At 54.6% G+C, this 114,801-nt stretch overlaps 6 protein-coding genes and 1 non-coding gene across 15 annotated transcripts; 1 reads left to right on the top strand and 6 right to left on the bottom strand.

The window, feature by feature from the left end:
• Positions 1 to 8,775: 8,775 nt before the first annotated feature.
• LOC138078798 (TRIO and F-actin-binding protein-like) lies at positions 8,776 to 32,009 on the bottom strand. Its single transcript, XM_068971539.1, has 10 exons — positions 31,896 to 32,009; positions 27,641 to 27,780; positions 27,448 to 27,580; positions 26,633 to 26,772; positions 25,158 to 25,332; positions 23,955 to 24,126; positions 16,014 to 18,288; positions 11,520 to 11,634; positions 9,728 to 10,834; positions 8,776 to 8,862 (listed from the first exon to the last, which is right to left on the bottom strand). The coding sequence occupies exons 1-10, from the start codon at positions 32,007 to 32,009 to the stop codon at positions 8,776 to 8,778; spliced, it is 4,458 nt and encodes a 1,485-aa protein (XP_068827640.1).
• TRNAG-CCC (transfer RNA glycine (anticodon CCC)) lies at positions 19,892 to 19,964 on the top strand. Its single transcript has one exon. It is a non-coding gene; the product is annotated as a tRNA-Gly (tRNA).
• Positions 32,010 to 41,795: 9,786 nt separating the features above from the next.
• Positions 41,796 to 46,392, bottom strand: NOL12 (nucleolar protein 12). 2 transcript variants are annotated; one of them, XM_068971901.1, is made up of 6 exons: positions 46,274 to 46,392; positions 44,854 to 44,959; positions 44,531 to 44,579; positions 43,874 to 44,016; positions 42,491 to 42,588; positions 41,796 to 42,182 (listed from the first exon to the last, which is right to left on the bottom strand). In XM_068971901.1, exons 1-6 carry the CDS (start codon positions 46,354 to 46,356, stop codon positions 42,017 to 42,019), a joined length of 645 nt encoding a protein of 214 aa, XP_068828002.1. In that variant the 5' UTR covers positions 46,357 to 46,392; the 3' UTR covers positions 41,796 to 42,016. The 2 variants fall into 2 exon arrangements, with proteins under 2 accessions (XP_068828002.1, XP_068828004.1); XM_068971903.1 differs by lacking the exon at positions 46,274 to 46,392 and adding an exon at positions 45,057 to 45,243.
• Positions 46,393 to 49,914: 3,522 nt separating this feature from the next.
• Positions 49,915 to 53,143, bottom strand: LGALS1 (galectin 1). Of its 2 annotated transcripts, none has more exons than XM_068971266.1 (4): positions 53,071 to 53,143; positions 51,695 to 51,777; positions 50,440 to 50,611; positions 49,915 to 50,102 (listed from the first exon to the last, which is right to left on the bottom strand). In XM_068971266.1, exons 1-4 carry the CDS (start codon positions 53,077 to 53,079, stop codon positions 49,956 to 49,958), a joined length of 411 nt encoding a protein of 136 aa, XP_068827367.1. In that variant the 5' UTR covers positions 53,080 to 53,143; the 3' UTR covers positions 49,915 to 49,955. The 2 variants fall into 2 exon arrangements, with proteins under 2 accessions (XP_068827367.1, XP_068827368.1); XM_068971267.1 differs by having other exon boundaries at positions 51,695 to 51,774; positions 53,071 to 53,125.
• Positions 53,144 to 61,830: 8,687 nt separating this feature from the next.
• On the bottom strand, positions 61,831 to 67,464 carry PDXP (pyridoxal phosphatase). The gene is made up of 2 exons (XM_068971815.1): positions 66,891 to 67,464; positions 61,831 to 63,113 (listed from the first exon to the last, which is right to left on the bottom strand). The coding sequence occupies exons 1-2, from the start codon at positions 67,462 to 67,464 to the stop codon at positions 62,797 to 62,799; spliced, it is 891 nt and encodes a 296-aa protein (XP_068827916.1). The 3' UTR covers positions 61,831 to 62,796.
• A 1,995-nt stretch (positions 67,465 to 69,459) lies between these two features.
• On the bottom strand, positions 69,460 to 82,295 carry SH3BP1 (SH3 domain binding protein 1). Of its 2 annotated transcripts, none has more exons than XM_068971229.1 (18): positions 82,159 to 82,295; positions 81,034 to 81,076; positions 80,697 to 80,801; positions 79,464 to 79,540; positions 78,907 to 79,018; positions 78,729 to 78,805; positions 78,097 to 78,235; positions 77,544 to 77,612; positions 77,299 to 77,389; positions 76,773 to 76,918; positions 75,880 to 75,991; positions 74,885 to 74,966; positions 74,719 to 74,799; positions 74,048 to 74,164; positions 73,401 to 73,498; positions 72,922 to 73,087; positions 71,628 to 71,722; positions 69,460 to 70,230 (listed from the first exon to the last, which is right to left on the bottom strand). In XM_068971229.1, the coding sequence occupies exons 1-18, from the start codon at positions 82,215 to 82,217 to the stop codon at positions 69,818 to 69,820; spliced, it is 2,082 nt and encodes a 693-aa protein (XP_068827330.1). In that variant the 5' UTR covers positions 82,218 to 82,295; the 3' UTR covers positions 69,460 to 69,817. The 2 variants fall into 2 exon arrangements, with proteins under 2 accessions (XP_068827330.1, XP_068827331.1); XM_068971230.1 differs by having other exon boundaries at positions 69,467 to 69,574; positions 71,617 to 71,722.
• A 5,925-nt stretch (positions 82,296 to 88,220) lies between these two features.
• On the bottom strand, positions 88,221 to 107,302 carry GGA1 (golgi associated, gamma adaptin ear containing, ARF binding protein 1). Of its 6 annotated transcripts, none has more exons than XM_068969985.1 (17): positions 106,972 to 107,302; positions 103,066 to 103,150; positions 101,721 to 101,802; positions 100,723 to 100,854; positions 99,600 to 99,723; positions 99,084 to 99,184; positions 98,161 to 98,241; positions 96,945 to 97,085; positions 96,783 to 96,864; positions 95,625 to 95,732; positions 94,828 to 94,980; positions 92,030 to 92,088; positions 91,423 to 91,589; positions 90,779 to 90,972; positions 89,574 to 89,743; positions 89,221 to 89,331; positions 88,221 to 89,124 (listed from the first exon to the last, which is right to left on the bottom strand). In XM_068969985.1, exons 1-17 carry the CDS (start codon positions 107,012 to 107,014, stop codon positions 89,014 to 89,016), a joined length of 1,944 nt encoding a protein of 647 aa, XP_068826086.1. In that variant the 5' UTR covers positions 107,015 to 107,302; the 3' UTR covers positions 88,221 to 89,013. The 6 variants fall into 6 exon arrangements, with proteins under 6 accessions (XP_068826086.1, XP_068826087.1, XP_068826088.1 ...); XM_068969986.1 differs by having other exon boundaries at positions 100,723 to 100,821; positions 101,727 to 101,802; XM_068969987.1 differs by having other exon boundaries at positions 90,779 to 90,968; positions 91,431 to 91,589; positions 100,723 to 100,821; positions 101,727 to 101,802.
• Positions 107,303 to 114,801: the final 7,499 nt, after the last annotated feature.

Raw genomic sequence — 114,801 nt, 5'->3', positions numbered from 1 at the left:
CGCGGGCAAAGCACCCAATACTACCAACTCAGCGTGTCCCACTCGCCCAGCCCGGCTCATTACCTATGTAATGGACTTTCGTCCTTAACCACAGACCCGACAAGGGGGTGTCCTTGCCTCCATTTTACTAATGAGAAAATGAAGGCTGAGAGAGGTGAGCCAACTTGCCCAAGATCACACAGGAAGAGGCGGGGATTCGTAACAAGTAAGAGTGGGCTAGTGGTAAAGAACCCGCTTGCCAACGCAGGAGACACAAGAGACACGGGTTCCATTCCTGGGTTGGGACGGTCCCCTGGTGGAGGGCATGGCAACCCACTCCAGTATTCTTGCCTGGAGAATTCCATGAACAGAGGAGCCTGAAAGGTTACAGTTCATAGCGTCACAAAGAGTCAAGCAACTTAGCACAATCTAAGCGCAAAGTAAGTTCTAGAATCATAGGGCCTTCCTATTTAAATGCCCCCTCCTCACAGGGAGTCTTTCTCTGCTTAAGAACCTCATTTTGTGTTCTTGGGTGTGGACTATACTGTTTCTCTTTCCCAAAGCACTTTGTGGTTTTTAAGAGGTTCTTTGCCTGCAGGAGCTCCTCTAAGCCTACAGCTGAGAAGGGACTGTGATGGAATTTGTTGTTAAGTGCAGGGAATGGCTTATGGAGCATTGTGACTCAAGCCCTCTGTTACCTTGAGCAAAGTACTTAACCTCTCTGTGCCTCAACTTCACCTTCTGTAAAATGAGATGATGCTATGATCTCACAGGCTGCTGTAAGGATTGTTTAAGTAAAGCACCTAGAACACCCCCTTTATCCCTAGTTAGTTCTCCTTAGATAGGGGCATAGGGGGATTAGAATAACTACCATCTCAGTGATTCTGCCATCTCACTTTGGGGTTCAGAAATTATTTCTGTCATGATTATAATTACTATCCCCATTTCACAGATAAAGAAGTGGAGGTCCAGGGAGCTGAAGTTTTCCCAGCATTTCCCACTGGAATTCTCTCCACCCTGAGAAATGAGACCATGGACAAGTCCTCCTAGACACTGGCCTTCTGGCATTGCTGAGCAGTGTTCTCACCCTACCCCTGTACCTCACGCAGGCATTTATTTGGTCCTTGGGAGAGTGAGTGAACAAACAGAAGACCTCAGCTACCACCCATGCCCAGTGGCATGGGCACTGGGCACCTGATGGTACCAGCCTCCTTGCTGGTTTCCTGGCCCCCGGGACTCTCTTCCAGTACCCTCAACACAGTGATTAGAACACTCCCCTGCCCAAAGTTCTTCAACACTTCTCCACTGCTGAGAGGCACATTCTTGTAGTCAGTGTTCATTATCATATGGCCCCTGCCTGCTGTCCATCATTAGACACGCACACATTTCACGTGCTAGGGCTGCACAAGCACCAGGACGTCCCAGAATAAGCCAGGTCCCCTGTGCCTCCCTATTGGCATATGTTGTTCTGTGCTGTGTCTGGAACACTTCCCTTCCTGTCCTCTTATGCCCCAACACACACACACACTCACTCTCTCCCTCCCCTCCCTCCAAATGTTTGTTTGCCTGGAAAATTCCTCCTCACCCTTCAAGTCTCAATCCAAAGGAAGCCAGAGTGCCCCCAGCACAGACTTAGAATTTCCTTGTCCGGAGCTTGATGACCACACTGTGTCCTGACCAGTTCTATGTCAGTATCCTTACAAACTGTGACCTTCCTGTGGGCAGGAAGAGTGGTTTTCGTCTATATCAGGTAAAGCCCAGCGCCTCAGCCCATATCAGGTTTTTCACAAATGTTGGTCCAGTGAGTGAGTGAACAAGTGAAGCAACAATGACTCCCTTACTGCAACTTGCCCTGGTAAGAGGGATGGTACAGCTTTAGGGACCCAGGAGTGACTTCTTGAACAGAGCCACAAAACTTTGGGGTTATCCAGTTTCAGCCCATTCTTCTATTGAGGATAACAATATGAGGCTCAGAGAAGGGAGACAACGGCCCAAAGCCACACCAGTTAGGAGCAGAGACCAGAACTCAAGCCTTAGGTTTCCTGGCTCTTGACCTTGGACTAATTTCATTATCCAGCCTGAGAGATGTTTAAAGCTGCTCTGAGTAACTGTCTGGATGGTTCCACTAGCAGTTCTGTCTCTCAACTCCTGATTTTCCTCATCCCTGGATGAGAGAAGAGTTCACTGAGCCAGTTCATTGAGCCTCAATTGCCGTATCTGTCCAGTGGGGAAAATCTGCGGAGCCTCTTGGAGCTGCAAGGACTCTGCAAGGAGACGTGGATGCACGGAGGTGGTAGGGACAGGGTGGGCTCTGAGGTTGGCTAGAGCAAGCTTCAAATCCTAGCTCTCCCCTGTGTGTGACCTAGAACAAGTGAGTTTCATTCCTTCATCTATGAAATGGACAATGTGAACCATACCTGTTACACCCAAGGGCGAGGATTCAATGCAATCAGGTGTGCCACTCACTGAACACAGAGCCAAGCACATAGTAGGTGCACAATAAATGCTGGTTATCATCACCAGCAGCATCCCAGAGTCCATTTCCCCATTTCTCTTCCCCTTCTCTCCCACCAAGGACTTACCTGCTCCCTCCTGCTGGAACTACTGTGTGTTAGTGACCTTTAGTTAGGCTGATAAGGTAATTCCCGCCCCTGGCTTAAAGATACCACCCTGCCTAGATAACCACGTTTGCTTCGTTATCTTTGTGCCTTAACCCCCATAGAGCAGCAGAGAGGAAATTAAGAAGTGGATGGGGGACTTCCCCAGTGGTCCAGTAGTTATGACTCCACACTTCCCCTGCAGGGGGCAGAGGTTTGATCCCTAGTTGGGGAACTAAGATCCCACATGCCATGTGGCAAAAAAATAAATAAATAAACTGAGCCAAGATATATATTTTTTAAATACTAAAAATAAAAAGAAGCAGCAGATGGGAAAGTTAGTGTTTGGACACTGCCCTCCACCCCACCTCCTCACACCTCTGTACATCCTGATCTCTCTGAGCCAGTCCTCCCCGCAGCCCTGATCATCGGCATATATATTTTTTTTTCCCATTAGACAGATGTGGCAACTGAGGCTTGGTGAGTTTGGCTGCAGCCATGCTCTCATCAAGAAATGAGGAAAATCAGCAAGTGGCTGGCTCCTCTAAACCCTAGCCATGCACCCTTGGGCAAGTCCACCTCACCTCCCTGAATTTACACTCTGTCTCATTACAGCATCTAATGTGCCCAGCTTAGAGCTAGACCCCCAGCTTAGAGTACAAGAACCAGCCTGTCACTGAGAGAAGAGAGCCCACAAGCCAGCCTGTGGCCCCTGGAGGTGGCCAGGCCTGCTCCCTCCACCACGATGCAGGGGCCAGAGAGAGCAAGCCTCAGCTGCCTCCCCTCCCCTCTCCTCACTCTTGAGGAAACTCCGAACCAGAGGCCTGAGTGTTTACAGCCCTCTCTGGGTAGAGGATGGGTTACGTAATGCCAGATGTTTGTGCAACTGGCTCAGGCCCAGGTCTGAGACACACTTTGCAATCCCAGAGCCCCTCGCAGGCCCTCTCTCCCTCTCCCCCTTCCCCCCTCCCAGCCTGGCTCCCCTTGGCCTATATGCTGATTGGGATCTTCAGCTGTGTGGATTATTCCATCACCCTTCACCCTGCAAGCTGAAAGCAGCCCCAGCCCGGTCCTGCAGGTGGGACAGGCCCCTCATCGCAGAGACCACGGGAGCTCAGGGCTCTGCTTCCAGCTCTCCTTTCTCAAGTGCGGGTCCCACATCACTCCCTCTCAGCCCCTACTGGTTTTTCTCTGCCTAACATCAGCCTCCTCCCTCCCCTCCCCCTCTCTCTCCCACCCTCGCCCCTCCCACCCCACTGGAGCCAGCCTACCCTTTGCCACCTGAGGACCCCCAGAGACAGCAGGAACGGATTGAACAGCGTGGGACGGTCCCCGGGCATCCGCCATGAGGTCACCAGTCGGCCCTTGACTGGGCTCCCAGCCTTGCCCTCCGCTGGCCTCTTGTCTGCCTGTCAAACAGGGTCCAGTGTTGGCCCCCAGGTCCCTTTGGTGGGATGGGGGAGTCCCTGATGACAGCCTCCCTTGCCCATGCTGCCACGCCCACCTCAAAGGCCCAGAGTTGCCATCTTCCTCCATCCCAGAACTGCCAAGAAAAGAGCTTGTGAACTCGCTCACCCGTGCGGTATTGGCAGGGCTCTGGGGGCTCAGCACCCTTGGGAACGTGCACCTCTCCACCCTCAAGTTGGACCCCAGGGAGCCAGCAAGAGGCGAATGCAGACCACAGATGTGTGTTCAGCCCACATAGGGTTTTCAGATTATTTTGCATTAGGTTCCAGTGTTAAATAATCAAGAGGTTAACACATAACTACATATTTCCAGCTTCTCTTGAAATATCTAAAGATGGAAAAACTCTGGGTTCTTTTTCCCCATGGCAACAATCCTCTGGAGCCAAGGGGTCACCCAAGTGTCCCCTAATCCCGAGTCCCCCGTCTGCCTACTCTCCTCAGCTTTGTAAGAGGAATGCGTCCCAGACATCTACAGTCATACCCAGCAGAGCCCCCAAGTGCACCCTCTTTGGAGTCATCCTTGTTTGGGGATTCCCTGGTGGCTCAGCTGGTAAAGAATCCACCAGCAATGCAGGAGACCTGGGTTCGATCGCTGGGTTGGGAAGATCCCCTGGAGAAGGGAATGGCTACCCATTCCAGTATTCTGGCCTGGAGAATTCCATGGACTGTATAGTCCATGGGAGTCTCAAAGAGTTGGACACGAGTGAACAACTTTCACCTTCACTTGTTGGGGGAAATGAGGCCTCCATGAAGCAGAGGCATTTGCCCAAAGTCACAGAGGAGGTTACTGGCACAGGCAAGACAGAACCCAGGTGACCCAAGTCCCCAGCATCCAGAGATTCTCTGGATGTGGGACATGAAGCATCAAAGCACAGGTCCAAAGGATGCTGGGGGTAAGGATGGCCCCGACCCTGCACCACATCCCCATCACAGCCCTGGCCACTAGACCATGGGCTCCATAATGGCACTCCAGTTCACCTCTGGCCTACACCCAGGCATATAGAAGGTGCTCACTAAGTATGTGAGTGAATGAATGAATGAATGACGCAGTTGTCATTCTGTCCAGTCTACGCTTCCTGGGGGTGGACTGAGAGGTTTTCTGGGTTGCTGGGGCAGGCCCATTTCATGGAGCCTCGAGGGGGACCCCTGTATTTCTATTTCCTCTTTGTTCGCAAAACCCTGGCCCCAGGAAGTGTGAAGAAATAACACAGAAAGAGGAAGAGCAAAGCTGCCAGAGTCCCTGGGAGAACTGGAAGCACCTTTAGTGACCAGTCGCCATCACCTCCCATTTCACAGACGGCCCACTCAGCAGTTAGCATGCTGCCTCTACTCTGCGAGGCCACGAAGACAATCAGGGCAGAGCTGGGAAGCGGTGTTGCGGGGGAAGCAGGGAGAGGCCTGGGTGAGGGGTTCTGAGTCCCGGGTCCTAATTTGAGCCCCGCCACCGGTGGGCTATATGATCTAGGATGACTACCCTGCCCCTCGTTTCCTCCTCTGCCCAACAGTCAGAGGTCGGGCAGAATCCCCCCAGCTCAGGCTAGGAGCAAGGCCAGACAGACAACCCCTCACCCCGTCACACCCGGCTTTTCAGGAGGCAGCATGAGAAACAGCAGAACAACAGGATTAGAGAAGCCCTGGCCCCAAGCAGCCTGGTCTCCCTCTCCCGCCTCCCCCTGCCCCAGGCCCTCGGCTCTGACCTCACCGCTCTGGAGGCTGAGGGTGATGAGAACAGTCTGTTTGGCAGGTCGTGGGGAGGGGCGGGGCAGAGCGTGTGCTCCAGCTGCAGCCAGGCTTCCCAGCAGCCTTGGCGGGTCCCACCACTTGCATACATCTCTCCCGCCCAGGACCCTGGAGATCCTCCAGGCCCAGCTGACTTCTGCACCTCCCTGGCCCTCCTCAGTGCCTCTCTGGCTCCAGCTCCTGGGAGCCTACCCTTTCTCCCAGGGTGGCCAGCCCTCCAGACCCAGGAGGACCTTGCCTTCCGAGACTATCAGAGTCAAACTGCCATTTGCCCAGGGAAGGGCAGTGACCTTTTCAGGGCATCCTAGCAAGTTGAAAGCGGAGGCCTGGGCTTCTGACCCCAGGACTGTCCACCCACCCAGATCTCCAAGCCAGAAGGTAGCCCTGCTGCCCAGCTCCTCTAGAGCCCCTCTTCTCAGTGACCCCAGGACAGAGCCAGCCTTGGTCTGGATGACTCCAGAGCTCATCTCAGGACCTCAGCCCACCTCCTACCTGATTTCCCTTCCCTTCCCCTCCCTATGACCCACACCCATGACCCAATGACCCAACTACCGAGTCGGCCTGCTTCTGATCAGTCAGTGAGTCTTGGCCTCTGCTTCGTTCTGATTCCTCAGGCTCCTTTGACTGGAACTGGAGATAAGAAAGAAAACAGGTGCAATTATGGTATTTCCCTTCTCAGGTTCTATCCATCTATCCAACTTCTTATCCATCCATTCATCATCCATCCATCTAACGTCCATCTAGAATCCAACATCAATTGGTCCATATATCCATCCACCATCCAAAATCTATTCTACATCATCTACCTACTCATCTATCCAACATCTTTTATCCCAATATATCCATCCTCAATTAACTCATCATGTATTCATCCATCCTATATCTATGTATCCTTCCTTAATCCATCCAACATCCATCTACCCATCTGCCAACATTCATTCACCATCCATCATGCATATTCTACAACACTGACCCATTCATGCGATGTCTATCCAGAACCCATCATCTGTTCCATTTATCACCCATCCATCCAACCACCCACCCATCTGTCATCCATCTGACATTTCTTTCTCATTTGTCCAGCACATATCATTTATCCATTACCTTTTCACACATCTGTCATCCATCATTCATTCATCATCTACCCACTGACCTACCCACCCTCCACATGTTTCTTGTAGGCCCTCAAGCATCCATATATATCCACTGGTCAACCAGCCACTGAGCTGAGCTCCTCCTTTGTGTCAGGCCCTGGGCTAGGGGCTGGAGGTATGGAGATAAAGTAGGTGCAGCTCCTGCCTGCAAGGAGCTCATGTTTTTTAAGGGAAGATGGCAACAACTGAGCATGACCCGATGAAGAGTAGCAGAACTACCAAGCCCAGAAAGGAAACATGACCAACCCAGGGGTGGGGTGAGTATTTAGGAAAAGCATCTCAGACAGAGCACCTGATCCGAGACTTGAACAAGGAACATACACGTACATACACACAATGGAATATTGCTAAGTCGCTTCAGTCGTGTCCGACTCTGTGCGAACCCATAGACGGCAGCCCACCAGGCTCTGCTGTCCCTGGGATTCTCCAGGCAAGAGCGCTGGAGTGGGTTGCCATTGCCTTCTCCAACACATGAAAGTGAAAAAAGAAAGTGAAGTTGCTCAGTCGTGTCCGACTCCTAGCGACCCCATGGACCACAGCCCACCAGGCTCCTCCATCCATGGGATTTTCCAGGCAAGAGTACTGGAGTGGTGTGCCATTGCCTTCTCCAATGGAATATTACTCAGCCATTAAAAAAGAATGAAATAACGCCACTTACAGCAACGTGGATAAAACTAGTCATTATCATACTAGGCAAAGTAGGTCAGAAAGAGAAAGACAGATAACACATGATATCATTTATGTGTGGAATCTAAAGTATGACACAAATGAACATATCTGCAAAACAGAAACAGGCATGATCTGTGGTTGCCAAGGGGAGAGGGAGGTGAGGAGGGCAGGATTGGCAGTTTGGAACTAGCAGAGGCAAATTATTGTGTATAGAATAAACAACAAAGTCCTACTGTATAACACAAGAAAAACTGTACTGAAGATCTTTTGATAAGCCAGAATGGAAAAGAATATGAATATATGTATATAGGGAGGGCTTCCCTGGTGGCTCAAGGGTAAAGAATCTACTGCCAGTGCAGGAGACGTGGACCCAATCCCTGATCTAGGGAGATCCCGCATGCTGCAGAGCAACTAAGCCCATGCACCACAACTACTGGGCTTGGGCTCTAGAGCCCGGGAGCCACAACTTCTGAGCCCACATTCTGAAACTATGGAGGTCCACACGTCCTGGAGCCCATGTTCCACAAGAGATGCCACCACGATGAGAAGCCTGCATGCTGCAGCTAGAGACTAGCCCCCACTCTCTGCAACTAGAGAAAAGGCCATGCAGCAACAGCCTCAGCACAGCCAAAAAAGAGAAAGAAAAATTATTTTTAAGTGAGTTGTTTGTTTTTTAAAAAGAGTATAACTATGTCACTTTGTTGTACAGAAGAAATTAACACAACACTGTGAAACAACTATAAAAACAAACAAACAATCTTGGGCTTTGGAGTCAATACTTTGGTCCCATTTCTCTCATCTTATACATGAGCTTCCCTGGTGGCTCAGACAATAAAGAATCCACCTGCAGTACGGGAGACCTGGGTTCAATCCCTGTGTTGGGAAGATCCCCTGGAGGAGGGCATGGCAACCCACTCCGGTATTCTTGCCTGCAGAATCCACATGGACAGAGGAGCCTGGCGGGCTATAGTCCATGGAGTCACAAAGAGTCGGACACAACTGAGCAACTAAGCACATATATGTGTGACCCACAGCAAAACGCTGAATGCATCTGGGCACTGTATCTATCTGAGGCACATATGGCAAAGTGTGTAAAGCCCCCAGCCCCAGGCCCGACACACCGTGAACCCTCCCCTGTCATCCACGGGGGAGGCAGCATGGGGCTGCACATCATGGAGATGAGGAGAGTTTGGATGAAGGAGCAGGAACCTCCACATTGCCCCAGTGGTGCCTGTCGGGGGAGCAGTTGGTCCCACACTACCGAAGACCGGGACCAAGAGAAGCTGGGCGTCAAAATATGCTGCGTCCCTGGTGAGCTGAGGCCAGGTTGCAGGGGTCTGTTCTCTAGGACCCTTCCCATCTTCACATAAACGCTCGGGGCAGCACTGACTCTGTGACCCTGCCCCTGGGCCTAAGAGATAAGGCAGGGACTTGGTGGGCATCCACTATGTGCCAGGCACTGGGCCTGCTTTCCATACAGGCCCCCACTGAAGCAGCCGTCTCAGCAGTGAGCTCAGACCAATAAGCATTTATACAACTCCTTCCCTGGGCCTGAGAGGCGCTGCAGGGGCCAGAGAGGGGTAAGTGAAGCCATCCTGGATTTTAAGGAACTTGGAATACTGCCGTGGGGAGGGGAACGTGACCACATTGGCTGCAGTCCCAGACAGGGCCAGGTAGAGGCCACCAGAAAGCAACACAAACCAAGTATTGTAGGGCCAGAAGGGGAGAAGGCCCTGGTCAGAGCATCTTGTGGGAGGCCTCAGGGTGATCTGCACAGAGCAGACCAGCGGTCCACCCCTACCCTAGCCCTTACTAGCTGTGTGATCTTGGGTGAGTGGCTTAACCTCTCTGTGTCTCAGACTCCCTATCTGTAAATACTGCCTTTCTCATCAGATTTCCGTGGAGAGTAAATGAGGAAAATACCATAAAACATTCATATCAAGATTTAGCACCTAGTAAATGCTCAAAGAAAGGGCTGGGTGTTATCACTGCAGTTTGGTGGTAGGAACAGGTTTTGGTCAGGAGGGAGATGGTGTGCAGGAGCTGAGGCGTGACCTTTCGGGAGACTTGTGTCGGGTGGGGCTGACTTTCAGGCTGTCCCTGGTTAATGAGACTGACTTACCTCCCGCCGTGGCGAGCTGGGGCCCTCTGCAGGGCTCCTGCTCCCCAACTGACCCGTCTCCTCCAGACCAGTTGTAGCTGAGGACTCTGGCCCGCTTGTCACTTTGGTCTTCGGCCACTGAGTGGAGATGCTGGTGGGGCTGGACGGCTGAGCGGAGCTCTGGGGCCACTGCCCTGGGTCGTATCCATTGACTAGTGCAGCCCCTGCTCCTCCTTCAGGCTGGCTGTGTCGGTCTTGCTCCAGCTCCAGGGTATCCTTGGTGCCTGGGGAAGCCTGGCCAGGGCCAACCCAGTGTCCCGCTGGGTCCTTGTGGAGCAACTGGGCCTGCAGGAGCTCCAGGAGGCCCTCCCAGTCCAGCCTCGGAAGATGGGAGGTGAGTGTAGGCTCCTCCGGGTGGCTCCACATCCCCTCCCTGGGTACCCCGAGAAGGCTCACCAGGTCCCTCCAGTCAAACTCAGCTTGCCTCTCAGGGCCATGCAAGTGTGGGCAGGCTTCCTCGGCGCCCCTGCCCACGGCTGGTAACGTCTCAGGCCTCTGGGATTTCGAGAACTCCCCTGGGCCTGCCCTGGAGTTCTCTGGGGGGCTCACAGGCTGGCGAGGACTGGACAGCTCCTGTAGGCTGCCCCAGCCGCGCCGAGCTGACCTGTCCGGGGGCTCCTCCCAGGTCTCTGATTGCCTCCTGTGGCCAGAGAGGCCGCCCAGCAGGCTCCAGCTCTCAGACTCCCTGGGAGGGCCCCTCCACACTCCCTCTGGGACTCTGGCAGGCCCCCGGCTGGACTCCCCGAGTCCTTGCCAGCCTCGCAGGCCCGGGCCCTCCTCCTGGCTGCGCCAGCCTCTCTCCAGGCATCTGTGTGGGCCCCGGGATCCTGGTGGCTCCTCCTGACTCCGCCACCCTCCCAGGGGCTGTCTTGGGCCCGCCCGGCCACGTTCCAGGGGTCTCTGTGTCCGCTGTTCCCTCTCAGGAGTTCTGGCTGACGTCCTCGGGGGCGGCGAGGACCCCTGGAGCCACCGGTCCCCCTCAGGCCGCCTCTCGGGGCTCCTGGGATGAGGGGCTTCTGTGCGGCTACGTCGGGCTGGTTCCGCCTGCTTCGCGGGGAGCTTGGTTACCTGAGGATGAGGTGAGGGGGTGGGTGGGGCTCCAGGCCCCTGGCTGGGTGGGGTCTGTCTAGGAGGACAGGCAGCTGGGGTCCTAGCCAGGCCTCAGGGGAGTTGCAAACTCTCTCCTCACAGCAGGCTGGATTAAAGCAGGTCAGAGAGTACCTAGGGCCCCTGAATTCCCTTCCTGGGGGTGTCAGCCCTTCCCTCTCACCCACCTTCCTCACTTCCACAAAGAAGAGCTGCTCACTTTCCAGTTTCTCCCACCACCCCTCCACCCAAGATACTGATTCCAACCTGGGCTCTCAGGGGCCAAAATCTCCACCACCAACACCCTATCCCTGGGTGGGCCTTGCCACCTAAGAGCTACTTTAAACACGCAAATCCCCACCCTAGAAGAGACAGCCTGTAGAGCTGGATTGACCCATGGGAGGTTTCCCTGAAAACTTCCCAACTTGGTAGATGCCTAATGAAGGAAGAGGGCAGCATGGAACAGCCATCTTCAAGATGGATGAACTGGGGTCTGCCTCATTTTTGCCGACTCTTTGGGAGAGAGAGGAGCTGGACACCCATGATTGGGATTTTGATCATAAAGAACCTCCCTCCCAGGACCCCCGCCCAGCATCTGGGGGAGAGGAGAAGCAATGGCCCACCCCTTGGGGGTAGAGGGGCCCCCCAGCAGGCTGGCCGTGCTCACCTCCCTGCCGAGGGCAGGGCTGGACTGTCTTCGGAGAAGTTGGCTCTGACCTTGGCTGGGCCACTGCGACCGCCCCTCGTCCCGGGCCTGGAAGGCCCCCGGTGCCTCGGACTTCCTATGAGCAAACGCAGCCGCCCCTCTGAGGGCCCTTGGGTCTGTCCCACTCCCGGCACCCTAGCTCCACTCCCACCCCCAGCGGCAGATTCAGGGACCTGCTGCAAGCTAGATGAAGGGCCCGGAGTGAGGGAGGAGCCTCTTGGGGCCTCAGTTTCCCCTTCTGCAAAATGGGGATAGTAGTCTACCTGCCTCACGGGGCTGTTGTGAAGATGAAGTGAGAAAAGGGGTGAGCACAAGTAGGGGGCTCCACCTTGGCCTTGACCCCTCCTGTCTCACTCAGTGCTTCCTTCTGGCCACTATCCCATGAGTGGCCCACAGCTCACCCACAGACATCTCAACTGGTCCTTGTGGGAATTAAGATTTATTCAGCACCTACTGTGTACCAAGCACTGCGCACACATGATCTTAATGGTAAACATTTATGGAGCACTTCCTGGGTTCCAGGCACTTGTACTATCTCACCTCATCTCCTGCAAGCCATGAGGAGGCGATCAGAGATGCATAATGTCATATGCTACCATCTCCCATTCTTTTTCCCTTCTTCCTGCCCATATGGTAAATTTTGGACTTCTGAGGCCCACCTGTTTTCCCCCTGCTACTAAAAGGTTTGCAGCCATCCTAGCTATCAGTAAAAGTGCTCTTAGCAAGATCAGAAGAACGAAATATCCCCTCTTCTCCACAATTGCAGAAAGGCCAACATAAAAGCATTCATGCAAATGTCATTTATAAGACACCCAAACTAGGCATTGTCACCACATCCAACAAAGGTAACCCCTAAGTCCCTAGTTGCAGCTAGCTGTCTTGCTTAATAATTGGTAGCCATGGCTATTAACATCTAACATGACATCTCTGTTGAAATGTAGGAACACTGAACAGAATCTGGGCACATCTCTCCCCTCCCATATATAAGACCTAACAACTCCACTGGACATTTAGGATATTTATTGCGAGAGGGTTTGAAAGTCAGACTTCATTTAAACTGACAAATGAAACTAGGTCTCTGGTGGCTAAACCACACCAGGAGGAGCCTGGGAAAGATGACCAGGTGCTGACCTTGATCAAGCCAGCAAAACAGGAAGAGGAATCTCTGCTCAGGTCTGAGCAAGGCCCTGTGCTCTGGAGTCTGCCTCTAGCTTGGAGACTAGGCTGAAACTCTATAGAGGTTTGGAGAATAAAACAATCATGGGCTTGGGCTTTGTTCCTGTCTTATGGCTTTTGTCAATGTCATTAGAATCAGATCCATAAACGAATTTGCTGTTTTGGCACTTCTTGGCATGTGACTCACAGGGAACTGAAGTTCCCCACTCTGGAGTGTTTCTGGGTTTGAAGGCTGCCTATTCAGGTTTGATTTTTAATCCAATTGGAAGTGAGAGAGTTTCCTTGCTCTGTGAGATTTGAACCTTAGAGTGAGTTTCTCTTAGAACCAGGAGCCTCTGTGAAGTAAAAACCCCAACGCTGAGTAGGTGGGGAGAATGGCAGGAAAGACCCTGTGCAGCTGGTGAGGCAAATGTGTGTTCTCGCCCGAGTGAGGGCATTTTCCATATAAACTTCAGTGTGTTAAATGAGTATTCCTTCTGAGATGTCCCCCGCCATGTGGGATGGAGAGATCAAGAAGGTTCTGACCCTTCAACTGAGACCCAGCCTTTCTGATGCTGAAGCAACAGTGTCTCCTTGGACTACGTGTTCCTGAGGGTTGGTGTGGCTGCACCAAGGGTGACAAAGGAAATACATTTCCTTTGAAAGCTTGGATGGGCTCTTCCACTTGCAGAGTGTATTAAAGAACAACAGCTGTCAAGTCTAGCAAATTCCGTGAAGGCTCTGTTTTGAATTTAAGACACTAGGAAATGCTTATACGATTCTAAGACAAGAGATTCCACATTGTAAAGCAACTATACTGCAATTAAAAAAAAAAAAAGATTCCAAAGGCATTAAGAGGGTAGGAAATGAAGATGTCAAGCCAAAATTCCTAATGCTTTAATGTGATAACCCTTTAAGGAAAATTTTCCAGGCTCAGTGAGAATGATGCTTAGAGTAGATGCTGGATAAATATATTAATGAATAAATGAGAGAAAAGTATCACTTTATAGCCACCCATTCATGAATTTCAGCCTGTCCCTTACAGATACTTAAATAGGTTTTCAAATTTTATCTTCAGAGGACAAATGGTTTCCTACTTGGAAAAAAATACCATACAAGAAGGGAAATGTTAATTACTCAGTAGAGTTGTAAAACGTTGGTTAAAAGGCAAATAATCTACTTTACCAAAACATATATGTTAAATATACAACTTTTATATATCAATCACACCTTAATAAAGCTTTTTAAAAAGATAATCTACTTCAAAGGGAGCAAAATAAAATGAAGAATCTGTGTAGAAACAATTAAATGGTTAATCAAACTATAAACATATTCCAGACTTCTGCAACAAATCTTTTATCTCTCTAAAAGTTACCACAGTAGAAAAAAAAAAGAAAGAAAATTCAGTTTTGGTTTAAAGACCCTGCTGAGTTACCAGATAAAGTCAAACGTATGCAAATTGACATTAAACCAAAGAGAGTTATGGAACTTCCCTGGTGGTGCAGTGGTTAGGACTCTAGCCTTCCAATGCAGGGGACTGGGTTTGATCCCTGGTGGGGGAACTAAGATCCCATATGCCATAAGGTATGGCCAAATGATTAAAACAATAAATAATCTTTTTTAAAAAAGAGTCATAATAAAAAGTCAAAGACAAAGGGGGTTTGCAGGGACTCCTCTGTGATACTCTGATGGTAGACACGTATCATTAAACGTTTGTCTGAACTCAGGATGTGCATCGCCAGAGTAAACCCTGCTGTGAACTGTGGACTCTGGGTGATAATGCGTCAGTGTAAGCCTATGGCTCATAACAAGTGGACCACCCTGGCGGGGGATGTTGATAGTGGAGGCAGCTGTGCACCTGTGGGAACAGGGCCTACACAGGAGATCTCTGTACTTTCCACTCAACTTTGTTGTGACCCTTAAAACTTTTCTAGAAAAAAAAAAAAAAAAACTAACAAAAAGTGTATTTTACACTGAGGCTGGAGCCCACAAAGGTTGTCACCTGGATAGTAGTAAATGGATAAAACTTTTTGGGAAAGGAAATCTGAAGAAGAAGAGATAAGACTTTTCATGCAGATTCAAATCTAAGAGAAAATGTTGTCTAAGGGACAACGAAAAGAGGGACTGTGGATGCAAAATATTACCGGCTCCTTACAGTGATAGAAATGTTCTAAAATTAGGTTGTGCTGATGGTTGTACAACTTGGTCTCCGTAAATACGCTGTAATTTATTGACTTCTACACCGAAAGTTTCAAGACTTTCAGACCTATATGTTTTTGGTTCTCTTGACCCTAACTGGGGTTGGGTCCCTAACTAATTAATTCCAGCCCTGACCCTTAAAGACTATGAGGCTGGAACTGCTGATGAAAATCTCAGCTGGATCTGGAGGGAATGTTTCTCCTCCCTGAGGCTGTGGAAAAGCAGATGCTCTGCTGGGTCTTAAACGCCTGTGTAAATGAAGCCGATGACCAAGGAGATTCGTGTGATGTCTGGACTTCAGGTGCTGTCATTGTATCCCAGAAAAGGGACATTGAACTTCCAAAGAGTCTGCCATCCTGCGGGTTCTCTTATTTAAGATATATGGCTCTGGCTATATTTTTAAAATAAATTTATTTGTATTCATTTATTTGGCTGTGCCAAGTCGTGGTTGTGGCATGTGAACCCTTAGTTGCAGCAAGTGGAATCTAGTTCCCTGGCCAGGGATCGAACCCAGGCCCCCTGCATTGGGAGCACAGAGTCTTAGCCACTGGACCACTAGGGAAGTCCCCTGGCCATACTTTTAAATTGACATCTCTGTTTTCTGAAATGTATGGGACCCATGAGTTTTGTTTGTCAAAGCAGAAAAAAAAAAATGGACTCTTTTCTTCCCCCCTCACATAACATGGGAAAAAAATAAAATAAACTTGTGACTCTCCAACGAAGAGTTTGACCTCATTTAAACAAATGTATTAAAGTCCCAATTTTACAGATGAGGAAACTGAGGCTCAAGTAGGTAAATCACTTTGCTGCATCACATAGGTTGGGGAATGGCTGTGACCCAGGATTTGAACCCAGCCTGCCTGACCCTGGCCTTTGCTCTTAACTACTAGGCTATGCGTATTATCATTTAATTGTCCAAAACAACTCTAGCACTTGGGAACAGAGAGGTGGAGTGCCTTGCCCAAGGTCACACAGCCAGGAAGTGGCAGGCGGGGAATCTAAGCCCTTTCCTCATCTGGAACCTAAGCCTGCAGACTTTCCACCTGGCCTGTTGCCAAGCCTCCTCCCCAGCCCACCTGGCCGCCCCCATCCTGGGCTCACCTGCGCTCTTGCCCGAAGAGGCGCTCCACCTCTGCGCGGCCGGGGCTGCGGGTGCGGCCCCTGTTGCTGCCCTGCGGCGCCGGCTCCCTCTGGGCCAGCCTCCTGGGTGGGGGCAGATCGGCCAGCACGCTGTACTCCTCCCTCTCCAAGTTGTGCCTGATCTCCCCTGGGGGTGCCGAGCCCCAGGAGCCCCCCGAGCTGCCCGGAGGAGGAGAGGGTGCCAGAAGTGCTAGGTCACTGGGCGGGTGGCGGGGTGGGGAGGAGGCGCGAGGGGCATCCCGGTGCCCGATGCACACCTGAGGGGGCAGCATTGGGGAGCCACGCAGAGAGTCGCTGGAGGGGGCCAGGCTCTCCATACTCGTCCCAGGAGGGTCCTGGAAGAAGAGGGAGGGCTCGGGGGGCTGGCGAGGGGGAGATGAGAAGGAGGGTGCGTCGCGGTGCCCAATGCATACCGGTGCGGGGATGGCAGGAGGCTCGCGCAAAGAGTCCATGGAGGGGACCAGGCTCTCTGTGCTGGCTCTGGGGAGATCCAGGAACAAGAGGGAGGGCTCGGGGGCTTGGCGGGGCGGGGAGGAGGCCCGGGGTGCATCACGGTACCCAATACACACAGGTGGGGGGAACTGAGGAGGATCATGCTGCAGGGACTGGTTCTCAGCATCCGATGTGCCTGGGAGGAAGGGGAAGGGGTCAAACTGGGGGTGGCGGGGGGGTGAGGAAGCCCGGGGGGCATCCCGGTGTCCAATGCATACGGCTGGGGGCATATAGGGGGGATCATGGTGGGGTGATTCACTCTCAGAGGTGTGGGGGTCTGGGAAGAAGGGGAAGGGGTCATGCTGTAAATAGCGAGGAGGCGAGGAGGCCCTAGGGGCGTCCCGGTGCCCAATGCACACAGCACACGGAGGCTGGGGGAGCTCGGAAGAGGTCTGGGGTGCACCACGGGGAGTGGGATGCAGAGGTGAGGAGGTCCTGGAGGCCCCGTGGTGGCCTGGGTTATGGGAGGTGGCAGTGGCCTGGAATGGTGAGTTGTGCTGGGTGGGCCCAGAGGAAGACTGCGGTGAGTCCCGCTGAGCTGGTCTAGCAGGAGATGAGGTCTGAGGCCGGTCGCCCTGGGTTGGCCGGAGGGCAATGGATGCCCAGGGAACCTCACTTTGCTTGGAGCGAGATGGGGAAGATGTTCGGGGGCCATCGCTCTGCGTTGGCCGGAGGGGAAAGGAGGCCCATGGGATGTCTTTGTTAGTACGGTGGGGAGAGGCATTCCGGGGGTTGTTCCGCTGAGAGGAGCGATCGGGAGAGGATGCTCTGGGATTGTCTTGTTGGGTGCAGCCCTGACAGGAGGTGCTTCCGGGGTTTTCCCGCCATGAGGAAGAGGATTTGGGATTGTCCCGTTGGGTACAAGAGGCTTTAGCGTTGTCCCTTTGGGCAGAAGAGCTTCTAAGTGTGTTCTGTGGCGCACAAGAAGGCCTGGGGTTGCCCCGCTGGGGAGTACAAGTTGGAACAGGAGCTTGAGGGTTGTCCTGTTGGGTGTAAGAGGCTCTGGAGGTGTCTTGCTGGGTGGCTCTTGGGGGAGAAGAAACCCAAGGATTATTTCGCTGGGTGGATGAGGTTCTGGGGCTGTCTCGTGAGACAACTCTTGAAGGAGAAGTTGCTCTGGGGGTGTTCCGCTGTGTGGAAGAGGCCTTGGGGGTGTCCTGTTGGGTGGACGAGGTTCTGAGGTTGTCTCGTGGGGCAGCTCTTGAGGGGGAGGTTGCTCTGGGGGTGTCCCGCTGTGTAGAAGAGGCCTTGGGGGTGTCCTGTCGGCTGGATGAGGTTCTGAGGTTGTCTCGTGGGGCAACTCTTGAAGGAGAGGTTGCTCTGGGGGTGTCCCGCTGTGTGGAAGAGGCCTTGGGGGTGTCCTGTCGGCTGGATGAGGTTCTGAGGTTGTCTCGTGGGGCAACTCTTGAAGGAGAGGTTGCTCTGAGGGTGTCCCGCTGCGTGGAAGAGGTCTTGGGGGCATCCTGTTGAGTAGGTGAGGTTCCAGCGTTGTCCCGTTGGATGATTCGGAGGGGAGAGGAGGCTCGGGAGGCCCCGCGTTGTGGGGAAGCAGCCTGGACAGCGTTCCTTGGGGCAGAGCGATGGAGAGAGGAAGCCTGGGAGGTGGCACTACGCAGACCACTCTGTGGTGTCGCGGGGGAGGCAGGGGTCGGCGCCGACCGGGACTGCTCCAAGGAAAAGTACCTGCTTTCTCCCCGGAGCTTGGCCCAGTGCTGTCCGGCACTTCGGTTCCCACCTCCAGAGCCTAGAGAGAGGAGGCAGTTTCAAGACAAGCGGAGAGGTCCAGGCGGCTCCCACAGCCTACCTTTCCTGGTCCCCTAGGATGGATGACTGGGGCAGACCCCATACCATCTCCTTGGAGGTCCTCACACACCTCTGCCCCTCGGAGCAAGCAGACTGCAGGAGGGCTTAGGCGCCCCTCTCAGGCTGAAGTCAGGCATTTGAAGTTGAAAACCAGGCAGACTCCATCAAAGTGGGGTGGGTGGTAGAGCCAAAGGTCACATAGTGACCTTCAGAAAAGAAGCAAACTCTTCAAGAGTAGTTTTGAAAACTGCCTCTGTGAGCCCAGAGAGGAAGAGCTGGATCTCATAGCAGCTACCAACAACTTTCCATTTCTGTTCTACTTTCTGCAATTGGATTCCCAGAACTTCCTCCCTCCCTTCCAGTGAGACTCCTGTGTGATAGCTCTAGAAATTTCTTTTTATGAACAGGCAGCAATGGCCTCACCTGAGGGGGTTTCTAGAAATGCAGGCTCTCAGCACCACCACCCACACCGGGCACACTGCATCAGAATCCACATTTTAATAAGATTCCGAGGCCATCTGCACACACGCCAGAGTTGAAGAAGCCTTAGTCTAAGGGATTCGCATAACTTCCCTATTCAGGGAGGGACACCCTCACAACCCCCATCCCCATGAAGGGGCAGCATGATGGTGCCTCTCACCCTCCACCCATCTCAGTCCCTTGGTCCCCAAGCATATGGTAGCCACCAGCCCTGTGCACGTACGTCCCTGGGTTGGTGCTTCAGAAGAGAACTAAAGACTATTGTGGCCTCAGCTTGACGGGGCCATGACTGCCTTCACTAAAGGCCATGCTTCAGAGTCCTCTTTTCTGGGAAGTTCCCTGGTGGCCCAGTGGCTGGGATTCACTGCCTTGGCCCAGGGTTCAGTCTCTGGTGGGGGAACTGAGATCCCACAAGCCGCATGGCTTGGCCAAAAAACAAAAAAGTAATCCCTCTTCTCCTACTTCGAAACTTCTGCCTCCTCCAAGCTCTCTGAGCTGGTATCACTGAACGCTGAGTCTCTAGTGCCCTTCAGGGGACTGGAACCACACACAGAGTGGCACTTAAAGTTTTCATTGCTGGGAATTCCCTGATGGCCCAGTGGGTGGGACTCGGCATTTTCACTGCCAGGGCCCGGGTTCCACCTACGGTCAGGGAACTAGGATCCTGGAAGCCAGCATAGCACTGCCCCCGAGGAGAAAATTTTTTTGCCTGTTGTTGCCTGATGGACTGACGTCCCATGACATTCCAAATCTGCCACCTTCTCTCATCTACCTCTTCCCACCTCCCCGCTCTCAGCCTCCCTCCTTTTTCACCTGGATGGTTACAATAGTCCTCCAACATGTACACTCCGGGCACAAGGTCATCATCTACCCAGGGAGATCCTTTCAAAGAGCAAACCTAGCTAGACCACCCCAGCTTATAAGGAGACTGAGAGCTATCTCAGAGGGGAGAAATTTCACAAGACATAATGATTAAATGCAAAGTGGGATTCTAGATTGGGTCCTGCAACAGAAAAGAGACATTTGAGGAAAAGGTGAATCCAAAGAAAGTCTGCAGTGGGAATTCCCTGGTGGTCCAGTGGTTAAGACTCCACACTCCCAATGCAGAGGGCCCAGGTTCGATCCCTGGTCAGGGAACTAGATCCCACGTGCTGTAGCTGAGTTCACATGCCTCAACTAAAAGATTCCACATGTGGCAACTAAGACCCAGCACGGCCAAATAAACACATAAACGTTTAAAACAACAAAGACAGTCTGGAGTTTAGTTAGCAGCATTGTTACCAGCGTTAATTTCTTAATTTTGATGATTGGGCTATAATTATGTAAGATGTCAGCAATGGAGGAAACCGAGTGAAGAGTATAATCAAAACTCTCTGTACGATTTTTGCAACTATTCTAAAAGATTTAAAAACAAGCACACAAACCACTTTCGGGGCTCCCAACTGCACTTGGAATAAAACCCAGGCATTTCCCACGGCCAGCAAGGCTCTGCCCACCTCCTCTGGCCTCCAAGGTCCCTGTGGGCAGGGGTCTCACCTTTTCACTTACAGCTGTGTCTCCTGTGTCTAGTACACCATAAGTGAGCAGTAATGTTGCACCACCACCTTCCAGCTCCGAGCTCTGCCTCGTCGTGCAGTCTTCCAGCCCGGTGAGAGCCTGGGTGCTGGCTGAGATGGCATTTCCTGCCCCTCCCAGAGGCTCACAGCTGGTTTAGCACCCCAGGCCCAGTTCCTTCCCTTTCCCCTCATCAGTGCATCCTTTGAGCCTGGCCCAACCAGGATCTGACTTCATTCCTGCAGCCCCTTTATTGAGCACACGGGGCAGACTATGCAGATGGTCAGGGCATCTGTGTTTTGTCCCTCAGCCAGCCGGGGGCTCGGCACAGCCTGCTCCATCCAGTGTGTTTGCAAACTGGGAGGAGCCCTAGAGGGATGTCAAAGCGTTCCCAGCATCTTGCACCTGGCTGATTCCTCCCAGGCCGTGGCCTCCTGCTGCAATTTGGGAGCTTGCCACCAGGTGGATGGCAGTCACTGCCGTCACATAGTGAGGGTTCCCCCACCCCCACCCCCCTACCCTGTGTTTAAGAGCAAGAAAGCAGATGTCTAGTACAAAACCCCACCACGATCAGCCCATTCACACTGGGGAGGCACTTCTTCCCACAAGCCCTCTCCCCAGGGCCTGAGAGGGCAGGGCAGTGGGGGTGGGGTGCTGACAAGATCTGATGAATGTTTTTAAAAGATGGCTCAGCTGCTGGAGGGAGAATGGACTGAAGGGGCCTGGCAAATCCAGAGACTGGAGGAGGCTCCAGCAATATCCCCTAGTTTGATCAGGGAGCAGTGGCAGAGACGGCAAAAAGGAGACATATTTTGGAATGTGTTTTGGAGGTGCTGACCAGAACTGCTGCTGATTGGACATAAAGCATAAGGAGGGACTTCTGTGCTGGTCCAGTGGCTAAGACTCTGAGCTCCCAATGCAGGGGCCCCGGCTTCAATCCCTGGTCAGGGAACTAGATCCCACATGCCACAACTGAAGGATCCTGCGTGCTGCAGTGAAGACTGGAGATCCTCTGTGCTTCAAGACCCACGTAGCCAAATAAATAAATAATTTTTTTAAAAAGACCTCATGACAATTCACCTCTAAGCCATCCATGAAAAGTGTTAGTCACTCAGTCACATCCAATTCTTTGCAACCCCATGGACTTTAGCCCACCAGGCTCCTCTGTCCATGGAATTCTCCAGGCAAGAATACTGGAATGGGTAGCCATTCCCTTCTCCAGGGGATCTTCCTGACCCAGGGATCAAACCTGGGTCTCCTGCACTGCAGGCAGATTCTTTACTGTCTGAGCTACCAAAGAGCCCTTCCATGTGCACCTCCTGAGTGAGGACAGGCTGCTTCTGTCATCACACTCAGGAAGTACAACATGGATACAATACATAAAGTCCACATTCAAACTTCCCCTCTATCCCAATAATGTCTTTCATAGCTCTTTATTTCCTATCCCAGATCCAAGCCCGGATACACATGGCATTTCGCTTCCCTGACTCTTTTATTCAAGAACAGTTCCTCAGTCCTTTTTGGTCTTTCATGAAGAATCCTGTCAGTTAGTTTGCAAAATATCCCTCAGTTTGGGTTTGTCTGATGTTCTGTTGGGATTAGAGGCAGGTGATAGATTCTTTTTTTTTTTTAGCAGCCAAACTGGGAAAAGATGCTGTGTCCTCCCCTGTGCACCAGGCAGGGGCACCCAGCCAGTTTGCCCCATGCTAGGATGCTGAGCGACCACTTGGTTAAGCTGGTGTCTGCCAGATCTCCCCATCCTAAGGATGTCTTTTCCCTTCGTAATCGATGTGTAATCTGAGGGATGATACTTTGAGGCCACGTGAATATCCTGTTCCCCAACAACCCTTCATGCAGGAATTTAGCATCTGCCAGTGATTGTGCCTAAACCAGTTATTCCTACAGTGGCCATGACAGTCTCTTTACCTGGTTTCTCATCCTGCAGTCTCACCCCGCATCTTTTGCATCCTTGCCCTAGTGAAACTCTTTTAAGGCTCAGGACCAATGACATCACTCCCCTCCTCAAAAACCTTCCGTGGCTCCCTACTTCTTGGAGGAGAAAGTCCATGGACTTTTCTGGTGATCCAATGGTTAAGAATCTGCCTTGCAGTGCAGGGGATGGGGGATCGATCCCTGCTCAGGCAACTGAATATCCCGTATGCCTTGGAGTAACTAAGCTTGCATGCCACAACTCCTGAAGCTGCTTGCCACAACTAGAGTCTGTGCGCCACAATGAAAGATCCTGCATGACAACGCAATGAAGAACCCACATGCTGCAACTCAGACCCGACACAGTCAGAGAAATAACAAAGAAAAAATAAAGGACATAGAGACACTTTTAAAAAAGAGAGAGAGAAGAAGAAAGTCCAAACCCCTTGGCTCGAGTCGAGGCCCTGCATGGTTTGGCCCAACTATATACCTCCCTCTTTGCTGAAGCTGTGCATACCAGGATACTCCCTCATCACTCCTAGCCTGTACTCAGCAGTTTCCTCAGCTAGAGCGCCACGTCCAGAAGGTGTTCCTCTGAGTCCTTCCCTGGCTGGAATGCAGCTCTTTCTGCTCTGCCTCTGTCCCTGCAGCTGTTTCTGCTCTTCCTGTGTCCTGGGCTTCTGATCTCCTGTCTGTTTGCTTTACTGAATGATGAGCTTTCTGGGACAGAGACCATGTCTATCTCCCCCTGAACACCCAAGGTGTCCAGCATAAGGTCTTACGCACAGTTAGTGCTCATATGTTTGATGTCTGAATGCTACAGGGCCGTGGAAAGCCCAGACTGCCCCGTGGGGTTAGGACATGGATGCCCCATCTCACATCTCCAAATTCTCGTGATGCTGAAGACACGGGCCTGGAGGCAACACAGTGGAGTAGTGATGGACGGCCCAGCATCCAGGGTGGACCAGTGTCACAGGCATCAGTGGGCTTGGCCTGACCAGCGTCTTTTGTTTCTCTCTGGAAACATCACCTTAATTTCCTCCAGGCCATCTCCTCTCCCTGACTCTCAGACCATGAGGTTTGCACATGGGGCTGATCCCATCCCTGGTCACCAGTTTGGGCATGAGAACCATGCTGGGTCCACGGAGAACCCTTCCTGGGACCGCAGCTGCATCAATAGGGAAGACTGTACCCTTTTACTGTGGGAGTTGAAAATTAGGTTAAGATACAGCCTGGCACTGCTGCTGCTCAGCATGTCATCATCAGGGGAGGATCTGGCTGAGAATGAAGCCAACACAGAAGTAAGCAGAGCAGAGACCAGATTTCTGATGCTGCCTGAACACCTGGATCCAGCCAAACCTGAAGTCATTCCCCTAGACTTTCACTTAGTCAGTTTCTGTCACTTGCAGCCTGAAGATCCTGACCCACCAGTTGTGAGATGATGTATTTAAAGCAAGTTGCATGGCACATTATGTCTGCTCCATAACTATATGGGAACTGTTACTGTTATTGATCTAAGCTGTCAAAATAAGATGTAACCAGGGGACCACGTGACCAGAAACCTGGCTATCTGGCTCCAAGTTCCCAGGCCATCACCACACCTGTGGTCACAGGGACCAACCTGGCTTGGCAGAAGGTACTTACCCTCCTTTTTCTGGCCTGCAGTGTCTCCTCCTCCCACAGGGGCCTGGGTGAGGAGAGGAGGAGCCTTGCGGGCACCATCAGCCCTTGGCACCTCCTGCGACTTCCGTGGGATCATCACGGTGAAGTTGTCCCCACTGGGGTCCTCCTCCCGTCTCTCAACAGTGTCCCAGTCCTGCCCGAGAAGGGGAGGAGAAAGTCTGTTTGGAATGCAAAAAGAGAGAGCCCAGAGCCTGCACTCCCCGCGTGAGATGGGTAGATGGAAGGGAAAGGAACTGACATTGAAACAGCACCTGCTGTATACTCAGGACTGTGCTGGGATCTTCAATCGACCCTGTGCAGTAGGTACGTCCACGGGCGCTAAGACTTTGCCCAAAGTCATACAGCGGGAGGAGACTTGTACCCAGGGGAGTCAGACTCCACGTGGTAGCAGGGCCTTAGTATAGGGGCCCCACCCCAGAGACATTCCAGAATCCCCAGAGAAGTAGGTGTTTTCAAAACCTAGCCCCACTGCTTCCCAGATGTATGGCCTCAAGTAGAACGATTCTCTTCTCTGAGACTCAGGTTTCCTGCCCCACGTCAGGGCCATGAAAGTCTCTGCCTCAGAGAGGGGTGGTAAGACTTCCCAGGACACTGCCCACGGGCTGGGATGTTTTATTCTGAATCTTCTCACTTTCCCTTATGCTCTCATGGACAGTTTGCCTCTTGTGGCCCAGGACAGACCTTTGAGGGTTCCCCTCAAAGGAAGTTCCCCTGAGTCTCCTCTTTTCCCGGCTAAACGGCCACCACCCCCAAACCCTGCCCTTGCCAGGCCCCCCAGCCTTCTCTCTTTCCTCTGATCCTCCGAGATCTATGCCAGGGCTGGTTATGGGGCTGACCAGTGTGTGACCAGGGCAGGGCCCAGGGCCAGTCTCACTTTTGCTCTGGGCACCACACCCAACATCCCAGCCTCTGTGAGCTGAGAGATTTTGGCAGCCGGAGCTCGTTGGTGATTCACCAGGAGCTGAAATGCCTGCTTCCATCTTGTCATAGCCAGACCTTCAGCCCCACTTGGCTGGCCCTGCAGAGTCCCCGCCCCTCCATGGGCAGCGTGGGCTCCTCTCCCTGGTGTGAGAGGCTCAGCCCTGTCTGGAGGCTTGGGCGGGATCCCAGGGCTGGCCTGGGGCTGACACCTGCTCTTGCCCTAGCCTCCCGCCCCCATCTCACCACCAATGATGAGTCGCTGGTATCATCAGGGGCTTCACTGGTGCCAGAGTCAGGGCTCTCGTTGAAGCTGCCACACGGGGAGGAGGCCAGGCCCTCCAGGTAGGGAGCTGCCTCAGGTTCCCGGCTCCTGGAGGCAGCTGTGAAGCCCTCTGCCAGGAGCCCTGCTGGCGGGCCCCTGGGAGAGGAGACAGACTCATGACTTTTTCCCTCAAAGTAATAGGAGTTAAGGAGTAACACCCCACCACGGCTCAGGTACACACACAGCCCATGTTTGGGCGGAGGAGAAAGCTAACACCAAGGGCTGTCTGTGCTCCGCCCTTCTCAGGGCCTATCTCATTTAGCTCCAAAACACTCCCTTTTAAGTGAGTGTAATGATTCCCATTTTACAGATGAGGAAACTGAGGCTCACAGAAGTGAAGGGACTGGACAAGGTCACAGAGCTAGGAAAAGGCAGAAAAGCGTTGTGACTCAGGGCTGTGGCCCCAGCCCTAACCATGTCCCTGGAGCAGAAGAGAGAATCCCAAACTCGGTAAGACTAAGCAGACAGAATCGTGCTGGGCTAATGGGGGGCTTTGAGAGGTAGCAGGGCTCCAGGGGAAGTGACAGGGCCACCAGTATGGATACCAGGGACGGGGCTGTAAAGAAAGCCCTGCTTTAAAGAAGCCAGTAGGTTAGAGTTGGCTTTATCCCCAAAGAGTGACCCACAGATCAGCCTGTGAGATAGAAAAGGGTGATGACCTTTAAAAGAGGCCTGTGAGCAAATAAGTTTGAAATATATTACATACTTCTACCTTCCCCACCCAAAAGCACAATGCATACTAGCAAACTAAAACCTCTGACAAGTCCTGCAAAAAAAGATACTCAAATTTGTTTATCCCAGACTTTCTGAAACATTTGAATTCAGCACTGTTTTGTTTTTAAATAGGAACACACAGTCCCAAAACAATGCTGATGTGATTCAATAACTCTAAATAAAAAAAAAAACAGGGAAACTGAGGTATAAAAAGAGGCCAAAACTTGCTTTTAAGTTCCCGCAGCCCATCAGGGAGGGAGCTGAAGCTAGAACTCAGGTTTCAAGACTCTCAGCCATGGCCTCCAAGGCACCATGGCCCCAAAGAGGGACTTCAGTCCAACTGAGGCCCAGAGTGGAGACAGCCTGGAGCAGTGCATGGTCAGATAGGTGCGTGATAACAAGTGCCCCTGGGTGTGAGACTGTTTAATCTTTTAAAGCAAAAGGAACCAGGAGATGTGAGCAGGCTGTGGGCCATGCCCACACAGGGTGGTTACACGGCTGCTTCATCCCCCAAAGGAACGTGCCCACTGCTCCTGTGCCCAGGCCAAGTGGACGGACCATGTGACCCACGCCAGCAGCCATCACAGGCAGAGGCTGCCATCATGAAGGGGTGCGGGGTGAGAGGGGTGAGGGCATCCTACCCTGCGAATCCCTCCTCAGGCCCCAGGGTCCTACTACCCACCTCTCACGCTCTGGCCCACGGCCCGGACCCACCACAGACTGGCAGCTGGAGGTCGGGGTGCTGAGCGGGTCCTCAGGGGCAGGCCGGCGGCGGGGCAGGTCGCAGTAGGGCACCTCAGCGCTCGAAGGCCTCCCAGGCTCCTAAGACAGAGTTGGAGAGGAGGCAGCTCACGGCCCACGTGGAGGCTCCCCTCCCCCTTCGCAGCCCCTCCCCCCACCAGGCGGTGTGGAAGTCTCCAGACAGCTCCTCGGGGATCTCCGCTTCTCAAGGAGAGCTGTCCGTCAGACTGGAAGCGCCCCTGGGGACCCAAGCTGGGGACTGGCAGAGGTACAGGGTGTGTGCATGCGCACATGTATGTAGGTATGTGTTCGTGTAAATTCCTGCGGTGTGTGCAAGGATTCGCGTGTGCACGTACGTGTGCATGGCCAGTGGGTATGTTGGTGCGTCTGTTTACAGAGTGCATATACATTTGTTTATATGTGTTTATAAACACAGGCATCAACATACCCACTAGATTTGTGTACACAAGCAAGCCTCTGTGTGTTGGCACACATGTGTGAGTGTGTGCCTGAGGATGTGAAGCGCACAAAAGGATCCCAAAGGGTCTTCTGTCACCAAGAGACATGGATGAGGACCGACGGGAAGGGGGAGGATCAAGCTGACCAGAGAATGTAGGAAAATGTCCAAGGGAGGAAGAGATGGGAAAGGAGACCTTGGAGAAAAGGAGAGAGACGCCCTCCAAAAGGAGAGTCTGGGGCTCCAGGGCTGGAAGGTCAAGGTCCCAGGAGTGGGGAAGGGGTCCCTGAACCAACTACCGGCTCCTCGCTGCCTCCAGCCTTAAGCAGGGCCACACCTGCGAAGGCAGGTGCTGGGCTCACCCGGGGGGAACGGCTGCTCACCTCTGGGATGGCCCCCCCACTTTTCCCCATCTCCTGGGGTGGCAGGGCCCTCCCTCAGTAGGGGAGACAGCGGCCGCGGCACTCTGCACCCCGCCTCCTCTCCAGTTACCTGGGCGGCGGGCTCCGGCGGTGGCAGCTGTCGGCTGTCAGCACCTTTGTCCCCGGGGGGCTCCGGCTCAGGCCCCCGCGCTGCCGCCCTCCCAGGCCCCGACTCTGGGCCGTGGCGGCGGCGGCCGAGGCAGCAGAAACCTTAGAGGGCCCAGCTGTGGGAGCAGGGGCCCCTCATTACTGTTTCATAAGCCGGGGCCCAGCCAAGAACAATGCAGGACATGAAACCACAGGAACCTGATCCTCGCGGCTCACCTGAGAGCAGGGACGGGCGGGGGGCCTGGGCACGGGCTCCCTGGGGACCCTGGAGCCCAGAACCAGGGCGGAGGCTATAGCCCCAGGGTGGGCACAGAGTCTCCGGGTTACAGGGAGGCCAACCCTCGGGGACCTGGGCAATGCCAAGGAGTGGGCTGGAGTGTCTGCTGAGCCAAGCTGAGCCAGAGAATGCCCAGCTGGGTTCAGTTTCACCCCCTGCCCCAGAGCCAGATTCTGATCAGCGCCCAGTGGCAGGAGGTGTCAGAACTGCAGCCCAGCCTGGCGCCTTGGCTGCCCTGGGGACCTTGCCACATGAATGAAGAGGGAGTGGCTCTTGGGGCATCGTCAAGGGGTCCCAGCCCAGCTGGGGCCACCAGGACCCCCAGTTTGTCTTGGTACCTGCTCCCTGCTTTTACCTCCAGCCCCATCACTACCCCTCACCCGCACGAGTAGGCCCAGCAGCTAGTCCCCAGCTCTGATTTCCTGTCTGGCGGGTCAGCACGTGCTCTGTTTCTGGCCTCAGACAAACATCAGGCCCAATCCTGGCGCCTCTACTTCCCAGCTGAGTGATCTCGGCCTAGTGACTTCCCTCTCTGAGCCTGGTTTGCTCATCTATAAAGTGGAGGTAATTAATGGACCCACCTCCTAGGGGTGTTATGAGAATTACATCAGTTAATGAGTAAAAGGCTTATAACACTGCCTGGTCTGTACATATTAATATCATAAACAATGTAAAAACAATCAATGGAACTTTATTAGTGTTAAATCAATGATATGTTAAATACACTTAAGAATAGATGCATTGGAAAGGAATATGTGGAGCCTGACATACAGCAAGACCCTTGCACTTAGCCCCTCACCCCTCCATCCAGAACCTGGCCACGACCCGGTCAAGACTGTGTGACTTCCAGGGATAAGCCCGCCCGCACCTTTCAGCCTGGGAGACTCAGCTGAGAGCACAGCAGAGAGGCATCCAGAGCCTAGGAGCCTAGGGGAGCTGAAGTAAGCTTCTGGAAAGGGTTCTGGGGCCTGGGGCCATTTCTGCATTTCCTTAAAAAAAAAAATTCTCGATTTTATTTTAATGTATCTATTTTTGGCCATGCCCCATGGCATATGGGGTCTTTAGTTCCCCACCAGGGATCAGACCCCATGCCTCCTGACTTGGAAGTTCCGTGTCTTAACCACTGAACTTTCAGGGATGTCCCTGCATTTTCCAACATAGGTGAAGACGTCAGAACTGGCTCTAACCCCAAGTGATACATTTATCAGGCCCCTCAGGGATGAGTTTGCTTCACAGTGTAATTAAGGATTCAGCTGGGAAACGCACAGCTCCATCCATGCCGGGGGGTGCTTTTTTAACACACAGATTTCGTGACTCCACATGTTTGAACCTGTTCATCTGTGAGCAGGGCTTTCATCAGTGCTAGATCCTGATGACTCGAAAGCCTCTATCTTCCGCTGAGTCTGGTTCCTGAGCTCTTTATAGTAAGTAAAGCCCCCTCATCCTCACTGTGTCCCCCAGGCACTTTGTGCTTACCACCCCAAACAACTCCAAACAAACCTCTTATCCCAGGAACCCTGCCCTGGGAAAAAACTTAGCAGTCAACCATGTTCTGGCCCCTCACGCTACTCAGCGGCCAAATCCTCTACATTCTCCTATTCAGTTAGTTTTGAAATGTGTCCATTTGCCTCCATCCCCAAATCCCCGTCATCTCTGACGAGAGTAATTGCACCTTTTCCTCTTTGGTCACCTGGCTCACTCACACTCAGCTGTCCATTCACTGTCCTGCAGTCAGAGTGACTTTGGAAAATGCAAATCTGATCACATCAGTCCCGTGTTTAAAATCTTTAGTGGTTCCCCATGCCTCTCAGGGAAAAGTCTAACGTCCCCACAAGGCTGGTGAGACCAGCTCCCCACCCCACTCTCCATCCTTGGCTTCTCTCCCTTCTCAAGTGTGCCTCCTACTTTCTGCCTCAGGGGCTTTGCACACACTGTTTCCCTCCTCTTCCCCCAACCTCACTGGCCATGCCCTCATAGTCCTCACCAGGCAGCTAAAATATCATTCACTTGGAATAACATTCCCCAATACCCTACCATTTATCCTCATGCCACTTGCTGTTCCTTTACAACATCTATCTCAGCCATCATGAACTATTTGCCTGATTACTTTGTCTCCATTTCTCTTGCTTGACTACAAACCCCATGAACCAGAAACTCTGCCTGTTCTATTTAGCACTGTTTCCCCAAATCTAGCATAATGCCTGACACATTTTAAGCACCTCTTCAGGACTTCCCTGGCAGTACAGTGGTTAAGACTCCATGCTTTCACTGCAGGAGGCAAGGGTTTGATTCCCGGTCAGGGAACTAAGATCCCACATGCCCTGTGGTACATCCATAAAATTAAAAAAGTAAAAGAAGAAAAAAAGCACCTCTTCAATACATGTGAACACACAAGATGGCCCAAGGTCTCATCTGGGAAGGGGTAGGACTGAGACTAGCACTCAGACGTGTCTGAACCCAGGTTCCTTCTCCTGTTCCAAGTTTGCCATCCCCCCACCCACTGGGAGAAGGTCATCTGCAGGGGAGACGGACTCAGAGGGCTTTCAAGCATCTGCTTCCTGAACTTGGGGCTGAGGGCTGGGGAGCTATTTTTGGCAGTATCAGGACAGGTAGAAAAGAATCTCCCAGGTTTATTTTTCTGGTTGGGAAGATGGAAGAAAGGAAACTAGTGTGTACTGAATTAGCCACATGTGACTTGGGTTACGCAGGGCTGGATGCCCTGAGAGAAAGGATTTGTTGCCCCACTTTACCCATCAGGAGAGTGAAACCAGAGAGGTCAATGACTCATGGTCACACAGCAGGCGAATGGCAAACTAGGACTGGAACTCTGGTCGGCCTGGCTCCAAAGCTGAATAGCAACCCCCTTATAATGACCACTTCTCAGAGCCTAATGCTTGCATGGAGACGGCCACCAGGCTCAAGAGGGGCACTGGGAATAGCAGAGTCATTAGGAGGTCAGCGTCAAGCACTTTTGAAGAGTCACGGTCTCATGCTTCTTATAACCCCAGGTTTACACAGACCAGGGCTGAGCCTAAAACTTCATCCATCACAAAGTGAGAAAGTGCCTCCCCTTTCACTCCTCCAGTACCTTCAAGGAGAAAGCCCTCAGTGGGTATGGGGTATCTATAATACCTAACACCTACCAATCTCCCTTTTAACAGACAGACAGCAGGACCCAGGCTCAGAACCCCTTTTTAAAAAAAATGTTGGTCACCCTACTTGGCATGTGGGATCTTAGTTCCCTGTCCAGAGATCAAACCAGCACCCTCTGCAGTGGAAGCACAGAGTCTTAACCACAAGACTGCTGGGGAAGTCCCAAGCTCAGAGCCTTTAGCCTGTAACGATACTTCCTGGTTAGAATTTAATGGCATTTCTGACTTTCTTTTTCCTTTTCCTTTCTTTCCTTTTGATCTTCTATATGAAGGACATGATCCTAGTTTTCTATCTGTGGTGGTGTGGATTTAAAGAATAATACAGCAAGTAATGGGCTTCCCAGGTAGCGTTAGTGGTAAAGAACACGCCTGCCAACGCAGGAGACTTAAAAGACGCAGACTCGATTCCTGGGTCAGGAAGATCCCCTAGAGGAGAGTGTGGCAACCCACTCCAGTATTCTTGCCTGGAAAATCCCCATGGACAGAAGAGCCTGGCGAGCTACAGTCCACAGAGTCGCAAAGAGTCAGACACAACTGAAGCAACATTACAGCAAGAAATAGGTTATAATGAGGCTTGGCAAAAAATGGTCAGAGCAGGAGAACGACTGGCATTCGGGAAACATGAGCATGGTTCTACCGCCTCACTGCACAGACTGGGAAGACAGAGGTTCTGACCACAAGGAAGGTCAGTGTCTGGGTTCAGCTGCAAGTTCGTGGCCCGGCCAAGCACCCACATCATAGACTGCCTTGTCCCAAACCACCCCAACCACTCTGGGAAGCCTACCCACCTGGTGCCTTGCTCTCTGGGCCTCCTCAGGGTGGCAGCAGTCCTGACAGCAGCTCTGGGCCAGCACATCAGCTTCAAAGTGTTCGCAGGGGGCATTTCCAGCCACCCCCTCCATATCAGTTGAGTCAGGCCAAGGCAGCTCCTTCAGTCCGATGGTGAGGCCTGGGAAGAATGGCAGGGGGAGGCAAAGACCAGCTGACCTGAACTCCAGCCCTGGTTTAATCCCAGACAGTCAAGGACCAAGGAAATGAGGTTATCCATCAATTCTTTCATCTGTTCGTTTATTCACTCAACAAACACTCATTAAGCACCTCCTAAGCACCAGGCACTCTGCCAAGCATTTGACATGTGATTTCTACTCATTACTGCAGTATTGCTCGAAGTGTATTTTGAGGACCCTGCATTAGACTCAGCTGAGCTGCTTATAAAATGCATATTCCCAGTTCCTTCCCTGATCCACCCCTGATCCACCCATTCAGAATCTCTGGAGATAAGACACACAAGGCATTTATACAATGCATTTTATACAAGTCTCCTAGGTGATTCCAATGCACCCCAAAGTTTCAGTGCCCTTGACTTACAGTTAACATGCATTGTAGATAAAATGAATGCCAATTTCGGATGAGGCAGCTAAGTCTCACAGAGATTCCATAACTCACTTAAAGTCCCAGTGGCTGAACTGGATTCAAACCCAGGCTGTGTGTCTCCCTGCACTCTCAGAGGTGGGCATGAGGGACGCTGGATCCCACTGTCCACTCACACAGATCCCCTGGGAAACCCTGGGAAGAGAGCCAAGTGGCCAGCCAGGTATTTTCAGAGTTGAGGACAAAATCAGGGATGAAAATGAACAACATAAGGTCATACAGCAAGTCTGGCAGAGCTCAGCCAAAGAGAAACCCTGGAGTTGTGAGGAGCACCCGGCTTTCCCCATCGGGCTCCACTGAGGGCTCCAACCCCATGCCCTGGCAGGGGGGCAGGGGAGCCCCACTAGAAGAGTGTGACTTGAAGATGCTCTTCTCACCCCCATCAAGGGTGGGTGGAGTGAGAGTAATCCATATCCCCAAGCACACATGCACCTTACCGTGCCCCCAGGTCAGCAGCTCATACCTGTCAAGTTTCCTCCAAAGTGTCCCAGGGGATCTGGCCTTAGTTGCCAATCTCAGCGGAGACCCGGGGGATTTCACATCCTCCCCTGGGGCAACCAGGGAGAAGATTCCTGGCTCCTTGACCATCAGACCTGGGGAAGTAGATGGGCACTGAGGGGGCTAGGGAGCACCCACTGGCCCTTGGTTAGCCCCGGGGTCTCTAATCCACCCAGGGCCGTTATCTCTCCTTGTCCTTCCCTGCTCCCAGTGGTGGAGGGTGGGGGGGACGCATCGGTCTTGCCCAGTCTGGGCGGTTCCTTCCTGATCCCGCCACATAAAGGAGCCTCAGACGAGAACGCTGCATATTTCCCTGCGGGCGAGTGTGGGGTGCTCAACTACACGTGCCCTTCACCGATCCTGCGTCCTCCTCCCATCCCCAACCAATTAAGAACCCTTCTCTAAAATGCACTTTAGGTGTGGATACGACGAGAAACCTTCAGCGGACATGCATGCCCCACCCGGAGAACGGATCCCTGGACCTCTCTCCACCCAGCTAGTCAGACAGTCCCTCCCCGTGTCCCTCACTCCTCTACCTTTCCTCACTAGCCTCCCCTCCCTTCTCTCCTTTCCGCTCGCGGTACTAACCTCGGCTCGGGTTTCCACACACAGTGGGTGCCGGGGTGGGGTGCCAAGGGTCACAGCCTCTCTATTTTAACAATGAATCAGAACGTTGCCCGGGAGGTGGGCGAAGACCACGCCTCTGCCGCTCTCGCATAGGTTCTCCCTAGGTGCTTCATTTACATGAAGAGTGTGGGATTGGACAACCCGAGGGAAAGGGGCGGGGCGGAGGCGGGGCGGAGGCGGGCGGAGCCCAGATGTCTCCGAGTGCGGGACCCGCCGCACGTTTAGCCTGAGCAGCCGCGTCAGGGTTCCCAGGGGGCTCTCGGGGCGGCTGGCACTGGCGAGCCTGGATCTTTCTAATCTCTTTCCCTTTAGTTCATTCCCGCCGCAGTTCCCTAGCCTGGCTTTAGCCCATACCCTGGGCTAGAGACAATCTCTCTGTGCCTCAGTTTTCTAATCTATAAAATGGAAGTAGTAACTGTTGAGGACGAAATGAAAAGCCCAGGAGTTTTCAACTATTTGCACATTCATTTGCACACTTCCACTGATGTGGAGCTCACTCATAAAATGCCCAGTTCCTCCTTTTTAAAAAATATGCCTTCTTTTTAAAGCTGATACTCTGCACTGTGTGCCAGCTCCTATTCCAAAATCTTTAAAACTGTGAGGATGTAGTAACCTGAAGGATTCTGTACCAAGGTCCTCATTTCACAGCAACTAGGATCAGAGAAATTAACTAACTCATCAGCGTAACCCAGCTAGTAAGTGGCAGAACCAAGACTAAAATTCTGGTGTGTCTGGACTCTGCTGGTCACTACAGAGCATCTTCAGTCACTGATTTTTTCAGACACTTACAGGTACCTGGCACACGCCAGGCCTGTGCTGGGCACCAGGGAAATGGTAATGTGAACAAAGTGTGGCTCCTTCTGAAAGGGCACCCCACTGACTAGTGGGAGAGACGGACCTCTGAACAGGTCATCCTGGCTCAGGATGGAGTGAATGAAACCACAACTCATAACAAGGATAATGATCTTTCTTCTCAGCCCCAATCACTGTAAGCAAAACAGGGAGCAGTCGGCCTTTAGCACTTCTTGGCTGTGTGACCTTGAGACAGTTACTTGATCTCTCTGAGCTGGGGGTGAGGTGGGTGCTTGGTTTGAGTTTGAAGCTCAGATATGGCCCTCTACCCACCATCAAGCAGTAAAACCGGGAGCCAACTCAGGGTGGCACTACTGACAGTTCAATTCATTCAATACTTACAGAGCCCCTGTGTTGTCAGTTGTAAATGCTGAGGACTCATCAGTGCACAAAAGAGCTAATCTCCTGTTTTCAGGGCGCTTACATTCTAGTGCAGACAAACAGATCTCAGACAAGATAAATAAGCAATATATGGAGTGTACTGGCTGGTGGTAGTGCTAAGGAGAAAACTGAAGCTGGGGTGGGGGTGGGGTTGGAAGTGGCTGGTGTGGGGAGGGAGTCACTTCTTTTTGGGGGGAAGGACTTTTATTTTTATCCTTTTTTTTTTTTAACTGGAGGATAATTGCTTTATAGTGTTGTATTGGTTTCTGCCATACATCATGTCAGAGAAGGCAATGGCACCCCACCCCACTCTTGCCTGGAAAATCCCATGGTCGGAGGAGCCTGGTGGGCTGCAGACCATGGGGTTGCAAAGAGTCGGAAACGACTGAGTGACTTCACTTTCACTATTCATTTTCATGCATTGGAGAAGGAAATGTCAACCCATTCCAGTGTTCTTGCCTGGAGAATCCCAGGGATGGGGGAGCCTGGTGGGCTGCCGTCCATGGGGTCTCACAGAGTTGGACACAACTGAAGCGACTTAGCAGCAGCAGCAATACATCATGAATCAGCCATAGATATACACATCTCTTCCCTCTTGAACTTCCCTCCCACACAGGGCATCACTTCTTAGATAAGGTGGTCATGGAAGGCCTCTCTGAGACGGTGACCTTTTAGCTAAGACCTGGAGAAGACAAGGCCGAGTGAGCCTGCAGGTCCCAGGGAAGAGTGTTTCAGGCTGAGGGGACAGAAGCAGCGAGGCTGGAGTGGAAAGAATAAGAGGGTGAGGGGGAGAATCAGTGGGCAGGGTTGGTGGGCTGTTCTGAGGGGCTCTCTGTATCTCTGGAGCCTGCCTGGTTGTACTTCTCCAAGACAGGGGAAACCGTGGGGGGTTGGGCAGCAGTCAGGGTCCAGAAGAAGGCAGGAGGAGGGGGCTGGGGAGCCAAGGGTGTGTTGGGAGGAGCGAAGGGGGCTGTTTGAGGAAGCCCCCTCCTGTAGGGGACAGTGGTAGTTTCAGCCCTGATATGGGAAGGCCAGCTACAGCCCCATTATATAGACTGGAAACTCAGACTCGGTTCCTCAATGACAGTGCCTGGTCTAAAAACATACTCTTGAGTTCTCTGGGGTGGCTCAGGGCATGATGGTGGCGGCCAGGCAGCATCACCTCTTGTCACCATTTCGCCCCAGTCTCCCATTCCTCTTTCAGATCCCTAAAGAGTCTGTGCCTGCTCACCTCCACCCCTCTGTTCACACCATTCCCCTGGGCCCAGATAACCTCTTCAGAGATCTGGGGAAGCAGAACAATAAGTGACAGTTCTAATCCCCTCTATCCCTCTGAGCCTCAGTTTCCCCACTCTTCAAGCAGGAATGGTCATCCCAGGCCTCCTGGCTCACCAGCCTGTTGGAGAATCATGTGGTCTCGGCAGGCAAGATAGTGATGAACGGGGCTGTGACTCAACTGAGCATGGACAGGAAGGCATGAATCTCTGAAGGGGTCATCAGGGCAGGCTCCAACCCAAGGCTACCCTGTGAAGTAAGTGGTGATTCAAAGCCACCAGGCTTGTTTTTACTGGAGAAGCTGAAAATCTGAACATTTAGATGAAACCTCAAATTTTTAAAATAAGGCTAAGTCAAATTGCTTTTAAACACTGTGTGAGTAATCAAATGAATCCTCAGGACTTTTTCATGCAGTGTCTCTGGAATGGTAAATCACAGATTGTCATCCATTAGCAATGACTTAGGACTTCCCTGGTGTCTCAGCGGTAAAGATCCCCTGAACAGGTCATCCTGGCTCAGGATGGAGTGGGCAATGCGGGAGACATGGGTTCAATTCCTGGGTTGGGAAGATCCCCTGGAGAAAGAAATGGCAACCCACTCCAATACTCTTGCCTGGGAAATCTCATGGACAGAGGAGCCTGGTGGGTTACAGTCCATGGGGTCTCAAACGAGTCGGACACGACCTAACAACTAAACAACAAGAAGAAGTGATGATTTAAATGCCACCCCCTCCAGGACGCCCTCCCTGGTTACCGCATACCTGGGGGAGGGCTCCCTCTGCCAGGATCTTGGGCACGACTCCCGTTGGTCCTAGGTTGTCTTTCACATTGTCGACCTCGTGAGTGGCGCCCCCTGGAGGTAAGATCCTGGATCTCCACTTTGCATTTCTCAGGCCTTCTTCAGCCAGTCTGGCAGTGTTAGTATATATATCTAGAGCATGACATATGCGAGGAAGGACCCACGACTTGGGCATACTTATGTTCTGGGTCTTTACCTGGAGATGTACATGTGCCCAGCCAGAGACCACCTACAGCTTAAGTCCCAGCTCAAACAGACAGTGAATAGTTAGAATTCAGCTAAAGCCACGTCCTGGCACACATCAGGGTGGGGTGGGGGTCACCTAAATCTGCCTCACCTGCAAAATGGGCTGAATGGAATTGCCTACCCTGTGGGGTTACCATGAGAACTCGGTGAGTTAAACCAGGTAAAGAGGGGCTGCTAAACAGTGAGTACCCCAACAAATGTTTTCTCTCTCTTCAAGTCTCCTCCTCTCCATCCCCATAGAGAGACAGTTCAGGGAATGTAAGTCCCTGGAGGGCAGGGACCCCCCTGTTCTGCTCAGTGCTGAGCGTGTAATAGTACTTTACTAAGCACTTCCTTAATGGTGCTCAGTAAATACTTGGTCCCAGTCTTCTTCACACCCTCAGTGTTTCCTGACCATGCCATCAGGGAGATTTCTCTCAAATAAATCCCTGACTTTGACCCTCCTCAGGCTAAACCCCCTCCCCAACTCAGGGACTCCTGCTGGCCACCGGATAAGGGTCCAGATCCTTAGCTCAGCGTCTGAGACCCTTAAGGTTCTGGTCCCTTCAGGCCTCTGCAGATTTCTCCTCTCCTCTGACCACCCCTCCCCAACCTCTGCTCCCCAAGGGCTCTCTGCCTACCTGCCCATCCCCTCTCCCATCCACCTGGCCAAGCCATCTTTCAAGACTCATGTCAACGTCACCTCTTCACTGTTCTGTGCCCCACCCCCAGGCCTATACATCAAACCCTGACCTCCAGGGTGACCTTCACGTGTCTGTCTCTCCCATGAGATGTGAGGGTCATGTCTTATTAGTTCTAACAGGGTAATCTGAGACTCAGTCTTCTCATCTGTCAAATGGAGCTAGTACCCATGTCACAATACTGTTGTGAGTTGATAGTCACTAGCACATTGGAGGCGCTTGATAAATTTGTTTCCTATCCTCCTTCATCTGATTATTTGCCAGTCATGGTGACTAAGAGAAAGGGAGAGAGCAAAGTTCACTGGACAGGGAAGGTTTCAGCAAAGGCCTGAGGGAGATGATTGTGGTGAGGAGCAAAAACTAGATTTAGAAACTTGCAGACAGGCAAGCATGGCACTAGGGCCAAGAAAATTCTCAAAAAGATTATTTCAAGGATTATATGAGAACACTGGTGGGGAGGGGGACTGAGTTCAGTGTAATCCAGCCAGAACTGGCTGAAAACCTAGGGGCTCCAGTCCTGTGCGGGGGTAGACACACAGAAATGATCGACACAAACTTCCCACTCTGCTCAGGGAACCCAGTTAGAACATGATCGGTGTTTAAAAGGAAGAAACACAAAGTATACCTGAAAATAAATAAATAAATAAATAAATAAATAAACAAAGTATACCTGGAGCCCAGATGAAGAAATGACTAATTCCCAAGGGTCGGGGAAGGCTTCCCAGAGGAGGCAACTGAGAGCCAAGGAGAGCGGGACAGGCTGAGGGCGGCCTGTGAACACCTAAAGAAAGGGCTTCTATAGTGACTGAAGGAGGCAGATGCTTGTTCAGAACAGGACATTGCTAAGACGGATCTGCTCACGAGAGTAGGGAGTGAGCACCCCACACTAGGATGAACTGGGAACCTCTCCCCAGAACCATCCACATAGCCAAAGGAAGGGCAACAGCTCAAGTCTAGGGAACATCAAGGTCAAGGGAATTTTTTTTTTTTCCATATTTATTTAGTTGGCTGCACAGGGTTTTGGTTGCAGCATGCCGGATCTAGTTCCCTGACAAGGGATTGATTGGGGTCATGGAGCCTTGGCCACTGGACCTTCAGACAAGTCCCAGGATCCAGAGGATTTTGGAACAGGAAGCTAAGGCTTCCCTGACATCCAGTCCCTCTCCTCCTCAGTTCCAGACCCACAGGGCAGCTCCACCTGGCCTCCTCACCCTAAGCTCCAGGGAGAATCAGGCTACCCCAAAACCAGAGCCTACTGCTGAGCCAAGGCCTGGCTCCCGGTAACTACGGCCATGGCTTTGTTTTACGAGCACAGGCCTGACCCATCAGGAAACTCGTGTAGTAACAGGAACCGATAAGCCTCTGCTATGGCTTTAGTTCCACGGTTGGATCCCCTCCAGTCAGCCCTTTACATTTCTGGCTCCTGTAGGAGACTCTGCTCCTTGCACCCCAATACCAACTCCCCCTTCAGCAACACAGTCCCCAATTCTTAGGTGGGTACATGGTTCTCCAGAACAAGCCACACTCCTCAGCCTTCCTGGCAGCTAGAAGTTCCTTCTTCCTCCTGCCCTAAAGCCTTTGCTGCCTGCCTAATAGCACAAGCACCATGTGTTTCTAAAAGGAGGGACCTGACTTTCATTCCTTCTTCCTTTCTGTAGCTGAGAGGCAGATATGATGGCTGAAGCTCAGGCAGCCATCTCAGATCACGAGGTAGAACCCGTGTGTTGAAAACGGCACAAAACCAAAAGCTAGAAGCCTGCCCTCTCAGCTTCAGGCTCACTGCCTTCCATTTCTGTTAACCTGAGAACTCTAGTTTTATATAAGCCAGTTATTTTTAAATCTTGTTTCACATTATATGTAGCTAAATCTAATCTTTCCTGATTAAGCTCCTAAAGGCCCCAAACAGCAGGGCCTGACAAGATGGACAGTGACAGGAAGAATTCAGGTAGAACATGGAAAGTTCTCCAGAGGGTTCTCACTCCACCATTTTCGATCTTAGGATTGACAAAGATCACTATGATTCAACTTCCTTGGTCTACTGGATGAAAAACGGGCACAGGTGGGAGAGAGACGGATGAGAATTTAATACAGGTCAACGTTACAAATGTAGATTCTAAGCTGTGAAAAGACCCTATGGCACTGGGGATGGAAAGCAGGGTCAGGTGTCAGCAGCAGCTGCGCACACGGAAGGTGCACCCAGGAAGGTCAGGAGCCATGGGAAGTGGTTCACGCACGTGGTCTCACTTCAGCCTCTGGGCAGACCTGCGAGGCAGATGTCTTGTGACACTTTACATGCGGGGTGACAGTTCCAGGGAGGTCAGCAGCGGGGAGCTGGCATAGCGGGCCAGCAATAGCAGTAGGCCCTGTGCAAAGCCCCCAGGCTCGTCTCTGCTCCTGCTCATGAGGGCCTGTCAGGAGACTCCCTGCCCTGGGTCAAGTACCAGAACCATCTAGATGGCCCAGTAACAGACCCCGCCCTCTGCCCCGGACGGAGGCAGCCAAATGAGGCAGCCAAGTGAGGCGAGTGGCCCCACCCTAAGTCACATGGGGAGGACAACGGGAAGGCAGCAGGGAGATCAGGTGGAAGGAGCCAGAGAAGCCAGGTCACAGGGCCTCCCAACCATATGTTCCCACGGCCAGGTGTGGCCTTCGGACATGCACAGCCAGCACCAGACGGTGTATTTTTTTTTTGTCTTCACTGCTGCGCAGGCTTTTTAGTTGCAGCAAGCAGGCTCTAGAGCAGGGGCTCAGTATTGTGGCACACAGGCTTAGCTGCTTTGTGGCATGTGTGATCTTCCTGGACCAGGAATCGAACATATGTCCCCAGCACTGGCAGGTGGATTCTTTACCCGAGCCACCAGGGAAGCCCGATGGTGGGTTTTGATGGTGATGGGAGAGCGCCTGTCCAATGCAGGGCCAAGACTGTGTCCAGCAGGCCCTCCATGGTGAGTGAAGGGGAAGGCTTGCCCTGCAGACCCCAGATCCCTGCCCCCTTTCCTCCAGGAGCCCCGAGTGTAGGGGCGGAACTTGCGTTCCCTTCACACACACTCAATAGCCCACCAGCTTCACAGGGGCCGAGAGCTCACCCTTCAGCCCTCTGCAGTCCTGGTGTCAGGGCTGGGCACGGCTCCCCAAATCAGGGTAGCACCCAAAATTCCTGGGCCCTGGTCCACAACCACAGGAACCAGTCAGCGCAGGCAGGGTCTGAATCTCCAGAACAGGTGCTCCGGCTGCCCACCCTCGCACCACACCCACCTGCAGCAGGCGGACCTACACCCTGCCACCAGCCCAGCTCCGTCACTAGAGCAGGGAGTGTGCTGCAACAAGGCTGGTTTCCGTCGGCTCTGAAGCCACACCTGGAAGAAGTGTGAAGAATTGGCAGCCCTCACCCAGTACCCGCCAGCCACGCTTTCAGTGAGAGAGAGATTTTCTTTACAAATGACTATCGCTCTTTTTTTGTTGGGCTGTCTGGGAGCTGCTGGAAACCTAGGGAAGCTGCCCAAGTTTGGGGGTGAGAATACTCCAGGACTCCCCATCTCCACTCCTTTGATGTCAGCTGAGGAGACCAGCAAGGCCAAGGGGAGGGACAGGCCCAACGTCCCAGCTAGGAAAAGGCAGAGGCCATCCCTGCTCACCCACCAGCCGGCGTTCCAGGGCTGCAGGCAGACTCTGCATCTGCCAGGGGTGGCGCTGGGCCTTACCCCATCAGGGGGCCCAGGCCTAGCACCACTTTTACACACCCATAGGGAGAACTGTTGGACAGCGAGGGTGATCCATGTCCAGCAGTTTTCACCCCCTAAAACGCCTGCCCTTGGTGTGTGGCATCAGGGTTAGGGACAAACCAACCACACATGTGCTTAGTTTCACAAATCTGATGAAGGTCCAGGGAGGTTCACATTTGGGCAGATGCCCCAAACTTGATCCCCAGAGGCTCCTCCTGGGGGAAGCCAGCTCTCAGCTGCCCACACCTTCTGGAGTCCGAACCCCAGGCTGGAGGGGTGCTGGCCTCCCAAGCTTGGGCTGTAGTCATTGCCTGGGTGCAGGCTGGGTTATGAGATAGCCCAGCTGAGACAGGACAGGTCCTTCCTGAAAAGGCTGGTGCCTGGCCAGGGTCTCAGAGCTCACTCCCCGCTGTGCCGGGCTTTGCCTGTCAGCCGGCGGCGCTGTGTCTTGCTGGTACGAGTGGCGCTTGGGGGCTTCTTGGTGGTGTCCTGGGCCCGGCGAAGACGTTTCTTCTTGACCTTCTTGCGACTGTGTGCATGCAGTGAGGCCGTGAGACAGGAGATCCTATGGGAGGAAGGTTGGTGAGGCCTGAGCCTCGGTTTATCCTGGGGAACAAGGTATAGGCGGAAGGTTGGGTTGGGGGGTGCCTGACAGCCTAGCTCATGCAAGGGAAGTCAGGACAGGCCCCAAATCCCATTCCAAAGGCAGCATGCTCTGTCCCAGTGGGCCTGCCAACTCCTCAGCTCACAGCTACAAAGGTCCTTTACCCCAGGCACTCTGCCCCACACCACCCACCATGGGCCAGCGGGAGGTGACTGTCACAACGCCAGCCATAGGAGCAGGCTCACAGGGGAGGACAGGCCAGGGCTCACCGCTGGGACAGCAGAGGGTCTCTGGACTTCCTGGGTAAGGCTCTGGTCGGCTTCTCTACGGATGACACCTCCTCCTCAGGCCCAGACCCGGCCCCTTGCTAAAGAAGCAGAGAACAGGAGTGGCGGATCAACAGGCCTGCACCTACCTCCTGAACGGTCACCCCTCTGCTGCCGCCCATGCCTGCTCGGCGCTCAGAAGGCGGCTCTAGGTGGGGAAAGGCCACGTGTGCCCTGAAGCAGGAATGACATGGGGCAGAGCTGGGTTCTGAAGTCCTCCACCGCCATGGCCCACAGTGGGCACACTCCAACACTCGCAAACTCAAGAATTCTAAAATGGAGGCAAGACTGGTCTTTGTATCAGACCAGACAGAAGAAAGGGCTTCCCTGGTGGCTCAGACTGCAATGCGGGAGACCTGGGTTCAATTCCTAGGTTGGGAAGATCCCCTGGAAAAGGGAATGGCTACCCACTCCAATATTCTTGCCTAGAGAATCTCATGGACAGAGGAGCCTGGCAGGCTACAGTCCATGGGGTCTCAAAGAGTCAGACACAACTGAGCAACTTTCACACACAGGTAACAAATAGAAGAATAAGCATCAAACGCAAAGCAAGTGTGAGCTCAGAAAGGATGTAATTAAAGCAGTGGGCTATAACCCACACAAGGGGATGTGGTTTACCTGGTAACTAACTATATATACGTGTGTGTGTTAGTCACTCAGTCATGTCCGACTCTCTGCAACTCCATGGGGTGTAGCCCGCCAGGCTCCTCCATCCATGTGATTTTCCAGGCAAGAATACTGGAGTGGGTTGCCATTTCCTTCTCCAAACTATACACATTCATGTGCATAAATCCCTACACAACCCAGACACAAGCTTAACTGAAACATACTTTCATAAGACAACACCTGCTGGGATGCTTTCTGATACTTTTGATAGTTTCCTTTTTTCTTTTTAAATGCTGGTTGGAACTTGCTATGACTCACACCCCACAGGTCAGAGCAGAGAGATGTGTCTTGCAGGGGTAGCAAGCACAATCAGCCACTCTCGAGGGCTTCTAGTGGACTGACCACCCTTATCCTCACAGCGACCCGGCAAGGCAGCTGCTATCATCAGTGACCCCCAATGTACTGGTCAAAGGAAGAAGCAGGCGAGGCAGAGAAACTTGCCCAAGCTCCCACAGCTGCTCGTGGTAGAGCTGACCTCTGAAGCCCCAGGGTTCAGGGCTTTGGTCCAGGCCCTGGAGGGTTACCCAGAGGAAAGAGCCCCTTGTACTGGAATCCTTGACATGGACCAGCCCCTTGACATGGACCAGCGCTTACTGACTCGCTTGATAAGCCAGGCTGACCCTGTGTCCCTTCTTCCCCCAGGCTAGGAGGGAGCCCCACCTCAGGCGTGGGCAGGCCGAGCAGCCGGGCCCCTGAGAGGTCCAGGTCGCTGATGGTGGTCACGGTGACTGTGTGGTTGGGGTGGTCGTACTGCACCGACTCCGTCTTTGCTGTCACCAGCCGGTCTAGCTCATCAGCCTCCTCTGTGCAGGGTGGGTACAGGACCAGGCCTCAGCCCCAGGACACAAGCAAGCAGGCTCCAGCACACACCCCACCCCTGACTCCAGCCCTGGAATGTAACGGCCCCCTCTACTCTATAGATTGGCACCTGGAAGTCACTGGCTCCAGAGCCTGGCCTGCAGACAAGTGCTGGAAATGACCCAACTCCTCCCTTCATGCTCCAGGGATACCCCAGACCACCTGGTCCCCACCTGGACCCCAGGAGCTGCTGCCACCCCCAGTCCCTCCAGGCCTCAGAAACTGGGCTTTCTGCTCAGGATCCGTTTGCCAAGAGGTCTGGGTCTCCTCCTGGTCTCTGATCCACTGACATTTAGAGGTACCTGAGGACACCCCTGGCTCCTAGGGCACCACCAAGATCCCTGAAGCTAGGGACGTCAGCTTCTCTGCAGTCTTGTACCCCTTCCTTTCCACCCACCAAGGGATAAATAAACTCAACCGACTGGCTATTCTCCAGGTCAGGTCAAGGACTGGACTTACCCAGAGCCTCCTCTCTCTCTGCCAGCATCTTCAAGTATTCCTGGTGGCGCTGAAACCAAAGGGAAGGCAACATGATGAACATGGCCTCTCAACCCAGACACTGCTCCCCTCCAGGATGAGTAAGACCATGGCTTGGAGGGAAAGATCAAGGGATCTTACCCTGAACCTTCCCCACACCTGGACCACGGCATCTCTATCTGCATAAACTGCACCCCAGGCCTGCCCGCCCCCTCCCCTCAGCCCTGCAGGGGCCCCTATTCGGGCCAGCGAGGCTGCAGGTCCCCTGGGAGTCAGAGACACTTTCCTGCCCTCTCCCTCTGCACCTCTTCCCGGAGCTTCTTCTGCTCCTCCTTCAGCCGCTGCTTGATCTCCTCAATGGCTGCCTTCTTCCGCTCCACCTTCCTCTTGTGGAAGCCTGTCAGGTACTCCCTATAGCAAAGAGGCAAGAGAGACAATCAGGACACAAGGAAAGAAGGGCTCACTCCAGGAAGGGGGCGGGGGGCAGGGAAGCTAATACTGCACTCACCATGTGCTAAGCACCATTCCAAAAATGTAAACGCATTAACTCATGTAATCTTAACAACATGCACATTGGGTGGTTATTGTTGTTCAGTTGCTCATTCACGTCTGACTCTTTGTGACCCCATGGAGTGCAGCATGCCCTGTCCTTCACTATCTCCTGGAGTTTGCTCACATTCAGATCCACTGAGTCGATGATGTCATCCAACCATCTCATCCTCTGTCACCCCCTTTTCCTCCTGTCCTCAATCAGATACCCATTCCCAATTTACAGATGGGAGACAATGAGGCAGAGCAAGGTAAAATGACTTGCCCACGGGGGTCAGAGAGTGTAAGGTTAGGGAAAGAGAGGGAGGTGCTGCCTCTCTCCCCACTCGACACTCTCCTGGGCTCTTAGTTGCCAGCAACAGGGCCAGGTGGTGGGCATAGGCTGAGAGCCTTTGAACCTAGAGCAGGTGAGGGTCCCTTCTTCACTGGCAAACTCTATTCCTCAGTGAATTAGGCCGCTTCAAGTGGGACTTTCAAGGCCACCCTCACCCAGACCTCCACAAACTGTCCATTGGACCAACACCCATTTCCCCAGGACTCTGCCCCTCGACTCGTCTGTAGGTCCTGTTGATGCCTCCCTGAGTTTCCTGACGATGCCCCAGCACTTCCTTCCCCCACGCTCCATCTTATCTCAGCCCCTCTCATCTTCCTAGATCCGGCCGCACCATTCCTATCTGTTCTGGGGCCCAACACCAGGCTTTTCGCTGACCCACTACCATAGGTCCAAGTGGCACTCTGAGTGGGGCTAGACCAGACGCTAAGGCTTAGAGGACCGACTCAAAGGTCCGGAGGCCTTTGTTTCATTCGCTAATTATTCATCCCAAACAGCTGAGTCTACTGTGAGTCCATCGGATCGCAGAGTCCGACAGGACTGAGAGACTGAACACCACCAACTGCGAGGGAGACCGCCAGGCTGGGGAGGGTGAAGCCCGCTCTCGGGCCGCGCACACAGCATCACAAGGCGGCCTGGGGAGCAGAAAAGCGACGCGAGGGCGGAGCGGACGATTCCATCCCTCCGGGCTGGGGGGCCCAGAGCCGCGGCTCCCACCCGCCAGGGCTCCGCACCACGCCGAGAGGGCGGGACCGGAAGGGCCTTCCGCGTTAGCGTGTGCGGACAGACCCGGCCTCGGCCTTGCCCGGCGGCCCGAACGGGATCCGCTCAGCCTTGGCACTCACCGCCGCTTCTCCTCATCGAAGCTCAGGATGAGCCGCTGCCTCCTGTCGTCGCCATCTCGCTTCTTCTTCTTGTTGCGGCCCATAGCAGGAACGCTTCGGCGGCGAGGATTCCGCGCACCAAAGACACTTCCGGTTGTAGGACGGCCAGCCTCCCGGAAGTGCTCCGCAGCGACGCTCGGCCATTCTGCTCGCCGGACCCCGCCTTTTAAAGGGGCCACCCTGCGTTCCTCCTGTCCCTCTCTTCTTGTATAACAGGCGGGATCTCTGCCCCCGCCCCTACGTTCCCTACTCCCCGCAGCTGAACAACAGGCTGATGAACAACTGTCTCTCTGGCCCTGCACTGCCACTAGTGGCCATGCCGCTTGCCATCCTTGGCACCCTACTGGGTAGAAGCATTGCCTTGGCTGCAGTGGTGCGCCCCGCCTTACCCCCAGCAAGATGCCGGGCGAGACGCCTTCCGTGGAGGCTCAGAGAGGGCAAGTAACTTAAAGTCAGCTCGTTCTCAAGTGGTGTGCAGCGTCACCCCCGATTGCTGTCCTGTGTGTGGACTGCTTCTGCCCTCCTAGAACGTCCAGTCAGGTGCAGAGACTGGAACCGAGTAAGAAGACAGCTGCTCTGTGGGGATCTCTGTACAGTCGGCCCTCGCAGCCCACCCAGTTGGAGCTGCCAGCCCAGGAGGGGCTCAGGGAGGCCACATCTGCGAAAGTTCCCAGCGCAGAGTGAAGCACGCCACCTCGGGCAGGTGCCGTTGTTCCAAACTCTTCCCTGGGAGTTCCAGGTCCCCTTTACTCCAGGGAAATAGATGTGGGACTGGCAACCCCACCCAGACTCCAAAAGCTTGAGAGCCCTTTGCTGCAGTTAGCTCACAGTCTAACACACTTCCCTTTTGGGTCACTTTCTCCTTGTAATTATTTTTATGTTCATTGAGCATATTTTTATGTTCAGGCACAGCAAGAGATGGCACATTTTCTTAATAGAAATGATGATGAAGGTGATAAGCCAAAGAATTAACAGCAGCTGCCATTTAGTTCTTTGCACGATTATCTTTCTTTTTTTTTGGCTGTGCCACGTAGCATGTGGGATCTTTAGCCCTCCAACCCGAGATGGAATCCATGTCCCCTAGAGTGAAAGTGTGGAGTCTTAACCACTGGACCGCCACGGTCCCTAAATGATTATCTTTTTTGAGATATGAGTCCCATTATAATGAGGCTCAGTGGGGTGTGGTCACTTACCCAAGGTCACATAGACAAGAAGAGCAGGTGCTGAGGGTAGAGCCCTGTCATCTAAAGACAGAGCTCTACTTATTGTTTCTCTGGACCCAGTTTCATAGGCCCTTGGGACACACGGGCCTCTGAAAAGAGGTGAAGGGAACCAATGTTTACAGAGCCCCTACTTTGTGCTAGGCACAATGCAGTTCTCCACATTATCTCAGCTAATCCTTGCAACAGTCACACAAGGTGGATACTAGTATTAATGCAATTTGATAGGTGAGGAAACAGGTTCAGAGAGGTTATGTAACTGGTCCAAGGGCACATAGTGATGGAACTGGGGTTTGAACATAGGTCTTTCTGACCCCAAGCCCAGTTTCTTTCCTCCACAGTCAGTGATCTCTCTCCTAATCTGCCCCAGGAGCTTTCCTCCGCCTGGTTGTAGTCCCAGTCCTGGTATATTGTGTGTTCAGCCAGTGTGGGGAGAGTAAGTAGGGCGAGAAAAAGGCAGTCAAGGAGACACTTTCTCCAATGTCCAGCAGAGGGCGCCCCACCCACAGCCAGACTTCCAAAGCTGTCTCTCTCTGGGTGGCCACTTGGGTGCCCCAGGAGAGCCTGGAGATTGGGTGTGGCTCACGGCAGCTCCCAGCCTGTGTGCTCCATCCTCCGAGGCCCACATAGAAATGTGTCCTGCAGCGGACCCACTGAGATGGGAGTGATCCACCCAAAGAGGCCAGTTGAAAATAATAGCCTGCATTTTACAGGTGAGAAAACTAAGGCTGGGGGAAAGAGACCTATCCAGTGTTTCACAGCTGATGCTAGCTGTTCTGGAGACTGAAATTAACCAAGCTCCCACCCCACACACACCTCAGGAGTCTGCCCTGGGATTTGGGGGTTGCCTGCTGAGGTTCTGATTCTAAGCCTTTTGGGAACACTGGCTCAGTCCCCAGGGGCTGTTTCCCAGGGAGGTAGGGGCCCTACAGGAGGGAGCAGAAAGGAAAGAGGGCAGAGGCGTGGTCAGTGTGCAGGGTTGCCCAGCAATCAGCTCATGTCCCATCCCTTGTGACAAATGAGCATGACGGAGCTGGGTGAAGCCTTGCCCTCCAGAGTAACACAGCATGGCTGGCCTTGGAAAGCACATCCTCTGGAAACCGGCAGAAGGGCTCATGGAGGCCTCATCACAAGCTGTGTGAGTCCCCTGCACTCCTCTGCTCTGCAGGGAAGAAGAGGCTGTGTGTAGCAGGGCCTACCTGCCTCTATTTCTAGGCTCTCTGCAGGGGCTAGCATTCCCCTTCCCCCATTCCTCCCATCAGAAATGGGGCAGCAGGTGGTGCCAGGGCCATCACCCAAGCCCATCTTCCCATTGTTGGGTTAAGGGTCCTGAGTTTCCAGACTGGCACCCTGGTTGCCCTTACACTCCAGCATTCAAGGGTGTGGCCAGGCACCACAAAGCTGGGGTGCTTGGGGAGCCCCAGAAGGCTCAGCTGGGCCTGGTACAGACCAGGGAGTCACCACCCAGAGCCCGTTTCCTCCTCTTCAGATTCAGGGGATAAGATCTCAAGCGATAGTGGGGCAGGGACGGGTGTACTATCCACTGCGTTTGTCATGTGCCAGCCCTACGCTTGTCCTCCTTCACACACCTCATTTCATCCTCACAACAATCCCGTGAGAGGCTCCGTGCTATCCTCCCCGTTATACACATGAATTAAACAGGCTCAGTGAGGTCAGTTAAGGCCCAGAAGGGCACACAGCTGGTTTCCCTGCACTGTCTGAAATCAGACGGCTTCTTAGTTTATGAAAACAAATGAGGGGCCCCCAGGTATTCTTCCCTCTACCTCCCTCTGTGCTGCCTCAGATACCATGGCATGAATCAGCCTGCTCTTGCCTCTCCCTGTTTTCATTTATTCAACACCTTTTGAGCATCTACTGTGTGCTGGGGTCTGCTGAGTTGGGAGCTGTTTGAGGGTAATGACTGGGGCTTATTTAGTATTGAGCTCACTACTGGGTACTGAGCTTTCTGTTCAGCCCAGGGGACCCAGGGGAAGAAGATGTCAGTGACACGTAAGAGGAATGCCTGCACTTCAGTCTTTGCGACCCTATGGACTGTAGTCTGCCAGGTTCCTCTGTCCACGGGATTTTCCGGGCAAGAATACTGGAGTGGGTTGGAAGCCCACTTAAGAGGTATAACATCAAGGGAGTTCCCTGGCGGGTCCAACAGTTAGATGCTTTCACTGCCATGGGCCTGGGTTCCATCCCTGGTCAGGAACTCAGATTCCACGAGCCACATAGCGCAGCCCCACCCCCCAAAAAGGTATGCATCAAGGTAGTGAGTGAAAGTGAAGGAAAGGGCAGAGACAGGGCTTGGGGGAGTTGGTGGAACCCTCCTCTTCCACACCCACACACACAGGAGGCTGGATCAGGGGGAGCACAGGCAGCTGCCTTTATTGGGGGCCATGGGCTGGCTGGCCCATATGTCACTCAAAGGCCACACACTTGATCTTGAAGTCACCACCTGCAGCCAGGTAGTTGATGGCCTCCAGGTTGAGGCGGTTGGGGAACTTGAATTCGTATCCATCAGGCAGCTTGATGGTTAGGTCTGTCTGGTTGAAGGAGACGCATACCTAGGGATGCAGAAGGGCAGTGAGCATGTGGACCCCACAGAGACCCTTGACTCCACGGCCACAGCTGCAGCATGCAGGTCCTAGGCCCTCTCAGAGCCCTTTCCTCACTCGGCCCTGACAACAGCCCTGCTTCATGGGTGAGGCCCTGAGGTTGGGAGAAGGGGATATTGCTCACTGAGGATCACACAACTGGTGAGGGAAGGGCAGGGAGCTGGGAAGGGAGAGGAAGGGGGACCGGGGTTGGAGGATTGGGACCTAGGTCTCTAGCCACTCAACCCAGCTCTGCCCCAGCCCACCCAGTGCCCTGATCCCCCGCCGCCCCCAGGCCCCAGCCCACCTCCGCAACACTTCCAGGCTGGAAGGGGAAGGCAGATTCCCTCTGCTCGGCCCCCCAGGCCCCAGCGTCCTTGCTGTTACACACGATGGTGTTGATGTCCCCATGCGCTTCGAAACGAGGGTTGAAGTGCAGGCACAGATTGTTGTCATCTTTGCCCAGGTTCAGCGAGAAGCTAGGGGGTAACAGGTGGGCTTGAGGCCACCCCCACCGGCTACAGCCCCCTCAGACCCTCTGGTCTGTGCCACCCAGTCTGTGTGAATGCACCTCACTGGGGAAACTCACTGAGCTGAGAAGCAGGAAACCTGGATTCTAGCTGTGTCCCTGCCTCCTCCTTGCTTTGTGCCCCTGAGCAAGTCCCTGCCCCTCTCTGGATCTCAGTATCCATATCTACACAGCGGAGGCTGCACAAAGAGCATCTCTTAAGGGTCTTGCTATGCTGACAGCCAGGACTCTTGCAGACATGAATGTGTGCCCCAGCCCCTTTGATCAAGGTCAGAGACTCCCTCCAGATGGCGTCCTCTGGGAGAGCAACTGTCCTGTCCGTCTTGTCCATCTGTAGCCCTGGTGCCCAGCACGATGCGTGACACACAGCAGGTAGGTGCTTAATAACTGCGGGGCTCATGAACATTTGCTGAGTGGAGCTAACAGCAATGCCTATCTCTGAGGGTTTGGAAAGAATGGCACAAGTGGTGCGCGTGAAACCTGCGGCTCTTTTATACGGTCAGCTGGTCATCATCGTCACCGAGAGATCCAGCATTTCACCTTCACACAGCAACCTCCCCCCTCCATAAACTGATTAACAAATAAGACTCAAGGCGGTGGGTTGACTGATGCAAGGTCACAAGAGTCCGGAGAAACTAGGCCAGCTGGCCGAATGAATGATGAGTTCAGGAAGAAGTGAAAGAAAAAAAAACGGATCTCGGAAGGCGGGCAGCAAGGGTGACGCCCTTTCTTCCCTTCTCCCCGCCTCCTCAGGCCCCGCCCACACAAGGGGCGGGAGGAAGGCCAGCCGAGGTAGATGACGAGGCCGCAGCTGGTTCAGTTTAAGGGTGAGACAACGGTGGGGGCGTCCAGACCCCGCGGAGAAAGTGACTCATCCAGAAGACACTGCCTCAGCGGCCGCGGACCTGAAACCTGCCCCCGCCGGAGGGAGGGGCCGGGCCCAGCCAGCCACGCCCCTGACCGGGCCCGGCTCCTCCCTCGAGCTGAGCCCCCGCCCCTGCCGCCCGCCCCCCCCAGCCCTAGTCCCCCTCACCTCTTGGCGTCTGCGGCCACCTCGCCCCGCACTCTGAGGCACTCCCCAGGTTTGAGATTCAGGTTGCTGGCGACCAGACCCTGCTAGACGAGACCCCGCCCAGCCGGGTTAGAGGACGCAACGGCGGGGGCGGGGGGTGTCTAGAGAGGTGGGTGGGGATTAAGGGGTGGGGTCGTCCCCTTTTTAGGGTGCTCTGACCAGGCCGACCTGAAGCCTGAGGAACCCGGCTGCAAGTTCTAGGCTCTCCTTCTTTGTGTGGTCCTGGGCAAGTCCCTACTCCCAGCTGGGTCAATTTCTTGTCTGTAACAGGACTGAGATTCTAAGACAGGATCTAGAAGTTTCTGCCGTTTAGCCTGGGGAGTTTAGATGCCATGTCTAGCCTGCTCCATTGCCTGCCTCGCTGAATAGATGGAGAGAGTCAACCTCCACATGGTCTCTGCGAGTTAGGGGCAAAGGAAGGCAAGTGAGGCTGGCTGTACATCTGCTGGAGAGGGAGAGGAAGAGGCCTGGAGCTGGGCGGTGTCCACCATCCCCTTCAAGCCCCTCTGTGCAGAGAGGGACAGGGGCTGGAGAGGAGTCCCCTAAGGAGCACAGTTAGACCCCTCTAAGAAGGGAGAATGGGCCCCGGGGTAGGAGCCTGCACCCTGGCTGGTTCAGGGTTAACAAATGCAAATGCAAAGCTTAACTGGTGTGAGTGGTTCCTCCTGCCAAAAACTTGAATCCTATCCCTCGGGGCCTGCAGAATATTCTAGCTTCCTCCTTGATATCCCTTATCACACAGACACACCCCTCCTAGCCTGGAGGAAAGGGTCGTAGGGCACTCTCCCCTAACCTTCATCTGACCGTCTGGACAGAATCACCCACTGCTGCGGGCTAACCTATGCAGGCTCCCCCCAGGGAGTGTGGCTCAGATCCTGGCCACTTTTCAGAGCTCTCTGGAGCACAGGGTGACTCTGCCCTGGCCCAGGGACTGGGGACAGCTGCAGGGGGGAAGGGAGAGGAGTTTCTATGGGGTGGAGGAGGGGGAAGGGAGAGTGTCCTGGGCGCTAAGAAAATGCTCCCCCCGCCCCCATGTCCAGTCGGCCACACCCTTTCCACTCCCACTTCTCAAAAGAGCTGCAGAAAGTCAGACCTTGGCAGAAATAATTGTGCTATCAGACTCTGGAGGAATCCAGAAATTTCTTAAGCCAGAGAAGGCCTTGGGGGACTGTGGCCCTACCCTCATTTTACAGACACGGCCACTGAAGCCCAGAAAAGACACTTGTTCAAGGCCGCACCACGGGAACTAGAACCCAGATCCTGATCTACCCTCGCTCTTCCCGGCTGAGCCCCCAGACCCTCTCTGGGCCTTAGGGTGGGGGGGTCCGCATACTCACACAAGCCATGATTGAAGAGAGAAGGATGTTCCTGGAGTTTCAGCACCAGCTGTCTGAAGACTCTGCAGGAGAAATGGGCTTTGGGCAGCTCCCACCCTTTTAAGTGGACCAGACCCCGGTGAGTCCCGCCCCCTGGATGCTGAGCCAATTGTAACTCAGGAATGGGATGGGGGCCACAGGAGGCGGAGTTAATGGAATTTTGAAGCCAGTTCTGGAGCAGAGATGACCAATCGGAGTGGAGACCCCCCCCTCCCCCGCCATTCCTTCTTAGCCACTCCCACAAGGTCCAGGGTCCACCTCCCAATTCTCCTACCCCTTCCCAAAACTGCTGTGGCAAGGATTGGGGGAAGCCAGTGGAAAATAGTTTGAGGATGAATTAGGTCCAAGAGTTAGCGAGAAGAGGGCCAGGGCTAGCTGGCTGAGCTGGGGGGATACCCAGAGAAAACAGCTGAAGGGGTGCAGGGTCCCTGGAGAATTAGATCTGGGGTTCGAGAGGCTCTGTTCCTTGGCAGGGGCCAGGGCGTGGCCCGCTCTGGGCGCCTCTGCAGAGGGCCCAGGACCCATTAACCACAAAGCCCTGCCTCCTCCGGAAACAGGGATTGCGGCTGCTGCTCTGCTCTTCACTAGCGCTAAAGAAAGGCTGGGCTGGTGCCAGGCTTGAGGCTGCCGCCCAGACTCGGGACTCAGGCCGCAGGCTTTGGCCCTCCTGAGGGCCCTGCTGCGGATCCTCCAGGAGCCCCTGCCTAACAGCTTCTGGCCTGTCCAAGGGGGTCAGGCCTGGAAGGAGGCCCAGGGTGAGCCAGGCCATAAAAAGTTGGGGTCCTGGGTCTGTGCACTCGCCTCCATTCTTTCTCCCTCTGACACCAGGCACAACTTCTTTTCCCCATCCGTTTAGCAGGTATTTTACCAAGCACCTATTATGTGCCTGGCCCTGAGCTGGCCTCAGAGGATTCAAAGATGAAGCCCTCAGTCCCTGCCCTCAAGTAGCTCTCTGTTGGGGGCAGAATTTGACTGTGAACCTAATTAGGAAGTAGCATGATGCTGGCTCTGGGAGAAGTCATGAGAAAGCACTGTGGTGGGGTGGTCCAGAATGGGAAGAATGTGGGTCTTTCCTTTTTTTGGCCACCCCACGTGGGATGCAGGATCTTAGTTCCCTGACCAAGGATTGAACCCGTGCCAACTGCAGTGGAAGGGCAGAGTCTTAACCACTGGACTGCCAGGGAAGTCCCAGAAGGTCAGTCTTCAAGGATGGGTGAAGAAGCAGGGACTGGCATTCCAGCATGGGCACAGAAATGAGATAGCACACGTCTGGGCAACTGTGAGCATCTGGGCATGGCTGGAGTTTAGAGGGTGCTAGGGAAAGATGGGGTGATGAGGCTGGGCGGCCAATGGTACTGGATCATGAAGGGCCTCACAGAGGGGTTTGGGTATTGTTTGATCTGAGGGTGCTGGGTAGGCCACAGAAAGTTATATGAAGATTGAGTAGTGAGGCCAGATTTAGACTGCAGGGAAAATCACTGTAGCAACAGACTTGAGGGTGGGTTCAAGGGGTGCTCACCTCACATTCAGAAACCAAGTAGAGGAGCATGGGGAGCCCTGGGCGGGTGGAACGGGGGGCTTGCTAAGAGAGGTACCAACAGGACCTCCTTCACATCACTGTCCCCCTTCTGAAATCACCAGCACTGAAGAGCTAAGATGTGGACCAGGGGTGACTCACATCTAGAGGCCCTGCCCCAAGCTCGCTGCCTCCCCAGCCCCCATCTTCCTCCAGAGACTGAGGCCCACATTGGCACAGGAGGAGAGGGGAGGGCAGTGGGCTGAGAGGCAGGCCCAGAGAGGTTGGGTGGCACCCCCCTGTGAGCCCCTCACCCCTCCTCCTAGACCAAGCCAGCTGCCTCAGAAACCAACCAGCAAAAGTGCTTCCCTTTTTCCTCCAGGGCCTCCCTCCAAACCTCCGCATTAGGCAGGGGTGGGTGGTGCCCAGCCCCACTGCCTTTCCTCTGTGCTTCCCCTCTGAGGCCCACAGACACCCTCTCTGCCTGGACAAGGAATGAGGGTATTTCAGAAGGAGCCCTGGACCAAAGCCAGAGATGCTTCAGATGCAGTCCCTGCTGTGACAAGCCGTCAGGTGGGCCTGGCTGGCCACTCCCCAGTGCTGGGGCTCTTGGGGCCTCAGGAGCTGCTCCTTCATTTCCTCCCCCATCCTGGAAGATGGGGTTCGGCACCAGGAAGTGTATGTTGTTGGATGAGGGCTGCTTTACTCCTCTGTGGCATTTGGCCTGCCGAGGACTTGTAGGGAGACGAAATGGGACAGTGACATGGGGTAGAGGGCCCTGGAAGGCCCCTCTGGGAGTCTGGAGACTCAGGTTCCGGTGCTAGCCCTGTCATGCCCTCCCAGGGCATCCCAGCAAGTTGCTTCTCCCTGCTTGCCTCAGTCTGCCTGTCTGTGAATTGGGCATGAGCAGCCCTTTTCTCTTGCACAAGGTTAGCGCAAGGTAGAGTTCAGGTCTGTTGTATATCCTTAATAAATGATTCTTTTGCTCATAGAGTCTCAGAAGGTTTTTGCCTTCTTGTATCTTCTTCCAGACTGAGTTCACCTTCCTGGGTCAACATTTCTGGGAGGCCGCCCTCTCACCCCCACGTCATCCCTAGGTAGTCCCCCTATCCCCAGGCTCTGGTGGGGAGTCTCTACAGAGTCCAGTGTCCCCTATAAATAAGAGGGACTGTTTTTCTGGGGTTGGGGTCAGGGACAAGCTGCTTTATACCCCACCCACCCACCCACAGTCTCAGGGCCTTCTGCTGGTGGCGTCCACTTATTTGTTAGACCCTGTGCCAGGTGCTTCGCTTTCATACGTTATCTCATTTCATCTTCACCTCCCTCCTGAAGCAGCCACCTGGGTCGCACTTCTGCACAGGGAAGCTGCTCTGGGGCCCTGAAGCGAAGCTGACATCAGAACCGGAGAGGAGGGGCAAGTCCTGATTTGGGGGCTACCGGGCTGTAACTCCAGCCAAGGTCCTTGTACTCCCTGAACCTGTATCCAGGCCTGGAAAGTGGGGATGTTACCCATCTGCCTGGAGGGTTATAGGAGTGATGTGAGGGGGGCTGAAAGTCAGCTCTCTCTCCTGCACTCTCCAAGGCCAAGCCCCTCCCCATGCAGAGACTCTCCTGTGCCTCACTGCAGTGGAGGCAGCCAGCTGTCTGGAATTCCTCCATCCTGCAGCCTGGCCCTATGGGCTGGACCTTGGCTGCTGCTGTGAGAAATGAGTTGAGCTTGTCCAGACAGGAGATCCAGGCCAGCATGGCTCTTCCAAGGCTGCCGGCTCCCACCCAGCCCCCAGGAAGGCTGTGGCTCCTCCAGCTGGCCGTGGTGGGGAGGGCTACCAGACCCCCTGAGATACCCTCTGCACCCCCAGGCAGCCTGGCCGGCCAGCTCCAGAGCTCCTTCATTTAATGATCTGGAGACCACCCAGAGAGGGTGGCCATTTGGCCAGGGTCACATGGGGAGCTTGGACTGCAGTGCTTTCATCTGCTGAGCCAAGGGAAGAACAGTGTGATGCTGGGATTCTTGGACCTCAAAAGTGATCTTTTCCCTTTGTTCCATGAAGGATCGGAAGGACTAGTTGGGGGATGCCCCCAACTTCAGATACTTTCCCAAGCAGATTGTGCTGAAGCCCACCTCCTCACTTGCCTGCTCATCCTTTCTCACCTCCCTGCCTTTGCTTGCGCTGCTCCGTGTGCTCAGCCAGCCATCTCCCCAAACACACGGGGCTCTGTCACTTTGCCTTCCCACCTAGTGTTGGTCCCTCTCTGAACACAGGCCCCAGCTTGCCTTTGGAGAATCACCTCTCCTCTCGTATGAGGTCTAGGTGAGGTCCAGACCCTGTCCTTCATTATCCTCCAGGGCTCAGGCATGAGTCCTTTTTTTTTTTTTTTTAATGATTCTTTGGTATGTGTGTGTATGTGGGCAGGGGCGGGTGACATAATTATAGACTCAGAGGAAGCTAAGAGCTTTTTAAGAGCTTAGAAAATATTTGAGACTTGAAGAAAAAAAAAATGTGTTAGCCCCCAAATACTAAGACTGCAGAGCTGAAGTTAATAATGTTTACTTTGGTCAACCTAACCCTTGCTAGTCATAAAAACTGTATTACCTTTGAAAACAATTTTGTGGGTGGAATTTTCTTCTTCAAAAGCATGTCCAAGCCTTCCTAGAGATTGATCACTCTTACATTAGATCCCATAGCCAAATAATGTCTAAAATGAAAGTATAAAAATCATTGGAGATATGTATAGTTCAGTTCAGTCGCTCAGTCGTGTCCGAGTCTTTGGACCCCATGAATCCCAGCACGCCAGTCCTCCCTGTCCATCACCAACTCCCAGAGTTCACTCAGATTCACATCCATCGAGTCCGTGATGCCATCCAGCCATCTCATCCTTGGTAGTCCCCTTCTCTTCCTGCCCCCAATCCCTCCCAGCATCAGAGTCTTTTCCAATGAGTCAACTCTTCTCATGAGGTGGCCAAGGTACTGGAGTTTCAGCTTTAGCATCATTCCTTCCAAAGAAATCCCAGGGTTGATCTCCTTCAGAATGCACTGGTTGGATCTCCTTGCAGTCCAAGGGACTCTGAAGAGTCTTCTCCAACACCACAGTTCAAAAGCATCAGTTCTTCGGCGCTCAGCCTTCTTCACAGTCCAACTCTCACATCCGTACATGACCACAGGAAAAACCAATAGCCTTGACTAGACGGACCTTTATTGGCAAAGTAATGTCTCTGCTTTTGAATGTACTATCTAGGCTGGTCATAACTTTTCTTCCAAGGAGTAAACGTCTTTTAATTTCATGGCTGCAGTCACCATCTGCAGTGATTTTGGAGCCCAAAAAATAAAGTCTGACGCTGTTTCCACTGTTTCCCCAACTATCTGCCATGAAGTGATGGGACCGGATGCCATGATCTTCATTTTCTGAATGTTGAGCTTTAGGCCAACTTTTTCACTCTCCTCTTTCACTTTCATCAAGAGGCTTTTTAGCTCCTCTTCACTTTCTGCCATAAGGGTGGTATCATCTGCATATCTGAGGTTATTGATATTTCTCCCGGCAGTCTTGATTCCATCTTGTGTTTCTTCCAGTCCAGCGTTTCTCATGATGTACTCTGCATATAAGTTAAATAAGCAGGGTGACAATATACAGCCTTGATGTACTCCTTTTCCTATTTGGATAAGTATAGTAACCCCCCCATAAATATATTTAATGGGGGCTGTGGATGCATTTTAATGTTTTCTATAAATGCTTGGGACCGATGTATCAGGAGAGTTTGGGGCTGCAAGTAACAGAAAACTCAAGAAAAACTGCTTTAAAATTAAGAAAAATTCACATACCAAGCAGTCTGGAGCTAGGAGGTTTCCATAGCAGATTAATTCAGTGGCTCAATGAAATCATACAAGATCTGGTTTCCTGTATGATCATGGACTATGGCCATATAGAGAGTCCTCACTCTTCTGCACAACCACAATCCACAGTTAGCCCCTGCTTTTAGGACAGACAGTGTAAAAGATTTAAGATGAACTGTCTTCACACCTGTAACATACTCTCGAACAAGCCTGCTTAAAAATGTCAATATACATACAGAGCAACTAAGCAAACTGGACAAATAGAAAACAACTGGGAATGTAGAAGAAGGGCATGAGTGTTCATTGTGCCATTCTTACACCTTTTCTAGGAGAGGGCAATGGCAACCCACTCCAATACTCTTGCCTGGAAAATCCCATGGACCGAGGAGCCTGGTAGGCTGCAGTCCATGGGGTCGCGAAGAGTTGGACACGACTAAGCGACTCCACTTTCACTTACACCTTTTCTGTTGGTTTGAAACTTTTATAAATTAAGAACTTTCCTGGTGGTCCAGTGGCTAAGACTCTGCGCTCCCAATGCCGGGAGCCTGGGTTCTATCCCTGGTTGGGGAACTAGATCCCACATGCCACAACTAAGAGTTCATATGCTGCAACTTAAGATCCTGCATGCCACAGGTAAGAGCTGGTGCAGTCAATAAATAAATAGTAAACAACTGAGGGAGTGTGACATAGTAAGAAACGTGTATTTGGTTTCTGACCCTGGTTCCTGACCTAGAGCTCCTAAATCCTGTGGAATTTCCTGGGTGATAGGAGCAGTTTTTGTTCTGATGAGGTGACTCTTGGTGGGCACTTGGATGGCTTCAAGGTGGGGGCTGGTCACCAGAAAGATCAAGCAGTGTTCAGAAGCTTGGGACTTTCGGCTCCGCCACCCGTCTTCCAAGAAGGGGAGAGGAGCTAGAGACTAATGATCTATCATGCCAACATGATAAACCCCCTCCATAGGAATCCCCAAGCTACACAGTTTGGAGATCATCCAGGTTGGTGGACACGCCCACATGTTGGCAAGGTGGCACACCCTAACCCCACTGGGACAGCAACTCTTCTCTTAGTACCCTCCAGGACCTCACCCTGTGTAGGTCTTCATCTCGCTGTTCACTGGAATGCTTTGTCATATCCTTTATTATAGAATAAACCCATAATCATAGTTTCCCTGAGTTTTGTGAGCCATTGTAACGAATGATCAAACCTGAGAAGGGGGTTGTGGGAACATCTGATTTATAGCCAGTTGATCAGAGTACAGGTAACAACCTGGCGTTTGGGCCTGGCACTGAAGTAGGGGAAAGTCTAGGGGGGCTGAGCCCTTAACCTGTGGGGTCTACACTGACTCCAGGTAGTGTTGAAATTGAATTAGGTTGTAGGACCCCCAGGTGGTATTCGCAGAAAACTGGAGAATTGCTTGATGTAGAAACCTCGCACATTTTGGTGTCAGAAGTACTGTATCCTGTGGGTAAACAGTTTTCTCTTTCAGTTGGTATTAGAGAAGTGGGATTTGCTACAAAGGCCCTGGCTCATAGAAATGTGTGGGTTGAAAAGAGAAAGTATGAAAGGGCAGGGGTGAGGAACCTTTGATTCCTAGGTGGTCACGTGGTCATCCATGCTCCAAGGGCCTAGATTCAGTCCCTGACTGGGTAACTAAGGTCCTGCAAGCCACGCAGCTTGGCAAAAAGCAAAAAAAATTATGTGCCTTCTTAAAATTTTTTAATTAAATAAAAGTAAATGTTACCAGTGGAATTTAGACATGGCTCCAAGTCCTGGGGAGTCAGCTAAATGGATGCATAAGGAATTGTGAAAAAAGTAAGATTTACAGACCTGTAGTTATGATTAACTGTAATAGATAAAATGAAACCAAAAGGGAGTGCTGTGTGGGACTCTGATGCTAGACTAACCTCAGATTTATTTCAGCGAGTCTGAACTTTGGCCCTTAACTCAAAGCCACTCCCAGGGGGAAAAATTATGGCAGGAACAACAGAAGGTACCTCTCAGGCTTCTGTTCACCAAGAAAGTAGTCAACAGGCAGGGGTGGGGGTGGGGTGAGGCAAAACTAGGAAACTATTGAAACCAGGGGGTATAATGTGAAGGAGTTGTTTTATCAATTGGTGCCATTGGTTTCCTGAAATATTAGCTAGAAATCTAGTGAAGACCATATGGTATTCATTGTGCTGTTCTTAGACTTTTTCTGATGGTTTGCAACCTTTAGAGGTCTAGGGAAAATACCCTCAAGTGCTTCCCATTTTCCTGAAGCAGAGTCACAGAGCAGAGAAATATACTGGGCCATGCCTTGTGATCACATAATGGCTGCAACCGCTTCCACATCCAAAGCCCGTAAGAGTGAGAGGATGAGGGGGATGCACCTGGAGGGTGCTGGACCACTTCACGGGGCAGCCAATAAACTCCTTTATGCCTTAACCAAAAGTCACCAGAAAAGCACATTTGCACCTACCTCCTGATGCAGCCAGACTCAGTTAAGCACTCCATCTTCCCAAGAGGAACCACACTGAAGAGAATTTTCCAGACCTCGAAGTCCCATCCCTCACTTTACAGATGAGGAAACAGGCTGAGCAGGCAAGGGGCTTGTGCAAGCTCAAGTGATGTGTGTCAGTGACAGTCAGGCCTGCCCATCAACCAGCTTCTGGCTGGGCACCTGCTCTGCAGGAGGCCCTGGGAAAGCTCAAGGCCAGCAAGGCAGACAGTCACAGCAGCAGCCCAGGTGTGAAGGATGCCTGAAATCCCGTGGAGGGGTGTGTACTGCATCTCCCCTGAGCTCCTGGAGGAGGGCGAGGACCTGTCTCCCCCTTCAGTCTCTATAGAGCGGGGCTGCAGCCTCTCAGAGTCAACACAAGTTTCAGCCCCACTCAGGTGGTCACACTTTCTAGGTGTGTGCCCTTCTGTAAGCTAACATCACCTTTTTGATCCTCGTTCCCCAAGGAGTAAAGTGGAATGAGTAATGCAAGCTTGCTGGATTTTCCAAAGGACTGAAACATATTGTTATATAAAGACTTGGTGAGGAGGATGCTCCCTGGTGGTCCAGTGGTTAAGACTCTGCACTTCCAGTGCAGGGGGCGGAGGTTCAACCCCTGGTCGGGGAACTAGATTCCACATGCCGTGTGGCATGGCCAAAATTTTTTTAAAAAAATAAAAAGACTCAGTGAGGCATAAAGTGCTATTAAGCTAAGGTGCCACTCTACACAGAGAACATGCTGGAACTGGGGTGGATCATTTCACAGAGGGAATGGGCCAGTTTTGGGGAGAACAGGCTCAGGCAGGGGCTCCTCCCCCCGTCCCACCCTGGACACAGACTTGAACCCACACAGACACTCCTACTCGCACTTTATTAAGTACGGAGGGCCTAGTTACAACAGGGGTGGAGGAGGCGGGGGAAGGCTCAGCCCCCACCCCCACCATCAGTGGCACATGATAATAAATAACTGGGGTGGGCACGGGAGAGAGGTGGCACAGCAAACACTGATAGCAAGGCGGGGACACAAAAGCCCCGCTCCCAAGCTGTGGCCACCATCAGCACTGGTCTGATACCATGAGCAGGGAGGGGTGGGGCCCTCACTACAGAAGCCTCCCGAGTCACTAAGGGCCCCCTTTGTGGAGGAGAGGCGTCTTCAGCACTTGGACCCTTCTTTACGAACAGAAATCTAGACCCCTGGCTGGTCCAGTCAGACCCAGATAGTCGAGAGGCCACTGTCTCTCAGACTTCTAGATTGTTCTATTCAGGATCCAAGAGACGAATGGCTCATTACTACCTGGGGTCCTGATTGGTCTACCCAGGACCTAGGACCTGAGAGGGTCACTGTCACTTAGGCTTCCAATCGGTCCACTCAGGACCCAACAGCAATGCATCACTATCACTTAGCCTTCTGATTGGTCCATTCAGGGCTCAGGGCAATAATGATTCCTGGTTACCTAGACCTCTGATTGGTCAACAGGCACCCCAGGCCAGGACCCAGGAAGAGCTCTAGGGGCCCCAGGGTGGAAGTAGGGAATTAGGTGCTCAGGGTTGGGGAGATCTTCACAAGGCAGCAGGGCCCAGACTGAAACAAGGGGAGGTCACAGGGCAGGATATAAGGCCACCTGGCTGGGTCAGGCCGGGGTGAACCAGTAAGAGGGGACGGGGCACCTTCTGGGATACCAAAGAGTGCCCAGCCACTGCTGGGAGTGGGTGTGGGGACCTTGACTCCTTCCCTGGGTTCCAGTCCCACCCAGGTAGAAACTGGGGTGCAGGAGCCGGTAGCCCTTAGTGCAGCTCTTGGCCCATCACCTCCACCTACGGGAACAGGGTAAGGGAGGGTAGTGGCTGCTCTTGTGTCAGTGGGCTCAGTCCTCCAACCCCTCCATCAAGTCCGCGATGCTCTCCACGTAGTAATGGGGCACGAGGTCGTGCTGGCCGGCCGCCAGGTAGGCCTGGGCCTCCTCCAGGCGGGAAACGCCCGTGAGCGTGAGCACGGTGGTCATGCCACAGCGGTGGCCGAAGAGGATGTCAGTCTCCAGGCGGTCACCCACCATCAGCGTGCGGCTGGGGTCCACGCTGAAGTGCTCTGTGATGCACTCGAACATGTAGGGGCTGGGCTTGCCCACCACCAGGGCCTGGCGGCCCGAGGCTGTCTCCACGGCGGCAGCCAAACTGCCGGTGCCTGCAAGGACACGGACACTTGGTCAGTGTGAGAGGCAGCGGGAAAGGCATCCATCCAGGCCTGGGAACTGGAATCCTCAGAGGCAGCTTGGCACAGGGGTTAAATCAGGCTGAAATGAGTGAAAAGGCCGCCTGCTTCCCAGTCTTAGTGTGGGGGTTAAGGGCATAGATTCTGCAACCAGCTGCCCGCATTCACATCCCATCTCCACTTTTCTTGGGCAAGCTATTAACCTCCCTGTGCCTCAGTTTTCCCATCTCGAATATGGAGCCACTGCACATAACCAGGCCTGGCTCAGTCAGTCCTGCCTGTGGTTTGCTATTTCACCCTGGCAGCGATACATCTCTGGGCAAGCCAACCTCTCTGAGTTTCCTTGGACTCACTGGAAAGAGGGATCCAAGTGATGCCTGCCTTCAAAGAGGTGCTGTGGGCACCACAGGGGCAAGTGCTTTGGAAATGGAAAAGCATTCAACCAACAGCAGTTGTGGTTATTGCTACAACAATGTGTTCTGACATCGGAAATTGGCACCAGCTCTTTTGGAACACAGCAGGGCCCAGAAATGTTTGCACCTCTGACCCAGTCTGCCTCCGCTGGGAGTGATCACAAGGCGAGAATTCAGACTGGAGACAAAAGCTACATGCTTGAAGATGTCCGCGGCTGCAGTAACTATAATAAGCAGAATTGTGGAACACACCCAAGTATTGAACAATAGGAGGGCTGTTGAGAAAAGGACGGTTCTGATTCTCAGCCCAGTACCATCCTGCCCCATACAATGAGTCCACTGTGCCCGTCCCAGCCGTACGTCTTTGTGCCAGAATGTTCTACCTTTACACTAATGTCCTTGAACAAATGATGATGATAATCACAATTTACTAAGCACATTCTAAAGTGCCAGGGGCTGTGCGGGAGCTCGTGAATACCCATTTTACAGATGAGAAAGCTGACGTTCAGTGTTGTTAAGTAACTTGTCCAGGGTTCCACAGCTTAGTAAGTGGCATATAAAGGATATGCATTCAGGTAAGTCTGACTCAGACACACGAGGGCCGGCCTGTACTGGCTCTGGAATGCTGAATGTTTCCTTTTCAGGAATTCTGTGAGCTGGTAGTTAAAGCCACTGTTTAAAGTCAAGTCATATGAACTTAAATAAAATAAAATGTTTAAAACAAAGGTAATAAATTCTCAAAACTCATCGGTGCCTAATTACTTTACCATTATCTATGCTCTTGAGGTTATTTACATCCGTAATGATGAAAATATTACAGAATGATGTGTACTTCCTTCCTTCCCAAGCCCATGATGGGAAGTGACCTCATGTTGGTAGGCTGAAATTGGCCACCAGGGGGAGTACGAACACCACAGAAATTGGCAAAAGTGTAAATCAAGGCTCTTCGGGTTCTTAAAGATTTATCAGTATACCACTGGTCTAACCCCAAACACTCTGGGCCTCCTGTCTCCCTTCTCACAATGAATGACATTCAACGTGATTAAGCCAAAGGCACAGAAGGTGCACAAACAGCAACTGTGAGGAGGAGGAGGGACTTCCCTGGGGTCAAGGCAGCGCTGGCCCAGAGTGACCCTGTGGGGCAGGTCTCCTTGACTTCTGACCTAGAACTTGCCCACTCAGTTTCCTAAGAACTGAGTCAGAAGGAAAAGCCATTTGCCCTTTGATTAGAAATTCCTTCCAGAATGGGAAGGGCTAAGGGGATTTTCTCGGCTCCAGGACCATCGATCTGTCTTCCTTTCCTACCAGGTCTGAGCCTATCACTGTCGGCCCCTCGTGTCCCACCTCATTCAGCCAGTATTACTGAGGCCCAACTATGTGCCAGGCGCCAGGGACAGAGCAGTGAAGGAAACAGAGATCCGTATTCTGGGGCAGCAAACATCCCAGCAGGGGCGTCTGAACGCAACTTTGCCCTCAGACCATCACATCCCAGTCTTCTCCACATCCTGTCAGGCAAGAGTCCTGCATATTCTGCTGGTGACGTATTCCTAAGACAGCAGGCCTTTCTATTTGCCGCCTCAAGTGGCTGCCACGTGGTAACAAGATAAACACACAATTAAGCAGACACATGGGGATGGGAGGGGAAACTGGGGTGAAATTCACATTATTTCAGATTTTATGCATACTGGGGTCTTTATTTAAAATGTTATCCACTTACAAAGCTGCACGATTCAGTCGTGCTCAAACAGGACAGCAGTGGTGTATTTCCTGAGCTCTGTCTCCCCCTCTTGGCTGTGGGAATGACCAGCAGAGCTGCTGGGCACAGCCAAGTGGCTGCTGAAGATTCAAGGGGCACATGTGGGCAGGACCTGGTCTCTCCCCAGCACCATCCCTCCTGAGCCCTTGGGCGAGCTTCTGAACCCACAGCCTTCACCTGAGCTTTGAGGCCTTTGGAGAAACTCACTTTTCACAGCATGGCCTCAGGCAGGCAGGAGCCGCTGGCAGCTGGGAGCCCTGAGCAGTGCTCTCCCCTTGGATTTATGGGGACATTGAAGTGGTCATGCAGCAAGCAGGTCTGCGGCAAAGCCAAGATAGGCCTAGAACTATTAAGATTCCCAGCTTGGAACTGATTCTGCCATGGCCCAAGCCCTGTTCCATTCCTGAGAGCCCTGTCCTGCAAGATGCATCCTCCAGGAAGCCTTCCCAGGTCTCCTCAGCCCTAGGCCCTCCCTGCCACCCATCGTAATACTCTATCTACTCCATCAATTTCACCCTGCCCTCCTAGGATCTGGAATCAATACAGTCAGTCCCCAGCAGGGAGAAAGTGATGGAGATCTCTCCCTCAGCCGACTGACGGGTTGTCCCTGCTGTCGGTTAGCCTTTGCTACCCTCTGCTCTTGTCTGCTGTGAACCCTCCAAGATGTAGGAGCCTCCTTCGCTCCCGCCTCCTCTGCAGATGGGAAATTCCCAGAGGACAGCAGCGAAGCGTGCCCTGGATGTGGGGGTGTGGTCTAGAGGCTGGGGATAAGGTGGTCTCAAGAGCCAAGTTCAGGTCTTCTTGATTTTGGGTAGCTCACGCCCCTTCTCTTAGCCTTAGTTGCTTTAACTTGGAACAATAACTTCCACCTCCAGAATAATTCTGAAACTAAATAATACACCAAGGTGCTTCATAAAGCTCTGTAACAGGAGAGGGCTCAGATACAATTTACATCATCTGAGCACCTATTACAGAGCAAGCGCTTGCCCTGATCACTCTCTCCTCAGCGAAACTAAAACTGACATGGTTAGTATTCCCATTTTACCCCCAGAGAGGAAATGCTCCACGGTTATGTAATTTAACAAGATTACAGAGCCCTGCAGCTGGGAACTCAGGTCAAACTCCATCCACCGCCCGTTCTCTCCGCACACCTGCCTTCAATCTGCCGCCAGAAACGCCTGTTCCACCCCTCGGCGGGGGGGAGGGCAAGCTTTGTCCCCAGCTCTCCCACCTCACTCCGATGGCGGGTGGAGAAAATGACAGGAGTCATGGAGGCTGGTTCAGGAAGGCTAGGGTTGGGAGTCGGGGTCCTGGATTGCACCTGTGACTCCCCAAGCCACAGTGTCCTCATCTGTCCAACCGGACCCCACTTCTGCCCCTCACAGGGTGGCAGCTGCAAGAAAGCTGCAAGAAATACCAGATGTGGCCATGAAAACATGCTGGGCTGTTGCTGGGTGGGAACCGCCCGCACATCCCTCCAGTCCCCCTCCTATCGCCTGGAGACGCCCCTTCCCCAGCCCTCACCCCCAGGCATGGAGCTGAAAGCGCCGCCCCCCACCCCAGCTGTTTCCCCGCGCTCACCGGGGGTCCGGCTGCCGTTGCTGAGCGGGTGCCACGGGTCGCGGTCGGTGGCCACCAGCAGGCAGTCGGGGTCGCGCAAGTGCGCGCAGGCCTCGCTCAGCTTGGCGAAGGAGAAGTGCTCGTCGTAGCCCACAAGCACGGCGCGCACGCGCGGGGCCGCGCCCGGGTCCTCGTTGGGGTCCCCCACCAGGCGCAGCCCGGCGGCGCGCAGCTCGGCCCGCAGCCCTTCACCGCCCAGCACGAACACCGCGCCCTGAGTGTCCGGAGGTCCGAGCAGGCGCTGGCGCAGCAAGCGCGCGGCGCACAGCGCGGAGCTGAAGAGCTGCTCGGAGCGCAGCCCCCCGAAGCCGAGACGTGCGAAGCGGAGGGCCAGCTCGGGCCGCGCGCGCCGGCTGTTGTTGCTCACGAAGAGCGCCGCCTTGCCAGCCTGAGCCAGTCTCTCCAGCAGCTCAGGGGCGCCCGGCACTGCGCACTCGCCGTTCCACAGCACCCCGTCGCAGTCGAACAGGACCCCCTGCGCCCGGCCCACCACGTCGCGCAGGGCCGCGCCTCGCAGCCGCTCGCAGCGCGCCATGCAGCCGGCTGGCTGCCCGAACACCGGAGCCTCCCCGCTCTCTTCCCGCGGGCACAGCGCGCTCGCCCGCAGAAGGCTTGTCGCGGGCACCCGCCAATCCCGCGCGCCGGAAGGGCCAGGGGGCGGGGCCACGACCTGATCTGCAGCCAATGGGAGGGAGAGTCTCGGAGAGGAGCGGTCGGGGGGCTGGGAGCTACAGGAGCCTGGCGAAAAGAGCGGAATCTCGAGCGCCACCAAGGGAAGAGGGACCAATGAAGACCTAGCCTGGTCCTTCGTCCCGCCTCTTAGCTCCTCTGGACCAGTAGCCGCAGAGCTTCAGCCACGACTCGCCGCCTGCCGGGAGAGGGATTGATCTTTTTGACCAATAAAGAGTTACGAATGGAAAAATAAGGCCCGTTCCTCGTTCCCCAGCCAATCACAAGCTTAAGACAGATGGTTGCTAGGAGGAAAACAAATACTAAAGGAGATGTTATCTTTGGGTCAACTCTCACTGCCTTCCTAACCCTAGATGCTCCAGTTCCGAGCGGAGCCCTGGGAAGAAGTCCTGGGATGCAGTGTGGTTGTGACTGGGGAGAGAGGCACATGGTGTCCCCTCAGACGCTGGAGCCCTTGGCCTGGACCTTTGGTTTTCCACCCTGTCTGCGCAGTAGAGTTCCCAAGGAAACGTATTTTTTTTTAAATTATATAATTTACATACAGTAAGATGTGTGGATCTTAAGTGTATAGTTCGATGCCTTATAAAACGTGTGATAGGGCCCCAGAAATTCTGATTTTAATTCCTTTGGGTGAGCCCTGGCTTTTTTTGATTTGTTTTTTAATCACCCAGGGATTCTACTGTGAGGCCAGAATGGAGAGACACTGGGCTAGAGGCAGCTTGGTCCCTACTTGGTGAGGAATGTGTCACAATTCTAAGGTTGTCTGCCAACCTCTGAGAAGACTCTGAAGACTGGTCTGACCCCCAGGAGCAACTGGAGCTTCAAAGACCCGAGAAAAGGCACACCGTCAGCCTCTGGGGCTTATATTTTGTTTCTCATTGCCCTGGCTTTTGCTCCTGACCTCTGCATAGGTGGTCTCCTTCACTTGGAATGTTCTTCCTTCTTCCTCTACCTGGCCAGCTCCCGAAAGACTGGCCCCTTCCAATACTGCCCCCTCCAGGAAGTGGGTTAAACGGCTTGCTCCTAAGTGGGCTCTCATGGGTTCCTGGTGCCATGACACTTAATTTTTCTTCTTTTCCCTGTCACACAGCTTGCAGGATCTTAGTTCCCCAATCAGGGATTGAACCTGCATCCTTGGCAGTGAAATCGGAGTCCTAGCCACTGGACCAGGAAACTCCCATGATACATGATTCTAATTGTCAGTTCTCCTGCCCTTCTCCCTGGGCATTGGGCTGAGTTAGGACCTCGCCTAGAGTCTGGCACAGAGCATGTCAGGGAATGTTTGAGGACAGGTTCATCCTTGCTCCCTGGGAAGCCTTCCCTGGGAACAGAGACCACAGGTGGGGGAAAACAGCAACGGCAGCCATCACTTGCAGGGCACTTCTGTGTGCAAGGGCAGTGATTCGGGCTTTACAAGTGTCTCGTTTAATCCTCACAACATCTCTGTGGTGGAAGCTGTTAAAGTAATTTCACATTTGAAGAAAAGGAAACTCCAGTTGCTCAGGATGTGAGGGACAGGCTCTGGAATCAAGCAGACCTGGGCCAGGTCCATGCCTCACTTGCCATGTGACCTTGGTCACTTTCTGAGTTTCAGTCTCCTCACCTGTTAAGAGGTAATGGGATTTACTTCCCCAAAAGAGGATTAAATGAACTCATGCGTAGAAAAGTACAATGTGTAGTAAAGAGTAAGCGCTAAAAATGTTGGCTGTTACTATTTCAGACAAGAAAAAAGAAAGCAGGCAAAGAATAAGTAATTTTTTCCCCATTTATTAAAGTGGCTTCTTTATTTCAAGGACAGAAAATAGAACTATCATTTGGGTAGCTGCTCCAGTTTTGTCCAAAATAATTTATTTGCCAGCCTTACAAAAAAAAAAAAAAAGTTGGCAAGAGAAAAAAAAAAAAATCCTGTGGGAGCAGGCAAGCCTCTGCTTCCTTCCGGCGGCTCCCCTGGGATCCTGCCAGAGAGCAGGGAGGTGGCTGAGGGGCCCCTGAGGCCCAGGGTGATCCAAGAGGAAAAGGCCTGGAAATGGAGGACTGTCCTGAGTCCTTCTTGCCCTGGGGGCCGACCCAGCGGGCACCAAGGCACTTTAGGCAAAGGCTGGAGGCTCCCGCCCCCTTGGGAGGGGTGAGGGCTATGTCCTGGGTGGACGAGGTGGGAGGGAAGGGGTGCTGAGGGGTGTCGGGGAGGAGCTGTGGGCTCAGTTGGTCTCCGAGGCGAGGCTCCTGGGCCGGGCCTGAGGGGGGATGACTGGGGCAGTGGGGGCCCTGCCTGCAGCCTCAGGGCCCTCTCCGTCCTCAGTGGCCGCCCCCAGGTCCACATGTGCAGGCGAGCTCAGAGCGACTGGGCTGAGAGAGGCTGGACCTGGGGAGGCCGGGCTGGGGGAAGCTGGTGAGTGCCGGCTCTGACGCCGGGCAGGCTGGGGGGCAACGGGGGGCAACGGGGGTGGCACCGTGGGGGCCCGGAGGCTGCTGCCAACCAGACGGCGGGGCAGAGCCCGAGGGGTCACAGGGCTGCCAGAGCCAGGGGGTGGCAGTGGTGCTGGAGGGGAGCTGCGGGTGCCGGAGACCTGGGGGGGCGGCATGGTGGGCCTGGCGGGTGCTGGGCGCTTGGCTGTGGAGGAAGGAAAGGGGTGGTTAGGTGTCTATACTGCCTGGGGCAAACCCCCAAGCTTGATGCCACCACAAGAACTTTTATCTGCTGTCCCTTCTGCAGGGAACAGCGTCCACACTGGTTGCTCACCATTCAGGCCTCTGTCTACATCTGTCCTCAGCTCGAAGGCCCCTCCCTGACCCGGCCCCAGTTACTGTCATATCTTCCAGTCATAATTTCTTCCTGGGGGACTTTGTCCTCTGGAATGATCTTGTCAGTTTTAATTTTGCTCCCTTACTTCTTGTCTCCCTGACTAGAACGCAAACTAAGTGAGGCCATCTTCTGTCTAGCTGGCTGGCACAGCACATGGGTGGCACAGAGTAGGCACTCAGTACATATTTGTTGAATAAAGAAATGCCGCCTGTCCCACCAGCCAGCTGGGTCCTCCTCACCCCTCGCTCAGAAGCCCACTAGGGCTGTCCCACCTCAGAGTTGTCTGCACGGTCCAGCCTCGCAAGGCAGCCGAAGGGCTGGGTGGGGCCAGGACAGCTGGGCTCTGCTCCAAGCTCTGCCTCCACCCACTGGGGGACTTGCCCCCTGGAGCCTCAGTTGCTTCATGGCTGAGATGGGGTGACGGCTTTGACTTCCCAGGGCTGCCGTGAGGATGAGCCCAGGTGACAGTCCTTTATCTTGTCCTCTGGTGAGCTAACATCCCATCTGTCCCCACCCCTTCTGGGAAAAGTTGGCTAGATGCCCCCTCCTGTAAGAAGGTCCCTGTGCCACATGCCAGCTCCAGCCGGTCCAGAGTTTTCTGCTCCATCCACTGCCATCCAGGTGGAAAACTCTAGCGCCTCCTGGGCTGGGCCTTTCAAGTGTCCTAGTCACCCTGGCAGATTCTCCACTTGAACCCTTGACCTTCTCACCTGCCTGACTTTAGGCCACTTCAACATGTAATTGTACCAGAGGCACGGAAGGAGACCAGCTGACCACCAGCACTGCCACCCCTTCATTCACTGTGCTTTGAAGACCCCACCTCCCTCTGTACTCCGTGATCCTGGGACTTCTTGAGGGACTGGACTCCACTGCCCTCAACACTCACAGTCACTGACTTTTATGGAGCATTTACTGGGTGCTGAGTATGGGCCAGGTAGCCCCATTTAATTCTCTAAACAGCTTCAAGGTAGGTGCGGTTATTGTCTCATTACACAGAGGAAGAAGCTGAGGCACAGACAGGTGAAGTCATCTGTCCAAGGTCACAGAGCTGGAATCTGATCCCAGAGTGTCAGCCAGCAAACCCAGGCTCTTAGCCCCCTGGATTCCATGCCTCCCCTGACTGTCTGAAAACATGGGGCAGTATGGGATTGTTGATCCCTCTCCCTGCCCACCCTCTGCCCCTTCTCTTCCCACGGCCAACTCACTCCTCCGAGCCATCTCCTCTGCTGGGGCGGCCGCCTCCGGGGGGCTCCGACTGACCTTGGGGGAGGTTGGTCTGTGGGGTGCCTCGGACTCTGCCCTGCAAGGGAAGGAGAAGGTCAAGGTCAGCCATGGCATCTCCCAGAGGTCTCCAGGCATCCGGGGAGACTCCCAGCCAACAGGCTGAGTCTGGGTCCTCCTGGAGCTGTTCCCCACCACCTTGTGGCCGGGCCTGGGGTCTGACAAGATCCTCTAGCATTGGCCAGAGTTTGCGTCCACTGAGCCCTGGCTGCTGTGTGCTACTGTGACAGTGTCCATGGTCCCCCATGTGGCCAGGATGGGGGTCAGAAAGTCTCAGCTCTCAGCCTCCATGCGACCTGCTTTTATAAGTAATTGATTTGGCTGGGTCGGATCTTAGCTGTGGTACTTGGGATCTTTGGCTGTGGTGCACAGACTCTCGAGTTGTGGCTCGCAGGCTCAGTCAACTCTGTGGCATGTGGGATCTTAGTTCCCCGACCAGGGATTGAACCCATGTCCCCTGCATTGCAAGGTGGATTCTTAACCACGGGACTACTAGGCAAGTCCCAGCCTCCAAGTGATCTTTATGGGATGTTTCGACTACTGGAAGCCACAGAGCGGATGAGAAGCAGAGGAGGAGGCCATGGCTCATTCCTGGCTCTGCTTTATTGGCTACTCCTTGGGGAGGCCCTTCCTGACCCCCACTTTCTTGATCCCTGTTCCCTACTCGACCATCCAGCCCTGTTCTACTGTTCTTCGTAGCACACATCACTGGCTGACATTATATTGGTGTTCTGGTTGATTCTGTCTCCCACCCTGTGGAATGCAAGCCCTAAGGGCAGCACGTGTCTGTCTTCTTCATCTAAGGAAATTCATGTTCTGGGCCCGAGCAGTCTGTGATAACTGAACAACACCCACTGGCTAAGGAGACAGTACGGCACCACGCAGCCCTTCTCCCGGTTTAAAGGATCAAAGAGAAGACTGGAAAGTACGGTATTTACAAACTCCAAAATGCCCAGTTCCCTAAATCTCCAGGGCCTGCGTCAGTGCCTGGCACAGAGTAGGTGCTCAGTAAAGAGCTATGGAACGCAGCAGGGAGCTTATCAGAGGTTGAGAAGGATATGCCTGAGTCCCACCCACTCCAAACTCGGAAACCTGCTATTTGGGAGGAAAATATAATAATGATATTTCCTAAAATGCTCTTGGATGCCCTGAGAGATAGTGCCTCTGGCTGGGCATCTTGGGGTCAGGACGGGGCCCTTCATACCCATCAGTCCTTACCTTTCCTTGGTAGCCACTGAGGCCAGGGTAGGGGCCAGACCGAGAGCCGGGACAGCGGCTGGGGTAGGTGTGGGAATCGATGGAAGCTCCTCAGAAGCTGGCCTGTCGCTGACCTTGTCCTGGGGGGCAGGCGCTGAGAACAGGCCCGACACGTTGAAGTTGATATCTGCAGACAGAGGGAGCAGGTATGAACTTTCAGAGCTTCCACCGGCCTCCCCACCTTGGCAGGCGTCAGGACCACCTTCCCTTTCTCCTGATGTTATCTAGACTTTGTTTCACCTTCCCACTCCCAGGTGGGCCTCACGGCAATTCCACAAAGCAGGCACAATCATCCCCATTTTACAGATGAGAAACTGAGGCTACGGGGGAGAAGCCACTTCCTCCAGGCCTCCTGGTGAATTTGCGGGGCTGCCAGGGACTGAAACTGAGTCTGGAGGGCGCCAGGTTGGGTGGATCGTTCATAAAGACGGAAGTTTTACCTCCAGGAAAGAGGGTGTCAGTGTTCTGTATCAGAGCCTCGACCACGCCTACCACCTGGATGGATGAGACCGAGGCTGCATCCAACTGGGCCAGGTCCCTGGGACAAAAAGAGAGCCAAAGTGAGTCATCATTTAGCAAAGTCTAGTGACCCCAACTCTCTGGGCCTGTGCTGGGTGCCGGGGACACAAGGATCAATCCTTTTGTCATCTGTGGCCAGGTGAATTACAACCCCTCACGTATCACCGCATTTTACAGTTTATAACACATTTCTCTATTTATTATCTCATCAAATTCCCAAAGCAAAAATTCTCAATGTTTGTCTAGTTTCTCTCCAACTTACAAATAAAGAAATGAAGGTCCAGAGTGACTTTATAAGGTTCATCCCTGGAAGGTTGGAGGGGTGAGGCCGGAACCAGATCTCTGGCTCCTGCAACAGGCCACCAAGCACCCCATTAAAGCCATTACCCAGAATGTCTATCTCTGAAGCCCGGTGGGGTCCATGATCCCATGATCCTCACAGCAGCCTTGACAACAGAAGCTGCTCAACCCACTCCAAGGATGGAGAAACTGGGGCCCAGGGGGAAAATAAGCAGATGTTGAAATGGGGGGCAAGACTGCCACCTTCCCCCAACCCACAGCCCCTTACCCTTCTTTCTCAGGGGGCCACAGCAGGTTGGGGCCCAGGACAATGGCAATGTTGCTGGGTGTCATCTTGTTCACTTCCTGCTCCTCGGCCAGCTGCGCTAGGAACTTCATCAGATACCTGGGGGGTGGGAAGGAGGCTTGGACCAGCGGCCGGATATCTTAGGCCATGAATACCCATGGATGCCCCCAAGGCCTGAGACCTTCCCAGCCCAGGGTTTCCAAAGAGCAGCAAAGACACCATATGGGACATTTAAACATTTTTTTCACTAGTTACGTTAGCTGACCTACTGAACACCACCTCCATGGCGGGCGCTAAGTTGCGAACCCCACAGCCGCCCTACAGAACTGGGACTGTTATGTTCCATGTCTTCCACGTGAGGGCGCCAAGGCACAGAGCGTTAAATTGCTAGCCCGGGATAACAGAGTGGCAGAGGAGCGATCCAAAGCCACTGGGTGGGATGGCTTCAGGGTTCAAGCTATATATTCAGTTCAACGTCTAGTATTAAAAACACATGGCTAATACATCAAAGAGGTATTTTCAGAAATATTGCCTAGTACAAGGCGGGAGGACCTCAGCCCAGGGCCCTGAAGGGCCAGCTGGGCTTTGGCTGGGGAGGCCAGGGCAGAGGGGGTGGTGGGGGTGGTGGGGTGGGGGGTGGGCTGAGTACTTACCTGAGGTTGCTGAGGTTCTCGTGGGGCAGACGGCTGCACACTTCCTGGAGGGCCTCCAGTCGGGCTCCTGGCTCCTTCAGGCTGGGGAGGAGGAAAGACCGGGTGAGCTGTCCTGGACGGCCTATCTGCAGCCTAGTCCTCCCCAGTACATGCCCCTCATCCTCACCTGGCTGCCCTCATCCAATCGTCATAGAGGTCAAAGGTCATCAGGGGCTCTGGCAGCTCCCGAAGGTAGGACTTAAGGGCACCTAGAGTGGTGGCAGGGACTTAGATTCAGCCCCCAAAGCCCCTACCTTTACCCCCAGTGCCTGGCTCTCTCCATGTTAGGAACCTGTAGCTCTTGTTCATACTAACATGTCTAGGTCTAACCCTGATGCTGAAGCTGAAACTCCAATATTTTGGCCACCTGATGCGGAGAACTGACTCATTTGAAAAGACCCTGATGCTGGGAAAGATTGAAGGCAGGAGGAGAAGAGGACAACAAAGGATGAGATGGCTGGATGGCATCACCGACTCAATGGACATGAGTTTGAGTAAACTCTGGGAGTTGGCAATGGATAGGGAGGCCTGGAAAAGGCAATAGCAACCCACTCTAGTACTCTTGCCTGGAAAATTCCATGGGCAGAGGAGCCTGGTAGGCTGCAGTCCATGGGGTCACGGAGAGTTGGACACCACTGAGCGACTTCACTTTCAATTTTCACTTTCACACATCAGAGAAGGAAATGGCAACCCACTCCAGTGTTCTTGCCTGGAGAATCCCAGGGACGGGGGAGCCTGGTGGGCTGCCGTCTATGGGGTCTCACAGAGTCAGACACGACTGAAGCAACTTAGCAGCACCAGGGAGGCCTGGCATGCTGCAGCCTATGGGGTCGCAGGAACCAAACATGACTGAGTGACTGAACTGAACTGAACTGAATCGTTTCTTTGGGTCACAAGCTCTCGAGAAAACGATGGAAGACTGGTGATCTTGTCCCCAGAAAAAAGTACACGTGTTTCAGGGGGCTGACGATGGACCCCACGTTAAGGACCCCTATGCCTCCTCAGGTGTCTTCTTGGCAGAGTAGCAGGCCTTAAGCTAAACTATTGTGGGTCCGTTTCAGGCAGCTTCAGGGGAGGGCCCTGGGGGAAGGCTCTCCACCCAGGGCTCCTCGGTGCAGGTACCTGCCACAGCGTGGGGGTCAGAGCAGAACTCCTGCAGGCTGTGGGGGTCTGAGGCCATGGTCTGCTTGAGACGCTTCAGCACCGACGCTCCAGCGGCCAGACGGAAGAGGCCCTGAGGGGCAAGAGGGGGCAAGTGGGAGTCACAGAGGGGTCAGGGTGGGGGCAGGACCCCCTGCCTAGGAGGCGCTGGTCCACTCACGGCCCAGGGGAAGGGGGCCTCGGGGGCCCCATGGGCTGGTGGGCAGAGCGAACACTACTGTGTCCGTGGCTCCTCTCGACTCTCAAGGTCTATGATTCTGAGCAAAACGAGAAGCCTGGGAGGAGCTGGGAAAATCATGAGAAGACTGGAGTCTGGACGGGAGTGGAGGAGAGACAAGAGGCCCCACAGGACGGTCCTGAAGCCTAGGTCTGTCTCTGAAGCATGATCCACCTCCTAAAGGCCTGCCCTCAGAAAAGCAGCCGATGTGCTAGCAGGACCGAGGTGCGTAGGATGGATGAGGGCAGCACGGGGCCGTGACTGACGTGGCCTCCCCGGCTTCTCCACCAACCTTCTCACCTGCCACTGGGCACGCCTACCCACTGGCCTCTGTCTACCTCTTGCAAAATGGAGCCAATTGTGCAAGAGGTAAGGCTTGCAAAAAGGGAAGGCTCCCTGCAAGGTTTACTGGGGTAATGCAACGGAGCGAGGAGTGCAAAGGGTTGATAGCACAGGGCCTGGTCCATGTGAGCATCACTAAGGGGGAGGTGGCATCAGTTCAAGTGCAGGAGGCCACGCCTTCTCTTGGCACCTGGGCGCTAATGGTGGGATTACACCCCAGCACAGGCATGGGTGGGAGGGGTGGGCCCAGATGAGGGGCTCGTGCTCCTTCCCCACCTGCCCCAGCGAGCCCCACCTCTTCTTTCATGCCCTCAGAGAGCAGCATCATGACGCAGGCCTCAATAGGCAGGGCGATGTCCCGGCCCAGCTCTCGCAGGTGGATTCCCAGAGGCACCCCATACACCCTGGAGAAGGGGGCGGCCGTCATCGAAGGGGAGGGGTCTGCAGGGACGAGACAGATCAGCGGCCCAGGGTCCTCCCACCTCTGAGCAGCCAGGTCAGGGGGCTTCCACCTCCTTCTGACCACCCACAGGACACATCCTGAAACCATCCCACACATCTCTCCAAACCACCCACCTCCACTGCCTCCACCCCAGCCTGGGCCTCCGTCACTTCCCTTCTGCCTCCTGACAGGTCTCCATCCTGCCCCTTAATTCTATTCTGCATGCAGCCGCCAGAGCAATCTCTCCATCACAAATCTCACTGAGCCCTGCCCTGGACAGAACTCATTCCGGGCTCCCCAGTGCCTTTTAGGATGGAGTGCAAGCTTCTTAACAGGCCCTTAGCAGGGTAGGGGACAGGGGTGGGGGTCAGGTCCCCACCTGTTTGGCTGTGGTTCTCCCTCAGCTCAGCCAGGGCCGTGTCCAGCGAGCTCAGAGACTTGCGATGGTAGTCGGCCTGAATCTCCATGAGCTGTGGGGACAAGGGGGCACCCCCCACCCCCGGAAGTGAGGGAAGCTGAGTCTCCTCCAGGGGCCACAAACACAGGCCCTTCCCTCCCACCACCTTGCAGGGGATCTCAGTGGCCCCAGAGCTCCGGGCGGCTGGAGCCTGGTCTTGGACTCACGTGGATGAAGTAGTTGGCATAGGTGTCCTCCTTAGTGGCAAAGTGGTACAGGTCGGCCAAGTACTCGTCCTTGGGGACAAAGAGAGCAGGGCTTGTACCAGGGAGGCTGGGGCCTGCTGGGGAAGCTTGGAGCGGGTAGAGGTTTGCCCAAGTTGTATGGGAGGGTTGGAGTCCACTCTACTCTCACTCTGCCAAGGTTTGCTCCTGGGCCAGCCCACGGGAACCCCTCCAAGCTCTTGAGGGGCTCTCCTGTTCCTCTCCTCTGTGTCCACATACCCTCACCACTCTCTCATTCACTCACCCTTCACTCATTCACTCAGCCAACACGCCAAGATTCTCCCCTCCTGCCCTCCTCCCCGTCCCCTCCTGCCCAGGTGTTATGGGTATGATACAGACAGAAGCAGCTACCAGGTAACGGCTGAGTACACAGACCCCAGAGCCTGGCAGCCCGGATTCAAATCCTGGCTCAGCTGCTTCCCAGCCACACGGCCTGTGCAGTGGGGACAGCGCCCCCCGCCACCCCCACCCCCAGGAGGCTGCCAGTGCCCCTCACCTTGCACTGCTCCACCTTCCTCTTCAGCTCCTCCTCCTCCTCCTTCAGCGTCTCCACCTTGTTGGCTGTGGTGGCGTGGCTGCCTGGGCCGCCGCCCAGGCCCTGACCGCTGCCGGAGTTCTTAGCTGCCTGACTCAGCCTGAGGATCATCCCAAGGTGGGATGGTCACTGTCCCCATGGCACATCCAGAGCTAAGTGCCCCTCCATCGGCCCGACCCCATAGGATTCTGGGGGATGATAGACGCAAATCCCAGGGCGGCACAGGTCTGGGGTCTCGGCTCGGCATAAGCAGTGCTTTGGGGTGCCCCCCTGGTGGCGGGCTCGGTGATCCTAGCCATCCACCTCCAGAGTGGAGGGTGGGGGCCCTCCAGGGTTCTTGGAGGGTTGTTGACGGCTCTCCCAGGTTTTGAGGTTACCTCCAGCTGGCACAAGCATGTGCAGAGAGGCCCCATCGCATGCACCATTACCGTATGTCTTCCTAAGCCCCAGATGTGTGCACAAGGAAACACACTGTACCCCTAAGGACCTTGCAGCATCCTCCTAGTTGTTGGGGGGGTGGTCTCGAAGCTCTGCGGCCACATCCATGGGCTGACCTAGGCGTGAACCACCCCCCTAGAGGCTGTGGCTCCCACCTGCTCTTAAGCGTGTTCCAGTCAGACACCAGCTTCTGCAGGCTTTTCTTGTGCTTGAGGATGGCTGGCAGCTCCTCCTGGGGGCAGGCGTGGGTAGGAGGTGGGGGTGGGGGTTCAGCGGGCTGCAGAGGTGGGGGCTGGGGAAGCTGGGGGCAGAAGGTGTGTGTGGAGGGGTCACCTCGCTCAGCCGGTTGAGCGGTTGCAGTACGTCCCTCTCCAGGGTCATCTCAAACTCGGCCAGGATGCGGGCCAGCTGGTTCTGAATGGCACAGCTCATCTCCAAGGCCTTCCTGTGGACACAGCACCCAGTGGGCCCGGGCTCCCACAGCCCCTCACCCCCTCTCTGGAGAGACTGAGGGCCTCTTCCCTCCCTATCACCTCCTGTCTCTTTTTTAAAAATTCTTTTGATTATGTGGATGGCACGTGGGATCTTAGTTCTCAGACTAGGGATCGAACCTGCACTTCTTGCATGGGCAGTATGGAGTCTTAACCAGTGGACTATCAGGGAAGTCCCGACCTCCTGTCTGTTCTGTCTCTCCTTCATCTTCACCGAGCCCAATGCCCTCCCAGGCCTGGCTGCCCTCACTGACCTCTGGACACTGTTCCCAGCCCGGGCCTTCTTCCCACCCAGGTCAGCCTTCCACAGTGGGTGCCCTCTCTGATCGGGACCCTCTCCCAGCTCAGATCCCTCCTCGGCATCTCCAGGTGAGGGCTGAAGGCCCTGTCCATGCTCACCCCATGCTGGAATCGGGGTCCAACTCCTTGAAACTCTCGGCCATCGTGGTGGACAGAGCCATGAGGGGAAGCTTCTTCTGCAGGGAGAAGCAGGGGTGGCCGTGAGTGTGAGTGCGCACGCATGCCTGCTGGGCTTCCCTCAACCCTTCCCCACCCTCCCAGCCCCCACTCCACCGGTCTGAGCACATGGCAAGTCTCTTGGTGGCAGAACCCCAACAAGGCCTTGGGCTTGGACACGAGTGGCAGGAACCCAGGAGGGCCACGGTCACAGGTGAGAGTAGAAGCGAGATAATGACAAGGCACAGTGGAGGTGACATCTCCGCGTGACAATGCACAGAGCCCCGATCCACCTGAGGCCCCCTTGCCCCCTCCCAGAAGCCACTTGAATGGGCAAAAAGGAAAGACCAAGTCCCATCACTGAATGGAACAGTAAGAACAGGGTGCCTGGAGCTTGCCTGAGGTCCGTGCACAGTTAGGGGAGAGTGGGGAGCCAGGAAGACAGCCTTGGAGTAGACCCTTACCCCTGCCGCAGGGCCTCAGCTGACCTAGCTTCCGAGGAATTCGAAACCCTCCACGGCTCCCTATTGCTCTGGCCACACTGAATGGTTGTCTGATTATAAAACATGCCTCCCACGTCCCTAGCTAGTGTTGTGGAGAGCACCAGTTTAGATCAGGGAGGCCAGAGTTCAAATTTCGGTTCTGCCACGTACTAGCTGTGTGACCTTGGACGAGCCCCTCTACCTCTATCTCCATTTCCTCCTGCAGACAGTGCTAACAAAGGCAGCCTCCGCCCACGGCTGTTGTCAGCGTTCAGTGAGGCAAGGCATAGACATATCTTAGCAACAGACGAGCCGTAATCAGTCCATAAATACTGGCTGCTGATTAATACTAGTGAGTAACACAAAATCCAGTTCAAATGCCGCTTCCTTCAGGAAGCCCTCACAGGCTGCGGAGTTGAGAGCACCTGCTCTGGGTGCTGAATGGACAGAGACGTTCAGGTGGTGAGGGGCCTGGCTTTGGTGCAGAGGATTGGCACTGAGGGGGCGGGGTCAAGAAGGGGAGGGGAAGAAATGGGACCTCATGAGTGAGGGGCCGGAAGGGCCTTGGGACACAGCAACCTCCACCCCCTTGGTGCCAGACTCAGACTAGCAGGGCGACCCCAGCCCCTACCTCACTGTCCCACTGGACCGAGATGTCCTGCCCAGGCCCCTCCTCCCTGAGACGCCCACTTACCACCCGTTTGTCCATGTCCGCCCCGCTCTGGCCCTGCAGACAGGCCTGCAGCCGTTTGTGGACATTGTGCGCTGCTCGCTTAGCTGGCTCCAGCCGCTGCTCCACCTGGGAGGGGGTCCGGGGGTTATAGATCATGGGGGGTTGTCATCCCCTGTGCCCCACTGCCCTCTTCTCCCCCAGAGCAGAAACTATCTTTCTCTCGCTCCTCCCGGGGATCCCATGGCCAACAGTGTGGGAATGACTCAACTCGGGGGCCCCCACTGGCATCCCCTCCCGGGCCTCCGCGGACAGCCTGTACAGACCTGCCCTGCCACCCGCTGCCGGCCCAGGCACGTACCTGCTGCAGGTCCTCACCCAGGAACTCTGCAGTCTCCGGGGTGCTGCGGTGGGGAGAGAGGTTCTGCTGAGTGGGCCCAAGTTAGGAAACCCCCTGCCTCCTCCTGCTCCCCTCCCCAATCAGGGCACCTGAACCCCTGTTCCTCCCAGTGCCCCTCCCAGTCAGGCCGCCCTGGGTGGCCCGCCCACTCGATCCCAGTCGGAACACATTCCATGGGGGTGGGAATGGGATACTGGGCTTTTTCCTCCTCCACCCAGGGCTGTGTCCTGAGACAGGGCGGACGAAACTGAAGCGGTGACTGGAGGAGTCTCTCTTCTGCTGACCCAGGGAGAGGAGGGTTGGGCTGGCCCCAAGAACGGGAAGTGTGCAAGCTCAGACTCCCAAGCTGCTGGTCACACAGGACTCTGGACTGTGGTGGCCGGCAGGGGCCCAGGACATGGGTGGACACTGCGGCTCAGAGAAAGGTGGCCTAGCTGCCCACGCTTGCACAGGTGTCTGTGCGGGTCTGTGGACACCCAGACCCCTTCCCTGGGCCCCGTGCAGGGGTAAGAGGAGAGAAGGCAGGCTCTGGGAGCTCCCTATATTTCCGGCCTCCATCCCACCAGCCCAGAGGTTTGTGGACTTGGGGATGTTTCCACCTGAGGCTACGAAAAGCAGAAGCAAGACAGAGAAGCAGGAGGCCTCGCGGCTGGCGGTGGCAGGAAGAGGCGCAGGGCAGGACAAGGGCAAGCCCCTCCTTCCATCACTGCCTGGACCCGGTGTCTTCTGTTCCCCCTAGGTCTGGGTCCCTAAGCGACCATCACCTCCCCTAGGCAACCAGGGATGGTTAACATCCCCATTGTACAGAGGGGACAAGTGAGGTCAGGGAGGACCATCCACTCCAGGGCTCCTAGAGACAGAGAAGACCCAATATCCTTGATCCTCCACCCACCCACCCTTCAGTGAGAGCTGGGGGTTCCCCTGCCCCAAAGGCCAGGGCCTGCTCCTCCTGCTTTGGAGGTGGGGGTGGCCTTCGGGGGAAGGAGGAGAGGTGGCCAGTCATAAGGTGGCTGTCCAGCTGTCCTTGGCCTCCCCAGGGTCCTGCCAGGGTGAGGATGGGGCTGGGAGGAAAGAGTTGACACTCACCGTCCCAGGCTGCCCGTGTGGGCCAGCTGCCGCATGCGATGCAGCTGCCGCTTCATCATCTTGGGGGCAGGCTGGAGGCCGCGGGGTCACGGTGGGGGTCGAGGGCCCGGCAGCCCCCGGCCCAGCCTGCCTCGGCCTGCGGCGCCTCTCTCGCCCCGGATGGGTGGGCGGTGCTCCTCGCTTCCTGGGCCAGCCGCGCTCTCGCTGCGGCTCGCTCTCTCCTCCCCCGCTAGCGACTCCGCCCCCGGCCCCCAGGTCACTCCTCTCTCCCAAGTTTGTTTTCTCGCTCTTTTCGCGTCTTCCGGGCCCCTCCAGGCCCCTCCTCGTCCCCCGCCGGTCCCGGCGAGTGTGGGTCCGCCGGCCGTCCGGCGATTCACAGGTTGTGTGCGCGGCCCCTCCTCCCCTCTCCGCCCCGCCCAGCCCCGGTGGCGGGAAGCAGGTAAGCCCGTTCCAGCCGCCGCGCCTGCCCAGCTTGGCTTCCTTGGTTCCTGCCCCACCCACTGGCCTGCGGGGCCAAGGTATAAATAACCTCAGCACCCTCATAAAGGAGACACAGGGTTCCATGCTTAGGAGTCAGATGCCAAGAACAGGTCCATCCAGGCTTCCCTAAAGGATGCTGTCCTGCCACTCATTTCCCCAAAGGACCCCCTGGCCACCTGGAGCCAAAGGTCAGCCTCCTCGCCCCTGCTGGAAGATGATTGGCTGGCCACTTTGGCGTCCTGTGGCACCTGGCTGCCGTGTGCCTTGGGACAAGTCCCTGGAACTCTGGCCTCACTGCCTCTAATGGCCTGTGGGTCAGCTGTCCCGACCCTGCCCACCTGGCAGAGTGGACGAGATACCCCTGCCTGCTCCTGTAGCACCTGTTTCTGCTCGCATCTCCCTTTTCATGGGGGTACTCACCTTCCTTCAGCCAAGGCAGACGCTCTCTACCATCCTGCTCTCTTCCGGCCTCAACATGGAGTTTCCTCCATCTATGAAGTCCCTTCACTGGGAGGACTTCCTCAGTCCCTGCCCTAACTTCTTGTGAGGCAGTGATGTGGCTGATGCTCTGACCTCCCCAAACTCAGCAGTAGTTATTTCTTTGAGCCTCCACCCAAAACAGACTTGGACATACAGTAGATGCTCCATGCGTGCGTCACTTTTCAGTCGTGTCCAACTGTTTGTGACCCAATGGACTGTAGCCCACCAGCCTCCTCTGTCCATGGGATTCTCCAGGCAAGAGTACTGGAGTGGGTTGCCATGGCCTTCTCCAGGGAGATGCTCCATAACTGCTAGTAAACTCACAATGAGAGCCTTTGGGCAACAGTAGGCTCTCTTTACTCTGAACCTCTGCACCCCTTGGGCATCAGGAGCTCCAAGGGTAGGGGGCGGGGGGCCTGAGGTAGAGTCCTGGTTCACTCACTGCTCTTTGCCTTGTTAGAGCTTCAGTTCACTTTGAGGGTTACTTGAGCACCTACTACTGTGTATGAGTGGGCAGACTGGGGACTTCTGAGAGTAGAGCCTCCGATTTGGACATCTTGACACATTCCCAGTGCCCAGCATGGGCCCTGGCACACAGTTGGGCATGCGTTGGACACTGGCTGCCCCTCCACTCTTTAAAGGGAGAGCAGGCAGGCCCTAGTGGGGTGTGGAGGGGCTGCGAAGGGAAGCTGAATGCGGAATCCTGGCCGGAAGTTGGAAAGTTGTTGGATCAAAGGCTCAGGCCAGGATGAGGGGATCAATCCCAGGCTAGGTTTCCTTGCCCACTTCCCTTCTTCCAGCTGGAAGGCCCCCCAGGAGGGATTCTTGAGGAAGGCAGGGCTTGATGAATGCCTTGATGGAAAGAGACATCAGGGTCCAATGTAGACTTGGCTTCTTAAGATGTGGGGCTGCTCTTTGCAATGTCTGGGTTCTAGTTCTAGCCTCTCCACCTTCGCCACTGGACTTCATGGTGACTCAGTTTCCCCTGTCTCTGCAGTTGTCGCAACCAGCTGTGTGCAGAATCAGGAAACGGAAGACTCCTGAGGCAGCAACGTGACACCAGGTGCCACTGTCCTGGCATCTGGGAAACTTCCAGGTCCCCACCCTGTTCCAGCCTTGCCTTTGGCCCAGACCATACTGGCCTGGACTTGATCACTTCCCCAGCTGTTCTGAAGGGACTTGAGGGCAAGTCCTGGCTTGTACCTCTGTCCTTCCCAGTTTTGCCTGAGTCTGAGCCCCCAGCTCCAGCTTAAGGAGGGTTCAGTCCATGTGGACTGTAGCAGCAGCTGCTGTGGAGACAACTGGGCCACATGATCAGGCCATCTGAACTCTGGGCCTCCCCTCTGGGTTTCAGACTCCCCTCCAGCCAAACCCAAGAGCTTTTGCAGGAAGGGCACCTGGCTCTTCTGTGTCCAGCCTGGGTTGCACTGCCATACCTTTTAGCTGGGTAAAGGGTGTATTTTAGGATATAATTAAGCCTGAGCACACTCAGATCATCAACAATCATATAAAGGTTTGAAGCCCTTGTAGGTGGAGCATAAGCTGTTCCTTTGAAGGATGTTGTCATCAGAGACTTTCAGACACAGAGGTTTCAATCAGTGAATGTTGAGATCATAGTTTTAGAACTGCATATGTGGGACTGCAGAGGTCACCAGCCAATGACTTGCTGAGTGTCCTCCTGACGAGGGCCTGCGTGTTGTCTGGCTCACGCCAAATTCAGGGGCTGAACAACGTGCCACAGTCACAGGAGCTCAACAAACAGTTGACTTGAATGGCAAGTGAAGACATTGCATCAGTGGACATTTATCTCCAGCCCAGAGACACCAGGAACAGAGTTTACTGGTATAGACAGAGCTGACTAGCTGGGCTCAGCCTCTCACTAGCAGGGTGACCTGAACTGAGGCAGTTCACCTTCCTGAGCCTTTGCTCACTTGAGAATAATAGTAGCATCTACCTGATAGGGTGTTGTGTTAAATAAATTGACATGTAAAATGCTTAAGACCGTGCCTGACTGTGTTTATTATTCAGCCTGCAAAGTCAGGAACGGAAAGATCGTTTAACCCCCATTCCTGCCTTAGTTGCCCCCTTGCCCTCTGTATCCTGCTACAGGGGGACAATGGCACTTATTGTCAGATACTCTAGCACCTTCTCCAGTGAGGTTGGGATCATGGGGTTTTATAGGTGAGTAGACCCAGGCTCCTGGCCCACGTCCCTGGGCGGCTAAATGGTAGAAGCCAAGTTAGGAAGCAAATCCGACAGGCTCCAAAACAGCCACGTGCTCTCTTGCTGCGCCAGATGGCACTGCCTGGAGACTCCAGAAATGCTGGTCCCTGCCGGCCCCCGCCTCCCGCCTTAATCCCCGTGGCTGCTTCAGGAGGCCCAGCAGCTTCAGTGCAGATTGTCTGCAAAAACCTGCAACGGCATGGGAAGCGCCCACTGCTGAAGCTCCAGCAGGATGTGGGCAGGGAGGCCAGCGGCTGGCGTCAAGGTGGTGGTAGCAGGGGTCAGCGGTGGGGCCGCAGAACCGAGCAAAAACATCCCCTTTTAGACACTTGACAAAGTGTTTGTGGCCGGATTGGTGCTGCCCTCCAGGTGGAGGCTTCTGCCCGAAGCAGCTAGGCGGGAGGCAGTCATTTCTGTGGCTCCAAAAACGTCCTCAAGCCAAAAGGACTTCCCAGGAAATCCTGGGTGGAGCTGGGGCAGGGACACACCACAGTCCCTACAGCCCTGGAGAGCATGTGTCCTCAACCCTGGCCCTGGGGGACAGCACCTGCTGGGGGGTGAGGAGGGTGGTGATGTGCAGTCAGTGTGGTCACTTCCCAGGACTGCTGGTCACACTTGGGCCCTAACATGTGCCCGCAGGCACTGGATAAGCTCCCCAAGCCTTGAGTTTCTTACTTTTACGGGGCTGGAGGGAGGGGCTGCTTGCTCCAGGCCTTGCGCAGCACCAGGTTAGGCCAGCTCCCCTCTTATCTACCTTGCTGGCCTGGAACCCTGCCAGGAGGCCTGTGGAGGATGGGGGCAGGGGCATCAGGGAACAGCAGAGACAGGCTCTCTGGGTGAGTGGCGGCCTCTGTCTCTCTTGGCTGCTGTGAAGGGAAGAGCAGTGTCCTGTGCTTACTCTTAGGAAAGCAGCTGCCTCTAGCGGCACAAACAGAAGTGGAAGTGTGGCTTTGAGGCCTGGGAAGTCCCACTGCTCCTGGGGTGGAGGTGGGGGTCACCCTTGAGGAGGCAGAGAACACTTCCTGTGTCCCTCTTTCCCAGCCCGAGGGCTCCGGAGGCTCTGGACCTGTCTAGATTGACACCCCGTATTTGGAAATGATGCAACAGGTGGTGGAGGCAAAGGGTCCTCTCTTCTGATTAGAGCACCCCTGCTGGCCCCTCAGACAGATGCAGGCTTGTGGAGCACCTCCCGTCCACCTCCAGCTTCTGGCGGCCATGCTCCTGGCTCAGGGGTCTGAGGACGGGGCTGTTCAGGAGGCACGTGGCAGGACGGACAGGCAGACAGCTGGATGGGTAGACTGGATCAAGGGTGGTCTAAAAGACTGAACAGATCTTCTTGCCCCTGTGGTCACTGCAAGTTGACAGCCGGGGGGCCCTTTGGCCCAAGGATTCTTCAGAGGGGCCTTACAGCTCACTGGGTCCCTCCCACCTTTTCAAACAAGTAAACTGAAGGCCAGAGAAGGAAGCACCTTCTTCAAAGTCACACAGCCCGCCAGAGCTCCCAGGCTCCCAGCTGGCAGTCATGCTGGCGCCCGGGCCCACAACAACCCTTCCATGGCCTGTGGAACACATGCTCCAAGAGGGAGTTTCTGGGACCCTAGGGGCATGCTACAGGGAACACGGTTTTGTCTCATGTAAAAGAATAACATTCTTCTTAAAGAACATTCCAAGGAGATTATCTTTCTGAGGCATCATTTAAGTGTTTAGGCAGAGTCCGGTCCAGAGAGTAGGGAGGTGAACAGGAAGGAAGCCAGGAGCCTGAGATCAGGGTGTCTGCAGGCCCAGATGTGGGATGGTGGTCACACCAGGCGGATCTGACAGGAGGCTCCTGATTGTGAGGAGCTGGAGATGCTGACTCAGAGGCCTTGCTCCCTCTCCTGTGCCCTCGACAGCACGCCCTCCCCGTTGAGAAGCCCTTGCCCTGCGCGTCCAGTGTTGGCTGGCACAGAGAAGAGCCGTCATTTGCTGGATGGAAAAGAGCACACAGGCTGGACTGGCCTCCAGCCCTTCCCAACAGTATGTAAGGGACAGTGTTCAGCGCCCAAATTCAGACTTGGGAAACACTGGGTTAGACAAAAGTGAAAACTCGCATCTTCAAAGCAGAACTCCCACCATATTCTAGCAAAGAGAAGTGGCGGGCAGGCTTCCCCAGATGCCTGTGAGCAGAGGGCAGAGGGCACACAGAGCCGGCTCCCTGCCACAGGCAGGCCTGCAGGGGGATGCCTTTCAATGGCTCTGCTGCATGTTGGTTGGCTCCCTCAGCTGCCAGTCTCTAAGCCACGCCCCAGGCCGGGACCCCAGCCTCCCAGTGAAGAGAAACACCCGGAAAACCCAGGGGGAGTGTGCTGTCCCCGGGAATGGCAGGGGGCCCCTTGCAGAAAGAGGCTGCGGTTGGTGGCGCCTGCGCCCTGGGAGCTGCCTCTGGAGAGAGGGAGAAGCTGAGGCAGGGGCCTCGGGCAGCGCTGCACTGCAGCTGTGCTTTCAGGGCTGAGCGCAGCAAAAGGAAGTCGTGAGTGGCCAGGGGCCTCCCCTTCAGTGTCTGCAGCAGCTGGGGCTCCTGGCAGGCCCAAGCAGCCACTCGCTTCCAGCTGGGATGGCTCTGGGCCCCCCACAGCCCTGTGGGTCCTCTCTGGTGACTCAGCAGTGGCCACAGGCCCCCGAGCAGGGCCTCTTCCGGTGCCGGGATCTGAGGCGAGGAGGGGAACCGTGGCCTGATTTCCCAGGAGAGGCAGAGGAGTCTGCGGGGCAGCCCCTGGGGACCTCGCACGCCTGGATCCTTCCTGACTCCCTCTCTCAGAAGGGCCACAAGAGCAGCTGGTCCAGGAAAAAGGACGTTTTATTTCCATAAATACTCCTGCTCTCACTCACGCACCGACCCCACTTCTGCCCATGGATAGATGGGTGAACAAAGCCCAATGAATGAAAGAGACACGCAAGAATTCCAGTGTAGGACCTCCCTTGGCCAGGAGCCCAGGAGCCCTCAGCTGGGGCCACCGCCTGGGGCATTACCTTTGGGCCGGCAGTCACATGACCCCCATAGTCCCCCCCACCCAGAGGCCTGACAGCAAAGGGGCCAGGCAGCTAGAGTGAGATCCCCAGGAGGAGTGGGGGACAGGACACTGGCCCCCTGAGACCACAGGGCCACTCAGAGAGAAAAGCTAAGAGAATCAAACCACAAACCCGAGAGTGCAAAGGGCTGGGGGTGCGGGCGTCACCCCCACAGTCACCCGGTTCCTATGGAGGAGGCCTGAGCTGGTTCCGGCTCCAGCATGGCCCCGAGTTATGGCTGGGCCTTCCCATAAGGCATAAGAGACAGGCAGGGAGGACCCCTCCCCAGGCTGGGGTCTGGAGTAGGCCTCAGGCCCCGGCCCTTGCCCGACAGCCATGCTTCTCCCCTACGACCGCAAGTCCTTCCGGGGCCGTGTGGGCCCTCCCTGCTCCAGGCTCCCACCTGTGATGACAGTCCCCACCAGTGCAAACCCAGGCCCAGCCTCCTGCTGGGTTTGGCTCCGCAGGGGAGGGGGCAAGGATGGCGGGGGCTACAGGGGTGAGGGGAGAAGCACCAGACCCAGGGGAATATGGCCGTGGGAACACACCCAGGCCGCCATGGCCTCCACCTAGGCTTGGCAGCAGCCAGTGCCATGGCCCCTCCTCTCCCCAGCCTTCTCAGTCCTAGAGGCTCCCCCAGGTCTCTGGTGGGGGGAACTGGTCCACATCCCCCATCTCGTTGTAGGTCTGGTCACCCATGGTGAAGAGGAGCTTGTAGCGGAGGCGAACCTTCTCCTAAAGCAGAGATGGTGAAGGCAGAGGGTCAGAGCGGGAGAAGAGGCTGCTCCCACCCCACGGCCACGCCCTGTCACAGCCGGGCCCCTCACTCACCTTCTGGGGGTTGGCAAGGAGCAGGACCTGTGTGATGGCTGAGGGGTGGACGATGGGGTTAAATGCTGGCAGCTCCGTGCCTGAGGGTGGCTGAAGCTTCACCTTCATGACCTGTGGAAGGTCAGAGGGCAGATTGGAGACAGCCAGCCCTGGCTTCTTGTCCCCAGTCCCTCAGGAACAAAGCCAGCCTCCTGTCCGCTCCACCCTGAGGGCCCCAGGACCCTGCCTTTGGGTTCCCTTCTACCCCCTGACTCCCTGAGAGAAACAGAGGCCCTACCCCCTGCCCCAGAGAGCTGACTCCACATCCAGCCCCAAATCACCCTGCTTTGAGGAGAGAGGCACACCCACGTCACCTTGGGGACAGCTGACTGGAAAACGATGTTGCGAATGGGCTGGGGGGCGGTGCTCAGCATGGAAACCACCACCACCAGCACGTCGGAGCGCGCAGGCAGCGGGTCTCGCGCAAAGTGGAAGAGGACCCGGAAGCCATGCTGGTCATACACGGTCACCGGCAAGATGCTGCCTGGCAGAGGAGACGGGAAGAGGTTGATGGGGGCAGGGGGCGGAGGCGGGGTGCCAAGCCTGAGCCCAAGCACATCCGATCAGCCCCTCACACCCGGCTGACCCCAGGTGCTCACTGCTCTGCTGAGAAAGAATGAAAAGACCCAGACCCAGCGTGCTGCCTTGACCCTGGGCAGCAGTGCAGTCAGGGGTATAGTCTGAGGCCAAGATGGGCAGGTGGACTTCCAGCGTGATGGTGGAGGCAGGACGCCCACCCTGGAAGTGAGTCCTAGTCGGGCTCACGCAGTGCCGTGTGGCCGCTCCTGGCATGCTGGAGTAGAAGGGCTGTGCAGGAGCTGTGGGCACGCTCTCGTTGTGTGACCCAGGTACAGTCACTCTGTTTCTCTGAGTGCAGGGTCCGCCAGGCCAAGACAGTGGCACCACTAACCAGCTCCCAAGGACTGCCCTTGTCATCGAGATGGACAGCGCTGAGAAGCCTGGCCAGCCTTCCTGTCTGGGTCATAGTCTGGTGCTGTAAGAGGCCCCTCTTTTGCTTCTGGGCAGAAGCACAGGCTCGGACCTGGGTCTTTATCCCTATGGTCTTGGGGAGACCCCCCCGAGACCTCCCTGTGTCCTGGCCCTGCCCTTCCCGGGGAGCGATGCAGGGGCCACCCATGAGAAGTCCCCTGGAGCCACCCTGGAGTTTATTTATTCTTTTGGCCATGCTGCATGGCTGGTGGGGTCTTAGATCAAACCTGGGCCCTTGGTAGTCAAAGTGCCAAGCCCTAACCACTGGACTGCCAAGGAATTCCCCATCCTAGAGTTTTGAATGCAGTTCTGTGACACTCCAGGACCAGTGAGGAAACTGACTCCTAGGAAGGGGAAGCGTCTTACCCAGAGTCCCCCACCGAGTTGGGCAGGGCTGGAAGGGGAGCCCATCTTCCCACCTGCTGCCCCCGATCTAGCTCCCAACAGCACAAGGTAGCGGGAGGAGGGATGCGCAGGCAGGGAGCTGCCCCAGCCGGGCAGGCCGCTGCTGTGCCGCTGCCCTACTCACTGGGTTTGATGGACTCCAGAGGCACAGTGATGTTGGCCAGCGAGAGCTCGGTGGGCGTGGGCTGCTGCGGAGGCCCGGGGGGCTCAGGGGACACGGTGTGGAGCAGGCCGGTGGCACTGGAGCTGGGCAAGCTGCAGCTGCTTTTATTCTGCAGGTCCCGGAGTGTGAGCCGGGGGGCTGGCTGCTGCTTCTCCCTTATTGGGGGGATGGTGCATTGAGAGGTGAATCTTCAGGGCCCAGAAGATGAGGGGCACAGGAGTGGCTGGGGTCCTCGCGGTCCCTGATGGCTGGCTCAGACACCTCACCTCTCTGGCCTTGGCCTCCTCGCCTTGGAGCAGGCACCTCGTGCTCCCCCACCCATTTGGGTTCAGCGCCCTCCTTCCTGGCAGCTCTCTGGGTCTTTCTTAGGGGCCGGCAGGCCTGGGGGAGGGTGTGTGGGTGGGGCATGGACCCATCTCTCATACGCTCCGTGCCCTGCTGGACGGGCTCTGCGTCTGCCCTGGTCACTGCTGTGTCCCTCAAGCCCTGGGCAGCATTTGGCATGCGGTGGCGTTCTGGCCATGCCATTCACTGAGCAAACCAGCACCGGGCCTCTTTCTGCTGGGCCCGGGGCAGAGGAGGGTCTGGGCAGGGCGGACCCTCACCACCGCACTTGCTGGGACTCCGGGGGCAGCGACTGCTGCAGGAGGGTCTTCCCCAAGAGGTCGAGGTCATCCAGACCACTGCTCGCGGGCGGGGGTGTCTGCGCTGGGGGCCGACTGTCCACACTGGGGGCCGGAGTCAGGGCTGGGGCTTCCGTGCCATCAGATGACTGTCGGGTGTACAAAGGGTGCAGGGGGTGAGGCTGCGCTGAAAGGTGTCGGGCACCTGGCGCTGCCCTGGGGCCCCCTCCCCTCCTGGCAGGTGGTGTCTGGGGAAGCGGCAGCAGAGGTGCAGACGACATCCCCGCGGGCCTGAGCCCCTGACTCCAAGGCCACTGGTGGCCAAGTCTGATCTGGGGTTCCACTCGAGAAAACATCCCATTTCAAGGACCTCAGAGTCACAAGAAAGGAACGGGGAGCCCCCAGCTCAACCCAAGGCTGAGACCCCAGGGAAAAGTGCTGAAAGTGAGGAGAGGCCTGCCCACCGCCCTCCATCCAGGGATGGGTGCTCCCCACCCCCACCACCCCTGCCGTGGGCCCTCCTGCCCACCTCTCCCGTCCCTGCCTCCTCAGGCTGCCTGTCCCAGCTGCCCTGCCCCACCCCTCCTACCTGGAAGCTGTTCCACCCAGCACCATCCAAGCCAGAGAGGGGTGTGGGGTCGCTGAGGCCTACAAGGAAGTGAGACAGAGGTAAAGGAGCTGGGTTTGTGAGCAAAGGCAAGAGAGCTGGGGGGACTCTGTGTCAGGCCAGGGTTTCCTGGCTTCCACCCTTCCCCTGCGCCCCCTCTTCCAAGAGGCTCAGCTCAAAGGCGACAACCCTCCTCCCCATCTCAGCAGAGAGAAGCAGAAACTGAAGATCCCAAGGGCCTATTCCCTGGCCCAAACACGCGTCCTCTCTTGCTGCTCAGAGGCCAATTCAACCACTAAGGGCAGGGTTGAGGTCGCCATTGTTTGACAGTGGGCAGGTGGGAGCTGGCGCAGGGGGTGGGAGACACTATGTGAGGTCTGTTTTCTCACAGATCCAGGCGGCAGGAGTCAGCATCCTGTGCCCATCCAATGACTGACTCGACGGATACCCTCTGAGCATCAGAAGGGCGCTGGGCCCAGGCCTGACCTAGACTCTGAGCAACCCTGGGCTGGGCCGCAGGGGCCCTGAGCACAGCATGCGGATGATGGCCAGGGCAGACATAAAAGGCCTTGTCTGCCCTGACATGTGCCGAAAGGTTGGCTGACAGGGGCAGAGGGCAGTGGTCCCTCTGGAAGGGCCTGCTCATAGCCTGCTCGTCAGTAGAGGGGGGTAGGTCACCAGGCAGTCTGACCTCTGTCTTGTTTGTAGCAAAGTCTGAATAAGAGTGAGGCCTGGCATGCTGCAGTCCAAGGGCAGTCACAGAGTTGGACACAACCGGGCTGACGTGCTACCTGACGGGCAGAGGTGAGGGAGGCTGCAACTGCGGGGCCTCCCCGTCTGGGCACGCCTGAGACCAAGGCCCACAGTGGAGACTATCAGCTCCCACACCCGAGGCAGGCACTACAGACACGGGCCTCAATCCTCAGGCGCTCTTCAAAGGTGGGTGTGGGCTTCTCACGCCTCCCTTAGGGATGAGGAAGCAGGTGCTCAGAGGGGTTAAGCAACCTGCCCACGGTCACACCACTGGAAACCCCAGAGTCTGGACGTGAGCAGAGCAAGGCCCGAAGACTGGCGTTCAGACACAGCTCTGCCACTCAGCTGTGACCTCGGGCTGGTGACAACCTTCCTGCGCCTCCGGAGACAACAGCAGCATCTGCCTCTGAGGACTGCTGTCGCTAATGAATCGGACAATTCAGACGCAGAGGCGCCGGGTGCCCTCCCCGGCAGGCGGGAAGCCTGCGCTGCCCGCCCCACCCCCACCCCGCGCCCTTCCTGCCACAGAGAACCGCTCAGGAGGAGCCCCCTTTGTGGTCCCAGGCTTCCTCCACTGCCCCGAGCTGGGGGAGCTGGGCGGCCGCTGCCCTGCCACGTCGGGTTCTGGTTCCCACATTTTCTTCACTTTGAGCAGCAAGCAGAGGAAGCTGGAGGCTCAGGGCTCTGCTGAAGTGACGGGGGTGGTGGTGGGGGTGGACAGGAAGTGCGGAGCACACAGCCTTTCACAGGGAGGTGGCTTTGCCGCAGCCGCTGGCTGGGGGTGGGGTGGGGGCTGGGCTCACATGCCCGCTGCCAGGTCAGGTAGCTGCTGCCCAGCGCGGGCTCGGTTCTCTCGGAGTCTCCCCCGGCTCCAAAGGCAAAGGGGGCAGGTGGTGGGATTCCAATGCAGGCCTCAGGACACACTGTGGTCACAGCCTCCCAGGGAAGGAGTGCTGGCTGACCGGCCCGCAGAGGGGACCTCGACCTGGTCTGCTGTCGCCCTCATCCCCCTCCGCACTCCAAGTCCTCGCTTCCCTGTCCTGGCTGACGGCCGAGTCAGAGCAGCAGAGAGGCTCCCGGGGAGGCTTCAGAATCGGAGGGTCTTGCCCAAAGCCCGTGTGTAAACCAGGGGTGCTGGCCTCACTGTGTCCTGGGCTGAGGGGAGTGGGGCTAAGATAGCAGCATGGTGTGTCAGGGGTGCCCCCGCTGGGACCCCAGCCCTCCGTCGCTTCTTGGAGTCTGTCAGGAATGGGTTTCACCTCAGAACCTACTCGGGAGAACTCAGTCTGACTCGGCTTCCAAGTCACTTTCCTAACATATCCTCTGAGGCGCCTGTGACAGGGAAAGGTTTCCTGTGACAGAGCCCGACCACCTACCTCAATTTTGCCATAACTTCAGGGCCACCGTGAGGAGGTGGCTGCTGGGCTCTGGTGCTTTGACGCTCTCAGATGGGGTGGCTGCCCCTGGAAGCTGGGAACTCGAAAACTGTGTGCCCGGCTGCGTGCCCTGCTCTGCCCCAGGGTAAGCCCGTTTCCCCGCCAGGCTCAGGAGCCCCACCCCATCCCGTAGTGACTGCAGGCCTGGTCTGGGGCCAGCGGGAGTCGCAGAGTCAGCTTCCCTGGAGCTTCTGGTGCTCCGAGCCTAGAGCTCCCCTCCTCTTCCTCTCAGGGGCAAGGAGATTACTGATTTTTGCCTGGGTAGCTCCCCAATTCTAGGCTCTAACCTGCCGTAGCAAAGTCCCTTTGTTTTCCCTTAGGCCACCAGAGCCTAGGTGTGGCTGGCTTATCAGAGGTGGGGCCAGCCTCACCCTTGACAGTAGGACCTGGCAGGATCTCCTTGCTTTCTCTGGGCCTCAGCCTCCTCAGCTATGAAATGGGCCTGATGCCCATCCCCCATCCTCCAGAGGACTCACAGGAGGAGGAGGAACAGGCTGACCTGACCACACTCTGAAAGCTGCCTTATGTGCCAGGGGTGTTACCCCCCACCTGCAGCTGAGCCTCCAGGCCCAGCCCCAGCCCCTTCCTCACCCAGAGACATGAGCTCATCATCAAGCAGGGAAACCGAGGTGCTGGGCTGCTCCGGGCTGGCCTGGTCGCCAGGGCGGGTGGGCACAGCTGGGTAGGTGGTGCCTGTCGGAGGGAGATCCAGGCCTGAGAGGTCCAAAAGGGCCGAGGTGCTCCCTGGGGTGGGAAAGGAGAGTCAGGCCAGCCCTGGGTGGAGAACACGCAGAGTCCCTGGGGTTGGGGAGCAGCAAGCTCCCCACCTGGCCACATCACCCTTGCCTGGGATCTGCTTGCCAGGCCCCTTCTTTGGCACGTGGTGTCCCTTCTGCACAGAACGTACTTCCTGCTTCCCTCGTGCTTGGCGGACTGCCTCTCGTCCTTTAAGGCCCCTCTTAGACTCCGCTCTTTCCGGGTAGTGTCCCCCAACCTCTCCCAACAGGGCCCATTCTAGTCTCCCCTGGCTGTCGCTTTACCCGGAGTGGAGCTGAGCTGTAATGTTTATGTGTCAAGCCCTCCCTGTGCACTTCTGATAATTAAACTAAGCCTTGGGATGTCATCCAGGCCCGTACAACAGGCGTCAGATTTGTCAAATGAAAGCGAGGCCCTCTTTCTCCAGCCTGTCCTTGCCAGACCCTCAGCCCCCTCCCCTCCACCCCGCATCCAGACTTCCTCCCCTGCAGCTGCAGGCTTGGCACAGACTCCTCCCCCAGCTCACCCAGGGGGGGGCTCCCCCATCTTAAGGGGCCACTGAGCTCTGGGACCAGTGCCCCACCCTGGATTCTGGCCGATGGGCCCTCCCAGTTCTCCCGCCACCTCCTCACCGGGGATGGAGGCGGCGGTGGCGTCGCCATTGACCTCCTCGCCCCGCACCAGCTGCTTGTACAGGTTGATGACCTGGGTAAGGTTGTCGTTGGCTTGCAGGATCTCCGCTGGAACAGGCAGGAGGGGAGGGGCTGGGCTGAAGGACTGTGGGGGCCTCTGGTGGGGAGGGGTGCCCCACATGCATCCCAGGCCTCGTGGGAGGGGCGGGGCTTGGGGGCAGCCCTTCCTGACTCCTTTGCCTCAGGCACTTCGTGGCCCTCATCCAGTTCCCTGGCTGCCCCTGCCAGCCCCTCAACACAGACGCGGGCCCTGGCCTCCAGGCCCACACACTGGCCCTGCTGTCTGGAGACCCTGGATCTCCACAGGGCTTCACTCTTCCCTGCTTTCCAGTCTTTACGCACGTCACCTCAGGGAGGCCCTCCCTCACCCCAGCCCCACACCCCAGGTCCTTCCCTGCACTCCTCCATGCCCCTTACTGCCGCCCAACAGACTGCCAGGCCCACAGCCCCAGTTCCTTGTCTCCTCTCAGGGGGAAGAGCTCCTGGGGGATTTGGCTCTATTTACTTTGGTCACTGCCATAGCCCCGGGCCTAGAACAGTGTCTGCACAAACCAGGTCCTCCGGGGCCAGGGCTGAGGGGGAGCTGAGGGGCGAGCCTCCTGGGTGCACCAGGAACTTGGCACGTGGGAGGCGCTCAAGGAACTCCACGAATGGAGGCTGAGATGGTACCCAGACCACTGCCGGGGAGGCGTGGCTCGTGTGGTGGCATAGAACAAGGATGAGACCCTTACGTGTGGCCACGGGGCCCAGCTCTGGAGGCGCTCAGGCCTGAGGGACTTGCTCGTGGTTTCAAGCTCACCCTTACCAGGAGGCAGCGTCTGGAGGGAGCGCCTCTGGTCCTCCCTGGCCCTGCCACCACTCTGCTCCCTGATCTGGACAGGCCACTTCCCTCCCTGAACCCCAGCTGTGAAAAAGGAACAATTCCCCCTCCTGTGCAGCTTACAGGCAGTAAATGAGATGTCTGCCAAGGAGGGGCTTGGCCCATAGTCTCTCAGGGTCAGCCTCTCAGCTTCACTTCTTCCTCAAAGTGGAGAAACCCAAGATCACTGCTGGAGAAGGGGGGGCCCCTAGTGGTAGCTCCTTCTAACTGCAGCTCACCTAAGGCCTCGTCATTGTCCTCCGTGTCACTGGCCAGTCGGAAAAGGGTGGGCCGCATGCGCTCACAGCGCTGGTACAATTCCTGGGGGCAGCAGGGCGAGCAGGTCAGGGCCGGCGGGGGCACTGGGGTGGGGGTGGGGAGCCAGGTGGGGGCGGGCGCACCTTCATGAGGTCCTCGCTGCTCCGGGCCGCCGCGCCGCCCTGGCTGTGGTTCATCACCATCTCAGTCAGCAGCTTCACGTTGTTGTTCACCTCCTCGATGGCGCTCGCCCGCTTCGAGATCTTCTCCATTCGCTTCTGGTCCTGGGGAGGCATTGGCAAACAGCCCCGGAGAGCCCGGGTCAGGCCCGGACCTGAGCCAGGATGCTGCCCCCCACCACCCTGGAGGGCACCCGCTGGGTGTGGGATCAGCCCCTGCGAAGAGCCCCTCGGACCCCAGACAGGGCACTCTGGTCCAAGCCAACCCTGTGTTCACTTTTCCTCTCCTCTCGCCAACACCCTAGACGCACAAGCTCAGCAGAATCTGCAGGGGTGGCCCAGGAATCTGTGAGTCCAGCACATTTGCCAGGTGATGCTGGAGGCCTGGGGCCTAGATCCACACCTGTGGCTCTCCACGACCCTCCCGCTCCTTGTGTCTGTCCCTTGAAAGCAGGTGCCTGTACTTGAGAGGGAAAGGGAACCTGAGTGGTCACCAACAGAGAAACTAGAGCCGGGACCCCGTGAGGTGTCTGTCAGTGTGTGGCAAGTGGCGGGGAGCTCACGGCCTTAAAAGGCTGCTGCAGAAGGGACCCTGCTATCCTGCACCTGCTCTGCTCACCCCGCACGTTACTCCCTTGTGGAATGAAAGGCGGGCTTGTGCTGTGCTGTCTGACACAGTCACCCTCCTTCAAAGGGGCTGCCCTGACTTTCTCTGGGTTGTCAGAGCACACAGCTTACCCTAAAATACCCCAGAACGTCTGCCTCTGTGTATCTGGACTGCATACTTTTAATGACTTACCCTTATCAATAAAAAAGATTTCAGCATGCCCCCCCAACACAGGTATACGTTCTTATGAGATACACGTATATTCTTCCTTCTCTGTATACATACTCTATCTTCAGTACAGTAAGAGCTAATTTCCTTCTAACTTTTATAGAAGAGGTAGTCAGTCTCACAGAAGCCAGCGCAGGTCAGCTCAGCTGCTGGGAAATGCTTCCTTCTGCGCTTACTGACCCTGGCTCTGCCCACAGGGTCCCCTGACTCGGTCAGCCCTTTCTGTGCTGTCACAGCCCTTTAGCTGGGCCACCGCAGAGTTCCACACATACACACAGCTCCCCTCGGTGGCCCAGCTCAACATCCCCTCCTGCCACCTCCTTGAGCCCTGGGCTCAGCTATCACCTCCTGCACCATCTCCTTGATGAGTTTGTTGGCTGCTCGGAGGTCCTCGGGGTGGGAGCTCTTCAGCAGGCGGGCCAGCATCTGTGGGGACAGAGGGACACGCTGGGACGGCACTCTCTGGGCCTGGGGTCCTGTGCTGGCTCCTTTTCCTGGAGGCGGGACATGAATAAGTCACTAAGCTCTCCATGGGGTGGCAAGGATCTACTCAGAGTGGGGATGTCCCTGGCTGTCCAGGGATTAAGACTCCACTCTTCTGCCGCATGGGGTGTGGGTTCGATCCCTGGTCAGGGAGCTAAGATGCCACATGCCGAGAGGCTGATGAAATAAAATAAATGAATCCTATTTTTTTTTTAAAGAATCTACTGACATCTTAATCTTATGTGGCAGCCATGAACAAGTGACACACTGCAAATAAGTGCTTTCCACAGAGCCCAGCAGAAACAGGTTCTCCACAAATGGTGTGAAAAATTACATTAATATTGCTAGAGAATTCTTCTGGAAAGAAGTACAGGAAACTCAACAGCAGTTATCCTCTGGGACTAGACTGGGTAGAGAAGACCTTTTTTTTATCTTACCTCTGGGCTGTTTTAAGTTCTTGCCCATGAGCACATGCTTCTTTAACAAAAAGCTAGCAAAATTACTGCTGAGAGAGTCACAGACATAAAAATAGGCAACTTGCTGATCAAGCTATGAAATACCCTCAGACCAACCCCCCGGCCACCAGGCTCAGGCCTGTGTGTACCAAGTGACGGCACCACGCTGGCAGCATCAGCACGTGTAAGGGCTTAACACCTGGTGCCTGCACTCGCCACGCAGCCGCGCTCAGTGTGAGCCTCCGATCCAGGGACAGCACCGCCAGGGGCTGGGATCCACTGACCCTCAAGGGGCCTGGGGTCCTCCTCTGGCCCTCCCTGAAGCTTCACCTTGGATTTCTCCTCATCTTCAAAGATCACATTCTTTGGCCGTGGTGGAGGAACAGGAAAGGTGGCATCATCTGGCAGCTTGGGGTCGGCCTTCACGATCCCTGCAGCAGAGGGTGGTGGGGAGACTGTCTCGGGGCTGGGGTGGGACGGGGTATGGGGGGCAGGCAAGGGTAGGAGGGAGCGTGGAGGACAGGCTTTCTCCAGCGCGCTGGTGCTGCCTTTCAGGGCTCAAGGCTTGCTCCTGAACCACCATGCCAAATAGCAGCTGACAGAGGGCGTAGTTAGGAGCCTCTATTTTGAGACCATTCCATGGGGGGCCACTCTCTGAAGGGAAGGCTGACTCAAACCCATGTTCCCTCCAGCCCATCTGGCCTCAGGCAGAGCCATAAAGACCACTGACTCTGCGGTCTTGAGCAGTTAAAGGGCACACCCATGATCTTGCTGCCAGGGCCCTGAAGCTGCCGGAGCCTCAGGGCAGAGCAGAGAGGGCGGTCACCCCCACCTCTGGGGCCTCACCCTGCTTCTTCAGCATCTGGTAGGCCTCTGCAATCTTCACCTCCTCGGGGAGGCCAACCGTCCAGCTGTAGAGAAGCTCCAGGATCTTGTTCTTCACCTTCTCTGATGTCCGAGAACCTAGGTACTTCAGGGATGGAGGGGAGAGGAGGCTTTGCATTGGCTGGCCTCACTCACTGCAGCCCCAACCCCAGCCCAAACCTGGCTGCCTCCCCAGGACTCCCTCTGAAACCTCAGCCTGCAGGACCCTCATGTCCCACCCGACCAGCCTGGCAGAGCTCCAGGCCCTGCCGCTCCCAAGCTGAGCCGGCCCTGGGCGTCCCAGTCTCCCACCTGTTCAGTAAGGTGACAGCAGCGGGACCACACTGGGGATGCAGAGCTGAAAGGCCCAGAGCCCAGCATCTACTCACAGTCGGCTCATGGAAGCCCTAACCTTGTGACCTCAGGAAGGAGGAGCCACCAGGCTCCTGGCTGACCAGGGAAGGAGCAGGCGTGAGACCATTTGGCCCCAGGCCCCATTCAGTTTCCCAGCAGTACACTCGGCTGAGGGAACTAGCTTTCACACTGATCTACTCCTGAGAACAGCTGCTGGGTCATTCAGCTGCTCGGGCCAAGGGATGGGCCTGAGTGAGGATGGGTGAAAGGGGTGGGCTCTCACCTACCCAACAAGGGGCTCCAAACCTGTTCGTGCCCTACGGGAGGACTCTGGGGCCTCAGATCCGAGGCCTCAGGAGGCCACCCTTGTAAGTGGGGACAGGGAGACCCTCCACTAGACACCTAGGTGGGGCACCAGGGCACCCCGCCCTGGTGCCCAGACCTGCCATGGCTAGGTCTGCAGGGAGAGAGCTCAGACCTGAGCAGCCCACATTGGGGAAGCTGTCTTTCATTGCAGTCATTCCTCCCTAAGTGCCGAGCTGCTCCAGAGTCAGCCAGCCACCGGGCAGCCTGGAACATTCTTCCTAGAAGCCCAGCTGTCCTGAATTCAGCTATGTGAAGACCCTCGAGAAAGGGTCTGTGTTTGTGCCAGGTCAGGAGGAGGGCAGTCACCCTCCTCTCTCGATCTGGGATCCTCACTGCTCAACCCCCCATGGCAGCACAGGTCTGAGCATATGGCAGAGACACCCACCTTGGGAGACACAACCTTGATGAGCTCGTTGAGGAAGCGGAACTTGCCCACCTCGTCGTGGAACCTTTTGCCGCAGCTCTTCATGCATGTTTCCAGCACCTGGGGGGGAAGGTGTGAGGTACGGGGGCCCCTGGGTGGGTCAGGGGAGGCAGCCTCTCTCCTACACCTCAGCCAGGGCCCAGAAATCCAGAGACCAGCCGTGAGAAGGGAGAAAATGATTTGAGAAAAAAAAGGGATTCTGAGGTTCAGAGACCCCTGAGATTGATCACCACCCCTGGAAGACAGGGCTGGGCCACTCTGAGAGCCTGGTGACACCCAACTCACATCACTAACTTAGTCCCTTCATGGTCTGGCCACATCTGAGTACCACTTGCAAATTATTTTCTTACTATTTTCCTTTGATGGTTTTTTAGAAACGTAAATAGGCACCATCAACCTCAGCCTTATCCTAAGCCATACATACGTGAAATCAGAGAACTAACATGTGAGAAGACGAAAAAAAACACCAAAACCCTAACATGTTAAAACAAACACCAAACTATTAACAGGGTGCCTGGTGTTGCCGTGTCTGGAGGCCATTGACAGGCTGGCCTTGTCGGGCCCCACAATGCATCCAGGAGCTCTATAAACACGAAGATTCCTGGATGCACACACTGCAGGTGTGCTGGTCAGCAGGTCTGGAGTGGGGCCCTGAGTCAGCCTCCAGAAGATCTGAGGGACAGCTGGAGCTGGGAATCCCCAGACCAGATGACCGAGGGCTTCCTTCCTGCAAGAGGCCTACCTGTGCAGGGTCTGGGATGGGAGCCCAGCCAGCTGGTTCACTGGTTGCCATGGGGTGCTCAAAGGCTGGCACACACCCTTATTCTAGGCCATCTTGGCACAATTCCCTTGGGCTCTAAAGAGGAGGCTGACGGGACCCAAAAAACCTGTCTCCCCCCCCACCCCACCCCTGGTGCCATCCACATGGTCAGGGGACAGATGGCACTGTTTCTCCTTCTCCTCACCGTCAGGGCCTGGACTGCCTCCCACTCCTGCGGGGACTGGATCTTGTGGGCCAACAGCCGGGTGGCAAGTGGAGGCCTGGGGGAGAGGAAGAGCAAAGAGCCAGACTAGTCACAGAGCCCCAGGCACCGTGAGAGTGCCGCCACTCTTCCCCCCAGACCTGAAGTCTGCAGAGGCTCCTGCAGGGCACGTGCAAAGGCCCAGCTCCCTCTTCGGACTGACTGGGGCCAGAGACTCTGGCACAACAGGGCAGGTCCTGGCAGGGCGCACAGGGCGGCAGCCTCTGAAAGGCAAGAGCTCAGCTCCTTGGCTGGCTGTACTGAGAACTATGACTCGCGTACCCTTGGGTGGCTATAGAGACAAGTACCGAAACGGGCCCAGCCAGGGCGCAGAACGCGGCAATGTGCCCAGAACATTCTGCTGGGAGAATGGTGACATCACCTACCAGATCCTAACACAGACATGCCCACGGTCTACAGGGGCCCAGCCAGGGAGCAGAACGCGACAATGTGCCCAGAACATTCTGCTGAGAGAATGGTGACATTACCTACCAGATCCTAACTGTCACCAGTGACAGCAACAGCTAACACATGCTGAGTGCTTCATGTGCAAGGCGACTCACCTCCATTTTCCTGCCTAAGCTCCTAAGAGCCCCCTGAGGCAGGCAGCACTATCACGCCCACTTTACAGTTGCAGAGATGGAGAGTCAGAGGCATCCAGTACTCGCCCAGGCCACCCCCTAACTGAAGGGATGGGATCGGGCCCGAGCAGCTGGTCTGGGGACCACGCACGTCATGGTCCACACGGCATCCTGAGCGGAGCGCCTGCACTTATGAGGGGTGCAGCGGAGGTGAAGCATGCTGGGCTGCGCTCCTCGAACTTCAGCACCACCTGGGAGCCCACTAACAACGTCCCCCTCAAGCTCCCTGCCGAGTGGTCTAGTCCAAGCCTGGACGCACCACCAATGGACAATTTTGACAAGTACACCGTGTGGGTTTCATGCAGGCAGTTCAGGCTCTGCCTTGAGCAGAGGGTACCCCAACTGGGGAGCATGCAGTTCTCTGGCAGGTCCTCCCCAAACAAGCCTGGGCACGAGTCAGGGAGCCTTGAGCCTCATCAGGTCTGTGAGATCTTAGGGCAACTGCTGAGTTCCCTGAGCCTCAGTTTCTTCACCTGTAAAATGGGTCCAGTAAGGCCTACCTCAGAGGGTGGTAGAGAGTGCCTGCTGCTCATTAAGAATGCAAACTGGGTCTCAACCCACCCTCGTCTCTGCCCAAGGCCAGGTCTGGAGGGTGCATGGCAGGTGCTGAGCACATGACAAAGGACAGGGAAGTCACCTACCCCTCAAAGTCCTCGTTGAGCTGCTCACAGAAGCCGTTGATGCTGGCCCAGTTCAGCTCCTTGTTCAGGGGGTTTGTGGCTCTGTCTGGAGGAGAACAGAGGGCTAGTGCAACCTGGCAAAAGGATACCCCTGCCTCTTTCAGTTCCTGCCCTGGGGTACCTCTGAGCACACGGAAAGGCCTATCCTTGACTCCCTACCCCAATGGCCCTAAGCACCCAGCACTGATGTCCAGCAGGTCACAGCACAGAGGACCTGCTGGCCTCTGGCATCCCCTCGCAGCTTCTCTGCAAAGGGCCCCACGTCGAGGGAGAGTGCTCAGGGCCTGTTCCCTTACTGTCACTTCTGCTGTAAGCCTCTCCGCCTATCCAACCACACCTCCTCTGATTCTGCTCCTAAAATGTCCCCGTAATTCTCACGGAATTCACTCTCAGAGGAGATCTAGAGGTATGGGAAAAACAGCCACGGTTCCAAACACAAGGAGCTTCGCAGCTGGGAAGTGGGCCAAGGGCAGCTAGGTTCTTAGTACAAGGTGACAGAGGGAGGCAAAAGGGTCATGGGAACTGGGAACCAGGGGAAGGGACTCAGGGGAGGCTGCCCAGAAGGGGCAGCACAAGAGGGAGTACCAGGCTGGGGATAACACGGCTTGGAACAGCTCAAGGGCTGCATGTGAGAAGAGCTGTGGATAACACCGCAGGGCAAGGCATGGAGGGGCGTGATGAGGAGCACAGCTCAGGTATGCCTCCTCCTTATCCAAGGTCATGCCTGCCCGGGGGCAGCAGTGCCGGGGCAGCGTGCGCCTGTGTCCCCCTAGACCTGACCCTCGCTGCGGGCCCAAGTCTGCTACTGCGTCGTGTCCCATCGGTCTCCCCCAGTAAACGAGTGAATGGACATGGGCTCGGCGGCAGGCTGGCAGGGAGAGGTTCCGGGGGAATTCACATCCAGAGTGGGTAGTGGCTAGGAAAGGGCCAACAGGAAGGGGTGGTAAACAAGGCCAGACAGAACTGCCTGACCGCCCCCCGCCAGTGTCGGTCAAACAACAATTAAAGATAAACAAGATCCTACTGTAGAGCACAGGAAAGGACATTCAATATCCTGGGATAAACCATAATGAAAAGGAATAGAAAAAAGAATGTATGTATGTGTAGAACTGAGTCACTGTGCCGGACAGCAGAAATGATCACAACACTGTAAATCAGCTATCCTTCAACAAAAGGAAAACACACACACACACAAACTGGTAAGTCAGTCAAATTTCCCGAACCTCCATTTCCCCATTTGTAAAGTTGCGGCAAAATAAGGAATGATTTGGGATGACAACATACTCTACCCAGGGGGAGCGGTGGGGGCAGCCAGAGCTGGATCTCTGTCACTTCCCAGCCTGTCCCGGTCAGTTCCACCCCAGCCTGAGGACTGAGCGGGGGCTGTGGAGGGAACAGCCCAGGAGGTGGGACACAGGAGCTGTGGCCAGGGGCAGGTTGGGGACTCGGCGTGTGGTGCCTGCCTATTTGGGGTCCTGTGCTGTGGCGGGAGGCCTGGTGCCCTAGGGTCTCAGAGCCTGGCAACCAATCATTCAATTCATATTTATTCAATAAATATTTTGAGTGTGGGGCTGTGGCAGTGAACAAAACCCCCATCCTCCTGGAACTCAACGGCTCAGCATAGGAAACACTGACTGCTCAGACAAGCCACCACACAGGGTGCTGTACACTGCTGCAGAGTGCTGTTAAGAAAAACAGAGCATTAAAAAAAAGGAAAAGAAACTCAGAGCAGAGAGACAGTATAGACAGCATGTGTGTTTGTGGGGGTTGCTGCTCTCTGGGATGGCCCTCAGAGGTCCAGCTGAGCGGAGACCTGAATGAAGCATTTTCCCTGTGCACACGTCTCTGTTCTTGGAGCCCTGCAGAGCCCTGCAGTCCCTGGGAGAAACGAAGCCCCTGCTGACCACTCAGGAATGCCAGAAATAGCTGCCCTCCCCCCACCCCCCCAGCCATCAACTCTGCCTCCCAGTCCTGCAACACGGACAGAGCCTGGGTAACATCAGTCTGCAGTTAGAAAGATAGCATGGGGCTGGATATTGCCTACTCAGTGACACCCAGCTGGGGGAACCTAAAACAGGAAGTCTCTTAAAGTGTCAAGAGACACGTGAGTCTGAGTGAGTTCCAGAGTCTGCTCCTAAGTCAGAAGCCAGGGAGGATGAAGCAGTGGCATCACAGGACATCTTCTCTGTATCTGGTTCAGAGCAAGGGCCTCTGGGTCCAAGGAGATCTGACCAACCTGTCTGGGCCTGGCCCTCAATTCCCAGCCCTCTTAGCTCTACCTGGGGGGAGCACTTCCCCCAGCAGGCCTCAGCGCAGAACACCCAGGGAAGGAGGTGTTTCACAACAGGGCGTGACTCCACTTTGTCACTTTACAGTGGTGACAATGTCATATTTTACCCAACAAAAGCTACTCTTCACCCCCAATCACTGCAAGGAAAGAGCTTACAATTTTGCGAGGGTACCAACAGGAACAAAAAGAGAAAACGCCCTCAGCTCCAATCAGAGTTCAGCCTCCTGCTGAGACGAAACTCCCTGGCCTCTCAGAGAACGTCCACTGTTGCTAACCCTGACACAATTCTGTATCACCCATGGCTCAAGGCCTGCCTCTGGTCAGATCTGTCAGTCAGGGCCCTGCCCATCCCCCACCCCCAAGTGACGGTGGAGACCTGGACACTTGTGGCATTCCAGAACCTACTCGATCGCCGCTGAGTGCTTCCTTTCCATGCCCTCCCCCTCCACTGGCCAGACTGACTGTGAAACATCCCTGGAGATGGTGCGGTTCTGAGACCAACCTCCAGATTCAACGCTCCACAAGACTGGCTTAAAAGGGGTTGTCCATAATCCCAAATCACCCTGGGTGGCTCCCTGGTGTGCCTGGGACCAAAGTGCTGAGCTGAGGGTGGACCCAGAGGCTTCCCTGCAGCCCTGGTGCAGACGTGAGTGGAAAGGAAGAGCCGTCATTAATCCAGGGAGAAGCAAGCCATGCTCTGAGAAGCCGAGTCCAGAGTGGGTTATGAGAGGCGAGGGTCTTCTGCAGTGTGAGACAGGGAGGTCAGATGGACCATGGTGGGGCCAGCACTCAGAAGCCGAAGAAGAGGGAAGCTGGGTCTGAGGTGACACAGGGAGGGATGCACGGGCCTTTGGAGGAAACTCGGTGAGAGGCAGAAAAAGAGTTTGTGGTGGGGGTGCAGAAATCTGAGGGTCTGGACTGAGGGTAGTGATACAGAACTTGAAATTACTTCTGGAGTTTGAGACGGGACCCTCCCAAGCCTGTGGAGTTCAGGGGTTTCTATGTGGCCAGAACTTGGGGGCGTTCCATGAGTTATTGGGTCCTGCCTTCCTGGGTGGGGAAACAGCCGAATATGAGTTGCAAGCTCAAGGAACAGACAGGAGGGAGTCCCATCAGGCACCGCCAGAAAGTGGAGGATTCGGGGCTTTAATGGGAACAGGGTCCCTCCCTCCTGGGTGTGTGGTGCAGCCCTCGGGGACGCTAGCCGAGCGTCCAGGGAATGACTTGGGTGTCCGCTCCGCGGATAACTCTGGGCCCGAGGAGGTTGTAGGCTGCGCTCTCCATCCCGGGCGTTCTGGGCGCCGAGCTGGGGGGCAGCTCACTCGGCCCCGGGGGTCGAGGCCCAGGAATCGGAAGGATGGGAGGCACTTGCTCCCACTGCGGGTCCATGCAGCTGGTGGGGGTTTCCCTCCTTCACCCCAGGGTCTGAGGTACGGGTTTTGGGACACCGCCCCTTACCGGGCCGGGGGCGGAGCGTGAGGAGGGGGCGCCCTGTACCCCGCCCCCGTCGGGAAGGGGACCGCCTAATGCCCCCGGTTCCGGTTCCGGTCCGGCCCGCGCCCCTCCCGGACACTCACTGATTCGCGCCTCCAGAGTCTCCGGCTCCATCGCGGGCTCCATCGGCCACAGGCCCCCAGCCTCGGCACCGCCCCCCGCCCCCCGCCGCTCTCGCGGGACCTCCTTGGCACCGCCCTCCGCCGATTAAAGGGGCAACGTCCGTCCCGACAAGCTGGAGCGGCGCGCAAGAGCATTCGGCACCATAGAGATGAAGACGGGCTTTCCTAGAGCGTCACCTGTTCTCCCAACCCCTCCAAGCGGCGTCAACGTCGCGAGAGCGACTCGCCTCCTGCCTTGTTCAGAGCGCTCGGGAACGAGAGAAAGCCGAGGTACTCGGGACTGAGGGCTGCACCATGGAAACCCTGCGGGACGCTCTAAATCGCTGTGCGTCACGGAGATGCCTATGACCGCTTCCGGAAGAACGTTCCGGGGCCATGTTTCTGAGGGGCTCTGAGGTCACTTCCGGATCCCTGAGCGGATATTCCGCTTAGCTGCAAAAGTGGGGAAGGGGTCCTTAAAAGGGCAATGGCAGCTTGGCCGCTGTGGAAATGACGTTTGAGTGCTTACAGTGTTCCAAGCACTGTTTTTAAGTACTGTTTAATGATTTGCTATTTCTGACAACGTGAAGCAGATAGTTTGTGTGAGATGACACAAGTGGCCGAGACTGAACCCTGTGCTATCTCCTGCATTCACTCTGCAGTCAGTTCATGCACTCTATTCGTCTTGCTCTGGGACAGGCGCTGAAACAGAAAGACAAGGCCAGATATTACACAACAAGATGGGGGAAGCCCAGGGATAACGGCGACACAGGAGGGACTCCCTACCCCAAACTGGGGCGGGGATAGGGGATTGGGGGGTGTCTTGTCAGGAGGTTTCCACAGAGAAGGTGATGTTTAGCTGAAAGACAGTCAGAATTCTCCCAGTAAACCTGGTGTGGAAAGGTACCCCGGGTGGGGGGAACCAAACATTTCAGGACTCACAGGATAGAAAGAGGATGATGAGGTCAAATAATTCAGAATAGTTTAATACGGCTCCGGAAGTTGTTGGCCTGGAAATAGGTTGGGGCAAGATCACGCAGGTCCTGCGTTTAGCTTTTTTTCTTGTAAACTATGCTGGGGGTGTCGTTAAAGAGTTTCAACGAGTGGTGATGACAAAGTCAGGCTTTTGTTTTAGAGAGATCCAGGCGCAACAGTGAGAGAAAGACAGTGACCGGTGCTGGACTGAAATCAAGGAGGGCGGAATGAATAGACTTCCTAGGCTCGGTGCCTTTTCCGCCGTTTCTCCATCACAGACCCTGTTCATCTGTTTTTTCCCACCCGCGGCCGGAGGGAGCCCGGTTTCCAGGGTCATCCGGGTCCGTCGCCCCCTGGCGGCCGGTCGGGGAACTGACCCATGGTATCCACTCAAGCCTCCCGGTCTTCGGAGGGTTAAAGCGGAGACCGAAACGGAATCTGGCGATTCCGGTTCTGCTTGGCCGTCGCCCTGGCAAGCGACCTCGATTCACCTTGCCGAACCACGGTGACCTCATCAGGGAGTTGCGAGGCATGTGATGGGTCAGTTTTTCCCCTAAACTCAACCATTCAGCAGACTGGGATGTTTTTAAAGATTCTCCCCCACAGGCCATTAAAATTGTACAGGAAAATGATACGTATGTTTATTGCATTCCTCAATAAAAGCTGTAACATAAAATGTGCTTAGAGCTCTTTTCCTTTGTTTCTTTTATTACTGAAATGAATTATTACAGAAATAAAAAGCAACCGCACTTACCACATTGATTTAACGGTATATACACGCTGTCAAGACTCACTTTTTAAAGATGGCATAGATCTGACCAAGGTTCAAATTCTGACTTGATTGCTTTCTAAACTGTGTAACCGAGGACAAGTAACATAGACTCCCTAGATCTCAGGCTTCTCATCTGAAACTTGGTTGTGAGAATTCAATGGATGGGTGTCTGCAAAGTGAATCCCCAGTACATGCTCTCCAGTACCACTTTCTCTGCTGAACTTTTCTCCTTAGCATTTATTTCCACTGTCTATTTCCTTTTTCTCGTTGTGTTTTCTGTCTTTTCCCCCCACTGGAATGTAAGCTCTGTGAGGATGAGGAATCTCAGCTATGTGGTTCACCCGTGTATCCTCAAGGCTTGAAAGAGTAGCTGACACATAGGTGTTCAATCAACACCCATTGAATAAGTGAATGAGTTGAAACTATTATTCATAAGCTTTATGGATGGAAGGGTGCAGGAACGTGCTCTACATTGCCCAGGGAGTGTGTGTTGCATTGTGTGTGTGTGAGAGGGAAAACAGATCCTACCTTTAATGAAGGCTCTAGGCTTGCCTCACTAAGTCCTAGAGAGCAAGGATTGGGGAGGGAGACAGGAAGTGACTGTGAAGGTAAGGCCTGGGCCCAGACTTGGGGGAGGGGGAGTCAGCATAGAAGGTGTGGAAGGAAGGATCTGAGGATGGTGAAAGGAAGGAGGGCCAACACAGGAAACAAGAAATGCAGGAACTGGGCCTTTGGCAGCTGTCCTCATCTTTGCCGTTTGCAAATGTGTTCCTCTGAGTGACCTGGGGAACCCCTAGGAGTGGATGGATAAGTAGACCTGAGTTGTCCATGAAGCAGCTATAACTAACCCAACTGTTGCTTTCTCTGAGGTGACTGCCTGTGTCAAAATCCCCTGAGGAGCTAATGCAGAATTCAGGCTCCTGGGCAGTTTAGGACTCTGGGTGTGTGGCCCAGGAATCTGCACTCCAAAGTTAGCCTTATCGTATGCTCAGTTCCAGTTCCAGTACTTTGGCCACCTCATGCGAAGAGTTGACTCACTGGAAAAGACTTTGATGTTGGGAGGGATTGGGGGCAGGAGGAGAAGGGGACGACAGAGGATGAGATGGCTGGATGGCATCACTGACTCGATGGACATGAATCTGAGTGAACTCCAGGAGTTGGTGATGGACAGGGAGGCCTGGCGTGCTGTGATTCATGGGGGTCGCAAAGAGTCGGACACGACTGAGCGACTGAACTGAACTGAACTGATGCTCAGTTCACCCCTGTTTCCTGAACCCCCTTTGCCTGCTGTGGTTCCTCAAGGACCTTAGATCCAAGATGTGCCCGTCTAGGGTAACACAGACCCATCCCGATGGTCTGACTTTGCAGTGTGGACAATCAGCTGCAACTTAGTGAGACTCTGGTTCCCTACAGCCCCCTGCCCCAGCTCTTGGTAACATCAGCATCTCCCAGCTCAGAGCTCAGATATACCAGATAGGGTCACACTTGCTGTGTGACTGAGTTGTGTGCCAACAAGTTTGGAGAATAAGGGACTGGGGACTGAAAGGTCTGAGCAGCCCCATCCCCGCTCCCATCCCTCTAAACCCGTACCCTTTACTAGCAGGTAGGAAGAACTGGTTTTTACAGGAGGGTGTGGAATGGGTGAATTTAACTCAAATGACCATTATATTTACTACTGTGGGCAAGAATCCCTTAGAAGAAATGGAGTAGCCATCATAGTCAACAAAAGAGTCTGAAATGCAGTACTTGGATGCAATCTCAAAAACAACAGAATGATCTCTGTTCATTTCCAAGGCAAGTCTATGCCCCAACCAGTAATGAAAAGATAGCCTTTTCACTATAGGGGACTGGAATGCAAAAGTAAGAAGTCAAGAAATACCTGGAATAATAGGCAAATTTGGCCTTGGAGTACAGAATGAAGCAGGGCAAAGGCTAATAGAGTTTTGCCAAGAGAACACACTGGTCAGAGTAAACACCCTCTTCCAACAACACAAGAGAAGACTCTACACATGGACATCACCAGATGGTCAATACCAAAATAAGATTGATTATATTCTTTGCAGCCAAAGATGGAGAAGTTCTATACAGTCAGCAAAAACAAGACTGGGAGCTGACTGTGGCACAGACCATGAAGTCCTTATTGCCAAATTCAGACTCAAATTGAAGAAAGTAGGGAAAACCACTAGACCATGCAGGTATGACCTAAATCAAACCCCTTACGATTATGCAGTAGAAGTGACAAATAGATTCAAGGCATTAGATCTGATAGACAGAGTGCCTGAAGAACTATGGACGGAGGTTTAAGACATTGTACAGGAGGCAAGGATCAAGATCATACCCAAGGAAAAGAAATGCAATAAAGCAAAATGGTTGTCTGAGGAGGCCTTAAAAATAGCTGTGAATAGAAGAGAAGTGAAAGGCAAAGGAGAGAAGATATTCCCATTTGAATGCAGAGTTCCAAAGAATAGCAAGGAGAGATAAGAAGCCTTCCTCAGTGATCAATGCAAAGAAATAGAGGGAAAAAATAGAATGGGAAAGTCTAGAGATCTCTTCAAGAAAATTAGAGATAACTTGGGAAAATTTCAGGCAAAGATGGGCACAATAAAGGACAGAAATGGTATAGACCTAACAGAAGCAGAAGATATTAAGAAGAGGCGGCAAGAATACACAGAAGAACTGTACAAAAAAGATCTTCACAACCCAGATAATCACAATGGTGTGATCACTCACCTAGAGCCAGACATCCTGGAGTGTGAAGTCAAGTGGGCCCTAGAAAGCATCACTACAAACAAAGCTCATGGAGGTGATGGAATTCCAGTGGAGCTATTTCAAATCCTAAAAGATGATACTGTGAAAGTGCTGCACTCAGTATGCCAGCAAATTTGGAAAACTCAACAGTGGCCACAGGGCTGGAAAAGGTCAGTTTTCATTCTAATCCCAAAGAAAGGCAATGCCAAACAATGTTCAAACTACCGCACAATTGCACTCATCTCACACACTAGTAAAGTAATGCTCAAAATTCTCCAAGCCAGGCTTCAACAGTATGTGAACCACGAACTTCCAAATGTCCAAGCTGGATTTAGAAAAGGCAGAGGAACCAGAGATCAAATTGCCAACATCCCAACATCTGCTGGATCATGGAAAAAGCGAGAGAGTTTCAGAAAAACATCTACTTCTGCTTTATTGACTATGCCAAAGCCTTTGACTGTGTGGACCACAACAAACTGTGGAAAATTTTGAAAGAGATGGGAATACCAGACCACCTGACCTTCCTCTTGAGAAATCTGTATGCAGGTCAGGAAGCAACAGTTCGAACTAGACATGGAACAAAAGACTGGTTCCAAATAGGAAAAGGAGTATGTCAAGGCTGTATATTGTCACCCTGCTTATTTAACTTATATGCAGAGTACATCATGAGAAACACTGGGCTGGAAGAAACACAAGCTGAAATCAAGATTGCTGGGAGGAATATCAATAACCTCAGATATGCAGATGACACCACCCTTATGGCAGAAAGTGAAGAGGAATTAAAAAGCCTCTTGATGAAAGTGAAAGAGGAGAGTAAAAAAGTTGGCTTAAAGCTCAACATTCAGAAAACTAAGATCATGGCATCTGGTCCCATCACTTCATGGCAGATAGATGGGGAAACAATGGAAACAGTGGCTGACTTTATTTTGGGGGGCTCCAAAACCACTGCAGATGTTGATTGCAGCCATGAAATTAAAAGATGCTTACTCCTTGGAAGAAAAGTTGTGACCAACCTAGACAGCATATTAAAAAGCAGAAACATTACTTTGCCAACAAAGGTCTGTCTAGTCAAGGCTATGGTTTTTCCAGTAGTCATGTATGGATGAGAGTTGGACTACAAAGAAAGCTGAGCGCCAAAGAATTGATGCTTTTGAACTGTGGTGTTGGAGAAGACTCTTGAGAGTCCCTTGGACTGCAAAGAGATTCAACCAGTCCATCCTAAAGGAAATCAGTCCTGAATATTCATTGGAAGGACTGATGCTGAAGCTGAAACTCCAATACTTTGGCCACCTGATGCGAAGAACTGACTCATTTGAAAAGACCCTGATGCTGGGAAAGATTGAGGACAGGAGGAGAAGGGGACGACAGAGGATGAGATGGCTGGATGGCATCACCGACTCAATGGACATGAGTTTGAGTAAACTCCGGGAGTTGGCGATGGACAGGGAAGCCTGGCGTATGGGGTCGCAACTGAACTGTGGCCACAGAGGCCGATATTATGACCCTCCCTCTACTGGCTGGAAGGAAACTAGGGACCGTGGATTTCACCAATAGGGAGGCAATATGCAAATATTGCCCTGAGTTAATTGGTTGATGGACAGATGCGTACCATTCATTCTTGAGTTCTGAGACGCGGCTTGGAGCACAGCTTTGAGGTAGAGGTTACACATGGAAGCAATTATTGAGCTCCCACCTTGTGCCAAGTCCTGAGTCAGGGAATACAGAGGCGAATAACAGGGGCAGGCGCCGCCCTTATGGCACTTGCATTCTAGTAAACTGATATGTGTTAGTCGCTCAGTCCTGTCTGACTCTGTGACCCCATGGACGGTCACCCATCAAGCTCCTCTGTCATTAGAATTCTCCAGGCAAGAATAATGGAGTGGGTTGCCATTTCCTCCTCCAGAGGATCTTCCTGACCCCGGGATCGAATCCGCGTCTCTTAGGTCTCCTGCATTGGCAGGCGGGTTCTTTACAGCTATTGCCACCCGGGAAGACTACATAGCCTATAGGTGCACTCAATAAATGCTGAAGAAAGTTCCGAGTGGTGACCACTATTGTCATATTGGGAGAGTCCCTCAATTCTGTTCCCTAGATTTAGAATTTTGGTCCTACACCTCTTTTCTCCCTTTTCCCCAAAGCTTATAGCTTCAGACTTTCTGTCTTCCCTTCTCTCTCCCTTGGAGCTTTGCCCACTGGCATTTTGATTCCCTGCCTCAGAGGACAAGGACTCCAAGTACAGCAGGAAAGACGTGGATCAACTCCAAGAAAGGCCTTCCTTGTCTTTCTGTCAGAGTTGCAGCTGCTGCGGGGAGGGAACTGGATATACTTCCCGCTGATTTAGAAAATTCCAGAGCTGGAAGAAAGCTTCGAGATAACATATCAAGTCCAGAGCTTTCCAACCTTTTTTATTTGGGGAGAGGGGACAGAAATACAATGTAAGAAATGTGCTTTACACCATGACCAAGTGAACTCAAGTTTTGCGGAGGCTGCAGTTGGTAAAGTTGGGGGACTTCTTAAAAATATATGTGTAAAATTTTGTAGGCAAAATCAGGTATTTATTTAGTGTTAGAAAATGAATTCCTATAAATTACAAACTTCAAAATCTGACAAATACCATAATCATAAAGTCAGGACAACAAGAATTTTTTACTTAACAACCTAACATGTCACTTTAATACCTTTATTTGTAATTTTTAAGGTAATTTTAGACTGCATGATTTTCATACAGCAGTGACTTTCTTCTATTCTTTTCTATAAGGAGAAAGAAAAGTCAGCCTTCTAGCAGGTTTGATCAAAAATCTTTTTTATTTTGTTATTTTATAAAAGTTTTTCTCAGCTTCACAATCTGTTATTGGCGATGTCATGTAAACCTGACATGTTTAATTTTGTCAGATCTGCGAAAGACAAATTTTCTATATTGTTTCACCAGGAATGGCAGATTTTGTCAGAACAAAACGTTTTGACTGTGAGATAGAACGCCATGTGTCGTGATATATGAAACGTTCAAAGTTATACGCAGATGTGCTTGCTATTTCAGCACTGTTCGGAGTTGGTGTCCTGCAACAGAGGTGTCTGATCAGTTCTATTGCGTGTGATCCCCAACGCCCTCCAAACCCAGAAAATAGCATACGGCGCATTTGTAATTAAGTATGCTTTGTCATTAATCGTATCCCCAATGGCAAGGACATCTGCTGTAACTAGATCAGTGGGAATTAAATCTTCCACGTGTGATTTTACACGTCTGAGGATTGGGAGAGTTTTCCACAGACGAGCTGCTGGCTCTATACAATGCAGATCTTGGTTCTCCTCCACTGCTC

The sequence above is a fragment of the Capricornis sumatraensis genome, chromosome 4, assembly GCF_032405125.1.
Source record: "Capricornis sumatraensis isolate serow.1 chromosome 4, serow.2, whole genome shotgun sequence".
Lineage (NCBI taxonomy): Eukaryota > Metazoa > Chordata > Mammalia > Artiodactyla > Bovidae > Capricornis > Capricornis sumatraensis.
Note: the sequence above shows the minus strand (reverse complement) of the source record. Positions and strands in the feature narration are given on the sequence as shown.

What these genes read in the sequence shown, in the direction of transcription:
- LOC138078798 (XM_068971539.1), bottom strand. Translation starts at nt 32,009, where the DNA reads ATGGAGGGGGTGGCTGGAAATGCCCCCTGCGAACACTTTGAAGCTGAT. An exon ending in CCCAGAGAGCAAGGCACCAG is followed by an intron (nt 27,781 to 31,895) that starts GTGGGTAGGCTT and finishes GGGCCCTCTAAG; the next exon opens with GTTTCTGCTGCCTCGGCCGC. An exon ending in CGCCGGAGCCCGCCGCCCAG is followed by an intron (nt 27,581 to 27,640) that starts GTAACTGGAGAG and finishes CTACTGAGGGAG; the next exon opens with GGCCCTGCCACCCCAGGAGA.
- PDXP (XM_068971815.1), bottom strand. Translation starts at nt 67,464, where the DNA reads ATGGCGCGCTGCGAGCGGCTGCGAGGCGCGGCCCTGCGCGACGTGGTG. An exon ending in CAACGGCAGCCGGACCCCCG is followed by an intron (nt 63,114 to 66,890) that starts GTGAGCGCGGGG and finishes GTGTCCTTGCAG; the next exon opens with GCACCGGCAGTTTGGCTGCC.
- SH3BP1 (XM_068971229.1), bottom strand. Translation starts at nt 82,217, where the DNA reads ATGATGAAGCGGCAGCTGCATCGCATGCGGCAGCTGGCCCACACGGGC. An exon ending in TGGGTGAGGACCTGCAGCAG is followed by an intron (nt 80,802 to 81,033) that starts GTACGTGCCTGG and finishes ACCCCCTCCCAG; the next exon opens with GTGGAGCAGCGGCTGGAGCC. An exon ending in TGGAACACGCTTAAGAGCAG is followed by an intron (nt 78,236 to 78,728) that starts GTGGGAGCCACA and finishes GATGATCCTCAG; the next exon opens with GCTGAGTCAGGCAGCTAAGA.
- LGALS1 (XM_068971266.1), bottom strand. An exon ending in GTGGCCGCAGACGCCAAGAG is followed by an intron (nt 50,612 to 51,694) that starts GTGAGGGGGACT and finishes GTTACCCCCTAG; the next exon opens with CTTCTCGCTGAACCTGGGCA. An exon ending in AGCCTGGAAGTGTTGCGGAG is followed by an intron (nt 50,103 to 50,439) that starts GTGGGCTGGGGC and finishes CTGCATCCCTAG; the next exon opens with GTATGCGTCTCCTTCAACCA.
- NOL12 (XM_068971901.1), bottom strand. Translation starts at nt 46,356, where the DNA reads ATGGGCCGCAACAAGAAGAAGAAGCGAGATGGCGACGACAGGAGGCAG. An exon ending in TTCGATGAGGAGAAGCGGCG is followed by an intron (nt 44,960 to 46,273) that starts GTGAGTGCCAAG and finishes TCTTTGCTATAG; the next exon opens with GGAGTACCTGACAGGCTTCC. An exon ending in TCGGCCTGCCCACGCCTGAG is followed by an intron (nt 42,589 to 43,873) that starts GTGGGGCTCCCT and finishes CTGCTTCTTTAG; the next exon opens with CAAGGGGCCGGGTCTGGGCC.
- GGA1 (XM_068969985.1), bottom strand. Translation starts at nt 107,014, where the DNA reads ATGGAGCCCGCGATGGAGCCGGAGACTCTGGAGGCGCGAATCA. An exon ending in GCAGCGAGGACCTCATGAAG is followed by an intron (nt 96,865 to 96,944) that starts GTGCGCCCGCCC and finishes TGCTGCCCCCAG; the next exon opens with GAATTGTACCAGCGCTGTGA. An exon ending in GGACAATGACGAGGCCTTAG is followed by an intron (nt 95,733 to 96,782) that starts GTGAGCTGCAGT and finishes TGCCTGTTCCAG; the next exon opens with CGGAGATCCTGCAAGCCAAC.